This window comes from Sphaerodactylus townsendi, linkage group LG02 (assembly GCF_021028975.2).
Source record: "Sphaerodactylus townsendi isolate TG3544 linkage group LG02, MPM_Stown_v2.3, whole genome shotgun sequence".
In the NCBI taxonomy this organism is placed as follows: domain Eukaryota; kingdom Metazoa; phylum Chordata; class Lepidosauria; order Squamata; family Sphaerodactylidae; genus Sphaerodactylus; species Sphaerodactylus townsendi.
In genome coordinates this window covers 150,794,998-150,939,176 of record NC_059426.1, presented here as the reverse complement: position 1 = coordinate 150,939,176, position 144,179 = coordinate 150,794,998, and the positions used below count along the sequence as shown (strand labels likewise).

The window sequence follows — 144,179 nt, the reverse complement described above, 5'->3', positions numbered from 1 at the left end:
TATGAAATCAACTATGTCTGGGAGCATGACTGAGCTCATTGCACACATGGAGAATAAGGCGCTTTCAAGCTGCTTTCAGTGCGCTTTGATGCTGTCGCGGAATATAAAAATGCACTTGCAAACAGTTAGCTGACAGTGGTTTGAAAACACATTATTTCGCGTGTGTGGAAGGGGCCTGAGTCAGTTTGTTCTCTGTCCTGGTAGTTTTTTCTACATCTGAATATTTTTCAGGGAGACCATTCCCACATTCAGTGCCCATTTGTTGTCTTATCACTCTATATTATGAATATAAACGTTATGCATAAAAGCCATCTCTGCTGAAGAAAAGAGGCTGCCATGTACATGTTGAGGCAAGCTAGACTGAGCAAGGGGGGGCTCAGTTCTTCTTACAATTTGTCTCTTGGCTTACCACCATGCAAGAGGAATTATTTCCAGAACACTTGAAGGTGGGAAACTGATACAGCGCAGAAATTTATATTTTTAATAATTAACAAGATAAATAAGATTTAGGTATTAAGTGATAAGAATGCTGGATATGAATACATTGTTGGAAGTTCATCCATGGAGATGATAGAAAAAAACCACATGAGTTTGAAGTGGACAGGATCTCAAAGTACAGATTGATCTACACCTAACCAGGAGGAAGACATGGACAGAACTTAAAGGAATTGACACTCTCAGCTCGACACACATCCTTCCAACCAGGTCCTCTGGAGGCAAATGGTCAGCTATTTGACAATAGCAAGCATAATCCATCTATATTCTACCCCATCCCTGTCAATTTTCAACAGGAGGAATGGTAACAGTGGCCCAATGGTGACTCAAGCTCTCATGCAAAATGAGAAACATATTCTGGAGCTTTGGATAAAGAATAGAACTTTGACAATCAATTTTGATGATACCATGGAATATAGCAGGCTTAGGAGAGGAATGGAAAGGAGTTGTAAGCAATGTAAGGTCTCATACAGGAGAGAAAGGCGGCGTATAAATCAAACTCCTCTTCTAATGCATACAAGCAAGTGCAGAACAATGCATTGGCTTCTTCTGCTCTGTCTCATTGACTTGTCCCAACAGATGTATAATGCTCTTCAGGTCACAGTAAACATTGTTCTCAAGCAGTATGACTTCATTTAGTATATTATGTTGTGTTCAATTCTATGTTGGTAATATCACAATATACATTATTAATATTATTCAAATAGTAAGATCCATAATTTTTCTCCTTGATTGTACAATGTCTGTTATTTGTCCTTCAAACCACTGTGTGCAGGACTCAGTGTAGAAAGACTCAGTGTATCTAATTTCAGACCGAGGTTAGATTATGCTTAGAACTTGGTGATTTTTTTCCTATGCTACTTCTCAGAGGAACCACGAAGTGGTCTACTCTATGGCAATAAGAACGGCACTGGGCCATACCAGTGATCACTCACGGTTGTTAATGCCGGAGTGTGTCATCTTGGAAGAATGTATAATTTATGTTCATTGCCAACAAGTACATTGAATTCACTGGAAAGATGTTTTAGATATAAATGAGATAATGTGCTGCTGATAGGAGGAATTGTTTATGGTGCCCAAGATGGAACCATGGGCTACAATCTATACCTTTTCCTGCTAAAGATATTACAATAGATTATATAGTTTGTCAAGATAGATCTCTTTAGTCTTTTAATATTATATTCCTAATGGGATAACCTTTAGATAGAAATCTCATCTTATTTATTATATTAAATTGCAATGAACATCTGTGATACTGGATATATATAATATTGGTGATGGTGGAAAGTGCCATCAAGTTACAGCTGACTTTTGATGACCCCATGGGAATTTCAAGACAAGAGACCTTCAGAGGTGGTTTGCCTGATTCCAAGTGGGCTGAGAGTTCAAGAAACTGGCCCAAGATCACTTAGTAGGCTTCATGTGGAGGGAGTGGGGAATCAGAGCCATAGTTCCTAGTTTAGAGTCCACTGTTTTTTAACTACTACAGTATCTGGGCTCTCATACGAAATGCTATCCTTACATTTTTTGTTTAATGTTTCTCCTCCATTTTTTTTAGGTGTTCCTGCTTCATTTATTTAGACATTTATGGCCCACTTTTCTCCCCAAAGCAAACCCCAAAATATTTTCAATATCATCTGGCCAAATAAATGGTTAGATCTGATAATTATTTTTATATTAATTGGAAGTTTTGTCTTGATTATAAGTATATTATTTCAGATTAGTTATGAACAGAAACTTCTTTTTCTTGACTGCTCATACTTGGATATTTCGTACTTTTCCTTAATAAGATACACAACTTAGTGATGGAAAGAAGTATTCAGATCTGCCATCTAAGGCTGGGTGGGTGAAAACCCAAGAATTAGCCTTCTTCTTCATGACACCCAAGGTATGCAATTCCCTCAGCAGGGAGGTTTGCCTGCCTCCATCTATTACTGTCTTCCACTAGCTGGTGAAGATTGACTTGTTTTGGTGTTCCCTCACTGACTCTCACTGACCTTCCTTTGATTCATAGGTCTATGCATTTTGTTTAAGTACATGTATATCTTAATGGATTTTAAATCTTGTTTTAATGTTTGTATTGTTCATCTTGTGTAACCTAAGTTGGGAGGGCAGTTCTAAAATGTTTATTGAATAAATATGTCCCAGGGGCTGTCATAGGCTTGATTTAGTCCTTTGGGAAGAGTCTTGTGAACTCAGCAAAATGGTCTAGTGGGTAATCTATTTGGCATGTGTCTTAGGAGTCACTTCCCTCTGCCACAGAGGCACATGTATATTTACCACAGATTGGGTAACAAAGCCTTCACAAATAGCTATGATTAAGTAGTGGCAGTCTCTCCCTTTTTGAGTGGGGAATTAGCGAGAGCAGACTCTTGGCTTAACAAAAGGTCAGGCAAGTTTGGGCTCTTTGTTGACTATGTATACAAAGATCAGCTTTTGCAAGAAATTCCGCAAGAGAACAAATAAAGTTTAACAATTTTATTTAGGGATCATAGGGGCACACAAGCAATAATCAAAACAGCAGAACACACACATAGTCCTAGGATATAAGCAGTGTTGAATGGATAGGTTTGGAATAGATGAGGAAATTGGGGAATAATGGTTCTACTGCACCAGATTCTGAAGTGGCTTTGGGTCTGTGAAGCAGAATCCAGTGATCTGCTCTGGATTCCAAGGAAGCAGGGTAGAAACAGATGGTAAACAGCAACGACTGAATCCCAAGGCAGGCTCTGAAGTACTGGGCAGAACAGTATGGCCAGACCACTGGGCCTATTTTAAAAGGGAGATTGGGGCCTCTAGCCAGGCTAAGAGAACTTAATCTCCCAGGACAAAGAAGAATCCTGCTTTTCCAGGGAAAGTCGAGGGACAGGTATCAATCTTAATGGATGGATCATTAATCTAATGGGTTGAAGCATTAGCTTCATGGACCACCCTTGGGAGTGCCTGAAAGGAGGAAGGTAGCTGGTTAAATTACAGCTGTAGAAAAATGACAATGCAAATGAGGTGGTCGTTGCAGAGGTTAGTCAGAGGAAGAAGCATTGGGTTAATACAACACTGGGCAGGAACACTTGGGGCAAGCACATTAACAAGAGATGGGAATGCTCTTCAGGGCAGGGGTATTGTGTTCTCTTCATTCCTTCAGGAAGGGTGCGTGACAGGTATTTTGCAAGGCAGACATGAGATGAGGTCAGTGCAGACAAGTTTTTACTTACTGTATGTCCTTGTGGGTACACTTAGCCAATGCAGAAAATTGGCTCCCCATTTTGGCAATGTACTGCTAGGCAACCCAAGGGTTGGCAGAATGGGTAGAGGCATCACTGTCTTAAAACAGAGCCCCCCCTCACAATGGGTTGGTCTGGCAACAGTTTTCTGTCTGGTGTGGAGCATTCCAAAATACATGTTTGCTTTGCTATCGTGCTCCCTTAAGCTTTCAAATACCCATCACCATTTCTGCATGCTAGGAGGCCCAGATTATTAATAGGTAGAATGATTACTTAGCTGTCCTTGGTCAGCTACATTCCTAATAAAGGCAATTTAAAACCTCATTGTTTTGAATGCCCTTGCAAATTATACCCTGGTAGAAAAACTCGATAAATGCCTTTCTCCTCCCTGCCTTGCATACATAGATCAGTAATTTATACCTTGGTTGAACCTGAGAAGGACATATGGTCTTCCTAATCAATTAATATTGATTCTTCCTTATTGGCCAGCAATTATAAACATGACTGAAATACTTCTCAGAGACAAAAATAGAACCCATCAATATAAGGTCACAGGTCCTGTCATCTTGTTTTCCTGATAGCTTGCAGGAAATACAAATCCCTTCTGTGGCAACAAAAAATTCTGCTTCAGGCTATGAGGTTTCAAGGTCCAGATGAACACCCTAAGACAAAGTTCATCATCCAGGAAGCCAGCACTTCTGCTGAAATCATGTGCTGCAAAATGTAGGAAGGTTAAAATGCTTATAAATCAACTTTTCTGTATGATCGTTAGCAAATTTACATGCCCAGTGGAACTTACCCACACATAGCTGAGCATATAATTGTGGCCTCAGAAACTCCTGACAAGTACAGTTAAAACTGTTTTTCACATGTCAGAAACCTGACATTTTAGAATAGTCTTGCAGTTTTTTCACACGTGCACACCAACAGTAGAAGAAAAGCTGAACCGCATTTCAAATGGCACATGTGAACTGGGATTTGGAATTGCAACAATACTTCAGTAAATTTTGGACTTCCTTTATTCATCCATGAAAATCTTGAGGAGGGCCCATTTCTCATGCCATGGGTTGTGTTTATGCATGATCAGAACGTCCCAGGTTTAACCCTGGCATCCCCAGTGAAAGAATCTTGAGTCTTCTCTGAGAAATGTGGGCTACAAATGAAGCAAATGTTGGAGATATTTTGGATCAGCCCAATTTGTGTTGAGTGGAGCAAAGAAAACAATCTTACAATGAGGTCAATGCAAAGATACGACTTACATTTAATTCAAGTAACTTCAGTTCACATTCTTTGGTCCTGGTGAAAGATAGATAGAAAGCCCTAATCTAAAGAAATATACTTCCCTATACAAGTGGGCACCTAATGCGCTGTCATGTGTGTGCAAAGTATGAGTTGCTTCTGTGGGAAAGACCCACAGTAGCAAGATGCCATCATGGCATGTCCATGTGCTTAGAAAGACAAAAGGAGAATGAATGGCTACAGAGGGAAGAGAAGGAGGAAGTTAGTGGGCAGGCCCTAGGCCCAGACAAAGAGAGAGAAATCCCCAAGAGATAACAACTTAGAAAGGTACAGCATCCCCCAGTATCCAGGCATGCAGAGTTGCTCATTCCAAAAGCAAATACATCAAGAATTTGAGGTGGCGAGTGCTTGGAAAGACCTTTCTCTGCCTGAGTTCTTGAAAAGTTTCTGCCAGTCAGAGTGAACAAGACTGAGCTTCATATTTGCTCTCAAAACAGATCTGTCGATTATAAGTGACAAAATTTGAATGAGGAACACACCAAATGTTTACTGTAAAACGGAAATAAATAGTGAATGTTCCAGTCAACTGTCAAAATCTAAATCATGACATTAAATGTTTGATTTGTTGCAGTTAGAGCCCCTCCCAAAAGGGGGGGCAAATCTACTCATGGAGCAGCACACAACCACATAGGCAGAGTTGCCCTCCCTGCTTTGGAGGAGGGGTGATTCCATTGGTGTGCAGCTGCTGCAGCCCCCTCCCTGGGGCTAGGATGTGGTGCTGGATGCTACATCAGCATCCCAGGACCCCTGCTGCCATCCAGCTGTCCTGATCCTCCAGCTGTCCTCCAGCTGTCCGGGCCCTGCGGGACTTGGGTGATTTCTGCAGGGCCTGTAGGACTGAGTTGTTCCACCGGGCCTTTGGAGAGACCAGCCGCTGAGTGTGCCCCCCCCCCCCGTTCCATATGGGTCTTTATTCCATGTGAGTCCCTAACATCATCAGGTTCTATCATCTCCCCTCTCTCCTCTTTTCCTGGGAGAGATTTAGTTTATGGTTAAGCGCTGGCTTTTGTGGGATGCCTAGGTTAGCTGAAATATTCGCTGTTTTTAAATGACATTTATGATCACTATGCTTTAATGATTTTATGTATACCGTTTTATGTTGTACACCGCCCGGAGCCCTCTGGGGATGGGGCGGTATATCAAATCAAATCAAATAAATAAATTGGCATAGTAGGGGCAGGCCGGGCACTTGACTGTCAGCTCCCTCCCAACCTTCTCCGCTGTTATGCTGATGGTTATGCTGTTATGCTGCACTTCACTGAAGCCACCGAAAAGGTGGTGTAAGTCTATTGAGGCCCATAGAGGCTTCTCAGCTGTGTGGAGCCTTTTTTGCTTTGCAAGACTCTCCAAGCTGCTGGGAAGCCCCATGGGAGCAGCAGGACAGGGCCACGTCGGTGCCACGGCCCGTTGCCTCCAGTTTGGATGGGGGTGCCCATTACACTAAATCAAGCAGCGTATGGGTCTGTGAAAGACCAAGACATCTAAAAAAGTTCAGGTTTCATGCAAATTTAATTTAAATTAAATGTGGGTAGTATGATTGCCCAATCACAGGCCCTTCTACTACCTAGGGACACTCTGGGTTGTTTGGCTAATGGAAACTTAAGGGCTTTGTACATACAGCTGCAAATGCTTGAAGTGATGTCTATCTGGTGACCTTTAAATATACATGTGACAGTACAATATATTTAGCTGCTATGATTAAAAAAAAGCCCTGGACTCTCATTTCCAGTCCTGTGCTCAGCAATGCAGTCCCAGTGGACATTAATCTTTTTGTAGTTATACTTATTGCCACAGATGTTATGAATGAGAAAAGGTCACTTCACTCTCTCTCGAAGAAATCCCCGATTACCATAGGGATCAGTAGGCTTCAGAAACAAAACCAAATTGAACTGATTGATGGCAGCAGCTACTGGGCAAAAGGTCCATCGTTTGAACTGAGCTGAAGATCTATATTTATCAAACTAAAACTAATGTTGGGAGCAGGTGTAACCTCAGCTTGTGGGTTCTGTGGGGCAGTACTTGGAAGGAGTTGCAAAGAACCAATTTTTAAACAACAAAATGGTTTACTTTTCTTTACAATTAACACTTGTAAAACATCAACATTTAACGTTACAATTCAAGGTCCTGTTCAGGTTGCATTTCAAGTCCTTCTATTTACAGTCTACTGATATTGCCAAGTCCAAATTCTTCTTTGCTGGTAGTTGGTTTAGAAGACTCCAAGGGCTTGATGAACAGGTTTACTACAACATGATGAAGGTTTCCAGGAGAACTCTCACGCAGTACAACCACACAAGAAAACCCTGAAACAATAAACTCCAACATTTGCAACATAGCAAAAACAGCAACTACCTTCCCAGTAGTTCCCAACAATATTGAAATTACCTTAACAAGGTGTTAAGGGCTTATAGAAATCAAGGTCCAAGTCTGGTAGCCTTGCTTCTTCTGCAAAAGAGCTCTTGCAGCCTCTCTGCTGCTCCGAGTCTCCACCCCCTTACTGGGTCAACCCATTCTGGGCCAACCCATTCTGGGCATGGGGGTTACACAGGGACTTCTTGTTTCTATTTCAAAGTGATGCAGCCCTTAAATAGACCAGGCTTTTAAACATGGCTACTCCCAGCCGGGAATAATCTCCTGTTTTGCTCTCATTGATGCAGTGCAGGGGTCCCCAACATGGTGCTCATAAGTGCCATAGATGGTGCCCACCAGCACCTTTTCTGCTGCCAACTAAATGTTTTTGGGAAGTGGGTGGGGCCACGTAGGACTTTTGCCATTCAAGGTTTCTGATTGACTATTGGAGATTTGATTGTCTGGGCAGAGTTTTTAAAAACGTTGCTTTGGCAGCAGCTGCCACCACAGCACAAGGATTCTTACTGTGTTACTGACGATAACCTGTGGCAATCGTTTTGTGTCTGGCTCTGCCTCCTTTGACAGCTATTTTGCTGTGCCCACCATGCCATGCCAGAATTCCAAATGTGCCCCGAGGCTCAAAAAGGTTGGCGATGCCTTCCGTAGTGAGCACAAAGGATTCATGCTTACAACAGAACTTCTGCACTGGGATTTTATGCTCAGTATGCCATCATTTTCATGGTGGATCTAGAACAGTGTTTTCTGAACTCCTACAAACTGGGACCACACCTTTACTTGAGATTTTTTTTAAACCTGGGTTGAGAAAAAAAATTTTCTGAAGACATTTTGGGGAGACAGCTGTGTGTACCTCTTTCCCAAAATGCTGTAAAAAATTTATTTCTGCTGTGTTGAAATCACCCTATGGACCACAGTCTTTCCTGTTCCAGGAAAAAAAAATTATTCCAGCATTTTCTCCCGCTATATATTAGAGATACTAAGCCAAATCCATGTGCCTCTGGTCAAGACACATTAAACCACTGATGTCTCTCACATTTTATCTTATCTATGGGGCACTAAATAAAATTTATGAATCATTCTCAGCAAGGTTTCTATGTCATTCTGTAGGAGATGATTGCAAGATATAGACTATGGAACTAATCATAGTTACTGGGAGCCATTTATTCTGCACTGCAAGAAACCATACTACTTCATACCTTCTGTAAAGCAGGGTATTGACCTTTCAGGCAAAATGGATAGCCCAGAAGGCCAAACTTTGCTGGCATAAGGCAAAAATGGGATTAGTAAGGAAACTGTTGAATTTGTCCTTAAGAGGACTGGAAATCAATCTGAACCAGAAATGGAATGGAACTGAAGAATTGAGGCTTCAGGCTTTTTATCTAAAGTTTGAGAGAGAGAGAGAGAGAGAGAGAGCGAGCGAGAGAGAGAGAGAGAGAGAGAGAGAGGGGTGCTACCAGGACACACTATTTGCATACACCAGTCTCTCTGCTGGGAAATGAATTTGTCAGATTTAACATGTAAAATATACTTGAGGTTAATACTCAGTGTTCACAGAACTAAGGACACATTCCAGGGAGTAAGCCCCACTGAATAACATGGGAATTACTTTTGAGTATACCTGTTTAGGATTGTTCCCTAAAAGGGGAAGGGCTGGGGTGGGTTGCCGACCTCCAGGTGTTGGCTGGAGTTTACAACTGATCTCCAGATGACAGAGATCAGTTTCCCTGGAGAACATGGTCAGTTTGGAAAGTAGGTTCTATGGAATTCTAACCCACTGAAGTCCTTTCACTACCTAAACTCTGCCCTCCTCAGGTTGCGCATCCAAAATCTCCAGGTATTTCCCAGCCTGGAGCTGGGAACCCTAGCTGGGGGTTGTGGACCAGCAACAGGGATCATCCATAAAATGTAACTAGTTTTTCCAGCTAATGGCAAGGACATGGAGGTACCTTTGAGGCATGTGATGTGTTGTGATACCCTTTGCATGTGATGAGAAAAACCTTGATGTAACCTTGAAATGCTATTTTTAACATAGAGTAACACCATAGAATTTCTTGGTGTTACTCTATGTAATCATAGTTATCATGACACTTCCAGCTTCCCCCCCGCCCTCCCCGGATGCTACATCATATCATTGTGCTGGCAATGATTTTACATTTTTTCTCCTGTCTGAAGGAGGGTTGGCAGATAACGTGACTTGCCAGTGGGAGGATTCCTGCCATAACAGGAGACCAGACAGCCCTAAGTAGCGTACATTAAGCATGAGAGAACCAATTTGCTACAAGGAAGAAGCCATGGTTTAAAATGTGCAACACAGTGGCTGATTACTCACAAGGCATCTTCTGCATGATGGGGGCAAATGTGCGTCACCACAAGATTTCTTGTACGGATGCATTTCCTCCAGCCCCGCTTTCATTTTTTATTCTCCCTGCAGCAAGTGAGACCACTTCTAGCAAAAATTTAATTTTGCTTTGCAGCCAGAGCAGGCAGATTTGCCTAATTTTACCCCTCTACTTCCTCGCACTGCTTTGCACATTTCCCCCTCTCCCTCCTTCTGGCTGCTGACTCCTTCCTGTTTCTCTAAATGCTCATAATTGATACACAGAACAGCACAAGACACCCTCACTCTCTCACACACCAGAAAGAGGGAGGGACGGAGGGCATATGAGAGACTCTTCATATGGAGACTCAAAGGGGGTTACAAACCTTTTTTCCTTCCCCCTCATAACAAACACCCTGGGGATGGGTGGAACTTAAATCCACTTTCAATGTACTTTGCAGCTGTGCGGAATAGCAAAATCCACTTGCAAAAAATTGTGAAAGTGGATTGAAAGTGCATTATTCTGCATGTGCGGAAAGTGCCTGAGAGAGCTTGTGACTAGCCCAAGGTCACCCAGCTGGCATGTGTTGGAGTGCACAAGCTAATCTAGTTCAACAGATAAGCCTCCACAGCTCAAGTGGCACAGCAGGGAATCAAACCCCATTCTCCAGATCAGAGTGCACCTTTAAGGCTGTTGATGGGCAGAGTTAAGAGAAGCAGCAAAAGGAAAGGCCAGTTACTTCAGCAAGCAGCTGCGGGGCAAGCACCAGGCTACCTCCCAGTGCACAGAGAACAGCCTTGAGGTAAGTGTTCCCTGTGCAATCAGCCAGTTTGTAGGTCATAGATTCACCATCACCGGTCTAAATAGTTGTTCACTGTTGAAAGATTTGCCTTCTAATCCTTAGCAACAGGACAGATGTCCTTTTTTAAAAAAAAGTTGGATTTTTATTGTTTTTCTAGTCCTATGACTTTAAAGTCTGACAGTCTGACAATGGAAAGCTTTTTGCTCTCTCCATCTTCTGCTAAATTTCTTTCTTTTTAAAAAAACGAAGCATCTTTTTAACACAGGAAAATAACCAAGATTGGTCCTCTATTACTGCAGTAAAATTTAACACAAGTGTATGAAGTCTCTGATCAAAAAATATAAATATGAACTACAATGTACCAATTTTTCTCATAAAATTAGAGCTACACATTTTGGTTGAGAGGTAGTGAACCAGTGCAGTATGGTGGTTAGTGTTGAAATAAGATCTGAGAGACCTAGGTTCAAATCTTCAACCAACCAAGAAACTCACTGGCCCCTCCCCCCTCCCCTCCCTTGCATGCCACTTCTCCCCTCCCCCTCCCCTCCCTCTGCTAGGGTGGGTGGGCCATGTCCAGATGCTGGGCCCCCTCCCCTCCCTCCCTCCCTCCCTCCCTCCCTCCTCTTCTCTTGCATGCCACCTCTCCCCCTCCCTCCCCTCCCTCCCCTCCCTCTGTTAGGATGGGTGGGCCATGTCCTGATGCTGGGCTCCCTCCCTCCCCTTCCCTTGCATAGCACCCCTTCCTCCCCTCCCCCTCCCTCGGCTAGGGTGGGTGGGCCATGTCCAGACCCCGGGCCTTTCTCTTGATAAGGGATGAAACATCAGCATTAGGGAACTGTCCAGCAGGATGATTGTATGTCAGGCCTTGGGTCAGTCACTGCCTCTCAAGCTAACCAACCTTGCAAAGTTTTTGTGAAGATAAAATTAGAAAGGAGAATGTGTGCACTCCTGAGCTTCTTGGATAAAAGATGAGATAAAAATGTACCACACAGCTGATGAACTAGTTTATCATCTTTTAAATAATTATTTTGGGCTGAACTTTTGAGCTGACTTTTTAATCTGTATTATTAATTTGCTAGCTGTTTCAAGCACTACAAAGACAGGATAAAAAAAAATAAGGTCTCCATTCATTCCTAACTTCTAGCCAAGCACATGTGCAATGGAGCCCAGTAGTCACATCTCAACCAAAGAGGACTTATCAAGATTACCCCTCCATCTTCAGACTTTTTCTCCATCCTTGCTGTTCATCTTATTGAGCATGGCATAATGTATCCATTAGTATGACAGATGTTCTTAGGCAGAAAAATCTCTTCCCGGCAACAGTTCCATTAGATCCGATTGCCCTTATTTACATGTGCTGCACATGTGCAAGCTGTGGAAGGTAATTGATCTTCATTCATTTTCAGGATATTACCATTCATTTGGAAAGTTTCCCTGGAGATGCCACTCTTACAAAGATAAATTCATTCACAAAATAAGGAAGAGACACCAGAGGCCAAACTGTGTATATATCTGTATACTTAACAGGCCTGCAGTTTTTCTCGCCAGTGAAAAAGGATGTATGGAAGCTTTTATTCTAAGCAGTTTAGCTTATGCAGGCAAATTTTTGTTTGATATCTGACTTGGCCAGTTACGGGTGTTCTTTTTTTTTTTTTGCTGACCTATGCATGTAAGGATGGGGAAAAAAAGCAAAATGAGGAATTTTCTGGAGGAAAAACACTGATTTATTTGAAAGGATATTGTACAAGTATGGTTTCCGATGGTTTAGTTTTTTGCTTCTGTTTAGAACAGGGACTTGGTTTACACGAGCTATACTGTTTTCCACTGAAAGATCCAATTAGAATTGTAACTTCAACTGCCACATGCTGGTCAGTCTTTGTTTTAGGACCCAAGTGGAGCATTCTAAAACAGTGATGATGACCCAGCATGTGGTGGATGAAGTTAACAGTTCTAATTTGATAGTTTGGTGGAAAAGAGTATAGCAATTTGAACATATGAAGCTGCCAAGTGAGACCGTTGAAGCTAGTTCAATGTTGTCTGCTCTGACAGCACCTCTCTAGGGTCTCAGGCAGAGAAGGTTCTTTTCCAATGTCTTTTGCCTAAAGTCCTTTAGCTAGAAATACTAGAAACGGAACATGAGATCTTCCATAGGGAGTCACTGTTGATTCCTTAAAGTTTCACAGGTTGATCTGAGGTTGCCAGAGATGTCAATATGTCTGGCTCTTCTTTCTACCACGGTGTGTGCTGACTGGATTTCATCTAATCTTTTTTTGTGTTGCAGATAACTACATGCAAAGGAGGACAGGGTTATCATATATATATGAGTATGTTGTGACTTTCGTTAGGGTTTTGAGTGTGGCCAAAAATGCAGCTCAGTTTTTGTCATGTTCTGTGGCTATAAATGTATGAATTACCTATTAAACCCTCACTTCTTCTGCCACAAGATCTAGCCAGGATTCATGATTTCAATGACTTATGTGGAAAATGTTGGAAGAAACAACACCTCGTGTGTGTTTTCCCTTTGCACATCGAGCAGAGCGCACAGAGGCTGAAACACAGCGGAGCTTACCTGGACAACCGCGTGGGCAAGCTTGGGGGAGAGAGAGAGAGCTTAGGCACAAAAGAAAGTCAGAATCGTTTGTAGTTTCTAATCTATTAAAAAGAGTATTTATTAGTGAACACCATTCTGGATAGAAAGGTGGAGATATAAGTTCACTAACTATCCTATTCTAGCTGGATGGAGATGGATGCGCAGGAGACACATCCTCTCCCTATGCATGGTGAAAGATAGAGAGTTCAGAGAAGAAGGCAGAAGCAAGGAAGGAAGTCCCTAAGAGTATCAGTCTACATCAAAGGATAGGACCAGCATGATAGAGTAAAGGTGACAAATTCCTAGGTCCCTTTCTAGTCACTGGCTATCTAGTAAAAAAAAACCCTCTATAGATTGAGGCAGGAAACAGCATAAAGTCCCTTTCTTCCAACAGAAAAGAGGATTTCAATATGTTCAGCTTCTGAAGTCCCAAGGGTAGGTGGAGGTGGCCAAGGGTAGGTGGAGGAGAAGTCCCAAGGGTAGGTGGAGGTGAAGAAAAAGGGATGCAGAAGCACATTAAAATCTAGGTGGAGTGAAACTGGCCACAGAATTTATCAATTACAGCCAACGGAGCATTGGCACAGCATGAGAAATGGATCCAGACATTGGAGGAGCCACCTGTCAGCTGATGGAAACCTTCCCCATTACACTGGAATGGCAAGCCAGTGGACCCACATGGGCACAGTCCCCTGCATGATTCCCTTCCCTAGAAGTGGAGCCAGGAGATAGCCTCTACCTGGGCATGCTGCTCCAGGGTTCAATCTCCAAGACCCCTTAAGAGGGTCCCCACCTGGGGCAGGCAGGCACGCAGCCACAGCCACCTCCTCAAATGAATCAGGCCAATGCCTGAAACCACCGCTAGAGCTGGAAAGCTCCCACTGGGCTCCTGCCAAAGCTCCTTCAGCTGCAACCAAGAAAGCAGGGCATCACAAATCCTGCCCACAGGAAGACAGGTGTATGTCATCTAGCCTATACAGAGTGGCCTGTCTGAAAGAAAGGTCTGGGTGGCAAATAACAGCACCACCAACCATCTCCATGAATTGTCCACAGTCCTGCTCACTTTCTTCCTGGTCCTATCCACCTTGTCAAGAGAAGCAGTTCTCCACCAGACGCACCCAAAAAAAAAAGCCGTATGTATGGAAGGTTCCTGTTCAGAAATGTGGGTGCCGATGTGCCAAAGTACACGGGCGACTCAAGTATGTGGAAAATGGGAGCACAGAGCCTGTAAATCCACTGCAGTAGTTAACAAGAAATTGATCACTTTTTGGGAAGGCAGGTCGTTTCCGATAACTGTATCACAGTAGCATCTGGAGAGACTAGAAGGGCGATGGCGTGCAGTACAGTCAGTCAGAAAGAATTCTGTCACATTCCTCTTTCTCCCATCCATGAGATCTGGAACTGGCCTTCCAGCCTCAATGAAGTTCCTCATCTGGTTGTAGATGCATAGCAGCAGACCAGTGCCCAATACTATTGTTGTCTATCCAGATAGACTTGAGGCACCCTGTAGAAACTGAAAAGGCGGAGCGCAAGAGGAAGAGTCTTCGAACTGCTAAGCAAAAATTTAGCAGATGCCTAATTCTCAGCATGCAGAAGTTCCAGGTATCCCATAGTTGTGAAAGGCATAGGAATCCCCTTCAGACGAGTCAGTGTGATATATTGGTAAGAGTGTTGACTTGAAACTGGAAAATCCTGGTTCAGATCTCCACTCACCCATGTAGCTTGCTAGATGACCTGGAGTCAGTCATTTAATCTCAGCCTAATCTACTTCACAGGATTGTTAAAAAAAATAAAAGGAAGGAGCGGGAGAAACATATACACCTCTGCTAAGCTCCTAGGATAGGTGGTTTTAATCCTCATATCCAGATGTTGAAGTGGGATCTCGGCTGGTTCATTTCCCACCAGCCCCTGCCAATTGGCCATGCTGGCAGGGGCTGATGGGAATTGTAGTCCATAACATCTGGGGTGCCAAAGGTTCGCCACCACGGTCCTAGGAGAAAAGGATTGATAAAATAGTAATAGACAGGGGAAAGTCTGACGGCCCCATTTGCAATGGAATTCTCAATGGAAAGGCCTGTTTACACAAAGGAAAAATGTCTATTGTTGTAGATGGTGAGACTCCCTAGCTCAATAAGTACACCACAACGACAGGCTGGAAAAGGAATGGGCCGCAGCCCGTTTATTAAACAACAAACATATAACCAGAACTATATACATCAGAGCTGGGCGGCAAACGGGTCGCACATCACATCCCAATGAATGGGAAACTGGCGGGAAGGGAAGCCCAGAGATCATACTCCTGAATGCTTCCACACTTCCCGCCCCTGCTGAGGAAGACGGGCACCGGCTGAGCCCCAAGGCCGCCCCCAGCCCGTCTTCCTCCCGTGCTCGCTGGGGTGTCGGGCACCGGCTAAGTCCATGGCCGCCTAACAGCCCAACCCAACCCCACTCCCTGGGGTGTCGGCAGTGGCCCTGCCTGCCCGCCCCGCCAGCCTGCCCTCAAATTTCCCACCCCCCCCCGCCCTCATAGGGCGCAAGCCTGGGAGCCCCAACCGAAGGCTCGTTTTCTCCCAGATGTGCGACACCGCAGCAGAAACTCCGCCACGCAGCCGCCCTACCCTTGCAGCTCACCGCCCAAGCTCCTCAAGCCTGAGCTCTGCCCCAAATCTGAATCCAACCGTAATTTGAAGGGTAAACTTGAACTGGACTGAAGCATACAAGTCCATGCCCCATTTGGGACAGGTGGGCGGACGCCATCCGGCTGGAAAAGGTCCAATGACGCCCCGGGTGATTTCCTCGAGTGTTCTGCCACCAAGCTTCCCCGAGGGGAAAGCACTACACCTTGGCGTAAGCCGCTTTATTAACTTTTTTTTCTGCAGGCCCTATTCCACGGGCCGAGGGATCCACCGCTTCCGCTTCCAATGAGCCCGGGCTGCACCATCTCTCGACCAAACCAAGGTCATATTAGGCCGGTGCCTGGCAAAGCTCTGGATGCGTGGCATACACCGCGAAAACGCAGCAGGTCAAGGCCCGACCTGGCAGGGAGATCTTCCTCCCCAAGATGGATCACCAGGAGGTCCGGAGTAGCCAGCTGAAAATGTATTCAAATGACCTTTAGCCTAGCTCATGCCTACAAAGCATGTGCCCCTGCCCCAATCCAGGAAATTTACGGTGCCCCCCCGAAGTCCGAGGATGCCAGCCCCATTCGGACTTGCAGGCGTAGTCCCCGACTCTGTTGATTTGGCGGCTGTGCCCCACGCACCCACACCTGCCGGAGCAGACAGTCTGCGGCGTCCCTGGAGGCAACTGAGGAGGGAAATCAACAAGTCAGGGTGTGGGAGAATGTACGCCTCGAAGGCCCCCCCCGCCACCGCCACTCCGCCCAAATCTGCGAGGTGATATCCTCCCGGCCCTGCCTTCTGCTGCCGCCGCCGTGGCGGCCCCTATTCTGAACGAAAGTGCAGGCCGAACTCCGCTGGCCGGTAGCCCGGCGTGAGCCAAGCATGCCCTTTGAACACCGCCAGCATTTGGAACCCTGGGTGAGGGGACTCCATCCTCATGCACCAAGAGGCATACCACCCACCCGGAGGGCCCTGTGCCAGTAGCCACTCAATAAGGGGAGGGAGGGGGGCAGGTGGCATCGCCTCGGTAGGGCCGGCATGGTGACCTGCCCCACGCCCTCTTGGTCGTTTTTTAAATGAGCCAGTTGCAAGCGCGGGACTATGTCCCCCATTGCGTGATCGAAAGGTGTTCCCATTGCAGCGCTGGGTGTTGGAAGCTGCTTCGAACTCCCGTGGTAGGGATTTACTCAGCCCCCAGGCCTGAAAGCCCCGGGTGGTGAGCCAGGTGGAAGGGCGGCGCTTAAAGCAAGCGCTCATAGCGTGAAGCGCACACTCTGCCCTAGAGCCCCAGTGACCGCCCTCAACACTTCCTTGGTGATCGGGCTTCGAGGTCCCCTGTCTGGTGCTCCACCCGCCGCCATCCAACCACTAGGCGGCGTAATCTACAAAACGCCTTTGGTGACGCCAGGAAAACCGAAAACCTTGCAGGAAAGTGATGCCCGCCAGGTGCACCCCCCATAGTGCGCCGGGTGCATCCCCTGCCCATGAAGCCGGGACCAAATACTCGAGGAGGAGGCCAGTGTCCACCCCACCGCAAAACCGGGCGCTCGGAGGATCGCAGAGCGCAAGGCTTCAGGAACGCTGCACGGCTCCGGGCTGGCTTCAGATTGCCTGCACGCGGGCCGGTGCCAACGAAATTCAAAAAAACACCTGTGATGACGCGCCTCGTTGCCAAGCTGCTCCAGAGGAACGCCGCACTGTCGCTGGAACGGCTCCGCCAGCCAGGCGCCTGAAGCGATCCACCTGCTGGGGCAAGATAAAGCATCAGCAATCCCATTCTGCAAACCTGGAACAAAAGCAGCTTGGAAAGAGATGTTATGAGTGAGGCAGGTAAGAAACTAAATTGCGTAACCAGGCACATGACCCGAGCCGATTTGCTCGACCGTCTGTTTACCACACGCACTACCGCCTGGTTGTCGCGACCAGAAAAGCACCCGCTTGTTTTGCCAGAGGTCGTGCCAAATGTGCACCGCCACTGTGATGGGGAACAGCTCCCAGAAAAGTGAGAGATCCCTGGTGATGCCCCCCATGCTGCGTTACTCTGGGGGCCAAAGGCCCATACCACTGACTCCCGGAAGAACACACCGAAACCAAAAGCCCCAGAGGTGATCAGAGTGCACCTGCAACTCCAGGCCAGGTTCCAAAGCTGGGATTGCCACAGAGAGACGCCGCTGAAGCTTCGGATGATGGACAAACAGACCTGTAGGTCTTCTTTCATGCCTCCCGGAGACCCTTGATGTGATGGTCAGGGGACTTGCAGCCCGACAAGGACCTCGCCAGCCGGGAGCAGAAAGTCCTGCCCGGGGCCACCACTCCTGCAAGCAAAATTAAGGTGGCCGAGTAAGGACTGGACCAGGCGCACCCTGCATTTTCGGAGGGGAAGAATGGACTGGAGCAGGGCTGAAAGGGCTGTAAGCTTGCTTCAGCCGGGAGTGACGACGTGCCTAGAACCGCGGTCCAGGTGAATACCCAGGTAGCTGAGGGGCAGTGGCGGGCCCCTCCGTCTTGTTGGGAGCCAAGGGGACTCCCAGCTCGGGCTGCCAAGACCTGGAAAGCCTGAAGGGCCAGCTCACACTCCCCCGGTGCCCTGCCTGCCGAGCAAACAAGAAATCATCAAGGTAATGAGTCACTAAACCGGAGGGCACCCGCTGCCTGAAAAGCCCATTCGAGGAAGGTGCTGAAAGTCTCAAGGGCAAGCAGGCAAAGGAGCAGCCTATGGGCGCGGCCTTGTCCACATACCAATTTCCTTGGAAGTGGGATGCCCAACAGCTCGGGGTTTGCTGGGAAATGGGCAGGAGCCGGAAGGCGGACTGAATGTCACACTTTGTTGGTGGGATGCCCCCCGACCTCGCCTGCCTGATGCAGAGGATGGCTTCACAAGGTATGTAACGGACCTAACAACAAACCTCTGGGTCAATGAAAAATCTCACAGAGTCAGCCTCCGGGGGTAGGAGAGGTGTTGAATTAAGCTAAACTCCCCCGGGGCTTTTTTTAGGCACGACGCCAATTGGGGAGACTCCTGAGGCTGGGGAGGGGAGGGTGTCAGAAAGGGCCAGCAATGCGCCGGGCCTGGATTTCCTTGTTGAGCGATCAGCCACCGCTCCAGGGAGATCGCGGACAGATTTTAGATTGCTGGCATGGTAAGCTCCTCCTCCGTAGGCCTTGGTATGGAATGTGCGAAACCAGGAAGAGAAAACCCTCCCCCAGCAGGCTGTGAGTCTCCTGGTCTGCAGTAGAGCTGCAACCACTCCAACAGCACCCCCCACTTCTGAACGGGGGAAGGGGCCAGAGACTGCAGCTGAGCCGAGCACCTCAGTAGCCATGGGCGGGAGCACCGCCCTGGCCACCGGCATCTTTGTGGGAGGGCCTGGCGCCTGGCCACTCTGGCCTGCCGTCGAAGGGAGGGCGGGCCCCACCGGCTTGGGACACAGCTGGATCCTGCTGTGGCTGCCATAACAAAGCGAGCAAGAGTGCTCATATCTACATTTTTGCCACTGGCAAGCACCTTTGTTGAATTCCTAACACAACCCCTTGGCCTCCCCACCTGCCCCGTGGTAGGTTCTGGCCTGGCTTTGTGGGAACGGGAGGATCCTCGGGCCGCCCCATGGCGCTGGCTGGACCATGACTATCCAGGTTTGGCCGTGGGATGAGGTCCTAAATCTAAAAAAAGGCACTTGCAGCGGGCGTCGCGGCGGATGGCCTCAGTAAGCTTATGGCCGCAGTCTCCTGTGCCAGCGCTCGAGCTCCGCAGCACATGGGCCATGTGAGCTGCAGGATGCCAGGCTCAGAAGTGGGATACGCTTGCCCCGGCGAGGGCCAGGAATTCGGTGAAGCCTCTGCAGCCAGTTGTTGAAATTCCGCTCGGCCGCTGCCTGGTCTTTTCCGCTTGTCGGCCTACCCGCCCGACAAAACCTAACTCCCCCTCCCGCCGCAGGAACTTAAAGATATTCATAATACCCATCCAGCCTCCGCTCCCGGAGCTTCCTGGGGAGGTGTGTGGACTCGGGCTGGCCGCCGCAGTCGCCCTGGAGCCTGGCCGGGGTATGGCGCTTCAAGGCCCCCTAAACGCCTATGCTTTGGTGTAAGCCACGGTGGGAGAGCAGGCACCTCCCCCCCCCGCACTCCAAAATTTCAGTAACCTGCGCGTCATCATCCTCAGTAGACTCACCCGACGACGAAGAGCTGGGGGATCGCCTGGAGGAACGGGAACGCCCTGACGACCGCTTCCTCCTCCTGCCCTCGCGCCCCGAGGGGCCGACGGACGCATCCACCGATGTGGACGCGCTAACCGGAGGCGAAAGTTGCAGCACATCCGTTGCTCCGCTCGAGGCCCCCTCCGGCGCCACGCCAGCCTCCGCCGGCGCGGTGGGCTCGGGGCCCCCGACCCCTGAGGTGGGGCCCGACTCACCGGCCGCTCCGCCGAGGACTTGAGAAAGATGTGCAGTGGTGTCCCCAGGTTATGGACTAAGGCAGGATCGGGTGCCCATATGGGCCGACGCAGCCTGGCGGGGATGCCGGGCCGGCACCCCCCGGGACCACGGGGAGGGCCCCTCCCAATGGAGACTGTCCCTTTTCGGCCCCATGGCGGCTGCGAGACCGGCCCAGAAAATGAAAAGGAAGAAAAGGTTGAAACGAGAGAAACAAGGAGGGCCAGAGGAAGAAAGGAAAATCAGCTAAAAAGGAAAGGAAAGAAAAGGCCAGTCTCCTTCCAGGCCTTACGCGAGACGCCAACGCGACCACGCCTTGCTGGTTCTCGCCGCCGGGAAGGGCGCGGACCGGGGAAGGCGTCTAGATATACCCAGGCTCCTCCCGCCTTTTTCAGGGGGAGCCAATCATTGCACCCGGTTCTGCAGCTTGCCACCAGGCCATGCATGCCCCTTATCTTGCTGCGTTGCTCACCACGGCAGCAATGGCTGCCCCTGGTTATTCAGGTGCATCTTATTTGCTGTAAGTGCCCTGCAGTTAGATATATTGTCCCTATCCCAATTATAGATCTAACAAGATGTAATAACTCAGTTGGATTCCAGCTCATTATCTTCCCAGAATAAAAGCCAAATTAAATAGGAGAGAGCTGGAATGGTTGTGTGAGATAATGGCAGGGGGTTCCAAAAGGTTAAGAATCTGCCTTGTGGAACTTCTGTGGACTATACTAAAGATGTTTTCCAGCAGGACTGCAACCAAGCTGAGTGTCAGGTGAAAGTTAACAGGTAGAAGCTGAGATAAAAGCATGCCAATGAGCTGTGAAGGAAAGACTAATTTAATAGAAGTTAAGCGGAGGTTTCCTGCAGAGCCAAAGTATTCTCTTTTGCTTCAGGATGGTGGTCGTCTTTTGAACTGGCCTCTGTAGCTGGACCTCCATAGCTAACATTATGGGTTGGCATGACTGGGTACTTTTCAAGGCCATGACCTGGCAGATGGACCACCTCTGACCAAGGGCACTTGGGCCCATCCACACTTGCCAAAAAACAGGAGATTGTCTTAGAGACTCCTAAGGTATGATTATCAACTCCAAATTGAGGTTTTGGGGATTGGGTGGGGAGGGAGAGAGGGGTTTGTGAGACAGATGGACCTCAATGGAGTATAGTGCCATAGAGTTTACCCTTCAAATCCCCCATTTGCTCCAGGGGAACTCATCTGTGCAGTCTGGTGATCCATTGTAATTCTGAGAGTTCTCAAGGCTCCATCTGGAGGTTGGCAACTCATCAGTCTCCACGGAACTCTGGGATGATGTCCTCATTTCCGCTGGGATAAGGACTTAGAAGAGGGAGTGGAGTCCTACTCCCTCATGTTGCTTTATGCCTACCACTCCCTGTGGGGATAAAGGGAATGTGACATAAGAACAACCCCGCTGGATCAGACAAGAGTCCATCTAGTCCAGCACTCTGCTACTTGCAGTGGCCCACCAGATGCCTTTGGGAGCTCACAAGCAGGATGTAAAAGCAATGGCCTTCTACTACTGCTGCTCCCAAGCACCTGGTCTGCTAAGGCAAACTCAGATCAAGGAGGATCAAGATTGGTAGCCATAGATTGACTTCTCCTCCATAAATCTGTCCAAGCCCTTTTTAAAGGACAGAGGTGGGGTTCTATTTCTTCTTTCCAGAAGGAAAAAGAAGGTTGCCTCAGAGGCCCCTCCGATGTCAGCCAGTAGATACAATATTTATGATGCACATGAATCTGAAGGGGTGAGTCAAGTGGAGTGGAGGAAAATAATGTTGGGTGTGTGTTTATTGGGAGGGGGACATTTTGTCTGAAACATACTAAGGTTGTGGTAAAGCTCATACAATCATGCACACCTCTAAGCCAATCAAAGCTTTGCTTGATCCTTCCCGTAGATCAGGGTTGTGGCTTGGGACCCAAAGTGGGTCACGAAGCATCAAAAAGCGGGCTGTGGGTCAGCTCTCCCTAATGACTCTCCCTGCCCTTTCCATTGGTCTCATTTCTATCTTATAAATGAAGATCTGACCCTGCTTATTAGGGTTCATGATGAGGTCAGTTGTGCCCTTTGTGTGATGTTTCTTGAAAACAGTCTTCTCCTCAAATGAATCTGGAGAATGCCTGAAACCACCACTAGAGCTTGAAAGCTCTCCCTTGGCTCACGCCAAAGCTCCTACAGCCGCAACCAAAAAAGAAGGGCATCACAAATCCCAGGGAGCCAACCTTACTGCCCCCAGCAAGACATCCACCCTGTACAGAGGGGCCTGCCTGAAGTAAACATCTGGTTGGCAAATAACAGAGCCACCAAACATCTTCATGAATTGTCCCATAACCCTACTAACTTTTTACTCTAGAGCCATCCACCTTGTCAGAGGAAGCAGTTTTATTTCTCAGAAACATCTGGTTAGCCACTGTAGAAAATGACATGCTGAACTAGATGGGTCCAAAGGTCATAGTTTGCCAATCATCTGTTTGCTGCAACGCTTAGGTGCCTCCATTTTCTCCCACACTTACCTTCTCTCCCTGTGGAACTCCACAGGGATGGGGAGGCATGCCCACACTGCCTTTCGACCCACGGGGGTTGGAGGGCAGTATGGGCACCCTCCCTGTTCCTACGGAGCTCCACAGGGAGAAAAGGTAAGTGTGGGGAAAGAAAATGGAGGCGCCTCTGCAGGTTGTGGCCACTCTGTGGCCGCTTGCACCTAAGCATGTGAATGGCCCCAGGACTCCACCGGGATCATATATGCTGGTTGGAAGCCACTGTTGGGGCCCATGCAGAATCTGCCTTAGCCACTACACCATGCTGGCTCTCAGAAAACTGAAAGAAAATTGCAAGCAGTTGCGTTTGTGGTTTGATCTTTTTTGGAAGGGAACACATTATCACTGCATTTTGGTTTTCAAGGTCTTTCAATGACTTCTCATAGCTTTTTTTGCAAAGTTTCCCCTCCTTCCATCACTTCATTCTATGAGAAGCAAAGTTTTCCTTGTTGGATTTTTCTGCCTATCCACAGTTACTAAACATACTGAGCCTCTAACTTTTATCTGATTTTATATATTAGAACCTAATCTTTAAATTAGCCTCAGTTAAGCCTTTACGTGATTCTGTCCTTTTTTGTTGTTTACAAAGACATTGCCTGTTGGAGGTATGGAGAATAATTAGACATAAGGAATTAATGCCATTTGCAGCTTTATGCTAACTTCTTCATAATAAACAAAAATTACTTTAATTTATTTAGTATACATTTAATTGGACTTGCCTTGCAAGGCTGAGTTTTTATTTTGTTCCTGGAAAGCATGGCAATGAATATTAAACAGATACCTAACCTGATTCTGTGGCTTATTGTTGATGAAAATTACCTTTCTTTGTCAAGCCTCATAATTACTACATCATATGAGGAATCACATCATGGCAGGTCTTTGAAATGAACAAATACATTAAAGCTTGCTCCAGTGCATTGAAAACAATTACAGGATAAGAAAATCAAATAATGGAATGTTAAGGCTTAGGAATGTGCTTGATAAGAGGAAGACTCTTGGAAGGAAAGGAATACATGTCATGCTCTCCCCATTTCAAAGGGTGGTAAAAAAAAGCCAGGGATAGTAATACTTGGGGAGGTTCTCTTGAGAGCACACCATTTCAAGACATATTGTATCAATAATATTTGTTTTATTCATCAGTAAGTAACACAGGGTAATATTTCAGTATGTCTACACATCTTGAACCTGGTGAGGTTCAAGGGGTTGGAATTAACCTTCAAAGCCCTAAACAGTCTGGAACTATCCCTATGAGACCGCCTCTCCAAATTTAACTCACAAAGACAATTATGCATGACTGGGAACCACTTGTTTGTGATCTCTGGTCCTAAAAACATCCAGCTTTCCTCCACCTGACCTGGTGGTACATTCTGTCAATGAAGACCTGGACTCTATGGGATCTTGTTCAATTCCGTAGAGTCGCCCTATAAGATGGAGATGTTCAGTCAGGTCTATGGTTGAGGCAGCAATTGTTACATAGCTGCCGTCCTCCCTATCCTTATCCTATTCTGTTTATCATTGTATTGTATTTATATATTTTTGCATTTATGACTAAATTAGGTTCATCCTTTCTTAGCTAGTTACTGGGTGGTGAATGACATAATATTAATGAGTTAGGGATATGTTCTATTGTTTTAAGGTATATAAACATGATTGTTTTAATAAGTTGTTAGCCACTCTGAGCTGACTGTAGTTGTGAAAGGATGGGATAAAAGTCTAACAAACCAACAAATCTCCAGCCACTTATCACAGATCCCCAGCAACAGATCCCTCCCCCACTCCCCATCCCCAGCATGCTCTAGCTCAGTGGTACTGAGCTACTGATACACATACCACTGGTGGGCCACAGAAGTTGCCTAGGTGGGATGCCAGTTTTTCATAACAATTTTTAAGAATTTACTCTTTCTCAATTTCCATGTCCACATGCATATGTGGCGTGCCATTTCCTGCTGACCATATTTGCCATGGATTATCCACCTGTTATCTTCTGTGTAGTAAGCCCCCATTTCTCCAATCTACCAGCAACTACCTTTGATATTCCACCACATGCTGACCCTTCCTGCCAGGGATTATGGATTGTGCTTCTGAAATATTTAATCTCCTTCCAATATATGGTAGTTGATCAATAGAATACCAGAATTCCTGTAAGCATATAAATGTTCTTCTTGGAAAAAGTGGACTTTTTGTTTCTATCATGGTGGGACCCAAGTTCTTTGATCAAATAATTAGTAGGACATAAGATACGAAAGGCTGAGAACCACTGCTCTAGCTTGCAGACAAGCTGGTGTGTCACGCACTCTCACAGCACTTCCATCCTCTCAACTGCGTGGGGTTATCTTCTCCAAGCTCATGTCTTATTTTTATGATTCATAACAGCCATCGACTGGGGGGGGGGGGGGAATCAGTATATCAAGACTGTACACCCTAAACATAATTACGCTGAAAGCAGCCAGCTGCGCAAAAGCTGTGTAATTCTAAACACAAAGTAAATGTTTTAACATAGACTCTCAGGTCTTATGTTATTTACAAATGGTTTGGAAACCATACAGTATCATGAGAGTATCTGTACAGCATGAATACATCAATGAATCCTTCATGTCCAATCATACAAACATGAATCAACATATAGACCCTGAAGCATACATAGGTCAAAAAGAACGATAGAGCTAGTTGGCATCTGCCTGACCTCGCCAAAACTTCTAGGCTCATGTGAAGAAAATAAACAAAACAACAGTATTCTATTCTATAAATTGTTGATTCTTCAACAAAAAACAAACAATTGCAAAAACCACTTATATATTTAGCTCTCACAAGTCTCTTTCAAAGGTTTTAGTCCCAAACCTCAGAAGGGACAATGTCTCATTTGGTCTTTGAAAAAATAATACAAAGCAACCTTAGAGAATCCAAACATAAGTCATTAATCTTATCAAGGGGAGAAAGAACATAAATTACCATCCTGGTCTGCAGACTGCTGTAGCATCTCTAGACTGCACAAAACGTCCTTGACTGTCACATAGCCCAGTGTGCATTTACAGGGAGCATCACATGATGGTTCAGAAGGCACAGGTATGCTTAATTACAGATTCAAAGGAGTGCCAAATAATCCAGATTCTGATTAAGATCCACTGGTTCCATTGTTTTCAAACGAAAGATTTAAAAAGTCTCAAGGCTCTGTAATTTCTGTTGTACCTTGATGTCTGTGCCCTGTTCATCCACAGAAGCCAGGACTCCAAAATGTAAGGACTCAGGCAGGTGTGGGTGCTGAAGGCAATTATCCACTACTGAAGCTTCAGGGTTCTGGTTTCGGATGTGTGAGATGTGAGATGTGTTCCAGAATTCTGTCCTTGACCCGTCTTGAGGTCTGGCCAATATAATCCAAACCACATGAACATACAATGTAATAGACAACATTTTTGGTACTGCAGTACATTTCTTAGTGAAACCCGCACTAGCTCAGCCCCATCTAAGAGCTGGGTGCTCAGCTGCGATACTGCGGCTGCATCTGGCCACTGCCTCCAAAGAGGCTTCCTGGTGGCATGGGGAGGCTCGAAACGTGAAAGGGCCTCCCAGCCATTGAAGAGCCTCTAAGGGCCTCAGTAGACCTATGCTACTTGAAAGGGTGGCTTAAGTCTCAGAAAAGGCCTGCCAGCATAATGTCAACAAAGATAGGGCAGGAGCCAACTGATGTTGGTTCCTCCCCTGGCCATGCCCCACCCCCTTGTCCCTGCTATGCTGGTGGAGGGAAGGGCCTTGGAATGCTCGTATAGCATTCAGTGCCATGTTCCAATGTTCGGAGGCAGCGGTGGCTGCACGCTGGAGGTATCAACCCTTGGCCAGGGTAAATACCCCAAGAAGGGCGAACTGGCTGGGGTGGTGGTGCAGCACTTCCAAGTGCAGATTGGATGAGATTCAAAATCTCTGTGCATTCATCAGCTAAAGGACAGGCTGCATAATTGTCACATCTAAAATGTTCCTGAACTTGGCTGTGGGTTGCTGTGCCTACCTTACGTCCGCTCTAATGAACAGATCACTACGGACCTGTCAGGGGAGTGTGTTTGGGTTTTAGTAGATCTTGTCAATTAGTGTTAACCACTTTGCCCCTAGAATGTTTAATAATTGGCCAGTTATCAAGTATCAGTGTCACAACTGTTTGTTGGCAAGGTTGTTAACTGAATTGGAAAAAAATGTCCTCACCCTTTGGAAAAAAGTGATGTCTAGTTACAGTTGATTTATAGTGACCCTGTTGGATTTTCAAGGCAAGAGATGAACAGAGGTGGTTTGCCATTGTCTGCCTCTGCATAGCAACCGTGGACTTCCTTAGTGATCTGTCATCAAAGTACTGACCAGGGCAGACCCCGTTTAGCTTCCAAGATACAGTGAGATCAGACTAGCCAGTTCGTTTAATAGAGATGTTATTTGAGTGGATGGGCAGTGTAGCTTCTCATGGCATGGAGTCAAAATAATATCACCTGGCAAATTACAGGCCATTAAGCTTCTGGTCAAGGGATAGGACATTTTACTCCAGGCATGTCTGGAACCCTGCAGTTCCTATCCTATATGCTCAGATCAACTTCCTTACACAAGTCAATTGAGAACTATCCACTATCTTCACTGGAGCTTCCTCCCAAGAATAGCATGGTGATTATGTCCTGGAAGTTCCTAGTTTAGATCTATGTTTTACCTTTTAAGTTGCTTTGCTCCAGTATCTTCCCTCTGGATGACCTTCTGACTCATCACCAGCTAGAAGTTTATATGAGGGGCAGTTGGGTTGTGAATGTTTTTTTTGTAAATGTTATTTATATTTATTTCATTTTGAATGGTGGTGTAGAGAAGGGGGCTAAAATATTCTAGATAAATAAATACAGTATTTTTTTCTGGCTTTTGTTCCCTTGAGACTCACAAACTGAAGAATTTAAAAGCTGAGGGGGAATAAAAGACAGCAAATTACATTTTTAAAAAATGATGTTTCATAGAAACCAATCCCGGTGGCGCTAGTTGTGTCAGTCAGCTGCTGCAAAACAAAAGGAGAGTCTTGTGATACCTTAAAATGGAACAGTTTTATTGTAGCATAAACCAGAGCCCATGAAACTAGAGCTCTCAAACGTTTGTGCCACAATAAATCTGTTTATCTTCAAATTGCCACAAGACTCTTGTTTTACAAACTTAAAATTTATTCTTAAAACCTTTAGAAAACAGGGCTCCGGCTTCATCTCCCAAAGCTTCATTCCCAAAGGGAAGCCTCTTCAGATCTAACAATTCCTACTTTGCCAGTTAAGGAAAAACTTTCCAAAGTGGTTCCCTAGATGAAGGCTGTAAAGGAGGGATTGCTTTTCTCTTATTCCCCCCTGAGTCACATTTTCCAAAGTTCATTTCACAACATGGACCTAAGCTGCCCTCTAGTGAAAACAGCAGCTCAAACCAACTACTTCATTCCATTCATTCAGCAATGTTGTTTAAAGATAAATGGCAAGCAACAGCAGCTGTAAGTGTAGGTCAGGTCAAACCAATGTGGCCTCCCAATAGGTTCCTGAGTCCTGGTGTCTTTGAATATGTGGTCCATTCCTCACAGCACAAATAAGATATTCTGAGGACGCTAAAAAAGACATCCTGGGGAGGACCTCTGCACACTTTCCCCCCAAGATATCTTCAAGATGCCTTATTTCTGCTGAAGCCGTCTTTTTTTGAGAACACTTTAAAGTGTACCTTTTTTCCTGTAAGCCCCCTGCAAGATGTCTTCTGCCCAGCTGTGCAAAATGCAAAGCTCAGGAGGTGTCTTAGTTTTCTGGCCCAACTTAAGTTGCTTCTTACAGAACAGAAAAACAAAGTCCGTCTGCAGAGGGCAGGCCTACCCAGTTCTTCTCAATGAGAGGTAGATGGGTCTTGAGCGCTGCCAAGATTCTCAGATTCCTGTCTGTGTAACTATGGAGATAGCTCATTAAAAATTTTTGAAATTGGAAAAGCATATATTGCCGGAATTGGCAGAGTACAACTATGTACTTTTTGGGCTGAAAAGGCACCCAGGATTGGAGCCTGCAGACAGTGGTGGGATTCAGCAAATTAGACTAAACGGTCTTTCCACGGTAATGTTTCTGAGTTCCAAAACAGAAAACAGAAGAACAAGGAGTAGTTCAAACAGTTTTTACTCTAAGGAGCGACCCCAACAGGTTTATTCAAAGACTCTCCACAAACTGAACTGCTACTTGAACACGTGTCCTTATGCAAGGTCTTCAGATTAAAACCCGAAGCTCAATTAAAAACCTCAGCTCGATCCTTCAGATCTAGCCAATTACCACCCAGTCTCAAATCTTTCGTTTCTGGGCAAGGTAATTGAGTGGGCAGTTGCAGGCCAGCTCCAGAAATTCCTGGATGACACAGAGGCATTGGATACCTTTCAGTCTGGCTTCCACGCTGGGCATGGGACAGAGACGGTTCTGCTCGCTGCCATGGATGAGCTCTGGCTCCAGCTAGACTGAGGCGGCTCTGGGTTGCTGGTGCAGTTAGATCTCACCGGAGTGTTTGATACAGTAGATCACGAACTTCTGGTCCGCCACCTCTCTGAGATCAGAGTTTGTGGGGCAGTCTTGGATTGGCTGTCCTCGTTCTTCCGTGACCGGGGATGGCAGGTAGCGTCGGGGGGAGAGAACTCTACTCGACTCCCCAATGGTTTGTGGGGTGCCGCAGGGAGCGATCCTCTCCCCTATGCTCTTTAACCTCTACATGTGCCCCCTAGCTGTCTACATGTGCCCCAAAGCGGTGCTTTGGGCTGCGGTGCTATCAGTATGCTGATGATACCCAGCTCGTGTTCTCGATGGTGAGTTGTCCAGCCTCTGCCTCGGGGTCTCTCCAGCATTGTTTGGAGGTCATGAGTGTCTGGTTGAAAGTGAGTAGACTGAAGCTGGGCCCAGCGAAGACGGAGGTCCTGTGGGTGGGCCAAGAAGAGAGGCCGGCTGACTTCTGCCTGCCGACGCTTGATGGGGAAACTTTACATCTGGCCTCATTGGTTGGTAGCTTGGGGGTCATCCTGGACTCCAGCTTGTCATTGGAGGCCCAGGTGGCGAAAACTACCCGGACTGCCTTTTACCACCTGCGCCAGGCAAGGCAGTTGGCTCCATACCTCTCCATCTGTGACTTGGCCACTGTGATCCATGCAATGGTCACCTCTAGAATGGACTATTTTAAATTGCTGTACGCTGGCCTTCCTTTGGCCCTGACCCGGAAACTAAAACTCATCCAAAATGTGGCAGCCAGGCTCCTTTTGGGGGTGCATAGTGGAGACCGGATTGCTCCGGTCCTGTACCAACTCCATTGGCTGCTGATTGAGTTCTGGAGTAGGCTCAAGGTGCTTGTTTTGACATTTAAGGCTGGGAGCAGTCTTGGACCTACATGCCTACGGGACCACCTCTCCCCATATTGCCCCTCTAGACCCCTCTGTTCATCAGGGGGGATTTACTGGGGGTCCGCGGCCCAAGACAGATCTGGCTGGCCACTACTAGGGCCAGGGCTTTTTCAGCCCTGGCCCCCACCTGGTAGGATGAGCTCCCAACCGAGAACAGGGCCCTGCAGGACATCAGTGAGTTCTGCAGGGCCTGTAAGATCAAGCTCTTCTGCCAGGCTTTTATATCTTGCCAGCTGGCCTGACCGAACATCGCAACCTCGCGTGGGTGTCTTTTAAGGGGTTTTATTGCCATCTGCTTATTTATTGCTCTATTGTCGTAAGTTTTAATCGGTATGGCTGTTTGTATACATTTTTTTATTGTACTGTTTTTGTCTGGTTATATTGATGTCCGCTGCCCTGAGCCCTGTTGGGAAAGACAGGATATAAATTTTAAAAATAAATAAAATAGTGGACTAATATAAGGGGATATCTGGAAATTACAAGTTCTGTCACTACATCTACTGTTCTTTTTTGAAGTTAATTTTAAAAATGTGGGTGAGAAGTAGAAATTGTATGTTTTGTTGTGCGAACTGAACAGCAGCTGATATGTATTGCATAGTACAGGGAAACAACACAATGGAAATGGGCTGGATTAAGACATGCAGATTGTAGAAACTTTAAACTATGTCAAGTTTCAGAGCCCACACATTTAATCAATCAATCAATCAATTAAGTAATTAATAATTAATTAATAATTTTAATTAATTATATTTAAAGGCTTACTTAGTTTTTGTGTAAATCCAGCTCTGTGAGAGGAAAGGGGGTAAAAGTTCAATCAGGAATGTAACACTGCAATTACATGTAACGCTTCGAATACCCTTCGAAGTCAGTTGAAGTCAATGGCTCAGAAAAGTATCATTCTGTTTAGGATTGTACTGCAAGACTGCAGTCCTAAGAACACTTTCCTCAAAATAGATTAAAATGTGACTTAGTTCTGATTAGACCTGTTCTCAAAACTCTTTCTTTGTTACATGAGTCATCTAAATGAGCAGCCTAGCAGGGCAAACTTCACCTCCTAGAGCAGTGGTTCTCAATCTTCCTAATGCTGCGACCTTTAATACAGTTCCTCATGTTGTGGTGACCCCCCCAACCATAAAATTGGTATATATAAAATATAAAAAGACCATTTTCTGATGGTCTTAGGCGACCCCTGTGAAAGGGTCGTTCGACCCCCAGGTTGAGAACCACTGTCCTAGAGAGATTTCTATAAACAAGACATACGCTGCTGAACTCTTGTAGACATTTTGCATACACCACAAAGAACAGGATGCTTCACAAATTCTCAGCATCGTATGCTGCTAGTTGTGTTGCGTGCTGCACTAGTAACTTGCCACATCCTTGATGGCATCAGGCCGAGAAATTTCCATTTCTCATGTTGTGTTACTATGGCAACATGTGGACTACGTTGAAGTGATAAGACCCATGAGTCAAAATTCATCAGGGAAAACAGCACCAGGACCCATTTTGAGGCGATACCATGGGAGATTATGCATTGTAGCAGATCCAGCAGTCACTGATACTATCTTTTGCATAAGATGATAGAATTAATTTTGGAGACTAAAAGGAGGAGCCAACAACAAAAGGTCAGGCTACAAAAATAGCAGTGTACCAATGAGTTTAAAAATCGCTTGCATACAAGAGGACCACAAAGGTATAGGGTTAACAGTTTCTCGAGCAGTCTCTGCTCATATACCTGTAACAACAGACTCATCTAATATCTATTCATTTAGAAAATTTACAGGATGCCTCTCCAGAGGCCTGCTTGAGGCAACTTACAAATAAGGTAAACTTACAAATAAGGTAATCAAAGTAAGTTATTAAATCGTTAAATACAACCATTAAAGAACAGGCCGATGCCATTAAAACAATCCAGGGCATAACAGTAGCATAAAATACACAAAAAGCAGACTAGAATAATGTAGATAAAGTGATCCTCCAACAAGAGGCAAACCATAAAAAAATTAAAAAAAATAAAATGTTTTAGTTCAAAACCTGTGTGAAAAGGATTTTTTTTGTTTGGTACCTAAAAGAAAGGTAAGTACCAGGTGAGCTGCATGGGGGAGAACGTCCTAAAAGTGTAGGGCTGTCTCCTCCATGTTTGTAAATTCATGGGCAGGTGAGGGGTATAGTCCATGGAGGTCAGTACCGTTTCCTGGCCTCCTGCTATGGCGAAAGCCTTCCTACTGGCAACTGCTTTGCCTGTAGCTGCTTGGAGCAGAGGTGGGAGAAAAATAAAAAGAAAACAGCAGTGTTTGTTGCATCGGTGTCTTATTTCTGGGGGAAACTATATAGATTTTATGAGTACTGTACAATTTCTGGGGATTCCTAGAACTACTCTACACTGTTCAGCCCCCATTTCCCTTCCAAAACCTTCCAAAGCAGTCAGTGACATAGGTATAAATTTTATGGGGTGGTTTGGGGGGGGCATGCCTCCACCTGCCCTTGGGGGTGTGGCCACACCTCCCCAAGGTCTGCCCTCCTCAGCTCCACCCCTACCAGCAGACTCCTGGAGACAGAGGCTTTGGCTCCACCCCTGTCTGGCTTTGCCCCCGCCCCCCACTGGCTGAGCCGGCAGCCAGCAGTCCCTTCTGCCTCCCCTCCAGGGGGTGGAGCTTTGGACATGTAATGGGGAGGGGGTTGAACCTGGGAATCCTCCCCCTTACCTACGTCCTTGGAAGCAGTCACTTTATCCATGGGAACTAATTTCTGTAGTCCGAAGATCCAGTGTAGTTCTTGGAGATCTCCAGGTCCCACCTGAAAGTTGGCAGACCTGCAAAGGTGAGGTGCCACCATTGAAACAGCTGGTTTTGGTCATTAACTATCTCAACTCTGAAGGTAGGGCAGGGGATCCCTAACCCTTTTGAGCTTCCAGGGATATTTGGAATTCTTACATGGGTTAATAGTGCAGCAATAAAATGATGGCCACAAAGTGGTAGCTGCAGGAGGCTAAGCCAGACACAAAATGATTGCCACAGCTTAACTTCAGTAACACAGTGTAGATCCTTGTGCCGTGGTGGCAGCTGCTGTCAAAGCAACATTTATTTTTTTGATAACTAATCAAATCTCCAATAGTCAATCAGACGTCTTGCTTGGCAAAAGCCCTACTTGGCCCAGCACACTTCCTAAAAACACTTGGAGGGTGCCAGAAAAAATGTTGGTGGGCACTACAGCATCCACGAGCACCATGATGGAGATTCATGGCTTCAGAAGCATGTCTCAACTGTCAAACTTTAAATACTGCAGTGTTGCAGCTGGAATTGGTAGTCCTGCTGTTATGCTGAGTAGACAGTCTCCACTATAATTGGCGGAATTAGCCATGGAGAAACTAGTCAGAGGAGAGATATTCTGTCTCACCAAAAGATCTCAGGAGATTTTTTAATTCATCTGCCACCACTTCCTGGAGCTTTGTTGCTCCACTTGGGTCCTAGTGCCTGGGGAAGCAGGGGTGAGGTGGGTGGATGGAAGAAGCCACATGCAAAGAGGAAAAGCCTCTTGCTGCCCCACCAGGCCCAGCACCAGCCCTCCAAAGCCCGTCCGACCCTCCCTACCTCAAAGATCAAGCTAGGCCAGGTGGGGCAGTGGCGGCAAGCTGCCCCGCTGGGAATATTTTCCCAATGAAAGGTCTAAGTGTGGTCGGGAATATTTTCTACTGTGAAAGCACACTACTTCCGCCTAGCAACTACTGACTGCTCTTAGATATTTTAGTGAGATCTATAACCTGTATATAATTGAGATCTATAACCTGTATATACCAGGATTGTCCAGGGGTATATTTGAGATCTATAACCTGTATATACCAGGATTGTCCAGGGGGAAAACTCTTAAATAAACAAGCCATTGTAAATTGTGGCAAGAATTTATTAATAAAATAATGGAAAGACCAAATTGTATATTTTTAATATATTAATATATACACTCAAGGCATACAAGAGCTAACTAAGGCCCTTTCTGCACGGGGGCAGCAGCGAACCTCCACCGGCATAATTTATGGAGGCTCGGGGACTGCTCGCATGGTAAGTCTGAGGGCAGCATGGGCAGTTCTCTGCTGCCCTCCAAGGCGATGCTGAATGAAGAGGTGAGTGGAGGGGGAAAGCAATGTCTTCCCGCCGGTGCTGTTCGCACAGCGCTGGCGGGAAGACGCTGCTTTGGAAAAACCTCGCTCAGGGAGCGTGGTTTGAAAGCGGTGCCTTCGCAATGCAGCAGCACCGGCCGTGCGAACCCCTTCCCAGGGACGCAGTTTTTAGTGTCCCTGGGGCGCTGTATTCCGCTCGTGTGGAAACAGCCTAAGAGAGAAGGATGGGGGGTGATTAAGGTTGTAGCAAGAGACATCCAACAAAGGCAGCCCTGCAGAGGGAAATGGCCAGTGTTTCCACGAGCAAAAGCACCGATCTAAGACACAAACACACACTGAATGGCCAAAAGATTTATACCCAAAGATAAGTCCGGAGGCAGTATCTGATAAGCTGGCAGAAAAGCTAGATCAAAGAATTGATTATTTTCCCAGTGCTCAAACAACAAGATAGCAGGGGCTTTGATGTGCATCAGAGTGCAAGAGAATGCTTTGAACTATTTTTTCTGGTTATGGATCACTGATAGCAATTAATGTGGATGAGTGCTGAGATGGGGGATACATCAGAATAGTAAAAGATTGGCTTGGAGTGCCAATTGAATCACCTTAGGTGAGAAAATTGAGTTTTAACTAAACCCATTTGTTCAGCCAGGCAACCCTTGAGCCTTTGGAAAAGTGCAGCTGCTAACCACCTTCCCTCTCAGACTTTGACACACACAAGTCTCTGAGAGGCATTCATTTTTATGGAGTCTTGCTCTTATGCCAATTCTTGCTCCCCATGCCATTTGTGGCACCCTTTAGTGGGAAAGAGGTCTAGCCTCTTATCCTGCAGTGCATCATTGCCTTTGGTTGCCAACTTGTCTGGATAAAAAAAATATCCTGTCCCTTTAATAGATGCTTGATGTGTGGAAATTAGCACTTGAAGCATTTCATGTATGGAGATAAATGGCATCACTTAGTAAATAACAACTCTTTAAGTCTCTGTTAAAGCAGCACAAGGGAGACACATAGGAGGGTGAAGTCTAACTAGTTTTGACATGGTCTCTACGAATGTGAACCCAGAAGTTACATCATCAGAAAGGACATGATGGATTTTCGTCAGAAATGATATTGTGGCATTGACATACTTCTAAATTTTGCTGGTCCCCCTCAGTTTTGCTTCTCTCACTCCACTGAGTGGCAGCAAGACCTGGGCAAGAGGTCTCCCTTTACAGTAGGAGGCTGGTGTCCCTAAAGAGGCAGGGTGTTCACCAGGCAAGTTGGGAACCATACCTGTACTACTGTGATGGAGATCAGGCTGCCCTGCCCAATGAAGGGAAAAGCAACCACTTGCTTCATTCCTGAGCTTGTAGAAGTGCTACTCCAGCATCCAATCACCTTTCAGAGGGGGGATGGACCACTGGAGGGAAGTACAGCAGAAGTTAGTTCAGGTCTGCCACAGGCAGAATGCAATCATAGTTTGGGTCTGCCTCATCAAAAGAGCAATTTGAAAGGTAGCTGTGCCTGGTAGTGAGGCAGCGTGGTTTACCTCTGACAGAGGACAGAGGACAGAGGACCTCGTTGTGCGACCTGTCCATTACCAGGCAGGCCTATGTGCTAACTGGGGGTCCTGTTTCTGAACAGCATTCTACCCAAATCTTCTTATTGGTTTTATAGAAAGTCCAGGTTGAGATGGATCAGTCTTGATCTTCACACTTCTGTTTTACCAAGAGAGGAAACTATGGGCTTTGTCTGAGGTTGTTTATACTTCTCCGACAGGAAAAGAACTATGACAGCATCCTTGGATTTGCACCAATGCTCAGCCTGGATTGATTTGTATCTTACTCCTCCCCCTCCTCCCAATCCAAAGACAGAGCTAACAATGTGTTTCCTGCATCTTGGACCATTTGGCAATCTGGAGAAACTGTGGTGTCATCTCTTGAGAAGAAAATGGCAACTACAATGCACTATGCACAATGCACTATGCACAATGCATTATGTTATTCTGTGGATTTCAGCTTTTCTTGGAATAAACAATGCTTCACAATGCTTCACAGAGCCCCCAGTGGTGGACAGTGCAAAAGCAAAAGCAATTTCTAGAGGACAATAAAAAAGCAAATTCGAGAGGAAGAGCTTGTGAACAAATGTAACAGTAGGTCTGTTTATTTATTTAGAAAATTCATTATAATTCTACAGTAATTATTTTATGCTTCCGTTAACGTAATGATACATGAAAAATCAGAGTATAAAATAATCTATTGTTGCTTTTCTGCTTATGGCCCTCTTATGAAACTCACAGCTCCATCCAGTGGAGGGGGGCAAACTGCCTTCCAGATGTGGTACAGGCCCACGCTGATGAATTTGCCCTCTCCGGGGCACCTACCCCAGCAGAAAGGCATAAATGCTGGTGGGCAGATGTCACAGCCCTCTGGTGCAGCCACAGTGTGCTGAAGGTGTTTCCGGGTGGTGGGGGTGGAGCCAACTACAGTCAGCTACCACCTAGGCATTCACCCCACAAACACTGCTGCTACTGCCTCAGATTTGTGCCACCAAAAAGTGTGGCGTAAGCCCATTCAGAGTTAAGGAGGGCTTTTCAGAGGCTGAGGAGGGTTTTTTTAAAGTCTCTTTGTGCCACCCGAAAGCGCTCTGAAGGCAATGGAGCGGGGCCACAGCTGGGTGCCTTGGCCTTTGGATGGGGCAGTCCTTCCCTGTATATTACTGTTTAACCCAGACTGGCTTCCAAAGAAACTTACTTCAATTAAATTTCTCATATTTCAAACAATTAGGAATGCATGAATGAGTGTATGGGAGTTTGGTCTTGGTATCTGATGACAAAGTAGATGTTGCAGGCTCTTCCCTCCAAGGGCAGGGGCAGAAAGAGCATTTGGGGACTGTCTGATGAAAAAATTGCCAAATTGCAGAAGCAGCTGATTCTTTAATCTGAAGGTTCTTCTGATGTCTGCTTTGACGAACTGTGGCTTCAACCTTATGAAGGAATTGAGACCTCTTTTCTCATATTGGTCCAGTTGAGCCCTCTGTCGTGGCAAAGCCTACAGAAAACAGGCTGATTCTGGAACTTTCCCAGTTTCTACCTGTGAACTGCAGGACAAGGCAACATTTTTTGACTGTTTCACATTGCTGGGGCCTGCAGAAAAACACCTCCTGAACATGTTCTGGACATCTGTTCTTCCAACTTCACTTGCAAAGCAATAAAGAATTGGGTCCAGTATACAATTTAAACTTGTCAACGCAGTTGTAATTCTATAAGGCTTATACATTCTCTCAGCAAAGGGGCAATCGTTTGGCTCATAGATACTACGAAGAAGCAGCACAATGTGGTAGGGAGTGAAGCACACAAAAAAGGTAACAACGATGGTCAGCAATAAGTCCTTGATTTTCTTTTTCTCCCTGTCTTCCGTGGCTTGATTATTTTTTATAGCTTGGTATATTTTGTGGTAACAGAACACCATGACAGTCAAAGGAACTGCATATCCCAAGCAGACCCGGTAAATATTAAACATGACTTGCCAGTCTCTTAGAGGATATGTATCATAACAAAGAGTATGATTTGTATAGTTATTGTCTTCAAATGTGTCATCTTTATATAGAATCTTGGCGTTTGATGCAATTTCAAAGGCCCAAACCATAACAGTGACAAAGAAGGCAAATCTCCTTTTACGCAGATAATGGAACCGCAGCGGATGAACCACAGCTAAATATCTATCCACTGAAATGCAGGTGAGAAATCCTGAACTGGTGTAATAATTCAGGTACTTGAGGAAAGCCGCAGCTGTGCAAAGGTTATGTGAAAGAGTCCAGTTGTCATCATTCTGCGTATAATAAATCCATAGGGGCAGGGTGAGAGTGTATAGCAGATCAGCTAAAGATAAACTGAAGAGATAGATTCCCAGTTCATTTTTTTTCTTCACCTGGCAACAAGATACATAAAGAGATGCAGCATTGGTGGGAATACTGATGATAATCAAAATGCTGTAAAAAGCAGGAAACAAATACATATCTAGCTGGTGCTCTACATGACAGTTCTTTCCCTCTACTGTTGTTGTGTCATTCAAAGTCAAATCCAGATAAGTAGTTAATGGATTGTTAGTGGCCATTGTCCAGCTGGGATAGAGAAGAACAGTTAAGGTCTTCTTATTGGATCCTTAGCCTTCTTTGGAAACCAAGGGCTTCATTCGCTGCCCCCCATCTGCTGCAAAAGAAAAAGAACAGATTCAGTTAGGTGGCTTATTTAGCTACTTTGATTAAACTCAGAACTACAGATTACTTGTCATTCTAATCTAGGATAATTTTAAATGATTATTTTTTCACTTGCAGATCTCAGCACTCTATGACAACCAAGAAGCCACAGTGCGAACCAGGTACGGGGACACAGATTGGTTCAAGATCAAAAAGGGTACTAGGTGCATCCTCTCTCCTTTTCCATGCAGAAGTGATCATGAGGAAGCTGGACTTAAATACCGGGGTGAAAATTGGTGGAAGAATCATCAGCAGCCTGAGGTATGTTGATGATACAACCCTAATGGTTGAGAGTGAGAAGGACCTGAAGTAGCTGGTACTGAAACTAGACGAAGAAAGAAGAAAGATGGGACGACTTTACATTAGAAAAACCACTGCGAACAAAGAAGTCCATATTAAAATCAACAACAGATCTGGAAGAAAGTCTTGACAATATGGGCGAAGAAACCACTACTGGACTGAAAATCTATCTATTCCAGTAAGCAGTACACTTCCTCTGAACATGGAGAGCTGAACATCATTAATAGCTGTTAGCAAATGTGTCTGCACTGACCTCACTTGGCCATCTTTCCCCATCTTTTTATTTCCTTAAAAGCACACACACACCCCTCACACACAAAAAGATTAAAAAACCCATAAGAATATACATAAAGATAACAATATAATAACAGTGTTGGCAGATCTAGACTTAAGCTTCTACAAATGGTTTCTAAATATCTAAAAACCACTCCATGCACAGTTGCTGTCTATATGCCATGCATTCAAATATGGATAGAATTCTAAGGCTCTCAATCCATTAATTTCCCAGAGGTGGGCATTTATCTTTCCAGTGTTGTAATAAAAGTATGTCAGCTCTACTAAGGGCAGGGGGTGGGTGGGTCTATTTTTGTTGACCATGGGTTAGCCTCTGAGAGACAGGCAAATAGTTTAAAAGTACATACCCTGTTTCCCCGAATATAAGACATCCCCTAAAAATAAGACATAGTAGAGGTTTTGCTGAAGTGCGAAATATAAGGCATCCCCCGAAAGTAAGACGTAGCAAAGTTTTTGTTTGGAAGCATGCCCGATGAACAGAACACAGAAAAATAAGACATCGCCTGAAAATAAGACATAGCACATCTTTGGGAGCAAAAATTAATATAAGACACTGTCTTATATTCGGGGAAACACAGTAGACATCCTCAAAAATCAATCAACAGTCTCATACAAAATTGGTATGAGTAATAACAACAACTTCTCCAAAAAAAGGGTGACTGGACATATCCAAAATATGTTTAAGGGAAGTATCTGGTGAGTTACAATACCAACAATTAGATACTTCAGAAGAAGAGTTGGTTTTTATACTCTGCTTTTCTCTACCTTTAAGGAGTCTTCCATTCACCTCCTCTTCCCCTCCCCACTCATTCCTTTGCTAAAGAGTCTCTGAGGTGTCTAGTATATCTTTAACATAATTTTTTTCTTGAACTAGCGGCGCCCGGCCACGCGTTGCTGTGGCAATTGTCCTTCTCATCACAGTCCGCAACCCACACAGATGTCCATGCAGGTCCAATGATCAGCAGCATAGCCTTTTGGGGTGGTCAAATGGAATCCCTCTTTTCCTTTTCAATTCACATTGTTATATGGTGGTGTCTTGTTTTTTTAGTATAAGGTAACCCTTTCCATTCCACAACGGAACTGTCCAGAGCGTGAATCCCACTGTCCATGAGGCTGGTTGACATGCACAGTCCTGGCTTGGGTAAGGCAGAACTGGGGCAAGGAGGCTATCCCAGTCAGGCAGCAGACGCAGGGTGGTGAGGCGCTCAGATCGAGGCCAGCTCCCTGGGTTCTTAAAGGGCCATGTGCAAAAGAAGCGGAGCCAGTAGTGTTGGTTCACCCTCACCCCGCAGATTTTCTTAGAAGAAAAAGGCAAACTCCAGCTCGCTTTTAGTAAAAGAGAGCTATGGCGAGTATGGGTGAGGAAGTGGGTAAGTGGTGGTTGGATGTGAGGGAGGGCGGAGTGAGGTGTGTGAGGATGAACTGTATGTGTATGAGAGTATGTGTCTTGTGTGGTAGCAGTGGGTGAGGCACAGAGAGTGAAAGTTACCTGCGTGTGAGGGGTGGGGAACCCCACCTGATGTCTCACATGGCAAAGTGTGTAGGTGTTTCACTTCCACTTGTATTACCTAATAGTATTACCTATTTACTGTTTTCAATGCTCATCTCTGGCCATCTGCGCGAACATTGTAAGGGCATACCAACCCCTCAGGCCACAGACATGCTGCACGAACATTCTAAGGGTGACAGTTAAACACAGCCAGCTTCATGGCCTGGTGTGCCAGGAAAAAGACGTTTTACCTGGCTCAGGTATGGACTTTTGGTGATTTGAAGGTCTGATTACCTGCTCGCAACAGGGAGGAACGTCATGTGAAAATTTGGGGGGGGATCCGTCTAGCCGTTTCCGCATTAGGCCATGAGTAACAAAGTCACTGTTAGCTTTTTATATATATAGATGTATCTTGAGATCCATGGAGAGCAGGTTTAACTTGAAGGCCATATCCCATCTTTTTGGCAAAGCATGGCAATCTAGCTCTTTATTCCATTCATTCCTGCATAAAGCTCTTTTTCAAATCAACACAAGCTAGCAGACATTGTGATCTACTGTGACACTGGATTCTGAAAGTAAACCAGGCATTATGCAGAATAGTACTCCTTTATACTGTTCTGAACCTAAAGCCATTCATTTTCATTGGGTGACTGCAAGTTCTGTTCCAGAGAAGGAAAGAACTCTCTCTATTCACTACGTCTTTACCATTTATAATTTTATAAACTTGTATCATGTGCCCCTTAGTCATCTTTAAACTACAAAAGCACTCAGTGCTTTCATATTTTTGAATGCTTCAGCTTCCTGGTGTATTTCTTTTCTTTACTTTTCCCAGCAGTATAACTTCCTTCTTGTGACTGAAGTGACCAAAGCTGGTCTCAGAGTTCTAAATCTGGCGTCTCCTATTTATTTATATGAAATGAATTGATTTATTTAGATATTTATATCATGCCTTTCTCTCCAGCGTGCACCAAAAACAGCTTGGAACACAGTTTTTCCTGTTCTGGCTCATCCTCACAACAACCCTTTGAGGGAGGCTGGACTGATTTTCCATAGCAGAATGAGGATCTGAACGTGAGCATCCCAGATCTTAGGCCCTTTCCACACAGCAAATTTACAGTAGGTTGTGGTCAGAATAAAGGAACCCGCTTTCCTGTTTTCGCATTTCAATGCATCTGTGCAGCCAGAGACTGGAGCCCACAGAAACAATGCGGGTTGCTGTCACATCTTCACATAGAGGCACATCTATTTTTTTTAATTTACCTCCCACCGATGCGTAGCTACGCAGGCATGCCCGAATGGACCCCCACAGCCATGCTGTCTCATGATATGACCCTTTGCACCTGCATGGCTATGCAGACGTAAGGTGGGAAATTTTAACATAGACAAGCCTTTATTGGCATTCCAAAATACAATAAAACAATAAAACAATTGTCCATAAAAAACAGATAGATACAGCAGCCATTCAGAGTCTTATCAATAGTTTAGTCCAAATGGACTCATCAAAAGTGCCATTCCTATACACCTCTCCACAGACCAGACTGAAAACCCACCAACAGAGCCCAGGCATCACAACAGCATACAGTATCAACACTCCACTATAAAACACAGAGTTTGTTAGAGTGGCACCTAACCCAGAACAAGGGATAAGGGGTGAGGAAATGGGCAAACAATTGATTTGACTCCCATAGGCTGCCACAGCCTTCAGTTGTCACTCCATCTGGCAATCAATAACAAAACTATGGCATCTCTCAATGAATCACCCACAGGTTATTTGACTTTGGGTGACCGTGAACCCAAAGGTTGCTGGCAGAGGTAGGAACTGTATAACAGTAGCAAATAGTTAATGTGAGCAACATTGTTGTTGTTATGATGATAGCAATCTAATGCTTAATATCCATCTAGCGTTGCGTCTATAATCTTTAAAAGATATTTTGCTATGCTTTCACAAAAGTAAGGATCAAGATTATCTAAGATTAAAGGAATCCTAAGAGCATCAGTTAAATGATTGTATAGGAGTGAAGCAATGATGGGTTGGGTGGGAAATTTAAAAAATGAAGGCACAGCCGAGTAAAGTGCCTCCTGCCCAGCCATTCGCTTGCAAGCAACTGCAACCCAGGATTTTTAAAAAACACTCACGGATAGTGCGATTCTCGGAAAACCCGGTTTTGGTATCCCCCAAGGATCCGTTTTGGGACCAGTGCTCTTTAACCTATTCATAAATGACCTGGAAGTAGGGGTGGGCAGCGTGGTGGCCAAGTTTGCAGATGATACCAAATTATGTAGGGTGGTGAGAACCACAAAGGATTGCGAAGAGCTCCAAGCGGACCTTGATAAATTAGGTGAGTGGGCTCAGAAATGGCAAATGCAGTTCAATGTAGCAAAATGTAAAGTGATGTACATAGGGGCAAAAAATCCAAACTTCACATACACGCTACAGGGGTCAGTGCCATCAGTCACAGACCAGGAAAGGGATTTGGGCGTCTTAGTTGATAGTTTCATGGGAATGTCAACTCAATGCATGGCAGCTGTGAAAAAGGCAAACTCTATGCTGGGGATAATTAGGAAAGGAATTGAGAATAAAACTGCAAAGATTGTCATGCCCTTACTTATAAAGAAGCAATTAGTGCGACAGCACTTGGAGTACTGTGTCATCCAGTTCACAATTGCATGCATCTCAAAAAGGATGTGAGGAGATAGAAAAAGAAGTGCAGAGAAGGGCAACAAGGATGATTGAGGGGACTGGGAGCACCTTCCCTATGAGGAGAGGCTACAGCGTTTGGGTCTCTTGAGCTTGGAGATGAGCCTGCTGAGGGGGGATATGATTGAAGTCCCACAAAATTATATGCATGGGGTAGAAAATGTGGACAGAGAGAAATTTTTCTCTCTTTCTCACAATACTAGAACCAAGGGGCATTCATTGAAAATACTGGGGGGGGGAAATTGGGACTAATAAAAGGAAACACTTCTTCATAGCGTGTGATTGGTGTTTGGAATATGCTGCCACAGGAGGTGGTGATAGCCCACTAACCTGGATAGCTTTAAAAGGGGCTTGGACAGATTTATGGAGGAGAAGTCAATTTATGGCTACCAATCTTGATCCTCCTTGATCTGAGATTGCAAATGCCTTAACAGACCAGGTGATCGGGAGCAACAGCCGCAAAAGGCCATTGCGTTCACATCCTACATGTGAGCTCCCAAAGGCACCTGGTGGGCCACTGCGAGTAGCAGAGAGCTGGGCTAAATGGACTCTGGTCTGATGCAGCTGGCTTGTTCTTATGTTCTTATGTTCTTAAGAGGAAAGGCAAAGATAAGAATAAATGATGGATGGACAGAGACAATGACATTTGAAAGGGGAGTAAAGCAAGGATGCCCACTATAGACACATTTGAACAATGACAGATGAGACTTTCTGGCAGAAAGAATTGTGTGTTGGAAGGATACCAGGGATTTGGTGAGATCCAAGAAGAAATAAGATTAAACTTATTCGCAGATGATATTTTAGTAATAACGGTGAATCCGGTGGATACAATGAAAGAATTAAAAATTATTCTAGAAGATTTTCAGAAATATTCTGAATTAAAAGTTAATATGGAAAAAACAGAAATAATGGGGGTTAATGTGGAAAAAAGAGTTAGAAAGAAGACTAGTAAAAAAGATTAAATATTTAGGTATTATAATAACACATAGAAAGGAGAAGATATTTAAATATAATTATGAGGCAAGATGGAAAAAAAATATTAAAACAATTAAAAGAATGGGATAAGAAGACCTTATCGATAACAGGAAAAATCAAAACACTAAATATGAGTATAATGCCAAAAATGTTTTATCTATTTCGAATTCTTCCTTTAGAAATTAAGGAGAAGGAATTTGAGGAATGGGATAGAAAGTTGAAAGCTTGGGTGTCCAATCAAAAAAATCCAAGAATTATGAATAACATAATATATATGATGAAAAATTATTTAGGCTGTGGGATACCTAAAATGCAAGAGTACTATGAAGCATTCCAGATTAAAAATCTGATGAACATAAATGAGGAAAATGTCGAAGGATGGGTTAAGTTTGAAAATGAAATAAATGAAGGGATTGGTGTTTATGGAATATGTAATAATGAGTTGAAGAGAGGGACCCAAACCGCAATAGGGCTTAGAAAGGTGTTACTAGATATATGGGAAAAATGGAGAGGTGAATGGACGCCCGGCACTCTGGACGTGGCACCTTGGGGAAGTGTGGCCGGAAAAGATGGGGAAAAAGTGATAAAAATATTGAAAAGACAAGGAATTCAAACTGTTGCAAATCTGATAAGAGAAGGAGGAGAAATTATGACATTACACAATTTTATAGAGTTAGGAAGTAATAAGAACTGGTTGGTCTTGAGGGTCATTTGGGAAAGGATAAAGGTTTCACGAATAAGAGGAGAATGTATAATGGCTAAATGTTTTGAACTATATGAACAATGTAAAGGGAAAATTTTGGGACATATATATAAGTATATGGTTGATGACAAAGACTTTATGATAAGAACACTGAATCAAAAAATGGGAGAAAGAAGGTTTTCTAGACACTGGGAAAACTGAAAATTTAATAGACAGTTGGAAAAATATAAAGATTGAGAAACATATGGAGTTGGAAAGAAAAGTGATATTGAAATCGTATAGAACACCAAAATAACTAGCATATAAGATTAAAGGACTTAGTCCTAAATGCTGGCTACCTCTCACAGGAGACTAGGAGACATATTATATGTATGTGGTGGAATGTATAGAAGTTAGGAAAAATTTTAGGACAACATGTGTGTGTTATATTTCGAGAAACTGGTGAAGATTAATATTGGGATAAATAATGATTTAATGTTCATGGGTGTAATGGAGGATAGAAGGGTAGATAAAAAATATAGCTATATGTATAAAATAATGATCAATGCAGCACATGCAACAATAGCTTTAGGCTGGAAAGAAAAGAAAAAATGGACAATCCAAAAATGGTTGGAATATATCAGGGAACAAGTGACACTGGACATTTTCGATATAACAAAAAATAAACTGTGGCAAGAAAACAGGGCGAAATTTTGAAGATATGGACAATATATGCGGACTGGATGAAAGAAGCTGGAGTCAATGAGGAGATATGGGAGAAGAGATTACAAAGAATAAACTTACTGCTATTTGTTTGATAAAACTATGAAGAAAATACAGGGGGGGAAGGGGAAAATGTATTGTTTGCAAACGAATGAAGAAGCGTATTATTATAAAATGGAATATTCAAATGATATAATACATTTAAAAAAAAAATAAAAAGGACGTCAAGAATGACAAGCTGAATTGACAAATATTGCACTTAATAAAGGAATTGGAAAGCTATCTGATTAGAATGAGATGCTATTCAAGAGGTGGGTATTAGGAATATGGATTAAAATGGAATTTGAATCCATGGTTCCAATATTAAACTCTCCTTTAGAGAAAAGGAATAGCTACAGCATATTGGGTGGGGGGGTTCCCATAGATCATGCCTCAAGCAGGGTGTATGGAAAGGTAACACAGAAATATCTACATCAGTAAATGTAAATATCTGTAGTTGACTATGAATCACAAGAGTATTTTCAAGTCACAGGAACAGAATGAAGGGCTTTAAATGTCTGAGTCCTTACCAATTAATTTAATATTAGGGTTCCTCTTTTTAGCTTCTTTCATCAGCCACCACTCCCTTTACCACGAAAATAATTCTCATCATTTTCATAGTGCATATGGGATGGTTCCGTTCCATCTATGAGAGAGAAAACAAACATATTTCTTCAGCACAGTAAATGCAAAACCATGCTATATATTGTCCTTTGCTACAGTATCCCATTTATATTTCCCACAGCAAACAAGTCCACATATGTACAATATAACTGGAGGATGCCTGCAAGAAACTTGGAAGGAAATCCCCTTTCTGATGCCTGCTTTCTCCTTTGGCTTCTGACATATGAACAGACCCCTTTCTCCAGCACTTACTTCCATCCACCTCTTTCGTTTCACACCCTTCCTTATACTCAACTCTGTTGTCAACCTCTCCCCCTGCCCCGGGATTTTCCCAGTTTTTTGTATATGGTCCTATTTAGTGGATTTACTGATCCACATTCTAAGACCAAGTTCAGAATTAGAAATAATATGAAACATTGTCGAAGGCTTTCACGGCCGGAATCACTTGGGTGCTGTGTGGTTTCCGGCCATACAGCCCGGAAACCTCACAGCACCCAATATGAAACATTATTATTCCAGCAATTCTAGCCTGACAGCTCATATTAAGTGTATAACCTAATTAACACTGAGCTATATTTTTTTGTTTGTTTGTTCAATTTAATATATTGCCCACGCCCAAAGGGCTCCGGGAGGTGTACAATAACATATCAAAGCATTATAATATAAAACCAATACAATACCATAAAGCTATAAAAATATACACTATAAAAGTATATTCATATACCTGATCATTCTATACCAACCATTTCTAATCTTAATTGTGGATTAAAACAATTTGCTGAATGAAAAGCCATGCTTTAAATGTGGAATGGGCCATTAAAGATCCTATTAACTTACAAGGTGCAATAATCCATAACTAGAGATACATTTTAAAGCACACTGGCAAAATGTTAAAATATGAAACATGGATATCAATTAATTATCTTTTTCAACACTCAGGATTTCTCACCACACCACTCTCCGCCCCATATCCTCCATTTTTATGATCTCCTCGTGTGGTTTACAAGAATGATTTCCCCTTCACATACTTAAGGGGGCGAGATCTAGTTCAGGGAAGTTCATGCTGAGATTGATGTTGTTCATCTTCACCTAAGCTACTATAGATCTCACTAGAAACCGATTTCCTAGCATGCCTTAAGATGTAAAAATCGGTTGTCCAAATAAATCCTCACAATTTCTTCATATGTCTAAAACTAGCAAAATAATGAGGCAATGCTAGCAGAAATTGTTTTCTCACAGGCTAGAAGAGAGGTTTCCCTGTTTCTTTCAGCTCATGAACTGAGCAGTTAGTATAGTTCACAATAAAAAAAAACTTCAGCTAACCTAGGGATAAAGTTGTTATTGTCATCATGCAAAGCTGACCACAACATGTCAACAGTCAGAGAACCATGAAACACAAATTTATAATGTTGTCCAAAGTCCTGCACCTTAAATGGCTCAGGAGTTCACTCATACCTGTTGATTGTGCATCACCACCAATTTCCACTTTGAGAATGTGCAAAGAAGCACCGAAGTTTGGCTAAAAAAAAAAAACAGAAAAGACAGCTAGAACTCATGATTCCATTACACATACACTACAGTGCATTTATCTTGTTATCAAACTATAACACAACATACATGTAACTCATTTCATACTGCCAACAGCAGAAAAAAAACCTAGAACAACTCATGAAAAACACAAGGAAACTCTTTCACTTTACTATTCCAAAACATTGAATACCCAGCACTTAATAAATGTGTCTGATCACTGAAATGTTTTACATGGGCCCTCTGATGGTTTGTGAATTTAGTTAATAATGCAGCATTCCACACATGGAGGAACTATTCAATCTCCAAAGGAAGGTGGAATATTTTCCATTTTGCAGTTATTGTCAATTTAGCAGATGTACACAAGCACAGTGAAATCTGAAAGGGCAACTATATCCCTGACCATTTAAATAATCCGAAGTAATAAGTTTTAGATCCATTACACCCCAACATTTTATCAACCAACTTAATTACCAATTTCCAATAAAGGTTGCATTTTTAATACAATCAAAAATATGTAAAATAACCACCATGGATAAGCCTCACCACACATCACAGACTCTGTATATTTCTATATGTAATGGCTAACCTTTGTTGAATGATATTCCATTGAAGCAAACTTTTAAAGACTTTTTCAAAATGCATAAGTTTAGGTACTACACAATTCCAAATCCACCTTGGTTTTTCTAGATCAACATTGATGCTTTATATCATTCTAAATATGTTTTTAAAACTGAACTGTTCAAGTCTAATCTTCTCCAACTGTAGATAGCAGATTTCCACCATGATTTTTGAAAGCAAATTGTCTCTCCTTTTTATCAAACACTTCTTACAAGAGCATCCATTTTCTCTCCTCTTACATCTGCACTGCAAACTTGCGAGGCAGGCTGAGAGTTATTTACAGTCCAATTTAAACAGGGCGGGAAGGCTATGACAGCTCCACTCCAGCACTTTCCTGTGGCACAGGGCTTTCCTGTCAGCACAGGAGTTCGACCCCCCCAAAGAATCTCACATAGGGCATATCTCTGCTGGCGCACAAGGGCTGACCAGGCACTGGAGGTCAACTAAGGTTAGCCTGCAGCCATGCCAGCGCAGCATTTTGAACTGGTGGGCCTAGACAACAGAGACAATTTCTGGGTCAGGCACTGCATAGCCGCCTGGCCACGCAGACAAGGTGCCCCTCCACTGGTGTAACTGCCCCTTGTGCTGGCAGAATGGGCACTCACACTGGCACAGGGGTGCACCAACTTGAGGGGTTTGAACCTCCCCATCTAGACTGGGCTGACCGTGTGCTTCATGGCAGAGGAAGGACTCTATTCATTAGCTAGTACCGGTTTCAAACTGTCAAATTTATATCTTACTTTCAGAATTCAATGAATAAATCTACTCTTTGCTAAAGGTGCTAAAAGACAGCCAATCAGAGCATAGTATAAGAAGGTGGCAAAGGGAAATCAGGTACATTTGAACACTGTCACATACTTTCATGTGAATCAGCCACTTGCCTGCTAGAGTTGTCATCTGCCTCTTCCTTTAATAAATACTTTCCATTAAAAGGTCTGCTTGGGACTTTCAGAGGACCCTACAGGATTTTCCAGGCAAGAAACATTCAGCAATGATTTGCCATTGCCTGTTCTGCATAGCATCCCTGGACTTCCTCAATGGGTTTCCCATGCAAATACTAAGCCAGGGTTAACTACTAGGATCTGAATAGATCAGGCTAGTCTAGGCTATATAGGTCAGGGCAATAGAGGCTTAATGGAATGCCGTAAAAACATGTGCCTTCCCATTTCCATTTATCAGTGATAGCTAACCTTTTCGAGACCGAGTGCCCAAATTGCAACCCAAAACCCACTTATTTAACGCAAAGTGCCAACACGGCAATTTAACCTGAATACTGAGGTTTTAGTTTAGAAAAAACAGTTGGCTCCGAGGCGTGCATTACTCGGGAGTAAGCTTGGTGGTAGCCGGTGGCTTTGCTTTGAAGCAACTGTACAACTCTTCCAATGGGTGAATCGCAACCCTAGGAGGGTTTATTATGATGATGATGATGATGATGATGATGATGATTACATTTAGTATACCGCCCTATCCCCGAGGGACTCAGGTTTACTCAGAAGCAAGCCCCATTGCCAGCAACCGAGCTTACTCCCAGGTAAAGGATCACGCTTTAGTTCTTCGCATGAAAATCAGTGGGGTTTAATAGCACTTAACAGGGTTACCTACACTGCTTCCCCAAAATTAGGTCTTAGGTTTAATGTTAATAATTGAGCCCAGCAGCCCAGGCCAGCCAAGATGTGGGGTGGGGGGGCAACTCTCTTTGCACGTGCCCACAGAGAGGGCTGAGTGCCACCTCTGGCACCCGTGCCTTAGGTTCACCCACACTGCCATATATCAATGAAACAGAATATTTTTCCCTGTACATGTTGCCGTCCCCATTGCCTCCCCACAAGACAATTAAGTCTCACCTTCAAGTGACCAAATGGGAAGCATTTACAAATTGGGACAGATGGCTCTGATTCTTATTTTAGACTACCAGTATTAGCATCCCACAAAATGTAAATAGATGTAAGCAGTTGGATTAATCATTCCTAATTGACTTGTTTGCAAGACTGTTCTAGTATATCTTAAGGTAGCATCTGTAGTTTCCATTATGATGCAAGTCCACATATGCCCCAAAATAGTAATATGCAAACTGAAATTTAATGGTAGATTCATGAACATCTCCCTTTGATGCTATTAAAGGAACATGGTTACACTGTGTAAGGCCAGAGGCACATACAGCAATATCAGTATGTGGAAACGTCATTGGTTCAGAAATTGGCATTAAAAATTTTAAGAAGGTATGTATAGGAGTATAAGCACTTCTCATATATCATACTGACTGGCAACCAGTTGGTTTTCAGACATAGCATAAAGGCCCATGGAGTCAAATAGGTATAAATATATTTCATTATTCCGTTAAATCTCTATGTGTTTTGCCCAAGAGGCTTCTTCACAGGAATCCTTTAGTCATGCAGTGGTTTTTCAAAGCGGAGTAGAAGATCCAATTTTATTTTTGTGTCTTCTCTGACTGGTGTGACCCTTTTATTTCTCCTTTGTTAGTTCAAAAGCACTACATGGCTCAGGATCAAGGTACCTGAAGGACACTAGAGACGCTGTGCTCTGAATGCCCATAGGGTAGGAATAGTGAGCACTAACAACAGGAGTTTTCCAACTACAGCACCAGAGCTCTGGAATACTATATGTGTGTGTATATGTGTATAAGTGTATATATATATGTGTGTGTGTATATGTGTGTGTATATATATACACACACACATACCACACACTCTTTTCATGGTTCTCTGGCATCTTGCAAAGAAGTGGAAAAAAGTCTCGACAAATTTAGTGTACTGTGGGTAATTTGCATTCTACTGAAATATATACTACTGGTGCATTATAATTTGACTTAATTATAGCCAGTGTTTACTGTTTTAAATTTGTGAATGTTTTTACATAGCCTATATACAATAATAATCAACTTGGCCTTTGTACCAATTTTACCTGGAAGGTCACACCTATTTTCCAATTGAAATAAAAACAATTTATCAGAACCAAGGTTCAAGAAATATGAAATTTGATCCAACTGACATTTATTTACTAGCTTTGGTAGCATGAGACTTTTTGTTATCAATACACAGATATTTTAAGAAAATTTTGACCTTGTTACCTTTTCTAATGCTTAGGGTGGGGACAAAGCCACATTTAAATGAAATGATTACATCACTACCACATCTTTTTGGCTTTTTCCTGAACAGTCCTCAGGATGCATTAGCCACAAAATAGCAAGTCAGCCTTCAACAGCGAAGCCTGGGCTTTCTCTCAGGAACACTGTGTGCAAGAGTATCAACAGGATGGCAACGGGAATGACAGCAGCAGTAGGATTGACAGGGAAAAAGAACGCTGATGACATACATTGTCTGTCCTTGGCCTGGAGCAAAGGAGGCAGATGTAAAGTGCAACACTGGTTTTTCTTTAACATGGAAAGAACACCATAGCGTTACCCTGGCTGCTTTTTGAAGGAGCACTAAGCAGCTTGCTTATTTGCTATGGAGCAAGCAATTACTTGTCAAACAACAATGATTAATTTCATCGATGATTCAGTAGTTTTCTCAGCATGACACAACTGCCACCTTGGGAAAGAGTCGCATTCTACAGTGTTACGTTTAAAACCCTTGCATATTACACGGGAACTTCCTCTGCAAAGTCAGTATTTTACAGCTCACTTAACGCCTACACAGAGGTGCTGACGAGTCAGGATAATTAACAAAATATACTGCACCTTCCAGCTGTTTGTAATCATTATGCAAAGCAGCATGTTTCATTTCAAGTCATCATGGATGCTATTACCCCTGATAAACAGGAGAAAATGCTATCGTCTCATGAAAAGGTTCATTCTCCACTTCTTGATTATTTCTATTTTTATCCCACTCCTTCCTAGGGATTTAAAGAAGGTTATGGCTAAAGGCCCCTGACCTGGATAGCCCCAGCTCATCAGACCTCAGAAGCTAAGCAGGGTTGGACCTGGTTAGTATTTGGGTGTGAAACCATCAAGGAATACCAGAGGTGCTACGCAAGGCAGGCAATGGTAAACCACCTCAGAATATCTTGTGCCTCAAAAATTCTACCTTTTAAGTTTTAAGGTCCTTTTAAGTTGGCTGAACTTCACAGCAAAAAAGACAACAACTTTGAATTTACATCCTACTTTTCTCAACCACAAGGAGTTTCAGTTTAGCTTAAAATTGCCTGGTTCTCCCCACATCTTAGGAGATAGCTGGGTCTGACAGACTTCTGATAGCACTGTGACTAGCCCAAGGTTTCAGTAGGCTTCATGTGGAGGAGTGGAGAAACAAGCCCGGCGCACCAGATTAGAGTCTGCCGCTCATGTGGAGGAGTAGGGTATCAAACCCAGTTCTCCAGATCAGAGTCCACCTCGCTTAACTACTATACCATGCTGGCTCTTAGCAGATAAATGAAAACAATAAAAAGCAGTGAAAGGAATGCAATAAAAAGAATGCTCAATTGAAATCTCTTCGAGACTGATTAACTATGGTTGTCAAACGTCAAGTCAAATGGTTAGAGAAAGTATTTAATTCTGACCCCAGGAAGGAAAGGAATATCACAGTGGCACTGGCAGCCTTCACCATACTCACTTCACACCTTGCTGTTAGAATATGGAGCATAGATAGAACAGTATTAAAAAATGCCCTCACTTGACTGAAATCTATAATAATTGATATTTGACTGAAATCTATAATTGATATTTTGAAGTATCTTGAGATAAGCACTGCTTGTGCTGTCTCAACATCTAATTTAAAATCAGATCTGTGAACTGTATTCAGAAAGAGACTGGAAGCCAGGGCAGGATTAAAAAACATACGGATACAAACTGTTCCATTATAATCTGGCAAGTAAAAGAACAAGCCAAACTACTTCCATTGTGAGCAAAGAACAATCCCATGCAGCAGGCTTATCTGGTATTCTTCTAATTTAAACAGTACATTCAGAGAGTCAAGAGAAGAATTAGTAAATACTTGTTTTGCTGCCAAGTCACAGGAGACTCATGGCAACCCATTAGGGTTTTCAAGGCAAGAGACATTCGGAGGTGGGTTGCCATAGCCTGCCTTCATATAACTCACAACCCAGATGTCCAGTAGAGGTCTCGGATCCAAACAGTCACCAGGGCCAAACCTGCTCAGCTTCTGAGATCTGATGAGATCAGGCTAGCCTGGGGCTATCCAGGTCAGCACCTAATTCCACTTTAGCACACTGTGATACAATGTCATTTATATTGGAAAAAATGGTCGAACAAAAGTAGAGTGATGGAACTCCATAAAAGTGCCCCAACTATGAAAAGTCCTCTTCACTGTGAGCTAGGCCATTTTAGACAAGTCCACCATGTGTTGTAGTCACATCGCTGACATATTTTTTTAAAGTAGTAGCATGAAGCTTTCCACCACTTCCCCTGTTGTTCAGATCCTTCCAGGTTCCCCAAAGAAACTAGAGGAAGCCCTTCTCCAGCCATTGAATCTAGGCTGAGAGCGTTCTCAGAGACCTCAGTGCTCCTGCTGCTTAAATGGGGGAGGAGAAATGAACAAATGGAACTGTCAACAGACTTATACAAGTTGCTGTTTCTTTAAACGTCAGCATTCTGTACTGCATCCGAGTCTTCAGTCAACATTCTCAAGCAATGTTTTAGAAAATTGCAATATATTTTACCTGATTAAATCAGGGCAGCTTGTAAACTTTTACAAGGTCCTTCAAGCAACCTTTCTGGCCTTAATCCACAAATCAGTTAACCTACAGATCTCCAAGTTCAAACTGTTGGGCTTGACTTGTACCATAAAATTAAGCATTAAACAAGGATAAAAAATAATTTTTACATACTGAATGAAAGCTGAAACTTGTACCTTTTCTGAATTATGAGGAGAGGGGAATGACAACAACCAGCATGCTAAGAATAATCTTCCTAGAAAATGTATTCAAGTTAGAATTTGCTTGAGCAGTGAAAAGAATTCTTACCTTAAAAAGGTAATCTAAAATCTGTGAGCGGTAAGGTTCCTCATAATCCACCAAAAGCCGAGAGGTAGCCTGGGGGTTGAAAAAAAAGTTTTAGAATGTCTATGTTACTGTGAGTTTAAAAACTGCTGTTTTTAAAGCTTATAAAAAGATACTGTTTGGGTAACAACAAGCAGGAACATACAAGAGGACTCTGCAGATTGTTTCAGCTTTCCCAAGGATAGCTGTCATCCTCAGAGACTAAAGCAATCCTGCCGCAGGAAGAACTGCTCCCTCAACCCAAAGGATGGCTACGAAATGTATATACTTGCAGGCAGTGGTGAGATTCAAATAATTTAATAACTGTTTGTTTACAAGCACCATTTTAACAACTGGTTCTGCCGTTGTGGTGCAAACCTGCTGAATCCCACCACTGCTTGCAGGGAGTTAAGAAGGAAGGAAAATACCATTTCCCCCCTCATGTTTTCACACTTCCTGAATCTTTCCCATGGATAGGAGATGATCAGGACAGTCAGCTCTCCCACCAGAAAGCTGAGAGGATAGGGTTTGGGATCTAAAGACATACAAGACTCAGCTTCAAGCCTCACCAGCTTAGCTGGCTGGAGGTGGCAAGGAAGGGAGGCTTGAAGGTGAAAATGCATCTTTGTGCTTTCACGTGCAAGAATCCCCCAACCACTGGGGTGGGGGAAAGGATTGCGCTTTCAAGACTCTCCCAATATAAAAATCAGTCGGCCAGTGATATTGCAAAGAAGTTTCGATCAGTCCCAAAAATGGAGGCCAACACTTCAGGACACCAACCCTGTTTTGTTCAGTTCTTGGGCGTTTTTAAAAAGCAATATTTTTAACGTTTGAGGCTCTTCCTTCAACCTTTGAAGGACTTCCCGGCCTCATAGAAGCCTATACCTTAGCCCCATGTGGTCCCATTTTTTATCCATACTCCGAGTCTAAGGTCAAAAGTAGAAACATGACAGAACAATCTTAACAGACCTACCTAGATTCCCTCACTCTCCTTCACAATAACTATTCACTAATGGTTTCTTTCCTTTCACTTCTCCTGCAAATCACCCATTTCTTAAACACCTAGTTAGAGAGACCAGAGATCTTCATTGCATTCATCTTGCAATGCTCCCCAGCCTAACACTTTGCAGTAGCCCCTGTATATGTATTCCCGCTTGACCACTGCTGTAGTCCAGTCACCTACACACATCCCCCACACACAACTGGCAGGCACAAATCCAACAAAATAGGCTTTGAACCTTCGGCTGCCTGGCAAACTTTCACTTGACATTCATTAAAGCAACAAAAATTCCCCCCCCCCCAAAAAAAACACCCCACTTTCCTCCACAAGGCATCAGGGAATGTGGCAGCAATCCTAGTAGGATGTTTTCCAGCAGTCTAGAGATGCTACAGAATTCCAGAATGATTAAATGAGACACTGTCTCCTTTGATGACTAAAGCCTTCCTCTCTTTGAAAGAGACTTGTGGGAGATGAATATCTACTACGACTCTTGACGTTTTTGACACAGTCAGGCATTTATCTGGATGCCGACTAGCTCTGAGGCTCTTTTTGATCTATGTATATTTCAGGGTCTACATGCTGTTTAATGTTTGTAAGACTGCATACGAAGGATTCATTGATGTGCTCATGTTGTCCAGATATATATGCTCATGATACTGTATGTGGTTTCCAAACCATTTGCAACTAATATAAGACCAGAGAGTCTATGTTAAAACATTCACTTTGTATTTTTAGTTACACAGCTTTCACACTGCCAGCCGCTTTCAGTGTAATTACATTTACTGTATGCAACCCTAGAAAGGCCTGGTCAGGGTCTCAATGGGAAGCAATCCAGGAAACATTTTTGTTTAACCCATCTTTCCTCTGAAGAGGACATAGTACAGTTTCCCCTCCCTTCACTTGTGAGGAAAGTTAGGCTGAGCAAGACTGACTGACTGGCCCAAGGTCACCCAGCGAGCTTCACAGCAGACTCAGAACCAGTTCTTGCCTGAACCTTTACTCTACGTCACAGGTGTCAAACTCACAGCCCTCCGCTTGGACACTCCTACCAGTGCAGAAAAGCAGCGAATAAATACAAACTCCTCTTCTCCTTTTGCATGTTTATGCATGTATACATATGTATCTATGCACACCGGCGTAGACATACACACACAGATACACATGCATACACCAGCCACTAAAAATGCTGCTCAGGTACAATATCAATGCCAATATATGGGAATCCAGATATATACCTGTACCGGAAAACAACATCCCAATCTACCTAACCCAACCTCTCCCCCGTCGCCGGCCGCCGGCTCACCCCTCCGCCGCTGACGGCCCCGATGCCGTCGAACTCCAAGCCCAGCCCGCCCGTGTCAGTCAGCGGGTAACGGCCAGTCGGCTTCCAGGCTGCGGAGTTCCACAGGGGCAGCAGAAGCGCCCAGCAGGGCAGCAGCCGAAGCATCCCGGCAGGCGGCGCGAGGACAGGCAAGGCAGCAAGCCGCCGCGCGCCCGCGCTCCTTCAGCGACAGAAGGCGGAGGCAGAGGCACCTCCGCAGCCAGTTTAAAATGACACCCGCCACGCCCGCGTGGTCATGTGACCCGCGGTCACGTGACGAGGAAAGCGGGGGAGGAAATAGAGTGTAAAGAAAAACGGGGGGCAGGAACTCGACTCTCTCGTGCGGATGTTTTCCCGCGGTCACGTGAAGGGGATTTTCCGGTTCTTTTTCGTGGCCGGCGTTCCAAAGGGGCGGGGAAGGGATGAGGAGGTGACCGATTGATGACCCCAGGTGTGAGTCCTCGCGCCAGCCACGCCCCTCGCCGTGACGTTGCCTGCACTCCCGCCTGACTACTGGAATGTCCCATTGCCTTGTGGCGGAGGTCGTGAGGAGGGGACTGTGGCATGCAAGAGACCGCTACGGTGGCTGGAATCTGATTTGCTTGGATAAATCGTTTCTGATAGTCAGATTGCTGGGCGTTGTGGTTTGTGGCGATGTGTCTGTCAGGCGCCTGCGAGATGTGTATCTGGGGTGTGGAAATTCAAGTTGCAAAACAAATGTTTAAAAAATATATCCTGGTCGTGTGAGTTCAGTGGTAAGTCTGCCACGGAGAGAAACATATCTCTCTGTGACATGCCTCTGAAGATGACAGCCGTACACGTGGGCAAACTGTTAGGAGCAAAAATGCCCAGACTGCAGCGGCTCAGCTGGAAAACTCACAACAGCCAGTTGATTCCAGCTGTGAAAGGCTTTGACAATGCATCTGCAAGTTCTGATTGTTTTAAATGGAATTGGAGCCATCCCCTAAAAACAGGCTGTTGTGAGTTTTCTGGGCTGCGGGACCATGGTCTGATGGTTTTAGCACCTCACATTTTGCCCAAATCTATGGCTGGCATCTTCAGAGTAAGATGTCCACATTAGGAGTTCAGATCAGGCCACAGCCACACAGGCCAGAAAACCCACAGACCACAGCCACACAGCCCAGAAAACCCACAAGAACCAGTTAATTCTGGCCATGCAAGCCTTCGACAATACATAGTCCTAAGAATACTTTCCTGGTGTTAGGCCTTATGGAATACACTGGGTGTAGGATTCTGAATCTGAGGAGATCTGCTTAGGATGGCATTGTTACTCTTTGATGGTTTGCCTTTTCAAAGTACTAAGTGGCTTTAACATCAGTTCTGTGGCTTTTAGAAAAGAGGTCTCTTCAATCGTGCATTGGATGCAGTTACATTACGGGCACACACACTTATTGGTTATTCAGACCAAACATTACTGAATGTGGTTGAGCTATATTGTAATTAGAACCCTACAGCGAGTTTAAACTTCAAGACTTCAGCAAATTATTTTAAGTTATTTTATTAAAGCCGTCTACTGCAGAAGCTTCCATTGGTCACACTGCTGAACAATAAATGAATATATTGGGGTGCTGTGTGGTTTCCGGGCTGTATGGCCGTGTTCTAGCAGCATTCTCTCCTGACGTTTCGCTTGCATTTGTGGCTGGCATCTTCAGAGGATGCCAGCCACAGATGGAGGCGAAAAGTCAGGCAAGAATGCTGCTAGAACACGGCCATACAGCCCAGAAACCACACAGCACTGGCGAAGGTGTCATTTTAAACTGGCTGCGGAGGTGCCTCTGCCTCCGCCTTCTGTCGCTGAAGGAGCGCGGGCGCGCGGCGGCTTGCTGCCTTGCCTGTCCTCGCGCCGCCTGCCGGGATGCTTCGGCTGCTGCCCTGCTGGGCGCTTCTGCTGCCCCTGTGGAACTCCGCAGCCTGGAAGCCGACTGGCCGTTACCCGCTGACTGACACGGGCGGGCTGGGCTTGGAGTTCGACGGCATCGGGGCCGTCAGCGGCGGAGGGGTGAGCCGGCGGCCGGCGACGGGGGAGAGGTTGGGTTAGGTAGATTGGGATGTTGTTTTCCGGTACAGGTATATATCTGGATTCCCATATATTGGCATTGATATTGTACCTGAGCAGCATTTTTAGTGGCTGGTGTATGCATGTGTATCTGTGTGTGTATGTCTACGCCGGTGTGCATAGATACATATGTATACATGCATAAACCATGCTTTAAAGGAGGAAAGAGAGGGTTTGCGCTATTTTTTCGCTGCTTTTCTGCACTGGTAGGAGTGTCCAAGCGGAGGGCTGTGAGTTTGACACCTGTGACGTAGAGTAAAGGTTCAGGCAAGAACTGGTTCTGAGTCTGCTGTGAAGCTCGCTGGGTGACCTTGGGCCAGTCAGTCAGTCTTGCTCAGCCTAACTTTCCCTCACAGAGGTGAAAGGGAAACTTGTACTATATGTCTCTTCAGAGAAGAATGGGTTAAACAAAAATGTTTCCTGGATTGCTTCCCATTGAGACCCTGACCAGGCCTTTCTAGGGTTGCATACAGTAAATGTAATTACACTGAAAGCGGCTGGCAGTGTGAAAGCTGTGTAACTAAAAATACAAAGTGAATGTTTTAACATAGACTCTCTGGTCTTATATTAGTTGCAAATGGTTTGGAAACCACATACAGTATCATGAGCATATATATCTGGACAACATGAGCACATCAATGAATCCTTCGTATGCAGTCTTACAAACATTAAACAGCATGTAGACCCTGAAATATACATAGATCAAAAAGAGCCTCAGAGCTAGTCGGCATCCAGATAAATGCCTGACTGTGTCAAAAACGTCAAGAGTCGTAGTAGATATTCATCTCCCACAAGTCTCTTTCAAAGAGAGGAAGGCTTTAGTCATCAAAGGAGACAGTGTCTCATTTAATCATTCTGGAATTCTGTAGCATCTCTAGACTGCTGGAAAACATCCTACTAGGATTGCTGCCACATTCCCTGATGCCTTGTGGAGGAAAGTGGGGTGTTTTTTTTGGGGGGGGGGGAATTTTTGTTGCTTTAATGAATGTCAAGTGAAAGTTTACTTAGCTGGCGAGGTTCAAAGCCTATTTTGTTGGATTTGTGCCTGCCAGTTGTGTGTGGGGGATGTGTGTAGGTGACTGGACTACAGCAGTGGTCAAGCGGGAATACATATACAGGGGCTGCTGCAAAGTGTTAGGCTGGGGAGCATTGCAAGATGAATGCAATGAAGATCTCTGGTCTCTCTAACTAGGTGTTTAAGAAATGGGTGATTTGCAGGAGAAGTGAAAGGAAAGAAACCATTAGTGAATAGTTATTGTGAAGGAGAGTGAGGGAATCTAGGTAGGTCTGTTAAGATTGTTCTGTCATGTTTCTACTTTTGACCTTAGACTCGGAGTATGGATAAAAAATGGGACCACATGGGGCTAAGGTATAGGCTTCTATGAGGCCGGGAAGTCCTTCAAAGGTTGAAGGAAGAGCCTCAAACGTTAAAAATATTGCTTTTTAAAAACGCCCAAGAACTGAGTACCAAGAGCGAGGTTGGTGTCCTCACAAGGAGAGATGTTGGCCTCCATTTTTGGGACTGATCGAAACTTCTTTGCAATATCACTGGCCGACTGATTTTTATATTGGGAGAGTCTTGAAAGCATAATCCCTCCCCCACCCCAGTGGTTGGGGATTGCTTACTGATGAAATACACAAAGATGCATTTTCACCTTCAAGCCTCCCTTCCTTGCCACCTCCAGCCAGCTAAGCTGGTGAGGCTTGAAGCTGAGTCTTGTATGTCTTTAGATCCCAAACCCTATCCTCTCAGCTTTCTGGTGGGAGAGCTGACTGTCCTGATCATCTCCTATCCATGGGAAAAGATTCAGGAAGTGTGTGAAAACATGAGAGGAAATGGTGATTTTCCTTCTTCTGCTAACTCCTACAGAGAAGCAGTGGTGGGATTCAGCAGGTTTTGCACCTAGCAGGCAGGCAGTTGTTAAAATAGGTGCTTGTAAACAAACAGTTATTAAATTATTTGAATCTCACCACTGCCTGCAAGTATATACATTTCGTAGCCATCCTTTGGGTTGAGGGAGCAGTTCTTCCTGCGGCAGGATTGCTTTAGTCTCTGAGGATGACAGCTATCCTTGGGAAAGCTGAAACAATCTGCAGAGTCCTCTTGTATGTTCCTGCTTGTTGTTACCCAAACAGTATCTTTTTATAAGCTTTAAAAACAGCAGTTTTTAAACTCACAGTAACATAGACATTCTAAAACTTTTTTTTCAACCCCCAGGCTACCTCTCGGCTTTTGGTGGATTATGAGGAACCTTACACAGCTCACAGATTTTTTAGATTACCTTTTTTAAGGTAGGGAGTGCTTTCACTGCTCAAGCAAATTCTAACTTGAATACATTTTCTAGGAAGATTATTCTTAGCATGCTGGTTGTTGTCATTCCCCTCTCCTCATAATTCAGAAAAGGTACAAGTTTCAGCTTTCATTCAGTATGTAAAAATTATTTTTTATCCTTGTTTAATGCTTAATTTTATGGTACAAGTCAAGCCCAACAGTTTGAACTTGGAGATCTGTAGGTTAACTGATTTGTGGATTAAGGCCAGAAAGGTTTGCTTGAAGGACCTTGTAAAAGTTTACAAGCTGCCCTGATTTAATCAGGTAAAATATGTTACAATTTTTTCTAAAACATTGCTTGAGAATGTTGACTGAACTTCGGATGCAGTACACAAGAATGCTGAAAGCGTTTAAAGAAACAGCAACTTGTATAAGTCTGTTGCGACAGTTCCATTTGTTCATTTCACTCCCTCCCCATTTAAGCAGCAGGAGCACTGTGGGTCTCTGAGAGCGCTCCTCAGCCTAGATTCAATGGCTGGAGAAGGAGCTTCCCTCCTAGTTTCTTTGGGGAACCTGGAAGGATCTGAACAACAGGGGAAGTGGTGGAAAGCTTCATGCTACTACTTTAAAAAAATATGTCAGCGATGTGACTACAACACATGGTGGACTTGTCTAAAATGGCCTAGCTCACAGTGAAGAGGACTTTTCATAGTTGGGGCACTTTTATGGAGTTCCATCACTCTACTTTTGTTCGACCATTTTTTCCAATATAAATGACATTGTATCACAGTGTGCTAAAGTGGAATTAGGTGCTGACCTGGATAGCCCCAGGCTAGCCTGATCTCATCAGATCTCAGAAGCTGAGCAGGTTTGGCCCTGGTGACTGTTTGGATCCGAGACCTCTACTGGACATCTGGGTTGTGAGTTATATGAAGGCAGGCTATGGCAACCCACCTCCGAATGTCTCTTGCCTTGAAAACCCTAATGGGTTGCCATGAGTCTCCTGTGACTTGGCAGCAAAACAAGTATTTACTAATTCTTCTCTTGACTCTCTGAATGTACTGTTTAAATTAGAAGAATACCAGATAAGCCTGCTGCATGGGATTGTTCTTTGCTCACAATGGAAGTAGTTTGGCTTGTTCTTTTACTTGCCAGATTATAATGGAACAGTTTGTATCCGTATGTTTTTTAATCCTGCCCTGGCTTCCAGTCTCTTTCTGAATACAGTTCACAGATCTGATTTTAAATTAGATGTTGAGACAGCACAAGCAGTGCTTATCTCAAGATACTTCAAAATATCAATTATAGATTTCAGTCAAATATCAATTATTATAGATTTCAGTCAAGTGAGGGCATTTTTTAATACTGTTCTATCTATGCTCCATATTCTAACAGCAAGGTGTGAAGTGAGTATGGTGAAGGCTGCCAGTGCCACTGTGATATTTCACTTTCCTTTTCTTACAGGGTCAGAATTAAATACTTTCTCTAACTCCTGCATTTGACAGTTTTGACAACCATAGTTAATCAGTCTCGAAGAGATTTCAATTGAGCATTCTTTTTATTGCATTCCTTTCACTGCTTTTTATTGTTTTCATTTATCTGCTAAGAGCCAGCATGGTATAGTAGTTAAGCGAGGTGGACTCTGATCTGGAGAACTGGGTTTGATACCCTACTCCTCCACATGAGGCTGACAGACTCTACAATCTGAGATGCTCGCCCGAGGCTTGTTTCTCCACTCCTCCACATGAAGCCTACTGAAACCTTGGGCTAGTCACAGTGCTATCAGAAGTCTGTCAGACCCAGCTATCTCCTAAGATGTGGGGAGAACCAGGCAATTTTAAGCTAAACTGAAACTCCTTGTGGTTGAGAAAAGTACAGGATGTAGAATTCAAAAGTTGTTGTCTTTTTTTTGCCTTGTAAGTTCAGCCAACCAAAAGGACCTTAAAACTTAAAAGGTAGAATTTTTTGAGGCACAAAGATACATTCTGGTGGTTTACCATTGCCTGCCTTGCGTAGCACCTCTGGTATTCCTTGATGGTTTCACACCCAAATACTAACCAGGTCCAACCCTGCTTAGCTTCTGAGGTCTGATGAGCTGGGGCTATCCAGGTCAGGGGCCTTTAGCCATAACCTTCTTTAAATCCCTAGGAAGGAGTGGGATAAAAATAGAAATAATCAAGAAGTGGAGAATGAACCTTTTCATGAGACGATAGCATTTTCTCCTGTTTATCAGGGGTAATAGCATCCATGATGACTTGAAATGAAACATGCTGCTTTGCATAATGATTACAAACAGCTGGAAGGTGCAGTATATTTTGTTAATTATCCTGACTCGTCAGCACCTCTGTGTAGGCGTTAAGTGAGCTGTAAAATACTGACTTTGCAGAGGAAGTTCCCGTGTAATATGCAAGGGTTTTAAACGTAACACTGTAGAATGCGACTCTTTCCCAAGGTGGCAGTTGTGTCATGCTGAGAAAACTACTGAATCATCGATGAAATTAATCATTGTTGTTTGACAAGTAATTGCTTGCTCCATAGCAAATAAGCAAGCTGCTTAGTGCTCCTTCAAAAAGCAGCCAGGGTAACGCTATGGTGTTCTTTCCATGTTAAAGAAAAACCAGTGTTGCACTTTACATCTGCCTCCTTTGCTCCAGGCCAAGGACAGACAATGTATGTCATCAGCGTTCTTTTTCCCTGTCAATCCTACTGCTGCTGTCATTCCCGTTGCCATCCTGTTGATACTCTTGCACACAGTGTTCCTGAGAGAAAGCCCAGGCTTCGCTGTTGAAGGCTGACTTGCTATTTTGTGGCTAATGCATCCTGAGGACTGTTCAGGAAAAAGCCAAAAAGATGTGGTAGTGATGTAATCATTTCATTTAAATGTGGCTTTGTCCCCACCCTAAGCATTAGAAAAGGTAACAAGGTCAAAATTTTCTTAAAATATCTGTGTATTGATAACAAAAAGTCTCATGCTACTGTGCTAGCAATAAATGCCGTTGATCAAATTTCATATTTCTTAACCTGGTTCTGATAAATTGTTTTTATTTCACTGGAAAAATAGGGGTGACTCAGGCAGTAATTGGTACAGCGCTGTTGATTATTATTGTATATAGGCTATGTAAAAACATTCACAAATTTAAAACAGTAAACACTGGCTATAATTAAGTCAAATTATAATGCACCAGTAGTATATATTTCAGTAGAATGCAAATTACCCACAGTACACTAAATTTGTCGAGACTTTTTTTCACTTCTTTGCAAGATACCAGAGAACCATGAAAAGAGTGTGTGGTATGTGTGTGTGTATATATATACACACACATATACACACACACATATATATATACACTTATACACATATACACACACATATAGTATTCCAGAGCTCTGGTGCTGTAGTTGGAAAACTCCTGTTGTTAGTGCTCACTATTCCTACCCTATGGGCATTCAGAGCACAGCGTCTCTAGTGTCCTTCAGGTACCTTGATCCTGAGCCATGTAGTGCTTTTGAACTAACAAAGGAGAAATAAAAGGGTCACACCAGTCAGAGAAGACACAAAAATAAAATTGGATCTTCTACTCCGCTTTGAAAAACCACTGCATGACTAAAAAAGTTCACTACAGTGAGAGAAGCCTCTTGGAAGCCAAGAAAAAAAAAACACATAGAGAATTATGAATAATGAAATATATTTATACCTATTTGACTCCATGGGCCTTTATGCTATGTCTGAAAACCAACTGGTTGCCAGTCAGTATGATATATGAGAAGTGCTTATACTCCTATACATACCTTCTTAAAATTTTTAATGCCAATTTCTGAACCAATGACGTTTCCACATACTGATATTGCTGTATGTGCCTCTGGCCTTACACAGTGTAACCATGTTCCTTTAATAGCATCAAAGGGAGATGTTCATGAATCTACCATTAAATTTCAGTTTGCATATTACTATTTTGGGGCATATGTGGACTTGCATCATAATGGAAACTACAGATGCTACCTTAAGATATACTAGAACAGTCTTGCAAACAAGTCAATTAGGAATGATTAATCCAACTGCTTACATCTATTTACATTTTGTGGGATGCTAATACTGGTAGTCTAAAATAAGAATCAGAGCCATCTGTCCCAATTTGTAAATGCTTCCCATTTGGTCACTTGAAGGTGAGACTTAATTGTCTTGTGGGGAGGCAATGGGGACGGCAACATGTACAGGGAAAAATATTCTGTTTCATTGATATATGGCAGTGTGGGTGAACCTAAGGCACGGGTGCCAGAGGTGGCACTCAGCCCTCTCTGTGGGCACGTGCAAAGAGAGTTGCCCCCCCACCCCACATCTTGGCTGGCCTGGGCTGCTGGGCTCAATTATTAACATTAAACCTAAGACTCTAATTTTTTGGGGAAGCTAAGTGTAGGTAACCCTGTTAGAAAGTGCTATTAAAACCCTTACCTGAGGATTTTCATCGCAGCGAAGAACTAAAGCGTGATCGCTTACCTGGGGAGTAAGTCTGGGTTTTGCTGGCAATGGGGACTTCAGCTTCTGGAGTAAACTCCTGAGTCCCTCGATAGGATACGAGTGATTATACTAAAATGTAATCATCATCATCGTATCATCATCATCATCATCATAATAAACCCTCCTAGGCTTATGCAGTTCAACGCCATTGGAAAGAGTTGTACAGTTGGCTTCAAAGCAAAAGCCACCGGCTACCACCAAGCTTTACTTCCCGAAAGTAATGCACTTCGGAGCTCAGAATAACTCGTTTTTTTCTAAACTAAAACCTCAGTATTCAGGATTAAATTGCCGTTGGCACTTTGTATGCTAAATAAGTGGGTTTTTAAGGTTGCACTCTTGCAATTTGGGCTTTTCGGTCTCAAAAGGCTAGCTTATCAACTGATAAATGGAAATGGGAAGGCACATGTTTTTACGGCATTCCATTAAGCCTCTATTGCCCTGACCTATATAGCCTAGACTAGCCTGATCTATTCAGATCCTAGTAGTTAACCCTGGCTTAGTATTTGCATGGGAAACCCATTGAGGAAGTCCAGGGATGCTATGCAGAACAGGCAATGGCAAATCATTGCTGAATGTTTCTTGCCTGGAAAATCCTGTAGGGTCCTCTGAAAGTCCGTTGTGACTTTACGGGAAAGTATTTATTAAAGGAAGAGGCAGATGACAACTCTAGCAGGCAAGTGGCTGATTCACATGAAAGTATGTGACAGTGTTCAAATGTACCTGATTTCCCTTTGCCACCTTCTTATACTATGCTCTGATTGGCTGTCTTTTAGCACCTTTAGCAAAGAGTAGATTTATTCATTGAATTCTGAAAGTAAGATATAAATTTGACAGTTTGAAACCGGTACTAGCTAATGAATAGAGTCCTTCCTCTGCCATGAAGCACACGGTCAGCCCAGTCTAGATGGGGAGGTTCAAACCCCTCAAGTTGGTGCACCCCTGTGCCAGTGTGAGTGCCCATTCTGCCAGCACAAGGGGCAGTTACACCAGTGGAGGGGCACCTTGTCTGCATGGCCAGGCGGCTATGCAGTGCCTGACCCAGAAATTGTCTCTGTTGTCTAGGCCCACCAGTTCAAAATGCTGCGCTGGCATGGCTGCAGGCTAACCTTAGTTGACCTCCAGTGCCTGGTCAGCCCTTGTGCGCCAGCAGAGATATGCCCTATGTGAGATTCTTTAAAAAAACAACTCCTGTGCCACAGGAAAGCCCTGTGCCACAGGAAAGTGCTGGAGTGGAGCTGTCATAGCCTTCCCGCCCTGTTTAAATTGGACTGTAAATAACTCTCAGCCTGCCTCGCAAGTTTGCAGTGCAGATGTAAGAGGAGAGAAAATGGATGCTCTTGTAAGAAGTGTTTGATAAAAAAGGAGAGACACCTGGTTTCTAAAAAATCAAGTGGTGGAAATCTAAGTATCTATCTACAGTTGGAGAAGATTAGACTTGAACAGTTCAGTTTTAAAAACATATTTAGAATCATATAAAGCATCAATGTTGATCTAGAAAAACCAAGGTGCATTTGGGATTTGTGTGAGTAACCTTAAACTTATGCATTTTGAAAAAAGTCTTTAAAAAGTTTGCTTCACCAATGGAATATCATCTGGCAACAAAGCTTAGCCATTACATATAGAAATATACAGAGTCTGTGATGCTGTGAGTGAGGAGGCTTATCCATGGTGGTTATTTTGCATATTTATTTTGATTGTATTAAAAAATGCAACCTTTATTAAGAAATTGGTAATTAAGTTGGTTGGATAAAATGTTGAAAGTGTATGTGGATCTAAAAAACTTATTACTTCGGATTATTTAAATGGTCAGGGATATAGTTGCCCTTTCAGATTTCACTGTGCTTGTGTACATCTGCTAAATTGACAATAACTGCAAAATGGAAAATATTCCACCTTCCTTTGGAGATTGAATAGTTCCTCCATGTGTGGAATGCTGCATTATTAACTAAATTCACAAACCATCAGAGGGCCCATGTAAAACATTTCAGTGATCAGACACATTTATTAAGTGCTGGGTATTCAATGTTTTGGAATAGTAAAGTGAAAGAGTTTCCTTGTGTTTTTCATGAGTTGTTCTAGGTTTTTTTTCTGCTGTTGGAAGTATGAAATGAGTTACATGTATGTTGTGTTATAGTTTGATAACAAGATAAATGCACTGTAGTGTATGTGTAATGGAATCATGAGTTCTAGCTGTCTTTTCTGTTTTTTTTTTTTTGTGAAGCCAAACTCTCGTGCTTCTTTGCACATTCTCCTCCAAAGTGGAAATCGTTGGTGGTGATGCTTTTGGCCAAGCAATAGGTATGATTGAACTCATGAGCCATTTAAGGTGCAGGACTTTGGACAACATTATAAATTTGTGTTTCATGGTTCTCTGACTGTTGACATGTTGTGGTCAGCTTTGCATGATGACAATAACAACTTTATCCCTAGGTTAGCTGAAGTTTTTTTTTATTGTGAACTATACTAACTGCTCAGTTCATGAGCTGAAAGAAAACAGGAAACCTCTCTTCTAGCCTGGCGAGGAAAACAATTTCTTAAGCAAGTAGCATTGCCTCATTATTTTGCTAGGCTCTTTGTATTACATGAAGAAATTCTCAGGCGAGGATTTATTTGGACAACCGATTTTTACATCTTAAGGCATGCTAGGAAATCGGTCTCTAGTGAGATCTATAGTAGCTGAGGTGAAGATGAACAACATCAATCTCAGCATGAACTTCCCTGAACTAGATCTCGCCCCCTTAAGTATGTGAAGGGGAAATCATTCTTGTAAACTACAATGGTAGGGAGACTCATAGTAAAAATGGAGGGATATGGGGTAGGAGAGTGGTGTGGGTGGAGAAACTCCTGAGTGTTGAAAAAGATAATTAATTGATATCCATGTTTCATATTTTAACATTTTGCCAGTGTGCTTTAAAATGTATCTCTAGTTATGGATTATTGCACCTTGTAAGTTAATAGGATCTTTAATGGCCCATTCCACATTTAAAGCATGGCTTTTCATTCAGCAAATTGTTTTAATCCACAATTAAGATTAGAAATGGTTGGTATAGAATGATCAGGTATATGAATATACTTTTATAGTGTATATTTTTATAGCTTCATGGTATTGTATTGGTTTTATATTATAATGCTTTGATATGTTATTGTACACCTCCCGGAGCCCTTTGGAAGTTACCTCTTATATTAAATTGAACAAACAAACAAAAAAAATATATAGCTCAGTGTTAATTAGGGTTATGCACAATTTAATATCGAGCTCTGTCAGGCTAGAATTGTCTGGAATAATAATACCGTTTCATATTGGGTGCTGTGGAGGTTTCACGGGCTGTATGGCCGAAACCACACAACACAAGTGATTCCGCCCGTGAGAAGCCCCTGTCACAATGTTTCATATTATTTCTAATTCTGAACTTGGTCTTAGAATGTGGATCAGTAAATCCACTAAATAGGACCATATACAAAAAACTGGGAAAATCGGGAAGTAGGAGAGGTTGGACAACAGCTGAGTATGAGGTATAAGGGAAGGGTTGTGAAGCTTGAAGAGGTGGATGGAAGTAAGTGCTGGAGAAAGGGGTCTGTTCATATGTCAGAAGCCAAAGGAGAAAGCAGGCATCAGAAAGGGGATTTCCTTCCAAGTTTCTTGCAGGCATCCTCCAGTTATATTGTACATATGTGGACTTGTTTGCTGTGGGAAATATAAATGGGATACTGTAGCAAAGGACAATATATAGCATGGTTTTGCATTTACTGTGCTGAAGAAATATGTTTGTTTTCTCTCTCATAGATGGAACGGAACCATCCCATATGCACTATGAAAATGATGAGAATTATTTTCGTGGTTATGAGTGGTGGCTGATGAAAGAAGCTAAAAAGAGGAACCCTAATATTAAATTAATTGGTAAGGACTCAGACATTTAAAGCCCTTCATTCTGTTCCTGTGACTTGAAAATACTCTTGTGATTCATAGTCAACTACAGATATTTACATTTACTGATGTAGATATTTCTGTGTTACCTTTCCATACACCCTGCTTGAGGCATGATCTATGGGAACCCCCCCACCCAATATTCTGTAGCTATTCTTTTTCCATAAAGGACAGTTTAATATTGAACCATGGATTCAAATTCATTTTAACTATCTTCAATAATTATTTCTGAATAGCATCTCATTCTAATCAGATGCCTTTCCAATTCCTTTATTAAGTGCAATATTTGTCAATTCAGCTTGTCATTCTTGACGTCCTTTTTATTTTTTTTTTAAAATGTATTATATCATTTGAATATTCCATTTTATAATAATACGCTTCTTCATTCGTTTGCAAACAATACATTTTCCCCTTCCCCCCCTGTATTTTCTTCATAGTTTTATCAAACAAACAGCAGTAAGTTTATTCTTTGTAATCTCTTCTCCCATATCTCCTCATTGACTCCAGCTTCTTTCATCCAGTCCGCATATATTGTCCATATCTTCAAAATTTCGCCCTGTTTCTTCTTTGCCACAGTTTATTTTTTTTTGTTATGCATCGAGAAAATGTCCAGTGTCACTTTGTTCCCTGATATATTCCCAAATCCATTTTTGGATTGTCCATTTTCTTTTCTTTCCAGCCTAAAAGCTATTATTAGTTGCATGTGCTGCATTGATCATTATTCTTTTATACATATAGCTTTATTATTTTATCTACTCAGCTTCTATCCTCCATTTACACCCATGAACATTAAATCACGGTATTTTCTTCATCCCACATTAATCTTCACCAGTTTCTCGAGGGAAATATAACATTCTACGGGTTGTCCAAAATTTTTCTTAACTTCTATACATTCCTGGCCCACATATGGCTATAATAATATGCCCCTCTAGTCTCCGCCAGTGCCAGCATTTAGGGACTAAGTCCCTTTAATCTTATGTATGCTAGTTATTTTGAGGTGTTCTATCTGATTTCCAATATCACTTTTCTTTCCTAACCTCCATATGTTTCTCTAATCTTTATATTTTTTTCCTTAAACTGTCTATTAGAGATTTTCTAGTTTCCCAAAGTGTCTAGGAAAACTCCTTCTTTCTCCTCCCCATTTTTTGATTCAGTGTTCTTATCATAAAGTCTTTATTGTCATCAACCATATAATTTATATATATATGTCCCAAAATTTTCCCTTTACATTGTTCATATAGTTCAAAAACATTTAGCCATTATACATTCTCTCCTCTTATTCATTTGAAACCTTTATCCTTTCCCAAATGACCCTCAAGACCAAACTTTCTACAGTTCTTATTACTTCCTAACTCTATAAAATTGTGTAATGTCATAATTTTCTCCTCCTTCTCTCTCTTATCAGATTTGCAAACAGCTTTGAATTCCTTTGTCTTTTCTAATATTTTTTAATATCACTTTTCCCCATCTTTTTTCTCGGCCACACTTGCCAAAGGTGCCCACGATCCAGAGTGCCCGGTGATCCATTCACCCTCTCCATTTTTCCCCTTATATCTAGTAACACCTTTCTAAGCTCCTGCCATTGCGGTTCTTGGGTCCCTCTCTTCAACTCATTATTACATATTCCTATAAACACCAATCCCTTTCCATTTTATTCTCATTTTCAGAACTTAACCCATCCTTTCAAGACATTTTCCCTTATCATTTTATGTTCATCAGATTTTTAATCTGGAATGCTTCCATAGTACTCTTGCATTTTAGGTATCCCACCCAAGCCTTAAATGAATTTTTTCATCATATATATTATGTTATCTCATGAATTCTTGGATTTTTTTGATTGGACACCCAAGCTTTTCAACTTTCTATCCCATCTCCTCCAAAATTCCTTCTCCTCCCAATTTCTAAAGGAAAAAAAAAATCTCGAAATAGATACAAACATTTTTGGCATTATACTCATATTTGAGTGTTTTGATTCTTTTCTCCTGTTATCGATAAAGATCTTATCCCCGATTCTTTTACTAATTGTTTTTAATATTTTTTCCATCTTGGCCTCATAATTATATTTCTTAAATATCTTCTCCTTTCTATGTGTTATTATAATACCTCCAAATATTTAATCTTTTTTTTACTAGTCTTCTTTTCTAACTCTTTTTCCACATTAGCCCTCCCATTATTTCTGTTTTTTTCCATATTAACTTTTAATTCAGAATATTTCCTTGAAAATCTTCTAGGAATAATTTCTTTTGAATCTTCTTTCATTGTAATCTTAGCACGGATTCACCTAGTTATTACTAAAAAAATATCATCTCGGGAGATAAGTTTAATCTTATTTCTTCCTTGATTCAACTTTATAACCTTTTATCCTTCCATTATTATTGAAGATTCTTTCTGCCAAGAAATTCCATTGCCATTATAAGTTTCCAAATGTGGCTATGGTATGGGCAGAATCCTTGCTTCTACTCCTTTCTCAATGTTTTACATTATTCCTGTCCATCCAGTTTCCACATTTTATTCTTATCTTTTGCCTTTCCTTCCTCTTAAGAACATAAGAACATAAGAACAAGCCAAGCTGCATCAGACCAGGAAAGTCCACATTTAGTAGCCCAGCTCTCTGCTACTTTCGCGAGTAATACCAGGTACAGCCTTTAGGCCTTTAGCTCCTACATGTAGGATGTGAGAGCATAATGGCCAGCACTAGCGACTGTTGCTCCGGGATCCACCTGGTCTCTGTTAAGGCATTTGCAATCCTCAGATCCAAGGAGGATCAAGATTGGTAGCCATAAATTGACTTTCTCTCCTCCATAAATCTTGTCCCAGAAAGCCCTTTTAAAGCTTCATCCAGGTTAGTGGCCATCACCACCTCCTGTGGCAGCATATTCCAAACACCAATCAGCTGCGTTGGCGTGAAGAAGTGTTTCCTTTCTATTAGTCCTAATTCTTCCCTCCCCAGCATTTTCAATGAATGCCCCCCCCCCTTGGTTCGTAAGTATTGTTAGAAAGAGAGAAAAAATTTCTCTCTGTCCACATTCTTCTACCCCAGGCATAATTTTGTAGACTTCCAATCCATATCCCCCTCTCAGCCGCTTCTCCTCTCCAAATCTAAAGAGTCCCAAGCGCTGCAGCCTCTCTCCTCATAGGGAGAGGTGTACTCCAGTCCCCTCAATCATCCCTTAATGTTGCCCTTTCTCTCTGCACTTTTTTCTATCTCCTCAATATCCTTTATTTTTTTGAGATGCGTGACCAGAACTGGACACAGTACTCCCAGAAGTCGCGATCTAAGCACCCATAGCTTTATATAAGGGGCATGACAATCTTTGCCTTTTATTCTCAATTCCTTTTCTAATGATCCCCAGCATAGAGTTTGCCTTTTTTACAGCTGCCATGCATTGAGTTGAGTGGGATCCAAAACTTTTAACTCTTTGATATATCTCTCGTTGAACTCTTTGATATATCTCTCGTAGAGTATTTATAAATTGTTTTCCAAATCCAAAATTTTCCAAAGTTTGAAATAAATAATTGTGACTAACTGTATCAAATGCTTTATATAGATCCAGAGGTGGGATCCAGCAGGTTCTCAGATTCCCGAGAGTAGGTTACTAATTATTTGTGTGTGTGCGGAGGAGGGGGTTACTAATTGGTGATTTTGCCACGTGATTTTTGCCTTAGTTACGCCTCTCCTCTCAGCAGTAGCACGCAGAACTTGAAGCAGTCTACCAGGAGGTGCACCTGCGTGGCAGCCTGCATGCATTCACTCCCGCCCAAGGACCGGTGCAGCGGCTGCGTCCTTGCCACAGCCCCGCCCAGGAATGATCCGCCCCGGAATGCCCGGCCACACCCTGTCATGCCCCACCCAGCTCCATTGGTGCCACAGTTTGAATCCCACCACCATGGGAACCTGTTACTAAAATTTTTGGATCCCACCACTGTATACATCTAACTTTATCATTGCATATTTTTTAATTCTTACCATGTTCTATTACGTTTAATACGTTCCTTAGTAGGTTGCTAATATTTCTGCCTCTTATAAACCCATGTTGCTCTTGTCCTATTAACTTCGGAAGTATATTTTTAAATCTATTTGCAAATACTTTCGCAAAAATCTTATAGACTTGATTTAATAAACTTATTGGCCTACATGACTCCACTTGCTCTGGATCTCAGATCCTGGTTTCATGGTGTTATTATTTCCCATCTCTCTCCATGTCTCTGGCACCTTCTGTCCTTTTTCAGAATTTGATTTAAACAATATTTGCATCTCAGGAATTAATACTTCTGACATTTCCTTGTAATATTCCTCTGTGAACTCATCTAGACCTGGGGATTTATTATTGTTCAACTCTTTAATTACATTGGCTATTTCTACTTGTGTAATAGACTCTTCCATTTGATCTCTCTGTTCCTGTGTTATAACCTTTTTTGGTTTTTCATCAGATTTTTCATTATGGACATGGTTGAACAATTCCTTATAAAATTCTTCAAATTTCTTTCTTATTTCTTTATTTTCTATTATAAATTGATTATTTTTATCTTTTATCCCTCTTATTCTCTGTTTTTCCTTTCTCTTTTTCAAATAGTTTGCTAATCTTTTCATTGAGTTTATATTTGTTCTTTAAAATTAATTTTTAATCCATATTTCCATTTTCCACATCTCAGCTTTATCTAACTCATCTAACTGTGCTTGTAACTTGTTTAATTCATTTTTCATTGTGGTATCGTATTTAGTCTGGAGTTGAAACCTTTTATCTTTAATCTCTTCTACTATTTTCTTTCCAGATTTGCTACTTTATTCCATCTTGCTTCTCTAGCTAAACAATAGCCTCTGATTACTGCTTTAGATGCATCCCAGAGAATTTCATCTGATACCGTTCCTTTATTTTCTAAAAAATAGTGCCTTATTTTTTCTTGTAATTCTTTTCTGTCTTTCTCATTTTTCCATACTATATTTTTATATCTCCATCTATATTGTTTTGCCTCTCCCTCTACCCTAAGCGTTGCAACCAATGGGGCATGGTCCGAAATCCATTCCTTATACGTTTCTATTTTCTCACTGTGCAAATTACTCTTATTTTTTACAGAAATATAATCGATATATGTAAATTTTTTATGTCTGTTTGAGAAGTAGGTTGGTTGTTGAGGTACACCTAGTTCATTATACATATTAAAAATATTCCATTTCTTTAATATTTCATGTCCCCTTAGATCCATATTGCAGTCTCCCATAATTAGCATAATCTCCTGAATATTCGGGACATATACATATTGTTATTTGAAATCCATTTAGTTTCCCTTTAACAATAATCCAACGTCCATTCTGATCTCTGACTAACTCTTCTAACTGAAAATAAGACTCTCTCTTATTAAAATAGCAACACCATTCCTTTTTGCATTACATGTAGATTCACCAATAATTTTCCACCCTGGCACTTTTATTAAATCTTTCACATCTGTCTTCTTTTTATGGGTCTCCTGGAGGCAAAGAAAATCCAGACGTGTTTGTTTAATACATCTGGCAAGTTTGTATCTCTTGGAGTCTGAGTTTAGACCATTTATATTAATTGAAGCTATTTTTGCCTTGCTGCAAGCCATTAGGTAGCTGTACTTTTATTTTCTCAGAACCCTGCTGTTTGTGTGTTTTTAATTTCTTCCCCCTTTCCCCCCCTCCCTTCCTCCAACTGTTCTTATGGGGGTAAACTCCCCCCACCATGATGGAGTTTTTGTTGTGGGCTTCTGCTTCTGCACACGCCGATCTCCCCCGGGATTTTAATACACCTTGATATTATTATAAAAGTTACCAGCAAAAAACTCTTTCTCCAGTTGTGTGATTACCTACAACAGGCCCCGTCTATCTTTTATTTTTCTTCTGCTCTAGTTATTTATCTACAGTCCATGTTGTTGTTCATTCTTTAGTTTCTGGGCATTTAGCCAATACATTTGTTCAGTCTGAATTGGAACTGGTGTTATTTTGCCTTTAATTTGTTAATAAACGTTACAAACTATGTTAGTTTATTAGTCTTTATTAAAAATACAGTAAAAAGTTATTAGTAATAGAGTGAAAAAGTTATGACAGACAAAAAACAGCTTTTATTCTAATGAAGGAGTCTTTACTCTCTGGATCCAGATTCTTCTGCTTCCCAGCCTTATGTTACAGCTCCTGCTTCCATGACGAAGCATTTTTTCGGGATCACTGTCATCAGAGGCTGATTTTCTTTCTTATATAGAAATGTTTTCACCAGATCAGGCATTGTTGTTTCTTCCGATGCTTTGTCTCCTTCTTCTCCCTTTTATTTTTATATTTTCTTCTGACTGACCTTTCTGTCAGCTTGAATTTTGTTTGGGAGATTTCAAAGGGAACCCAGCTTTTTTTCCTCTATCATATCTGTAACTTTTCCAGGGGTCTGTGCAAATTTATTCTCTATCTTTTCAAAAACTTCCCAGACCCCTTTCAAGCTCTCCATGATTGCCTTTTTGAAAGCCACAAATGCCTGCTTCAACTGCATAGAAAAATCGGCCCATTGTTGCTTTGTCATTCTTGACTTCCTTATTGCCCAAATACTAAGGCTTGATTTTGTAAACGAAATGTATTGTTAGCAATATTATAAGCTATTTCTATGGTAAAATTGTCAAAGCATATATTTCAAAACATTTGGGGGATGATGGAAGACTTTACAATGATGTTGTTGAACATATAAAGCTGTCTTTTACTGAGAGTATTTTCTAGTTGTCTAACTTTTTTTGGTTGATACAGGTTGCTTCTAGTTCTTGCTATTGGAGACATTTAAATGTGATGCTAGTAATGAAAGCTCAGAACTTTTTGTATGTAAAGTATGTATTTTACTATTGAACCATAGCCTGACCCTGTGGATTGAATATAAACTGTTTGAACTATATTCTGAGGAGGTATATGTTATTGGAGTTGTGAGGCCAGACCCAGTGGCTGGTCCTGCGCAGCTGTGTGCTATAAGGAATAGTAAGGAAATAAACCCACAGAAATCAAGGTTTGAACAGAAAAAGCTTTACTGGACAGCATAGGTATCTGACCAGGGTGTCCCCTCCAAGAGAGGCACACCCTCCCCATACAAAAGGTAATTTTTACTGTGCTGAATTTGATAGTTCACACACAGGGTAACTCTCTAGAACAGGGGTAGGGAACCTGCGGCTCTCCAGATGTTCAGGAACTACAATTCCCATCAGCCTCTGTCAGCATGGCCAATTGGCCATGCTGGTAGGGGCTGATGGGAATTGTAGTTCCTGAACATCTGGAGAGCCGCAGGTTCCCTATCCCTGCTCTAGAAGAATCACGCCTTACCCAGACAAAGACTTCATTTTTATAGATACAGAGAATACATACGTCATATAATCATACTTGTAAACATATCCCACATAATCATTCCCCTTTCACGTGCTTCTAGCATGAACCTTAAAATCCAGTTGGATAGTCTGCTTGTATCCTAGGAGTCACGCTAACACTGCATGTTCTCTTCTCGTGTCCCCCTGCCCATATGCAAAAGGACCATAAACTGTTTTTCTGTTTTTTCAAATCCAGGTTGTTAGTACATTCCTAGGTTTGCTCCCAAAGAGAGAAATCTCTCCAGGGTATACAGGTTTTACATACATTCCTTAGAAGCATAAAACTTCCCTTTGCATTTTAAAAGATTAAAACCTGATTTTAACAATTATACAAACATTGATTCTACTAGAATTATAGTAAAATGCAAGTAACTTAAATTTCTCATTATCATTTCAGTGTTCATTAAGCATATAGAAAAATCCTTTTCAATAATGTAATCAAATTCATTCTCTATTCCTTTGATCTCTTTATTGCTTTGTTAAGTTCCACATATCTGTCCCATCTAGCCGGTTTGCCAAACAGGTCTTGGATATGCATTTTGACACATCTTTAGCCAAGACAAGATCTTAAAGACAAGATCTTAAAGACATGATCTTAAAGATTTACTCTTTTGCTTGCCTGCATAACCGCTACGTGTTTGCTGACATGCAGGTCTCTATTCAGAAATCCCATTTTGATTTTACAAATCTCTGGTTCATACAAACTCCATATTCCTTGATATCAAATACAATTATTAGGCATTTGGCCCATTCCCACGGAGTAGTCTCCAGAGATTTCATGTAGCCATAACCATGTGATGTTTATCTATTTTTCTAGGTTACAATACTTGTTCAGTTAATGAAGGTGGTTGTTTGTGTAGGAGCATTTATTCAGCATATTCTGCTTACCAAAAGCTTTTTTCCTTTACTCCTCTCTCTGTTTGCAGGGCTGCCATGGTCTTTTCCAGGATGGGTTGGAAGGGGTGAGAACTGGCCCTATGATCATCCAGATATCACTGCTTATTATATTATCTCATGGATTATAGGTGCTAAAAGATTTCATAATTTGGACATTGACTACATTGGGGTCAGTAATAGTGGTTCGTTTTTAAAAATATTTCAATCTTTGCGGTCATATTTTGAATACGTTCCAAGTTTGACAATTTGCTAGACTAATCTGACACAGAAGTGCATTTCCTATATTTTACTTGAAACTGACAATTTGAAAATGGCTGTTTTATCTATCAATAACATATACATGCTGCCTTTTGCACTCAGGTTGTCTTACTCAATATATATTAGGAGTAAAATCTCTAGATCCTAAAAAAAACAACTACTACTGTTCATAAAGATGAAAGCAACACAGACAGATGTCCTTAGAGGATGTTGTTAAAAGGCATACATTGGCACCCCCCTCCCATGTGTGATTTATGGGTTCCTTTTGTGTCCAACTTATTGATGATCATTGTTTAATATAAATTTAACAACCAGGAGAAAAAAGTGCCATTTCTTAATTAGAGGCTTCTTGTTACTTACCTTCATTTCCATGCATTAAGCGTCTATTAGAAAGATATGATGCTTTTTTTCTCCCAAGTTGTTGGCAAGCCTGTGTCAATTTCAAGGTGGAAAATGATGTTTGCCTGTCCAAACCAGAATCAGAAGCTGTGCTTTGAAATGGCTTTCTGATTCTGCTTGTAATCAGATATTGCCAGTTTTATGGCATGGCAAACTGTGATTTTGCTAAGGAGTTGAAAAAATGAATGTGGCATGGGAAAGGAGCGTGTGTGGTTTCAAGCCATGATTAAGAAGATATTTTGAGTAAGAGAAGAATGCCTCTTCCATGTCTTGGTTACACTATCTGGAAGTAAGCTAGCAAGAGCTTGAAGCAGTTCACTTACAAATAGGAGGGTGTGTCAAGGATGCTAGGACTGAAACGCACCCTTATGAACTATCCAAAAGTTCAGGCTTAGAACAAAGCAGTGCTGCATCAGCCCTTGTCAGTAAGCAGCTTCTGTAGAAGCTCAGCTTTATTTTTCAGCTTACAGTTCAGCAGTGCCCTCTTCTTGCTGAACTTCTGGCATGATCTTCAGGTTACATAGCTTGTGTAGTTAGGCTTTGAACATCAAAGATTGTTTACAATGGGGTTGCATCTGCATTGGATGATGATTTTTTTTTTTTGCTACCAGCTCTTAAACCACGTCGTAATGTTTCTGAATTAACAACTTCTGATTGTCTTGTAGATTTGGAATGAACGGACTTTTAACAGTAAATATATCAAGGTAGGCTAATTGATAAGGTTTGCTTATTTGTTAAATTATTAAACTATTACTTTGAAGCTTGAGAAGTGTAAAATTATAAGCTGATGTTATTGAAAGGCAGTTACTCAACAGGAGTTTCTAGGCTTACTGTGTTCTAAAAATACATTGGCGTTTATAGACATAACAGTGATTCATTCATGTTTTTTTTTTAAGGGAACCTTTCAATCCATCTCTGTCTCTGCTTTGTGTCATTAAATGCGGACTTCAATAGAATTTTTTTAATGATTTGTTTGTATCCTGCCTTGGGGACCCACAGTGGCTTACATCATTCTCCTCTCCTCTGTTTTATTCTTCCAACTCTGAGAGGTAGGTTAGGCTGAGAGAGTGTGAGTGGCCCAAGGTCACTCCACGAGCTTCCATAGTGTGAGTGAGGATTTGAACCCAGGTCTCCCAGATGCTAGTCCATCACTCTGAATCACTACACCACACTGGCTCATCTGTCTGTTGACTGAGTTTATTTAGCATTAGGTTGAGATTTTTCCAGTGCCAACGTTGCAGCTTGCAACAAGTTATATTATATCTTTGTTTCATTTTGCTCTTGCAATACTCGTGTGAAATAATTAAGGTTGTGGTATCCTAAGCTATCTAGTGATCGTCCAGTGAATGTCCAGGGAATTGAATGCTGAAATTAATGCTTCATCCATTGTGTAATACTACTGGTAGATACATGGTCTGCTCTCCTGTGAGATCTTTTGAGTGCAGTGTTAAAATGGAAAGATTTTTTTAATTGATTAAAATACAATAAACACATGTCAAATAACAAATGTACAAATTATCAAAAGGAAAAGGCTTTCTATATAGGCATTCCTTTTTTCATTTGGTAAACACATCCTTAAAAGCAGTCACACCTAGTCTTGGCACCATCTGCTTCTTTGCAACTCATGTCTTGTTTGCTGTCAAGTAACACATCTTCCTGATAAAGCTATGTAGAAAAACCTGTGCTGTCCAAATGTGTCCAATTCTTGTTATAAGTTTAATCCTTTCCCCTCCCATTGTATGTTTATTGTACTTGAGGAATTTCTGGCAGTATTTTAGCTCCTGCCACTGTGGATTGTGGGGAGGTGAATGTGAAGCTTTTACTGGAGGGCATCAGGAGGCAGTGTTGGAGGCACCAGGCCTTGGCTATAGGAGTGTGCAGGTGCATAGTTATTAAATAAATGGTGTAACCTGGCAGGGGTGTAGGTGATGACATCACTTACCACTGTGGGTTCTGCAGTCTATTTAGTAGCTGCACCCAGTACAGGGTCTGACAGCAATAGGCTGCAAGGAGAGCTTTAATTTGTAATACCGTGTTTCCTCGAATATAAGACAGTGTCTTATATTAATTTTTGCTCCCAAAGATGCGCTATGTCTTATTTTCAGGGGATGTCTTATATTTCTGTGTTCTGTTCGTCAGGCATGCTTTCAAACAGAAACTTTGCTTTTGTCTTACTTTTGGGGGATGCCTTATATTTCGCACTTCAGCAAAACCTCTACTACATCTTATTTTCCGGGGATTTCTTATATTTGGGGAAACAGGGTAGTTTAGGAGCCAGCTCTGTATAGTAACCTATGCTGCCTACATTTTTAGGAAATATTCTTGCTTTCCGTGAAATAAGTTCTTACTTGGTTTAACAAGCTTAAAATATGTTTGGCTTGTTTGGGTTTCTTTAGGGCCAGCACAGTGTCTCTGTTACAGTTTCTTATTGGTATGAAGCTGTTGATGTAAGAAGTAGGTTGATATAAGAAGTATGGTTCATAAGCAAAAGTCAGAAGCAAAAGCCCGACAGTTCTGGAGAATTCTGCACGTTATGTTATTAAAAAAGGTAAATATAGTACCCTGTGCTATCACTTGGTTATTACTGACCCATAGGGTGACGTCTCATCCAAATGGACAAGATTTTTTTAAATTGTGTGTTGGATTTAATTTCCAAAACAAAAACTGATGGGTATCAAGCCTATCTCAGTGAGGTGCTAGTTGGGCGCCCTCCCCCATCTAGTCTATAATACTATTTTGGATTTTTTTTTTCAAATACTGGTGCATTTCCCAATATGAACCTTGTAAGTTGTTTGCTGAACACACCTTTATGCATTCCATTCCTGATTGTCTGGAGGTCATGGTCACTCACAACAAACAACCTGGTAAGTGGTTAATTATGAGCCAATCATTTCCCAGATTTGTAGAGAAGTAGTTGTGGTTTATTGAGTTTGCCCTACTTACTGTCTGGGCAGACATGAAGGCACTGTCTTTATTGTAGGGATGAGCTCTGGTATCCAAACAGGTTTTGAGATTAAGAACTGATAGGATGTAGGAAAACAACCCTCCGGCAATTAGAAACCTTGAGTAGGTATATGGATAAGTAATTATACTGACATACTTCATGTGTCTGTTGACTTATAACAATCACCGTCAGCCTCACTGATCTTAATACAGTTAAACTTCTGAATCCCTTTGAAAACAGAATATTTGGACAGATTAACTGCATGGGCAATTTTGGCTTTCTCACCATTTTGCATAAAAACCAGATTGCCAGTGGACTTTTCCTTACTGTTTGACTTGTAAGATTAATGAAATCATACTATTTGGTTGATGAAAGTTATACTTCAAGTATATTATTTGTTGCCAAGGTACTGCGTCAAACAATGGACAGAGTGGGTATAAAGAACATTGGCATCATCGCTGCGGATGGAGATTGGGACATTGTGAAGTCAATGGTAGTTGATCCTTATCTTAATGATGCTGTTGAAATAGTAGGGTAAGTGTGGAAACCTAAGGAAACAATATCCCTTCAGGCCTATATTCAAAGCTGTCTCCAGCTACCAATAAATGTTTAAAGCATCTTTCCACAAGTATTTTACATTGTCTTTAGAAATATGCTTCATAGCACTATCTCCCTCCTTACATTTGTGGTTCAAAAATTGAAATGTTATATTGTCTCAAAAGAACAGTGATACAAAATTAGCAAGTAATCACTCTGTCCCTTAAGAGTAGAGACAAGTGGGGCTTCAAGTTTGCAGAAAAATGTGAAATCTAAAAAAAGAAATATATTGGGAGGGAAGGGGCTAAATCAGGGGTAGGGAACCTGCGGCTCTCCAGATGTTCAGGAACTACAATTCCCATCAGCCTCTGTCAGCAGGGCCAATTGGCCATGCTGGTAGGGGCTGATGGGAATTGTAGTTCCTGAACATCTGGGGCTAAATAAACCAGAAAATGATAAAAGGGACACCTGTACCTTTAAGCACTGGATTCTCTCAGTGGCTACTGCTAGGGTCTGACAGCAATAGGCTGCAAGGAGAGCTTGGTTCTGTCAGTAAAAACAAAGGGGCAGAGTCTTTTCTAGGCTAATTTTGGCCCTTGAGGGAGGGCACCTTGGGGCCAGGCCTGAGCCAGCTGCAGGCTGAGAAATCCCTGGAGATTTTGTGATAAGAGTCTGAGGAGAGCAAGACTGAATGACTCTGCTGTGCCTGGCTGTTTACTACAGTTCAGCAGCAACCACCTTACAAAAGCCAGTGTGGTGAAGCAGTCAGAGCTTCAAAATAGGGTTCAAATCCTTTCCTATGGAAGCTCACTGGGTGATTTGGGGCCAGTTGCGTACTTTTAGCCCTCATACCTCATAGGGTTGTTGTGTGGATGCAGAGGAGGAGAATAATGTGATCTGCTTTGGTCCCCACTGTGGAGAAAGATGTGGTGTAAAACAGAGAAAATAATAAATAGAGCTCAGTATGGGAGATGGATTCAATGTCAGTTGGTGAATGGCTGAGAAGAAGAGTATAAGGCAGGGAAAGGATATGAGGGTTGCCAGGAGGGTAAAAAAGGAACTAGTGACCAAACTGAGCCCCGATACAGGGGACAGTGAGTGCCACCCCACAAGTCCTTGAAGGTACCTTATGATGTAAGTGGGTGTGGCCCAGTAGCTCCCACCATACAGCTGGGCCACAGTTTTTTAGACAGAAGCTGCCTGGAGGGGTGGGAGTGGGGAGGAATAGGGAAAACTGAAGACAGAGAGGCAGATACAGGTTGTCTGCTACATGGGAAGGAGATAGGATTGCCAACTCCAGGTTGGCAACCCCAGGAAAAGATGGTAGATGCTTATGGTGGCTTTCAGGACAGGAAAAAGCAGTAGTGGGAGAGAGGGAAATGAGATGCCTCTTGCAGGTCCTTGTGCGTTCCCCCTTGTATCTTCTGATACTGACGAAGTTTGTGTGTTAATATCTCTTTGCCATCTTCTACAGCTAACCTGAGAGCTTTTTTCCTGGATTTTTCTGTTGCTGGGTATAGTGTGTACCTGTGCCATGACTTAAGACTGCTTTAATAAATAGTTCCCCTTCCTCTGAGGAATGATCCCCAACAAGGTGTCCATGGCACATGCTGTGTTTCCTCTTGCCCTCCTCTTGCCCTGCCTCTCCACTTTTGACCCCAGCACCTGTGAAGAGGCATATTAATACCTCGCTAACTATGTCAGACAGCAACATGCTAGAGCTGCTTCAGGGGCTGGGCTGAAGGTTGGACAAACCTTTTGAGAGAGATAGAAAGTAACTTCCTAAGTATCTCTATCTGGAAGCTTGGCTCTCTTCGCACCACCAGATCTGCTATCTGGTGCTTCCCTCCCTTTTCACTCTTCTAACCTAGCTCATGGCAAGGATGGATGGGGATTGTAGATTGTATTCTTTGTTTTCTTCCTGGAAATAGATGCACCAATCCATACTGCTACCCAGACTTTTCCAGGATCCTCCTGAGCACATACATGTATAAAGTGCAGATACTTTCATTCGTTCTCCTAGCCCGTTCTTTCTCTGAAATAGCCCAGGTTTCCTTTCTTGCCCTTCTACTCTTCAGATCTCATCTCATATATGTTCTTAATAAAGCCTATCTTAATTTTTCCATGCCACTAAGACCATGATATAGCCACTAATTTTTCCATGCCACTAAGTCCATGATATAGAGACTCCTCATGGAGAATTCATAGCCAAACCAGAGAGGTGTCAGTATAAAATAATGCATGTGCCACCATATTTGTTTAAACGTGAGAATTAAGAATTGATTGCTTTTCTGGTGTCCTAACAAAAGGGTAAGAGAGGCTTGATGGGTTGTTAGGTCCCACGATAATGCCTGGGCTATTCCCTTTAATATGGATTGATTGGAGGAATGGGTGCACATAGGATGAGTAATGATCTGCTCGGAGTGCTTGGTTGGAAGTGTAGTCTTGTGGGGGGTGAGGGGTGGTGGTGGAATTACACTGCAGTCAGGAATGGCGCAGTGCCTTCTAAGAGGCTTGCTGCGCTGCGACCAGTATGCTGCCAAGCAACGTTGCCTGTGAAGGTGACGTATACAGTACAATAGGATGCTCCTGCAATTTTGCTGGTTTAAGTCTGTTCTGGCAAGTGGGAGCATTCCCGAGACAAAAGAGCTCTGGAAGCTGACTAAAGTTGGCTACACCTCTGGGAATGCCTCCTAACCGTGCTAGCATGGGCTTCTGGCCCAGACGATCGCTACTACCGTGGGCTTTGGGCATTGTGTTCCTGCATAGCTCTTCAGTGCTGGCATAAGTGCATCTGGGCAGGCGTTAATGCTCCTTACACTGGTGCAAGTGGCGTTTACACTGGCACTAGGGTCACCCCACCTCCTAAGTGGTTTCAGCCCCCTCCCCCCAACGATTGCACTGTAAATCATCTTAAAGTGACATAATGGAGTTTAGCTAGCCCACTGTTAAACCAAGCACAACTTAGGACTGGGGAAAGCTTCAACTGCTCATCTCCTTCCTGCCCAACCTTGCACACAACCAAAGCGGATCCTAAAAGCTCTGAGGGGCCAGTGTCCAGTTGCTCACAGTGTGAAGCTATATCAACTATAAGTATTTGCCATCTTCAGTGTTTTCAGAAATTGATGGATACAGTTAATAAAATTCCAAATCTGTAATAGTTCTGAATGTATACACAAATTTCATTACTGAAAGTTTTTCACAGTAGTAGGTCTTTGTGGAATAAGTTTGCTTTCTTTTCAAAAGTTGGATTCATGGGGCATCATTTGTAAATATTCAATGGGCAGCTCAAAGATTATACTGAGATGTAATGTTCATCATCATATGACACATTCTGTAACTATCTTTTCTGCATATTCATTCTAGTTTACATAAACATATGAAATACGCAAACATGCAAATTACGAACTGTAATTGGTCCCAAAGGAACCTTCTGCTTCTCTAGAAGTAATAACGGAAATTTGACTTCGTTAGCCTTTGACACTTATGTTTCCATGTTAAGTGTTATATGGTCCTGAAGTTTGAACTGAAGTCGTTCAAAATTATTTTAAAGAGCATTATTATTTTTGCCAGGGAATCTTTGCCAGGGAATCTTTGCCAGTAGCAACGTTCAAGTTTGAATTGGATTTGATTTTAGTTATGAATTTGTAGAGGCCTGCTTTGTCTGAGGGGCACCTCATTGTGCTGCTTTTGTGATCTGCATAGGGGTCCAACACTTCACTGTTAAACGTATGGATTTATCTAAAGTCTAGAGCAGGGGTCGGGAACCCGCGCCTCGCGAGCCGCATGCGGCTCTTCCGCCGCTGTTCTGCGGCTCCATCAGCCGAGCCGCGGGGCCCCTCTTCACCTGCCCTGCAAGGAGCAGGGCGGGCGCATCGTTCCCCCGGCGGCCGGCCCGGCCGAGCCGCCGGGCACCTCTTCACCCGCCCTGCGAAGCAGAGCGCGATGATCTTTCCGGCGGCTGGCAAGGGCGAGCAGCGGGCACCTCTTCACCCGCCCTGCGGCAGGCCGGGCGCATCGTTTCCCCGGCGGCCGGCAAGGCCGAGCCGCCCGGAACACCTCTTCACCAGCCCTCACGGCGAGCGCATCGTTCACGGCCCGGCGGCAGCGGGCACTCTTCACCGCCCTCGCGGTAAGGCCGAACGCCAGGCCTATCTACGCTTCTGCCCTGCGAAGCGGGTGTGTATTGGTGAGCGGCCGGGCGTGGCGTGAGAAGCGAGCAAGTGGGGAAGTGCCAGCGAGTGGGGGGGGGTGAGGGGGGGTGAGCCAAATGGCTCTTTGAGGGGAAAAGGTTCCCGACCCCTGGTCTAGAGAATGGAAAGTCCTCCTAATCATGTTACCATAGAACAAGTTGCATACTGGCATTTTTGGTGTACACATTGACTTTATAATTGGCAGTAATCCTAATACATAATTCCTTAAAGGGATGGAATGTTGCAGCGAATCACTTCCCACCAATCAGTTATGAAAGTGAGACCTGCATGCCAATTGGTGGGAAGTGCTTCCCTCACAACCTGACCTGTCCCCTCTCATGTTTCCTCTGACGTAGGAGCAAGCTACCCCTCTTTTCTATTGCATTTCCCCCCACAATGGGCTTTACTGCTAGTTTACAATTTTTAATTAAGCTGTTTTGTACCCCACATGCCTTCCTTCTGTCCACTAGTGCCCCAAGGAGATTTTCAAAGTAAGGCCCTTTCCACACAGGCGCTGTGCGGGGGTGCGTTGGTATAAACAATGCTGACGCACCCCCCTCCGGGACTGTTCGCATGGACGGTCCCAGTAGGGCTGCAGGCGGCGGCGCAGCCTTCATACAGGCTGCGCCGTCGCTGAACGCTGTACCTCGTCTCCTGACTTCCGGTGTGTCGCAGAGGCCAGGGGACACCCCTCCCCCCCAGGCTGGAGTCGCAGGCCAGGGGGATGTGTCACCTGGCTTCTGCCACGCGCCGGAAGCCAGGATACAAGGTACGATGTTCAGGGACGGTGGAGGGGAAATGGCGCCTTCCTGCCGCTGCCGTTCGCATGGCAGCGGTTGGAATACGCTGCTTCCGAAAAACCTCGCTCAGGGAGCGAGGTTCAGAAGCTGCATCTTCACGCCGCTTGGGGGTGGCGAGGCTGGCGTTGCTGCGATGCAGCAGCACTGACGGTGCGAACCCCTCCCCAGGGACACAGCTTTTAGCATCCCTGGGGTGCTGTATTGCGCCCATGCGGAAACAGTCTTAGTGACAATAAAGTAGGTTTTTTTTTAAAAAAGTTTTAAAACTTATTGAATCATTTCCAAACAGGGAATTCTGAACGCAAGTAAAACCAACATCTGTACTATTCTTAGGCATTTATAAATCTCTTAAAGTAACTGCCACAGGCCAGTTTTAACTGTGTATGGCTTGCAAGGGTATTATTCATGCACCATCACGTTTGTATTTTCTTAAAAAATAAACCAACAGTTGCAATACATCGCCACACTCTTATAATTCCCCTTTCTTTTGACAATGCTTTATTTATGTTTTTTCTTTTCTGTTTTATCTTTTCAACAACCCTGTGAGGTAGGTTAGGCTGAAAACATGTGTTTTTGTCTCTATTTGGGAAGATTTTAGGCTGTCTAGCTTAAGTTGGCAAATGTATTACTTTTGCCAATCTTTCCTACTTTTTCTCTTTAGATTTAGATTAGCCTTTTCTTGTGTGATTATAGATGCTTCTATTTCTAAATACAGGTTCAAGTATGTGATAGTTGAGGGATCCCTAGTGTGGCACTAACCAATTCCCCATGTGTGTCCAATTTCAAGTTTAAAAATGAAGAATTACAGAAAATAATTATGCTTAGTTATCTCAAGGTCAAATTCACTAGTTGTCTTTTTGACTGGCTTTTACCCAATTCTTGCCTGCAGTTCTTGTAATGTTACATTTATGCAGATCTTTGCTTGGAAAAGGGAGAGTAATAGATAAACCGTAGCACAGCATAAATTGTTCTGTTACACCACGCCCCACTGAGGCAGCACCTGCATTTCTCCTCAAATAAGCACAAAGCTTTTACTGCTAACACTTAACCGTGACTAACATACCATTCCAGAATCCTCACGTTGGTAGGTGGATGACTGCTTCTATTTTTACTTACGACTCTAAATGAAATCAGGACTCTTTTCCTTTCCTGTCTCCCAAGACCTAACTGAGAGCAGACTTTCAATACTTATGCAGTAGTCAGCCTTTATATAAATAGCAGTTTTGTATTGAAAGAATAGCAATCTTGATTTTTTTTTATATAAATAGGAAAAAATTGTATTTATCCTTTCTTCCCTGTTTTCAAAGCTTCTAAGATACACTTTGGATAAACAGCAGCTGCAGCGGGTACGAATCGTAGCCAGCGATAACCTATGGGAACCAATTTCCTTTCTCATGCTGCTTGACAGTGAACTCCGTGAAGTGGTCGATGTCATTGGGTAGGGTGCCTCTTCAAAGCTGACACTCCCCACCCCTGTATAATCTCCTATGACAACTTTTGCTGTGCCATAAAAGTCAACAATTTCTGAAAAGCATTCGTGTCCAGAAATTTAGCTTAGAACAGAATTCTAATCTTTTTTTGTTTTTTTATACCAGACTATATAAACATAAGACATACATGTTTCTAATTAAACTCTGATAGCATCCCCTGATATCTTTTTTTTCTAAAAAAGTGCTTTGGGAGGGGAAACTTTTTGAACAAAAGAACTCTTAGTCCTTTCCTTTCTGCTTATGTTCTTCAAATTGCTTGTCCCTCAAGCAGTTTCCCTCCAGTCTGAACATGAACATAGGTATGGGCCCTGAAGAAAAGATAAAGCTATTTCAGATCCTGTGATCTAGAGCATAGGTGTCAGACTTGCAGCCCTCCAGATGTTATGGACTATAGTTCCCATCATCCCCTGCCAGCTGGCAGGGGATGATAGGAACTGTAGTCCATAACATCTGGAGGGCTGTGAGTTTGACACCTGTGATCTAAAGCAAAAACATTCCAGCTGCTGCTGCTTAGCTCAAAATTGTGACCTTTTGCTGCCTATCAGGGTTTTGGACAAGAGTGTATTTGTAGATGTTCTGTAGTTCAGAGAAGTGGAAAAATATATATGTCCATGTCAGCCTAGTTCTTTTGGCAGAGTGAGATTTCATCTTGAGGAGATACAGCTTGCTTGCTTGCTTGCTAATTAATTAATTATTGGTTTTATATACTGCCCCTCCCCTGAAGGGCTCTGTGTGGTGAACAACATAATACAACAACAAACAGATGGAACACATAACAAAATACAAATTATTAATAAATAAATATATTGGCTTCATGAACCATAAATTACTAAAAACCCCTTTAAAATACAGCATTCCATACAAAATTATTGACGTCCAACATTAAAACCCTCAGTTTAAAAAAAAAAAACCTCCTAGAGGGGAGAATGGTGGGTCTCATCGATGTTAAGGAGACCCAAGATGTAAAGGAGAACAGAAAGAGGGGCGCACCAATCAGCGACTGGTCCCTCCAAAAGCCCGGTGGAACAACTCAGTCTTACAGGCCAGGCGGAACTTGCCAAGATCCCGCAAGGCCCGGACAGATGGAGGAAGAGTGTTCCACCAGGCAGAGGCCGAGTGGAGGCCAGCCACATCATCAGGGGCTTATCTCATGAGCTGGATAAAATGTTTCCTCGGCTGACCTTGATCCGAAATTTTGCGTAGTGGCAAGCAAACACTTCTTTATTAGAATTTATGACTAAAGCATATTCTCTTTTACCCTTAATTATTGAATTTTAGGTCTTTTTTGTGGTGGGTGTGGTTTGGATTACATGGACAAAGTTCAACACTGGTAGGGACCTCTTAGTTGTGATTTCACATCAAGTAAGGTGATGTAGAAGTTATAATTATTTAGATTCCCAAAAGGGGTTTGGAGTACACCGGAGGACCTGTTTGAAAGACTTCATGAAGTCCATGCAGTCAGACCATCAGCTTGAATTTTGGCTTTCCACAAAAACTAGGGAGGTGACTAATATTGACAAGTGAATCAGGAAGTCCCTGGTTCATATTTAATCTCTGAACTTGTTAGGCACTCCCAAGAAAACTTAACCACACTTTTCAGCTGCAATAGGAAGACAATAGTTCTCACTTGCTTTGCTGGGCAATTGTAAGGATTCCTGAGACAATGCTTATTAAGGTCTTTGAACTCTGTCAAGGACTTTTCGAATGTTAAGTTCATAAGTTTAAAGTATAAGTCATCTATTTTGTTTAATATTTTCTAGGTATGAGTGGCATACATTTATGAAGACTGCAGTCTCTCTATTCTGTTCTAGTTCATAGATTGACCACTACTTCCTCTGACCTTTTCAGAAAATTGACATGGGTACTATAAGGCTTCCCTTGTTCAAATAAAAGAGTTTTCCTTGGTTTAGTAGCAGCTGCTGGACAATGAGGAGGATTAGTAAGCACCTGGGATTTCTTTAGTCAGCATGGGGTTCCTTTCCCACTTTAGCCTCCCTAACCATTCCCATGAGTTCTTTTGCCAGGCAAAGCTTTGTTTTAGAGGCCTGGGAGTGGAACTGTTCCAGAAGGGGAGATAAATGTTTAGGAGTAGAAGCCCACTCACTCCTTCTCTAGGCTTGCTGCCCTCTCAATAGCTGGACCATGCTCCCAAACAAAGTGCAGATATTACTAACCTTGACAGACAAATGGCTGGACTCTATCTTCAGCATGGTTTTCATGCCATGCAATTCTTTTGCAAAGCAAAGGGAAAAGATATTTGTTTTTTCTCCTCCTCTTATGGCAACCATTCTGGGGTGGTGGTAACAATTCCCTCTCAAAATTTCAAAGGTCCCCTGCAGGCTCAAATAGATTGAGGACCTCCGCCACAGACCTTCTGTTTTGCATCAAATTGGTTGATGCGAACACACAACAAAAGGCCAGATATTTTAAAACTTGAATCAGTGGAGCATAAACAGCTCTTTATGGTGGGAAGAGCTATTTTGGATTACTGCGAAACAGCCCCCAATTTGTTGACAGTTTAATTTGAAATTTGTTAGTTTTTTTGGGAGAGGAGGGCCACGTGCAACTTGGCTGGTTTGTTTGAAGTTACATATCCACTTCTATGTGCATTTTTTGTCTTGTATTATCAAGGGCTCACTATCCAGGGACATGGACAGTATCTTCTGCCTTGTTAACAAAGAAGAAACTCTGGTCTTCAGAAGACTACAGCACTTTCAATGATGAAACAGGAGCAGGATGTTGGGCTCGAATCCTGAATCAAAACTACGTCAATGGCCACATGACCTCGTATGTCTTCTCATGAATGGGGATATGTAACACTGGTACTCTGAGATGCATATTACGTCTGGTTGGCTTCTACTAGGGCCAAGGCCTTTACGGTCCTGGCCCCCCTCTGGTGGAACAGGATCCTTAGAGAGACTAGGGCCCGGCAGGACTTATCAAGTTTCTGCAGGGCCTGTAAAACGGACCTGTTCCGCCAGGCATTTGGCCAGCCGGGGTGAGTGTGGTTCAATCATCCCGGCCTCTGGTGGGCTTGGGGGTGGGGTAAGGAATGGGAGGGTTTTTACTGCAATCTGAGTGTATTTTGTAGTTTTATTCTGTATTTTATTCCGATCAGTAGTTATACTGTTATTGGTTTTAAATATTGCTATTAATAGTATACAGTGTTGCGCGCTGCTCTGAACCCTTCGGGGGAGGGCCAAATAAATCGAAAGTATAAATAAATAAATAAATAAAAATATTATCAGAAAGGCTTGTATAATTGCCTATAATCTGAAAATGGCATCTATGAGTTACTCTTCTAGCTAATGACATCTCTGTGTATTTGAAACCTATGTTGCTTGACAGTTAACCTAGATTCCCCCTCCACAATATTTTTATACATTTTGTTTTATTAAAATATTTGTACCCTGCCTTTCCCATCCCCAAATCATGGCTCAAAAGGAAGGAGATGTGAACAGAATATATTAATCTCCTGAAATGCCCCATTGTTCTACACATTTGTGTTACTTAACAGCTGCTGAGCTATAGTTTGATTAGTATATTCATAATTGTCTTGTTCAGTTCAATAAGCTGATTGTTGCTAGAACGTTTATTTTAATGAACCCACACATTAATTCCTGCTCATCTTCAGCACTATAGCTTGGAATTTGGTGGCTAGTTACTATGAAGACTTACCCTTTGGTCGGTGTGGTTTAATGACGGCGCAGGAACCTTGGAGTGGGAATTACACCGTGAATCCCCCAATATGGATCACTGGTAAACATTTAAACAGAATTTCAAATTTAGACATAACTTGATTAGGCGTGTGAAAAGAGAAGTTGGGAAGCAGGCTGCTAAAAAAATCGAGATAAGCAATAAGCATTTCTTTACATATATCCAAAGCAGGAAACCTGCCAGAGAAGCAATTGGGCCAAGCAATAAAAAAGATGGGGAGATGTAAAGAATTCATTTAGTTTCTCTGCCAACTGCACTTACTGTGGGAAGTATGGGGCATGTACCCACACCATAGCCACTTTCATCAGGAAGGAAGTCTGAGAAGCAGAATCAAATTGAGGTGATGAGAGATGTAATTCTACACATATTGGGGAAATTAAAAACCAGTAAGTCTCCAAGTCCTGATGGCGTACACTCCAGCATTCTTAGGAAATTCAAACATGAGGCTGTTGATTTTCTAACCTGTGTTATATAATTTGTCACTAAAATTAACCACTGCACCAAAAGACTGGATTTTTAAAAAGAGGTCCAAAGTAGAACCAGGAAATTATGGGCTAGACAGCCTGTCTGTCCTAGGCAAATTAGTAGAAATGTGATCAAAGATAGAGTGGTTAGGCACATACAGGATCAAAATCTGTTGAGGGAAAACCAGCATGGCTTTTGCAGGGTGAAGTCCTGCCTCATCACCCAAAGTAGCTACTGTGAACAACTGGGATGAATTTTGGAAGGAGTTATGCTGTAGTTGACAGGATAGGAATGGTGTTATGTTCGTGTGATGGAGTGTGAAACTTCCTTTCGTATCGTGTGATGATTTTTAAAAAAAACTGAATGATCATTGGCTTGAAGACCACAGGAGAATATTCTTCTTTTTCTGTTTTGACAGCACACACAACCCAATTTACACAACCAGGCTGGCATTACCTGAAAGTAGACGGGCGCTTAGAAGGAGGTGGCAGCTACGTTGCGCTGACTGATGGGAAAGGCAATCTTACAATCATTATTGAAACCATGGTACTGGTCTCTCAGTTCTGTGCCTATTAAAATCTGCCCAATTCTTAAAGCTAAAAATCAGTTCTAACTACTTGCACATAATAGCATTCATCAGCACTTGAAAACAAATGTGTCTGGCTAATTAAAATTATGACTGTCAATTCACTTTGTGAGGGTTATACTAAAAGTGTCTGTTTTTAAATGTGGTTTAGCAAAGGGGCTAACAGGCCAATCTATGACCTGGAAGTTCTTTGTTTTCATTTCTGCTATGAACTCACAAAGCGGGGCCTGGGAGTTCTTCTCTTTATCCTATTTCATCTGCAATATGGGAATAATTTTACTGACCAGTTTCACAGGGTTTCTAAGGATTTGTGTTCTAAATCAGAAATGCTTTGATCACCTTCACATGGTGTGTTAAAACAGTGGTGATTTTATCAGAGTCTTTTTTGGTAACTACCACTGATTCACTGTTGTGTTCTCCAGTCATTCTAATGATTCCTTCTAATCTAGGGAACTCTCTAGAATAGATTCTGAAGTTAGTATTACAAAGTGAAGCTACATTAAGAGTATATATATGACATCTTATTTTGAATGCTTTACCTAATTGGCTCAGATAATCATGTGTTTCAGTCCGTTTTGTTTTTGTCTGTTGTGAACCACTTTGAAAGCTTTTTAAAGGTGTCAAGTGGCGTAAACTTTCTGTCACTAAGCAGCATTTATGAACCCTGTGTTTTTATTGCCTAATAGTTAATGTTTTTAACATGAAAAGCTCTTGAGCATTAGTTGCATGTAAAATTTTGTTGAACTAAGGTTTGGTATGCTTCCACCCCCAGACGTATCACCATTCTGCTTGCATCAGGCCACCCTTACTTCCGTACAATGTGACACCCCAGAAAGCAACTTTCTATCTCAATGGATCCTTCGTAAGTATTATTATTATTATTATTATTTATTTAATTTGTATACCGCCCGATCCCCGAAGGGCTCCGGGCGGTGAACAACATTCACTACAGCATGCACTGTATTTGCTTCCTCCATATCGTTGTTAGGAGTGTAGTAGGTACACAGCAAGAAAAGTGGTCAAAACATAATCCCAGTTTTAACTGCTTCTTGACTGTGTGCAGTTGAGGCTGGATGAGCACTGATTTTCACCTGTGTAAGCTTTAGGCCTTTGGCTCTGGGGAATGTTGGTGCTGAATTGTGCTACCCTAGAACTAACTGTGTACTCATAATTATTGTGTTCTACTAGGTCAGTGTTTCCCAACCTTTTCAAGCTCAGGGTACCCTTGACCTCACTCTTCATATCTCACGGTACCCCTGCCGCCACCCTCCACCTTCCCCTCCCATTGCCCCTGCTTGCCACACACCCCACCTTCCCCTCCCAGGGTGAAGGGTAGCACTGGGGGTGGTGGTGGCTGCTGACCTTGTGGCAGGCCCTGCCCCATGGGCCAGCTCCATGTCCTTGCTGGCGCCAGTGGGAGACACCACAAAAATGAGGGGGGGCGGTAGTGTTGCCGCGGTACCCCTGGGACATGCTCACGGCACCCCAGGGTACCAGGGAACCCTGGTTGAGAATGGCTGTACTAGGTGCTTGAAATACATTGGATTTTTAGTTAAATATATGCTGGCTCAGTTTATTCATGATCGGAAGTTGGCTGAATGGGTTGAAATTGGCTGAATGGATTGAAATGCTTGTCTGGTGACGGGTGTGCTCTGAGAAGATCACAGGCTGGTATTTACTGGCATTAATGATGCTTGGTGAGAACTGAATTGGGTTGGTGGATGACCTGGTGTTCTCATGCAGCTTGTCCCTTCACACTGAGTGCAGTTTTTGAGAGTGCTATCTGTACATTGTTTTTATCTTGCTAATAGACTTTTGGGTTCTTTGTCCTTGTTACACTGTTAGCGGCTTTTAGTCTAAGGAGAGCAGGCAGGATGTGTGAATTAATATATACATGGTGGGGGGATTCAAAACTGAACGTTCAACATTTTTCCTCTAATGGAAAAAATAGTAGATATTTAGGAAGGTCTAATAAGTTTTATTTTTTTCTCTTTAGAGCCAAGTGGAAGCTCTTCAGATGTGGTATTCTAAGCTTGAATTTAAATCATCAAATTCCACGTTGTTCCAGTATCTTGGATCCCAAAAAGTGAGTGAGTGTTATGGAAGACAGTGTTGAGTTACACTGCATGCTTTGCATTAGAGCACGTGCAGGTCCTGAGCATTTTGATTCCCTGGGTAGAAAGAGGGAGCAACTCTGTTAGTTTGCACTTCAGTTGTGCTCCTGTGTGGAGAATGACTTCTTCATGCTTCTAGTGAAAATCCTGAATAGGAAATCAAAAATGCAAATCACTTGCTGTTCTTTCCCCTACCCTCACAGTTAATACTCTGTGTTAACTGATACTGCCCTTGGATCAGAGGTGGGATCCAGCAATTTCTCACAGGTTCCCGAGAGTAGGTTACTAATTATTTGTGTGTGCCGAAAGGGGGTTACCAATTGGTGATTTTGCCACGTGATTTTTGCCTTAGTTACGCCCCTCCTCTCAGCAGTAGCGCACAGAACTTGAAGCAGTCTTGCAGGAGGTGCACCGGTGTGCGTGGCAGCCTGCGCCTGCGTGCATTCGTTTCCCGCCCAAGGACTGGTGCAGCGGCTGCGTTCTTGCCACAGCCCCGCCCAGGACTGCCCCGCCCCCTGGAATGCCCGGCCACACCCCCGTCATGCCCCGCCCAACCCCATTGGCGCTACGCCACAGCTTGAATCTCACCTCCATGGGAACCTGTTACTAAAATTTTTGGATCCCACCACTTCCTTGGATGTTGGTTGGTTAGGGGCATTCCTTCAAGAACGCCTGCTTTTCTGACTCTGTAAACTAATATTTGGGGAGCATGTTCATTAAAAGCAAAACAGAAAAAGTTGAAAGAAATGTACTGGGCAAGTACAAATACTTCAGTTATCAACAGCATTCCTGGATATGTGAAGGCCCACTTTTTTGTGTCATCTCGGGATGTTTTTTCAGAGTTTCCAGTGAAAAAGTCAGGAAGTTGGAAGAACATTGAAAAAAACTTGCATGACTTTTCCCCCTTTTCAAATGAGTGAAATATGCTAAGATAACTCAGGTTTCAGAAGTTTACAACTCTCATTCTGTAGAGCAAGAGGAACTCCCTGCCACTGCGTGGATTCTGATTTGGTTGACACAATACACTCAGAGCCAATTAAAAAAAATTCCTTGAATTTTATTGAGAGGTAAACATTCCTAAATGATTAAAACAGCATTTGCAAACAGAACATATGGTCAGCTGATATAAAATCAATACCATCGAAAATCAAGGCTGACCATAAATTAATAGCCTTAAAATGGTTAGCGATGGTAGCGTTAGCTTCGTTTCTTAAGAAGTGAGTGACAGCAAATAAGTTTATTTGAAGGCCAAGTTTGTTACCTTACAAACTAAACAAATCCACTCTTTTGTATGTAGTTACAGTTTGTCGTCTCAGATTCCAAGTTCAAGCAGAACAGTAAACAATCTCTACTGACATAAATACATGCTTCTAGTCAACCCATACAGTGCTGCAGATAGAATGTTCGCTCTCTGCAAACTTCTCCCAGCATGCAATTTCTTCACATATTTGATTTAGTATTTGGGTACATGTGACATTTTGCTTGCGGAGAACTAAAGCATTAATACTTTTACATTCCATACTTTATTTTTAAAAAGTTTATATAGCACCTCTTCAGAGACCTGACTGAGGTGGTTCGCAGAGTAGAAACCATCTCCATAAAATGACCAATAGCAAAAACAAGCAATTAAAAACAGCATTACTAAGCCTGAACTGATACCTATACAATGACCCTCTGGCCAGATGAGGACCATAAAAACAGGCCAAACAGGCCACTTCGGTTACATATCTGAAATGTGTTTTTGGCGTGGTTCCTTAAGGAAAGTAAAGCAGGTGCTGGGCAAGCCTCAAGGGGAAAGGCCTTCTGAAGGTAAGTTGCTGCTGTTTTCTATGAAAAGCCCTGTCTCTGGTTGCTATTTGCTTTGTCTCTGCAAGTCAGGGCTCAGAGAGCAGGGCTAGGGAAGAGTGACATAAAATGCAAGGGAAGAGATGTGAATTAATTATTCCGGCTTCCAGTGTTATATTCTAACTTAGAACAATCCTAAGCATGTACACTATTTTAAGCCCATTGACTTCAGTGAGCTTAGAATGGCATAACTGTTTAGGATTGCACTGTTAGGTGTGAATGATGCATTTTATGTTAGAGCAGCGCATTAGGTGGCATTTGATAGGAAACCCAAAAGCTTTTCCACTCAGTCTTTTTCACTTCTTACCACAGTCCACATCCCTCATATAAGTCCCATGATCCCCGGCATGACCTTTGGGGTGGTCAGAGGAGATTCCTTTTTTTTTACTTGAGTTAAAGCTAGTTGGATCCAGCCCATTGCATATAATACAATTATCCCAGAAATTCAGTTTAAAATTTTTTTTTGCAGGAATAGCTTCAAATTTTGGGGAATTTTACTTCATCAGCATCGCCTGTGACCTTTTACAATCATATACATTACCTGAGACCTCAGCTTTTATGTACTGCTGTTGAATTCACAAGTGTCTTGTGTCAAAAATGTAAATGCTTCTTGAAGTATGTCTATGAATTGATAAAACTTGTATGCTATGTTAAATGTTTTGTTTGGAGGCATGCATAAGCCTTGGTAAACTTGCTAGAATGTTATCTGGAGCAGGCCTCCTCTGTTACTTCACCAGTTTTAGGTGCTTCTCCAGGATGGAACATTTCTCTGTTTGTTGTCTTCAGTGACACACTTGCTTATTCTCTTTCCACACAGGTCTGTGAAGGGACATTGACAGTAAATTTGGGTCTGGATGAAGTCTATACTCTGACAACGTTGACAACAGGCCGCAAAAGCCGTTACCCTGATCCTCCTCCTTCCAAGCCCTTTCCCTCAACTTATAAGGATGACTTCAATATCCGTAAGTTTGTAATTCAGTTCCCTGGTGGGAGACTCTTGAATCAAAAGTACTGTCTGGTGATCTTTGTCTGTGGCATTCTCCAGGATATCTGCAAGCCATACTTTCAGAACAGTGATGAATTGGATATCTGATAGTTAATCTGTATCCAGTAGTTAAACCTTCTGGTCAGTTTATCTTTTTCTGTTGGTTTTTGGCTTTGGGAAAGACTTCACTGACCCCATGAGACTGCAGTGAGACAAACATTTTGATATACTAGTCAACATGATACTCAACTGGCCGTTGTGGGTTTTCTGGACTGTGTGGCTATTGTCTGGTAGTTTTTGCACCTAGGAGCAAACAACAGCCAGTGGATTCCAGACATTAAAACCTTCAGCAATAGACTCCCATACTTGCTTGTTCGGTATGAATAAGGATATTGAATGAATTTCCTGAGGGCCTTTCTGGGACCATTCTAAACTCTTTTCCACTGAAAGACCTAAGTAGACTTGTAACTTCATCTGCCACATGTTGAACTGTCCTTGTTTTAGAATGCTCTGCTAGGGTCCTAGTGCCTACCTAACAGAATTAAGTAGGCTGGCACTAGGACCCAAGTGGAGTATTCTAAAACAAAGATGGTCCAGCATATGGTGAATGAAGTTACAAGTCTACTTAGATATTTCAGTGGAAAAGAGTATACCGGTAGTTCATTGTAACACTCAGTTCAGACAGTCTGTTTAGAAATAGCAGAACACACCAGTTCTGCAGTATGTTGAGCACTACCATGCTATCTTCAGGACAAAGTAGTCTGACAAGTTTCTCTTCAGTGTCTGGATATGAGGGAATGAAATAACCACTGTTTTTACAAAGATCATTTTAGGCACTTAAATAATTTATCCTGTTTGTTCTGGCTTAAGCTGTTTTATGGCTATGCTGTTTTATGATTTTATCATATTTTAATTTGTGGGCTGCCTTGACAAGGTTCTCTTGAAGGTATCATACACATTTTCCAAGCAAACAAGTTAGTGTTTTGTTCTCCTAACAGGCAACCCGCCTTTCAGCGAGGCACCATACTTCACTGATCAGACTGGGGTCTTTGAGTACTTCGTGAACGCTTCGGATCCAGGGGAGCACGTCTTTACTCTCCGGCAGGTGGTCAATCAGAGGCCTGTGACATGGGTTACTGATGCAAAGAACACCATCAGCATTCTAGGAAACCATAAATGGTAGGTAACAGTGTGATTCTGAATTGGAGCGGTAGTGTACATTGAACCGGATAAGCAATTAAACCCTTGGATTGTGAAGGAACAGTGGTCTTGTACGGGTTTGGTAGAATAATGCTCTTGAGTGCCTCAGTCTAATATAAATATGCACCCTTCAACATACCCGTTTGTGCAGTTTGCAGGTAAAGGGCAGGTTCTTTAGAAACCTTTTTGTGCTCACATAACTTAGTAGAGGTAAAAGTTATTTAATATTGATCCCTTACTGCCACCTACTGTCTACTTCATAGAATTTCTTTTAAGGCTGATTAAAAACAAGCTGTTTAACAAGCTGTTAAAGAACTGCACGCACATAAGTGTTTTGTATTTCAGCCTTACAAGTAAATTTGGTGTGAGTGTGTCCTATGCCCTGTAACTGCTTTCCTCTCATCCTTCACTATTTTGGCTGCTATTGCCTGCCCTGTGCTATGCCTTTGGTGCTTTGAAGCTAGGCCAGGCCAGGAAAGAGGGGGCACACACATACTATCATCAGGCTGAATCAAGTGGGGGCATGGGATGGAACAAGAGATCCTTCCTGGTGTGCAGGGTTGCCTTCTTGGGCATTTGTTACAGGTGGGTGGCAAGCTACACTCTGGCAGTTCATGGGGACCTTATTTCACCTTGTTGCTTCTCAGTTTGCTGCTTGATTTTCGGATAGGTCACACTGTCATTATTTCAGTCCTGCAGTGAGACTCTTGCAATTCTGTTGTGATTTCCTGGTTAAGAGCAATCTTCTGAATGGGTGTGGGTAACAGCACCCACTCCCTGAGGGAAGACAGAGGCCCCCAAATGGGAGGGAAGCCTGTTCCTGAGGGTAGCTATTTGGATAGCTGACTTTGTTGGCCTAAGGCACTCCCCTCAACTCACACACACACAGGCCTTTAAACAGAAATCCTGTCAGGGGACACTAAACTATAGATATAAAATGCTGCCACCATAAGCTGAAGTAAATGGAATGTATAGAGAGGCTCTTGAAAGTTTAAAACACAAAAACTGGATTTTTATTTAACAAAATTCTCCTCTCAGGATGGTTCAGAGAGGCACTTAAGCGTTACTTTAGGCAGGTTCTTCTTAATGGTTACAGAGCAAGCGGTTTGTTTGGCTGTTTCAGTTACAAGCCCTCTTGTTTCCCACCAACTTAGGCATCTAGCCTCTGGTATACACCAATCCTTCCTCTCAGTCTCTCAGAGATCACTTAGAGGATCCTGGCCACCTAGCCTTCCTCTCTCTGTCTCTCACTGGCCTCACTGCCACTAGACAAGATCTCTAGACTGACTCTGAGGAAATAACAGGAATCTGTGTCACACCAACACTCAGTCTGCTTTCCAGACTCAGTTCCCCATCTCTCTCTGACAGGCTTCTTCCTGCTTTTATAGCAGCCAACGCATCCTATCTGTGGCTGCCAGCTATACCATTACAGCCCAGACAATCAGGTTGCGCACTGGCTGTTACTGTGATGCTGTGCTGTGGCTAACTGCACATTTGCAAATTAACACCATAAGAGCCTAATCCATCGCAGTGTGCATCTGGCAAGTTTGATTGTCAAAGGATATGTTGAAGGGAAGAGCTCACTGCATTGTGGGTCCGTCCAAAGAATTGGATCTTATATGCGTTTTATCATATGAGATAAATGCACTATGAAATAGTATTCAGTAATAAAGCTGAAGATTAGTTTCTTTCTTGTGCATTTAGAGCATCAGTTGGATTACACTGGTGATACATAGCAAGCATACATTTGCAATAACTATTACTATCATAAGTCAATTCCATTTTTTAGATTGTTTTCCAGTCTCTTAGGAATTTATGGTAAATTGATATCAGTTCCATTATTACATTAAGTACATGGCTAATGAATGGGCTTTGCCTCTTAGCAAGTATGAAAGAGTTTGATACCTGTACATTATTTCACCTTTTCTGCAGTGCATGCCCTTCAACTAATAATCAACCTTGATTGAATATGTGTTTTTACTTGTAGGTATGAAATGGGCAAATGCTTATTAGCCCTATTTTCTGTTGTGGAAGTGACATCAAATGTCTCGGATATAGCATGCCGTGACTTCTATTTTAATCTTATTAAAAGTTTGAAATGTTTTTACGTGTTCTTGGACAACAATAATTTGGAAACTCTGCAGATTTTTATAGCTGGCACGTGTAAAGATTTAGCCAGAACTATTAGCCAAGGGGATTTACATTCAAAAGATGTTTAGAACATGTATTTAAGAGTTTTGATACCGTTCCTTGTTTAACAATGTTGAAAATGACATTGCTTTCACAGGGTGAACATAACACTCAGTTGTGATATTTATATAGAAAAAAACCAAGGAGGTGCATTTATTGCAGGAAGAGTGGACAGAGGTGGAATATATGTTTCCGATGCCAAGGGAGTTTTCTTTTGGGTGTTTTCAGATGGCACTTACCGAGTCACAGGTGATCTCTGTGAGTATTTAACTTTGGATATTTACACACCTATTGCTGAGCTGCAATTAGTGGTTGTTAATCCTTGCACTGCAAATCTGGTATATAATAAAAACTTGTGTAGGTTTAATTCATTTTCAAGCTGAGATGTGCTTGGTGCTTGCTGTCATAGTAGTTTTCACTACTTATCCAAACTAAATTTTGTCAGTCAAAAATTCATTTGAATTGGCTCTTATTTTAAGAAAGTGTTAAAAGAACACTAATTGCTGAAAAATTTGGTTCACTATGGTCAACAGAGCTTACTATTAGCTTGGATTCTGGCATCTACAAAACCTTTGGGTAAAATATGTCTATGACAGGGCTGTAAGTTTGACATGTAGCAATGTTTTCTCAAACTGACTGAAGCATCTGTGGATGCACGGAAATAGCATATCATACACTGTTTTAAAGAAGAACCATCTTTGTAGCTGCTTATTCTGCTGTGATTGCCCTGTGATAGAAACTTGCCAAATATTGCTGCATTTCAGATCATGGAAAGATGATCTCAGGTGCTGATTCCTAGGATTCATTTCTCAGTAACCTTCACGGTGATTAAAAATAGCCAGGGCATGACTAAAAGTTTATACTGTTGCTGTGCAGTTTGTTTTTATTCATTAACTTGAAAATAATAGAAAGTATTTTTTTTAAACAGCTGGTAAAGAGATCTTGATGAAAGGGCTGTCTGGCGTGCGAGCTGAAACCTGGCATAGGCTTACACTAATTCTCGTGGTGAGTCCTGATAAAAATCACATTAATATTGACAAAAAAAAATTGCAGTGATAGTTGCGCTCATCAGGACATCCTTGTGAGAAGCATTTTTCTTTGACCAATGGAACACCTGAGCCAGAGTGGGTAACTTAAGATTGCTAGACCTTAAGTTATGTAATGTTTGTGTCTGTCTACAGAGAAGGAGGTTATTCCCTGGGCTAAGTGACGCCTCACTCCCCACTTGATGTAAATAACATTGTGGAATTTTTTTCTCTGTGCTCTCAAATACAAAGTGGAAGGAGGAACAGTGATTTATATAGTGTAGGACAGTGATGGTGAACCTTTTTAAGACCGAGTGCCCAAATTGCAACCCAAACCCCAGTTATTTGTCGCAAAGTGCCAACACGGCAATTTAATCTGAATGCTGAGATTTTAGTTTAGAAAAAAACGGTTGGCTCCCTCTTCCTCCGCCCCACCTGCTCAAGCAGGGGCCAGCCTGCTTTAGCCTCCAGCAAGTTCTGCGTGCACCACTCTGGGCCTCTCTAGCATCTCTGTCTCCTCTGCGCCCCCCCTCGGGCAGAAGCCACCTGGAGCACAGGCACCAGGCCCACCAGCCACCCCCCCTCCCACGTCGTGCTCAGGGGCCCAGGCCAGCCTAGATGTGTGTGTGTGGGGGGGTGATTTTCCACCCCCCACATGATGAACTCTGTGTGTTCGTGCCCACAGAGAGGGCTCCGAGTGCCACCTCTGGCACCCGTGCCATAGGTTTGCCATCACTGGTGTAGGAAAACTTAATTGATACTAAAGCATAGCTGCTTTGCAAAGGGGTTTTCCCTTTCATAAGTCACACTGAGCATCCTGAATCTTTGTGTGATGCAAGTGAATGAGAGATACTGGCAACGCTTGGTTATTTGCATGACCTTGGGTTGGTTGCTGTCTCTTGGTCTAAACTACATAGAAGGCCATGAGGGTGAAATTGGGAAGATGTCCCCATTTATGCTGTCCTGAGCTGCTGAGAGGAGGAGGGAAATAAACAACTGGTTTGATTCATGTGGCGCCATGGGTTATGGCTTATCAGAGGGCTGCCTTTGGCATTGAATTCAGTAGTGATTTTGGATAAGATGCTGGGACAAAAAACCAAAGTGGGACTTGTTGAGGATTCTTAGAACAAGTTTTCCAAATGAGAGATTTAACAGACCAGGTGATCAGGAGCAGCAGCAGCAGAAGGCCATTGCTTTCACATCCTGCATGTGAGCTCCCAAAGGCACCTGGTGGGCCACTGCGAGTAGCAGAGAGCTGGACTAGATGGACTCTGGTCTGATCCAGCTGGCTTGTTCTTATGAGAGATTTTTTCCTGCCGTTACAGTTCTTGCAGGGGCAAGGCCTATCAAAACAAAGAGGGGAGGTCTAGGAAGACAGGATTCCGATATCTGTAATTGAGCACAAATGTAATACTTCTCTGACATCAGTTCTCTAACTTGCTTTGTTACCTTAGACCTTAACACTTCGCTGTGCTTAATTATTTTCTAATGCTCATGTTTCAGTAGCTGGTCTAGTGAATTTTGCATCAGGTCTTGCATATTAACATAGTCTCTTTACCTTTGGCAGGGTGATAATGCTTCAGGCATGTTGAATGGCTATCCTCTCTGGGAGAATGTCACCATAACCAAGCCAGAGAACGGTTGGGCAGCTATTGGGACACAATCTTTTGAGCTGGCACAATTTGACAACTTTCATGTTCAGGCCAGCTGAGGATTCCAGGGATCATTTTCGATGAAGCAAAAGTCTGACTTGCCTTAGTGCCTTGAAAATAATCTTTTTTTTTGTAAATGATGTTGACGGGAAGTTTTTATTTTTTATTATTGCTTTGATGAATGAATTTGATTCTGCAGTTTCAAAGAAATGGGAAAGACTGGAATTCACGAAGAGTCTTTTAAATTGTTGGAGTGCAAATGTCATATCATGACTTCTTAGGCAACAGTGAGATTTTATAAAGGGAATGTTTTCAGTACTTGCATATCTATAGAGTCCATTCCTTTCACACTAACACTCCACTCAGTCCGATAATGTGTCTTGTATACGTTTCTGTAAAGCGATACGTTTACCTTTTTGGCAGTCCATCTGAGATAAAGGGCTCCAAATGGATTTAAATGCCTTCTCCCAGGAAACAAGATCTCACTCTTAGCCTTTTTCATTCCTTAATATGTTTTATTTTGAATGACAAAGAAACCATCTGCTAGCTTGTTGGATCTCATGAAACTCTTTGTTTTAAACTACCTCTTTTTCTACAATAGCAGCAGAACAGGTACACTGAAAGAGCCTTATTCCATGTTTGATAACCCCACTGTTCCTATTGCGTTCGGCTTTTCCTCTGTCTGTCTCCTCCTGCTGAAGAAAGAGTAGACAAAACTTTTGAAGTGTAAATGAAAGTTAATGGAAATACACTTTCTCTAGAGATTAAGTGGCACTGCATTCAACATATGAAAGAGCTGCCAGGTTTATAGTTAGGCTAGACTTGGAAGCGTGAGCGTGGATCTTCGCTTCCGTGTAGATGATGTCTGAGCACTCCAATTTCTGTTGTAATGGTACTCAAAGGTGACATCACCCACGTGGAGCATTCCGTACCTCCTCCCAAGACCATTTGCTGATGTCCTATTGTAAGCCCACCGAGCCAGTGGATTCCAGCCTGATGACAAATAACTTTTGATTCACTAAATTCAGGCTGCTATGTGCATCCTTTCAGATATCCCTCTTTTCATAGTTGAGTAACTTTAAAAGTATGTTGCTTCTCTCTCCCCCAGTGATTAATCAGATTCCTAAAACCTCTCAAATAGTTCAATTTCCCCCCTATTTCATGCTTATTGCATGCTGCAGAAACCTGCTACTAGCTAAGATGTTAGCCTGATTGAAATCTTTAGAAAATGTCTCTAAATAATAGATACTCCCCCAAGTAATTTCTGAAACAAACTGAAGTATATTAAACTTAAACAAATATAAGTTTTCTTATTGACACATGGGGTTGGATCTGGCTAGCTCTTTTCAGTCGGTCTCACTCAATGCTCTTATCACAGCTCCAATCCTACATAGTTTTTGTCCATGCCGATCACTTGATTCCCTTTCTGGCAGTCAAAGGTGGATCCCCTCCATTTAAAAACAAAACAAAACTGGATGCAACATTTCATTTTGAGGTTCAGTCTGTGAACCTGGATGTTGTGCATCACTGTGGTTACTGAGAGAAGAGGAAAACAATATTTCTTTTGCTTCTTAACCAGGAGCTGTGCCTTATATACCAAAGCACTGTGTTTTAAGAGTTAAATAATTGGAGAAACTGAAGGATTCCCATGGATGTTTTAAGCACTGAGCCCTTTGGGGGTGGGCGGGGTATAAATGGAATAAACTAAACTAACTAAGCACTTTGGCAAATTTGACTAGTATGAATATGTCTGTGCTCAGTCAGACCATTTTTAAAAAATAGATCGACTGAGGGTACTGATGGTCTGTCCATAATTCATTCTTCTAGATTATTTGTTTAGGATCCTGGGAAAGTTGATTGTTGGGGTCATGGGACCAAGGAGGCCTACTGGGCACATGGGTTGGCGCTGCAGTGTGGAGGGGGAAGGATGCAATCACCCTTCCTTTTTCCTTAGTACTTCTCTGCTGAGAGAACAGGTAGGAAGAACAATTTTGTTGTCTTCTGCCACCCACCTCAGTGCTGCCCACTGCCCCACAAGCAGTTCCTCCAACTCACGGCATCTGCTGTCCCAAGTTCAGAATGGATTGTTGGATGTAGAGCCACATAAGATCTGTAATCTCAGGATCAAAACCACTGAATTCCAGCTCCCTGAGGCTACCTAATACCCAATATCTTTGGGTAGCTTTTGGTGATGAGTGCCATTGAAGAAAGGAGCTGACTAATGTGTCCCAAAGAGGTTTTTTAAAAAAACTTTTTGCACTAACTGAACAAATGGTTGTATTTTTGCATTTGTTAAATGTTGTGTAATTGAGAAGACTAGATTTGTGTTTATTTATGAAATAGCGAGTTGAAATTTGTCATGTCTTGAGATATGCTGCACTAATTAATGTTTGTGAGTTCGTCTTAAACTGCTTTGATGTCTAATGTTTTAAACTTGGAGAAATAAATACTGAAACTGAAGGTCTGCACAGGTGAATTTTGTCTCTTTTGTAAGTTAGAGATGAGTACTCTGTGGCTTAAGGCTTAGAAAAGTGATGGGGTTTAACTTATAAAGCAGAGTTAGCGCAATAATGAGGCAGAGTCAGTTGCTTACTGAAATAAAGTTTATTTACTAGAAAGGAAGGGTAATTTGAAAGAACAAAACAAGAAATATCTTTCTAACTAGCTAGCTCCATCAGCTAGCCTGTTGCTTGACTATTACATGGCTAACAAGCTACTCAGACACAAAGAGACTGAGACACAGACTAAGACAGACTGACTGAGTACGTGCAGAGATCAACAAAGAATATATATCTAATGTCTACGTGCAGACTGGCATGTAGCCCATGCCAGGTCTGCTCAACCAATAGGTATCAATTATCTGGTCACTGACTTCTGTCCTCACTAACTAATTAACATGCATCAATTAACTCTTTCATTACTGGATTGTGTGACTGGCACTTGCCAAATCCCAACAAAAAGGCCTAGTCACCACGTAGAAGTGATGTATATTGCAAACAAGCTATTGGGAAGCAGCCCTTGCACAATCTAGTTGATCAAAAGGAAACGTTCACACTGAAAGACCTTCACTAGACGCAACAGAACTTACTGCTCTTTTCTACTCATTGCCCATATAATAGGTTTTGTGATGTAAACAAGGCAACCTGGTCTTTTAAAAACCCATCCAGGAACATAAATGCTCTATATTAAATTGTTCTAATGTTCTTTTTATGTTTATCTCTCAGAATAGCCATTTATTGTGAAAGGAGTGGAATGTCTGGGTATCTTTTCATCTAAATGCAGTCACTGACTATTCATCTTTTAATCAGACAGTATGGCAGAATAATATGCAGATTGCATTGTGTATCTCTCCCCCACCCTGAGAAATAAATGATTCAGTATAACTTAGTATTGCACAATAACATATGTAGCAAGATGGTACTGCAATTAATGTTTGGTCTTGTCAGGGCTGGCAGGAGTGAAGATAAATGCTAGGAAACATGTATAATCTAACTGGAACAAATGCATGTGTAGGGCTGTGAGTTTGTTATTGTGTGATAATTTGCAATCTCAACTGTGGCAGCAAACTGGGAAATTGGAAATATCTATTTAAGAATGTGCTTGTGTAAAATAATGGGATCATGAGGTTTTACTCTGTGGAAAAAGTTTAGCGGGGTGGTGAGGGAGGGTGGCGAAGCCTTGGTTTTGAACTTGGCAGCTGCTCAAGCTGACAAATTTAGCTAGCATATTTTGCCACCACACAGTAAGCACTTTTCACCCATGATACATTGCACAATAGATGAACAGACATCTGAGTAGGGTGCCCAAACATTCATACCTGCAGGATAAGTTTTAGAAAATTAAACAGAATCATGAATTTCATTTAGTTCCCTGCTGATTTAATGGAGAAGAAAGTTCCAATGTATTTCACTGTTGTGGCTGTCAAAAAGAAGGGGAGCCAATGCGGTTGAACTAGTATCTGGAAGGTCCAAGTTCAATTCCCCACTCGTGCCATGGAAACTTACTGGGTGACCTTTGGGCCAATCACAATCTCTCAGCCTTTGGGCCAATCACAATCTCCCATCACCTCCTTCACTGGGTTATGGTGAGCGTAAAATGGAGGAGAGGAGAACAATATAAGCTTCTTTGGGTCTCCATTGGGGAGAAAGGTGACATGTGAGGGGGTGAAAGAAAAAAAGCCCTAAGGGACAACAGACCATTGCTTTTCACTTTTAGTCACCTCAAGATGAGTGGCATCAGGGTGGGATTGGGCCCAGGCCAAGAAAGGTGGATCCAACGGTTCATACAAAAAAGGGAAGCGCAAACAAGGCTGGGGGAGGAAGGAAGGACTGAGCTCATAGAATGGGATGAAGAGAGCTCTAGAGAGAGGCAGTCTTGTGAAGGAACAGGAATGCCAGAAACCCTCCTTCCCACTGTGAGGCCTGGCTGCAGGGGAGTCCCCCTGACCCCAGTCAGAACGAGGAAGGGTGGTGAGACTGGACTGGGGAGAGGAGGACCTTCATACAGTTGTAGTGATGACATTGCAAACCAGAGGTCCCCAGCCTTGATCCAGTGAGGGAACTGGGCCCCAACAATTACATTAGTTGGCATGATGGGTACAAATGGGAGACCATGCTGAGACCACTGTTGTAGACCATGTCTGTAGCCACATATCAAAGGGAAGATCAAGACAGAATATGACGGGTTGTTGAGGTGAACTCCTCAGATTTTGCATACAGAATAGGAAATAGCCACACAGTGTGAAGTGTGTGTGTTAGAAACTGCATATGGAATCTTGTGATCCAACCGTCAGGTTCAATTTTAATATCTCTGTGTGAGGAGTAAAAGTCAAGAGCACCGAAGATGTATGCTATAGGTTCTTTTTGTCCCCTCTGATACCTTACTTCTGTGCATCATTTTTGCCTTTTAACCACTACAGACTTACACAAGCTTCTGGTGCAGTATGTTTAACTACACCATGTCCAGAAAAGAAGCTGCATTTTCAAGGTGTGTGTGTGGTTTTTTTTTTACAAAAATGGGTTGCAGCAATACACTGCTGTCTTGTTTCCTGATGAGACTTTTCAGTACTCTCAGATACTTGCGCTGCAAGTCCTTCATCTTACTGATGGTGTCTCTAAAGCTAACGATTTTAAACAAGTCCTCTGGCATCATGCAAAGCAACATGTCTGATAGGAAATGAATTTCATTTCATGTCATGAATTAATTTGGCATGTTCATATTAACTAGATTTTTTATCACTATTAAAGACTAGCAGCAAAGCCCATTGTAGGGGAGATGCAATGGGTCCTAGCAAAGGGTGGAAGAGGAAGCATCTGTCCCCACCCCACTCCTGACATGATGCTTGCCACTTACCTGGTTCTGGGTCTATGGCTTGAGGGTAGGAGAGGTTAGACAGGTGTGCATTGGGGTAGGTGGGAAGGTGAGGGTAAGGGGATGGTGAAGAGCAGTGACTTGGGGTGGGGCAGGATCATGCAATTGAGTGGCTTGGGGTGGTGGGAGGGTTGAAAGGTGAGGCTTGAGGTTGGGAGGGAGTTGGAAGGTGAGTATTGGTGTCAATTCTGCCCCACCTCCATTCCCAAAGCCCATGTATCTTAGGAAGGGAGGTGGCCGCCTGATCCTGCTTGCTGGTGGGGTAGAGGTGGGCGGGCTTCTGCAGCCAGTGGAGCAGCTGATCCATGGGCTGTGTTGGGGGTTGGTGGAAGACAGAAGGGGTTCTGTGGCTTGCAAAGCAGCTGATCCGTGCACCGGGCTGGTTCTTGGGGGTGGGCTGGGACAGAGGCGGACCTAGGCAAACTGGAGCCCTGGGCAAAACCTGAGTTTGATGCCCCCCCATGGGTAGCCACCCTCCCCCACTGTGACCAAACAATGATTTTTTTCCACTAGGTCATTTCAAAGTCACCATCACATTATAGAACATCCCCCAACTCACAAATCTGAACACAGCAATGGGCCATGACACACAGCAGAAATAATTTTTGGAAAACATTTTCAAAATGCTTTCAAAATGTTTTATTACTTACATGCCGAAGGAGGTGGATTTAACAACAACAACAACAACAACAACAACAACAACAACAACAACAACAACCTTTATTAGGCATTGAGAGAATAAAAGAAAGAAAGAAAACAAGCATTGGCAGGAAGGGAGTGGATTTAAAAAGAGAATCTGGGGAAATGTAGGGGGTGCCTGTTGTCAGGGGTGCAATAATTAAGATAGCAGCACCAAAACTTCAGAGTATCTTTGTGAGACCCTACTGATGATACCACCCAGGTTTGGTGGAGTTTGGTTCAGGGGGTCCAAAGTTATGGACCCTCAAAGGTGTAGCCCCCATCTCCTATTATCTCCCATTGGAAACAATGGGGGATGGAGGCACTCCTTTTGGGAGTCCATAACTTTGGACTCCCTAAACCAAACCTCACCAAACCTGGGTCGTATCATCAAGAGAGTCTCCCAAAAAATCCCTGAAATTTTGGTGCTGCTAGCCTAAAAATCTGCATCTTCTGCAGGCCAAAATCGGAAAAAACACTGAAAATACAAAATCCCCCACAAACGAACCTGCAATTTTGTCACCCACCACAAGGTGGCGCCCTGAGCAGGTGCCCACTTTGCCCAATGGGAGGAACGCCTCAGGCTGGGGAGGCGGGAGGCCTTGTGTTGCTCATGGTGTAACGGCACTAATGCACCGCTGCTCTGGGGAGTGGATGGAATGTTGCCCACCAACAGTGGAGCAGGACTCACTTTGTGAGGTGATCTGAGAAGTCTGGAAGAACTGCTGTTGGTCAGAGTAGCAATACTGATTTTGATAAAGCAAGTCCTGGCTCAGTGTGAGGTAGCTTCAGGTGTTCCTCTTCCCATGGCTGTGTCCAGAGTCCACACTTCCTTATTTCAGTTACTTGGTGAAGTGGGCTGCTGGAAAAGATGAGACAGGCTCCCTGTTCTATTTCTTAGATCTTTCAACTGAAGATTGAACCTATGAAGCTGACTTATACAATTGACTTATACTGAATCAGGACATGAATGCCAGTGATGTCTACTCGGGCGAGCAGCAGCTGTCTGGAGTGTCCTTCACATCACCTACTACACCATGCTTTCAACTGGGAATGCTGGGACTGAACTTGGGACTTTCCAAATGCAAAGCAGGTGCTCTACCACAAAGCAGAAGCTCTACCAACATTTATTCAAATGTTGATTTGATACCACTGGATTAATTGTTGCTTTGTTTTGTTTTTGTAGTATTTTATTATTGATTTTAATGAACTGATTGTAAACTGTCCATGTTTGGGGAAAGGCTGGATAAGTGATATTTATTTTGGATAGAAATAGCTGCCCTTATCCTATGAAACCAATTCCCTACCCCCCCCCCACCGCAAACCCCTATAAAGGGGCTGGTTTATTCACTTTCTGAGCTTCCATCAGCTAGTGGTCCCTCCGTACTGCAACGTTCAAAGAATAAATTGAATGTGGACCAGCTGATTGCACTTCATTCATAAGGACAAATAACCGTAGCACAATTGTAAAAACGAGCCACTTGATGGTAGCATTTCCCTATACAAACTAACACCAAGCTTACAATCTTTTGCGTACCAAGCAAAGATGGCTTTATTTGCTCATGCTTTTTAGGATCCCTTTTGAAATTTCATTTGTTTTTTTTGTTCAGGTTTTTCCAAAGCCCTTTTGAAATGAAGCTTTTAGCTGCCACATTTGTCAGCCATTACTTTTTAATGCTTTTGGGGCTTTTAGAAGTCTGTATCTGATGCTGCTTTAAGGATGTTTTAAAATCGTTATCCTAATTTTAATCTGAGGTTAATATAGGACTCTGGCTGTGTCTCTGCCCGCATGTCTCTACTAACATGTTGTTGCTGAGAGATACATGTGATGAGATAGTTTTGCATTATCATTTCCTACCCTTTTCAAACAGCAACCAAAGAATCTGAACCCATTAAGCATACAAACTGGAGTAGGGTTTCCAGCCCTGTGACTGCTGATTCTGGAAGCTTTTTGGGGTGGGGGTGGGGGTGGAAAGGTGGAGCAGCATCACAGTGGTCTAAGTGTTCCTCCAGTTGCTATGGTAAAGATCATAGGGACTGAGGACATTTCTAGACTGGTATAGGTATCATAATTAGGTAGCAGTGTCCTAAAAGAACAGGTTCAGATACTTCTGTTGTTACTCAAAAATGGTGAGGTTGGTCCCTTTATAGTGGGAAAATTAGCAAAGGGTAGACCTGGCTGGATGAGAGGTCGGGTAAGCTCAGAATCTTGGTTGTCAAAGTTTATGGAGAATTTGCTTTTGCAAGAAATTCTCAGGAAAGTGAAGTGAAGTGTAACAATTTTATGAAAAGGTAAAGATAAACATACAAGCACACAATAAAGCAGCAGAATACACACAGTCCTAGGATTTATATAGAGTTGAGGGGATAGGTCTGGAAAAGTGGGGAGAACTGGGAATTGAAAGGGCAATATTACCTGAAGGGAATTGGGCTGAATAACAGAGTCTAGTGACCTGCACTAAACTCTGGTAGAAGAAGAAGCAATGTGTTGGGAACAATATCAACAGACAGAGAGGTGTCCAGGAGATAATGAACACTGAGTTATAGGAAGATCCTTAATGTAGGATCCTTAATTCTAAAACAAAGGAAATACTTGCTTTTCCAGCAGAAGACAAGAGAGGAATGTAAACTTAAGTATTGGGGTAGTTAATCTAAAGGTTTGAGCACTTGGCTTAATGGGCTAAGCTCGGGTGGGATGGAAGTTGACACAGCTGAAAAACAATGACAATGCAAATAAGGGGCCTTGGAGAGAAGTTATTAGACATTAGGAAAAATGATTAGTTTCCTTGGAGGATGGCTGGCAGGAAATTCTTGATGAGATCACATTAGCACGTTGTTTGCCTCAGGGAGACAGAAAGACCAGGGCTGGAGGTGGGAACAGGCTTTCCCAGCTGAAGGTATAGCTTTAACCTTAATCTCTTTAGGAAGGGATGAAGTAGGTATTTTGCAAGGGAGATGAAGGCAAGGGCAAGTCTAGTCAAATTTTCTGTCTTTGTGGGTAACACTGAGCCAATGCAGAAAATGGCACGTTGGCACCGCACTGCTAGGCATCCCAAGGATTCGCAGGATGGGTAGAGACAGGGATCCCCCAATCCACCATGGTTTGGTCTAGTAACACTGTGTTCCTAAACTGGAAGAAGCAGAGTGACTCACTCATAGCCAAGAGATCCAGCAGTATTCCCATTCAAGGGGAGTGTTATTAGAAAGGAACAGGGAATCATGGAGGTATGTTGTGGACTTCCTAACTGTTTTTCTTTAAACATTATTTCTTCTGGCACAGTGATGTTCTTCAGTACATATATTTGGAATTGTACCTGTATTTAGAATGTATTTAACTGATAATTGCATTATAAGTTACAGTTCCTTTATGTTAGCAGAATTGGGGAAATGATCATTGTCATAGTCTTTACTGCATCAGCAAATAAGCCATAGCAACAGCACACTTCCATACAAATAAAACAGAATTTTTAAAGGACATCATCCAATCCCACACATAAAGAGTTGTTTTCAGTTAAGTTTACCACAGCAAGAGGATTGACAAAAAGGGCCAATTCCAGTCTCTGGAGAGTCCAGTTAGGGAAGCAGAGGAGAGACTGCTGCTGTAACCCCAACACCAAACAAATCAACAGACTGCCCACCTGACTGTTGCTGTGTCTGTTTGAGATTCAGACTGAGTAAAGACAAGCAACTCCCTTCTAGCCTGTTGAACCTTTTGGGGCTCATAGATATTCTCTCCATTAAACACAGAAGTGATTTTCTTTCATCACATGTGAGGTGTGTCAACTTTTTGTAGAGTGCAATTTTCAAAATATTTGCACTTGTGAACGGTTTTCCAAATATCTCTTTGGTTTGTCTTCCTTTCAACTCTTCACAGACCTCTAGTACCACTGATAAACTGTAAAGATTTGGATAAACTTCCTATGGGTGTTTCCGCATTGGCTGAATACAGCAGGCCAGGGACACTAAAAACAGCGTCCCTGGGGAGGGGTTCACATGGCGCCACTGCTGCCTCGCAACCCCCGAGTGGCGCAAATCCGCTGTTTCCGAACTTCACTCCCTGAGCGAGGTTTTTCGGAAACAGCAGCTTCCAACTGCTACCGCTGGAAAAAGAAGAAGAAGAAGAAGAGTTTGGATTTATATCCCCCCTTTCTCTCCAGTAGGAGACTCAAAGGGGCTTATAATCTCATTGCCGTTCCCCCTCACAACAAATACCCTGTGAGGTAGGTGGGGCTGAGAGAGCTCCGAGAAGCTGTGACTAGCCCAAGGTCACCCAGCTGGCATATGTGGGAGTGTACAGGCTAATCTGAATTCCCCAGATAAGCCTCCACAGCTCAGGCGGCAGAGCGGAGAATCAAACCCTGTTCCTCCAGATTAGATACACGAGCTCTTAACCTCCTACGCCACTGCATAGGGGCGCCATTCCCCCCCTTTCCCGAATGCCTTACTGTCCCTCCAACTTTCCGGCGCGTCGTCCAGGCCAGGGGACATGCCCCCCCCGCCCTGTGACTCCAGAGCTGATGCGCAGGGCAGGGGGGCGTGTCCCCTGGCCTGGGCGATGCATCGGAAGGTCGGAGGGACTATAAGGCATTCAGGCAACGGCGTAGCCTCCGCGCAGGCTGCGCCGTCTTCCCTGCCCCTCCCGGGACTATTCGTGCAAACAGTCCCGGGGGGGGGGGGCGTTGGCGTCATATGGTGGAAAACGAGTGGGATTTTGCTTGATTTCTTTGCATGCCTCATAGCATTTTGCCGATGACTCTTTCTCAGCCCCCTAGTACCAGATTTCCAGGTTTCTTGTGGGGCTGCTGGGGAGAGGTGAAGATGGGGAAAGAACAGCTACAGTGAGGACCTTCTGTTCATGGCTGGTAGGTTTCTGCTCTATACCTGAGGGAAGTTATGAACTGAAGTAACAGAACAGCTTGTTTATTGCTTTATATTTTCTCTGGGTCCCCTCTTTCCTTTTCAAAAGGTTCTTGCTTAAAACACACACACACACACACACACACACACACACACACACACACACACACACACACACACACACACACTCCAGTCAGCCATAGTCTTGTCAGTTCACTGAGTGTGACTGACACTCCCTTTTGACAAGAGCCTAGAGCCAAGACTGTCAGCAGCTGGCCTGGCTCAGATATCAGTCAATAAGGGGGAAAAACATGAAGAAAAATTATCTTCATCTGAAACAGCAGCCCTGATTCCTACCTTTAAAAAATCTCAGCAGTATCATGTAGATTGGCCTCCAAAATGAAAAATAGAAGGGTGGGGTGAACCTTTTGGTGGCTGTCTAAAATCAAACTCTGACAAATCCAGATGGCAGGAGAGCATTCTGCCACTAGATGACAGTATAATTATGATTAAGGAGCCACAAAGTCGTTCCTTAGAAGTTTTTTTCAGCTTTCTTCTCAGACCTGAGTGTTCTGAAAGGGAGCAATTTTATTTATGACTGTTTTGAAACTCCATGTTTTCCCAGTAGCCTTTGCAATCAGCACTGGCCGGTAATGGAAACTGGAAGAAGGTGGCCCAGAATCACCTGTATCATCGTAGGTGTTGCACTGTGGTTGCCAACTGTCTGTTTGGCATCCAGCCACTGGCAGATAGAGAGGGAGGTTGGTTTGATCTTTTCCATGCTGCTTATCATTGAGGGGACATAGCTCTGATTCAGACCATCTGCTTTCCATGTAGAAGGTCCCAGGTCCAGTCCTTGGCATTGCAAATTAAAAGGAACTCATGTAGCAGGGCTGAGAGGGATTTCTGAGACTGCCCAGAATTGCTGCCAACTGGAGTCAGAAATAGCAAACAGTCTGAATTAGGATCTGGCATCTTTATGTAATGCCAGCACAGAATATCTTGCAATTCGCCCTCTCTCCCCAGATGCATTCTTTATACAACCAGCCATAGAAAAAGTGCAGAGAAGGGCAACAAGGATGATTGAGGGACTGGAGCACCTTCCTTATGAGGAGAGGCTGCAGCATTTGGGACTCTTTAGTTTGGAGAGGAGACGTCTGAGGGGGGATATGACTGAAGTCTATAAAATTATGCATGGGGTAGAAAATGTTGACAGAGAGAAATTTTTCTCTCTTTCTCACAATACTAGAATCAGGTGGCATCCATTGAAAATGCTGGGGAGAAGAATAAGGATTAATAAAAGGAAACACTTCTTCATGCAACTTGTGATTGGTGTTTGTAATATGCTGCCACAGGAGGTGGTGATGACATTGGCCACTAACCTGGATAGCTTTAAAAAAGGCCTGGACAGATTTATGGAGGAGAAGTCGATCTATAGCTACCAATCTTGATTCTCTTTGATCTGAGATTGCAAATGCCTTAGCAGACCAGGTGCTCAGGAGCAGAAGCAGCAGAAGGCCATTGCTTTCACCTCCTGCATGTGAGCTCCCAAAGGCACCTGGTGGGCCACTGCGAGTAGCAGAGTGCTGGACTAGATGGACTCTGGTCTGATCCAAGAGGCCCTTTCTTATGTTCTTATGTTAGCTGTTTCTTGCACCTGCAAAACCATCAACACTTTTTTCCCCTGAAGCAATCACAAGAACCGATCATAAATTATTTAGGTTTATTTATTTACAAAACTCATACCCCTCACTGGCCACCAAAGTGGTTAATGGCTTAAAAACATGAACAAAAAAGATGTGACTTAAAAATGCTTTAAAACTAAAGAAAACCACTTCATGTAACCTAAAATTAAAGTACAAAAAAGACAATGAACTTTTCAGTTGGGGTGTACTGCAAGGAAAGTGTTCTTTGGATTTCAGCCGTTAGGATCGACTCCCTTGAGCACGAGTCTCTTCAGGAGCTTCCAGAGTCCAAACAGTGAATTGCTTTCGATGCTGTCGGCAATACTCTGTATGGTAGAAAAAGCTTCCTCGTCTGGAGATACACTTGCAGGCATAACGTCCCAATTTCAGGAGGCTTTGAGAAAATCCCCACGAACAAAATAAAGCAGCCGAGGACAGGCTTCATATGTAAAGACTGGCTGGGTTTTGCAGTAAGTTTACAGTGAGGGGAGTTTCAAGGATGTGTTTTTTTATTCCAGTTGTTTAGAGATGTGACATAAAATGATGTGACTGAAGCACAAAGGAAGATCAGATCTGAAAGAAGACAAAAGAAGTGGATTTGACCTGAAGAGGAAGAGATGGCATTGTTTAATCACTGTAGGGCGATTCAGATTTTTGAAAACCTCACTTGAAAAGTTTCAAAGAAACCAGAATAAACATTTTTAAACCAGTCTTTGTTCTAAATTTCTATACCAGCAAAAGCATTATATAAAAAAATTATCTTGTGTGATCTTCAGTTTCAAATGTGAATATAACAAATATTGTTCTCATCCAGATTATCGGTAACAATTTAGTGTTTATTTCCTTTAATATGTTCTTCTTCTTGAGCTCAGGGACTGTGAGAAATTCACGTAAAAGCCCGTTCTTTCACTTCTGTGGGCGGAAACTTCAAATAGATCCAATTTTCCCATTTTGGTAGAGAATCAAATGTCATAGAGCCAATTAGTAAGAGAATGAAGATAATGCCTTCCTTTGAACAAACTAAAGTCAAATGTCTTATTTCCAAGTCCATTCAGTTTGTTCTATCTTTTTAAATTATCTTAATGGTGAAATATTTTAAAATATTCTATACCCACTTTCTTGCTATTTTGGGGGAAAATGATGAGTTTTCTCTGGTCCAAGCCTGTATTAGAAATACAATAATCCACAGACCACCTCTCATTTTCTGAGAGCTTCTTCCATAGGGCTGCCAGGTCCCCTCTAGTCACTAGTGGGGGTTGGAGGGGGGTAGGGTTGCTAGATACTGGTTGGCAAATTCCTAGAGATTTGGGAATGGAACTTCGGAAGTAGAGGGACCCCAGAGCAGAGGGTATAATGCCATACAGTCCACCCTCCAAAACATCCATTTTCTCCAGGACACCTGATCTCTGGAATCTGGAGTTGAGTAGCAATTTCAAGGGATTCCCAGGTCCTACCCAGAGTAAATCAGCTCCTTGTCTTGTAAGAAACTAGGTGTATTTTATTGTTCTGAAAAAGAGAAAGCGACACAGATGATCAAACTGGCAAAAAAAACCAACCCTGAGCAAACTTTATGTGTAGTCTTTGCTAGTTGACGGTGGTAACAAGATGATGACTTGAACAGCAAAAACTGTTACAAGATGACATCCAAGGTAGAACCAGAAATAATAATTTGTATATATATAAAAAAAATCCACATTTGAGCACTAAAAATTCATCGGGAAAGGAATTAATAATCTCATGTAAGGACAGGGATCATTGAGGACAAGACTAATTCCAGTGGCACAGACCTCAAACATATGTAGAGCATAGTGGCAGTGGGAGAAAAATAAAAATTAAGAAATGGCTCGTGAGATGCCAATTCTGAGAAAACCTTGAAGGGATACATCTCTTGACAAACTGATTAAAAGTCTATGGTGAAACCATCACTTCTGGATTTATCCCAGAGAACACCTGTTCTCTCTAGGAATCATTGAAAATGCTATAGTTTTACCATAGAGTTTTGAGCAATTCTTGGAGAATCATGACATCACTCCTGGGTTTTCTGTAAGAGAATTCATGCCATTGGCTGAGGACTACCTTCCCCACTTATGTCTCCATGCCTTTAGTTTCCCACTGATTGCCAGACCAGACCTGTCAACCCTACCTTTGGGTCAATGTCCCCCTTCCTGTTTTTTTTTTTGGGGGGGGGGATTGGTAGTGATTGTGATGATATAAATGATTTAAAAAGCATTTTAGATTATCATTCATCTCATGAAGGTGCTTCTGTTATGCTAGCTTGGAGTGCAAAACAGCCTGGAAAGCATCAAATTCCATTAGGAAAAAAAGTTTTTTTGAAATACCCAATTTTTTTTATCTCTAAGGAGTCTGAAAGCAGCTTACAAATTCCTTCCCTTCTTCTCCCCCAGCAGACATCTTGTGAGGTAAGTGGGACCTAGAGAGTTCCGAGAGAACTGTGACTAGCCCAAGGTCACCCAACAGGTTTCATGTGAAGGACTGGGGAACCAAACTTGGTTCTCCAGATTAGAGTCCACTGTTCCTGACCACTATACCGCCCTGTCTCTGAGGTACTGAAGCAATGAACTATGATAATTAAATCTTGACAGAGTTTTCCTTTTACTTACAGAACTGGAGATCAACTACTTTCTGGGTAAAAGAAAAGCCAAAAAAGTAGGCAAGGAATTGTAGACATTTTGTGGCCTACAGAAAACAGTCCTTGGTTAGAAAAATTTTTGGGAGCAAGTGAAATCCATAGACCTCTGAGCAAGCAAGATAACACTAGGATTCCATTCCTGATTACAGAGAAGTCCCCACCTCCACACCTGCCTCCTTAGCACGGTTTCGGGCCACTTACTAACACGGTTTCATCAACATCCTCCCCATGACTTCTGTGGCAGCAACCGTTTCTGACGCTCGTTCGCCCTGTTAATCCGCATCCTGGCAGAACCTGGATGCAAGTGGTTCAGGCCCTGTTATCACAGTTTACGGCTGTTCCCAGGGGAGGAACAAGGTTTGGAACCTGGAGTTGTTCCCCGCCCCAGAGCGTGACGTGCATTTCGCGCAGCCAATCAGATTGATTTGACCCTTGCGCAGTCTACTTCCGGGTTGATGGAACGATCACGTTTCTGAGCATGTGCAATACAAGTAAACGGTCTCCTGGTAACCGATTTAACAGTAAAACTTTCAGAAAATAGTTGCTTTACTGTAAATGACAAGTATTCATAGTGGTTGCACTTCAGCGTTCGCACAGGTTTTTTAATGGGTAAAAATGGGTAGTGTTTCTGAAGTGGCTAACAGGTCCCGCCCAACTGAACACCGACCAATCAGATTAGGGCAATGAAGCGCGATCATATGGCTGTGGGGATTGCAACGATGCCTGCACCCAGGAGTGTCTGCTGTGTGCTCGCTGTGGTGGGGAGGGAGAAACTGCGATGAGGAGAACACGGATTCACAAGGAACAGGTTTGGATCCGCTTGCAATTTCAAGTGGGGATTCGCCCCTTGTGTTGTGAGCATCATTAATGTATCTTGGCAGTGTATTTTTTGAAGAAATCCCAGCATCCTTCAGTGGATTATTCAGTGGGGGAATTTACTTAAGGGAGAACTGTGCTAATTGTGAGACAGGAGATCTTAGTTTGAATAGAGAGGAGAGGGAACTGGGCTTGAACAATGTTTCTGAAACTCGGAGGATTTCTACCCATGGTATGCAACTGTCTTTCCTCCCCTTTCTCTCAGCAGGCCCAAATGCCCCTTGAAATGTTGCTTGTGGGAGAGAATCCAACCCCCAGGTACAATGTGAAGGGCATTTTTGAGAAGGGAGGGGAAGGCAAAAAAGTTATTTTTCATACGTTGAAATCCTTCTGGCCTCTGAAATGTTCTGTTGAATTCAAATTGTAGCCTCCAGAGTTTAATGGATTAAGACAAGAACACCACTGTGAATGTGTAACTGTTCTCATACCAAGGATCTGAAACTGGACCACCTCTGTCAATATACATTATTGAGGGTTCTTTCCCATCCACTATATATAGTACTATTTTAAGATGCTCCAGCTCCTAAAGCAGGGCATGTTAGTAAATTGACCACAATGAAGGCTGTTCTTTAAATAAATAAGTTTTAAAAACTCAAGAGTTTTTTGAGAATGCTTAATCCTGCAATGTGGTCGTGCTTATAATAGCATAACTGCAACTCAAAAATATTTAGTAATGTTTACTATCTGCATGGGCCATAATTGGAGGGATGGATGGGAAACAATACAATGACATTAGATGTCTATTAGCAGAAGTGCATGTAAGTGCTCAGGAGTCAAGATAAAGCTGTTCCCTGAGGTTTAATTTCTAGCAACCAGGCCAGAACCTGAATAGTTCTAGCACAGAAAACACAATATTTTAACAATATCCTCAAAAACTGAAATCTTGAACAAAATTACTCCCTTGAACTTTGAAAAAATATAACTTTCCTAAGGAGAGTTTCAGTGGGTAGCCATATTGGTCTGTAGCTGAACAGTTAAATTTGAGTCCAGTAGCACCTAAGAGACCAACAAGATTCTTGTGTGTGTGTGTGTGTGTGTGTGTGTGTGTGTGTGTGTGTGTGTGAGAGCGAGGATTGAAGAGATAAAATTTCTGGCACTGAAAATCAACTCTCAAGGTAATACAGGGTATTTTACCAGTGACCATTACCACAGGGACTGTCCCTTGTAAATAGGGACAGTTGGAGCATCTGGAATGGGTCTAAGTCCTTGCTCTAAATCAGTGCTTTCCAAGCTGTTGCCATGTTCAGCAATGTTTATATTCCTAGGCCTTTTCATGCCAGCTGCCACACATGATTTTCAAAAAGGAAAAAAAAAGCATTTCTCGTGGCTCTTGAAAGGCTAATATATATTGGAGCTCTTTGAAATTTATTTATTGAAAGCCTGCACCTCTTGTAATGCTGTTTTCCACAGCTGTGTCATAGCATCATGAACAACATAAGGCACTGGAGGCTCAAATGTGAACACTATTACATGCAGGCAGAATATGCCAAATTCTTATTTGAAGAGGATTCATGACTGCCAAAGAGAACTTGAACTGTGTCCCGAATTGCACTATCCATAGCTTTGGGACATGATTTTTATGATTGCTGCTGGCTGAGCAGCTGCTCACTCTCATCTCTACCCTGTGGTGATATATAGGGAAGGGAGCTGTTGTCCAGGTCAACACCATAGGCATAGCTCAGCACACCATGACTTTGAGCACTGACTAAGTAGGGTATTTTGCATGGTAATTCAAAACATGCCAAGTAACTCATGGTGACTGTTTTGGGAAGCACTTGGCAATGAATTTTCTCAGAGCTGCTCCAATCTGGACTTCATTTTGGCAATAAAGTCTCTAGTAGAAGCTTCCAGAACTTGCTAACGAGCACATGAAGCTGACTTATACTAAGTCAGACAGCTGGTCTGTCATGATCAATAGTGTCTACTCTGTCTTGGCATCTTAGTATAAGGTGGATGTCTTTCATCTCATCTGATACCTGATTCTTTTAACTGGAGAAGCTAAGGACTGAATTTGGGACTTTTTGGTTGCAAAATAAATCATCTACAACTGGGTCTAGGAAGTGGTTCCCATCCTCTTCTGCGCTGTTGATGTTCAGGAGCCAGTGGAATCCTTGTGGGACACAGGAGTCTTTCTCACAGGTCCACCTGCAGCAATCATGTGAGTGGCTTGTTTAAAGACTCACCCCTTGTCCTGTCACATTCCTGCATGACCTTTGTATTGCCTCATATTGAAGAAGTCTGTCAAATTTCATCCTGGCCATCATAAATGTATCATTACATGAAGGACTAATGCTCTGCTGTTCCTAAAATAAAGCATTCAGAAGACCTCTATTAAGTGAGCCATTTCTCTATTTCCATGACTACAGGCTAGCTTGTAATTTACATTTTTTATTTGCTCAGGTGCTTAAGTGGGCAGTGGTATGTTAGCACCAGATAGTTTTGCAGGGAACAGATTATCTGGATCCATTACAATCTGGCATTCCAGGATAAAAACCGCCTTGTTCATCCTCATAGATTATCTATACTGGAAGAAAGATGGAATATGAATGCATCTGTGTGACTATATTATCTTGGATTTCACAGTGGCATTCAGTCCCATCGACCATGCTATCCTCTGCATGGGTTTAGCATAGGCAGTTCATCCCTGAATTGCAAGATGGCTCCAGAAGCTGGTACTCTTTTGCCTATAAGAAATTTCCAGCGAGAGTCTGCAGGGTTCTACCTGGTCTCCTTCACTTTTCAACATCCACATAGAAATGCTGATTTGGAGTATTACGGATTTGGAGGCAACATCTTATTTTGTTTCTTCCCCCAATGCATCAGATGGAGCAGAATTCTCCATGAATGACTCCCTGAAAAGAGCAGGGACAAGATGGATGAGGATGAATCCAAACAAGATGGTACTGGGTGAGTGGTCCACTTACTTGAACAAGGATCATTTGCCTTTTTCAGTGGGGCTGCTTGCTCTCCTAAGGCAAAGCCTGACACTTAAAAATACTTCTAGACCCACTACATGGTTGTGGCCAGAGGTTTGTCAGCACATTTTGGTTAAGTAGCCCGCTCTCTCCTTCCTAGAAGTGAAGGATTTGAACACTGTCATTTATACTTCTGTCATTTCTCAGCTTTATGGTGACAAAACATATGTCATGTTCAATGTATTGTTGAAGGCTTTCACAGCCGGAATCACTGGGATGTTGTGTAGTTTCCAGGCTGTATGGCTGTGTTCTAGTAGCATTTTCTCCTGACATTTTGTCCGATGCGGAATCCACCCAAGTTATCCTTGTGGGAGGCATAGTTCCCTCCTCACATCATTCAGTTAATGGATCCAACCACCCATGACCCTGGAGGAGAATCATTTTCACCTACAGCGCAGATGTGAAAGCTTCAGTGAGGCAAAGAAATGAAACGGCATCACCACAGCTACTGTGCACCTGCAAAGACATTTGGCTGTAATTTGAGAAAAATGGCAGGGATGCAAACAGCTCAGAGGTTTGGCTCACAGGTGACTACAGCTGTAGGTTCATTGTAGGTTCACCTAGGACATGTTTGCAGCATCCTTAACCAAGGCCAGAGAATTTCTTTGGTGGCTCTGGCAGAATAGAACTCCTTCCCTAGGCAGACCTGCTCTGTCATTCATTTTAGGTGGCTGGCAAGCCCTGGCTTCTTATGGATCCAGGTTTTATTGAACATTTGTTGAACTTTGCTTTAAAATGTGCCGGCTTTAATGCTGGGCTGTTATGGCTTAGCTGTAGTTTGCTTTTATTGTATGGTTTCATCACTTGATCATAAGGGTAGCTGCCTGGTGGAAAGGCAGTATATGATTTCATTTTAGATAAATAAATGATAGCAAGTTCAGCATATGTCATGCTCCAGTACTGGTTAAGAATCTGGGCAAACTGTAGTTGCTAAACTGGTGGCAGCACTAGAATCATTGCTCAGAAGATACAGAATAAATTTGTATTAGCTGAACATAACACTTGCAGTAGTCCACCGAATGGATGTAATTTTGGTGGTTCAAATACCAGATACAATGTGCTTGGTCCGAATTTGTGTAGTTTTGCTAGCATAGTTTTGCAACTTGTTAGTAGGCATGGCTCTCTGCCATGTAGAGCATCAGGCTAGTCCACTTACCCACGAGCAAATCTACTAGTGATTAGTTGTGCCAGCTGGTTACTGAAAACGGCAGATTATATTAGGATAAGGAACAATATCTCACATGATATGTATCCTGAAATTGTAAGGCACATCAAAGAAAAGGTCAGTACTCTTTTAGTTCTTAATTGAATGAGGTATTCATTTTATCCCGAAGAAACCTGAAAATGATGCTGGAATTATCAGTGACATCATTCAGGTTGACATGATGTTGGCACCAGGCTCTTTTTTAACACCCTATCATGTCACATTACAGTAAATTTACAGTAACAACCAGCTGGTTCAGATGCATGCTTAGGAAGAATTCTCAGAAACATCAGCCTGGTGGAATGCTCTGTCAGAGGAGACCAGGGCCCCATGGATTTGATGCAATTCCACAGGACCTGCAGAACTGAACTGTTCTACCAGGCCTCAGATAGAGGCAGTGATAAGAACTATAAGGACCTCTAATATAATGTGGTCTCCCTCTTGCTCTTATCGCCCTCCCTGTTGGGATTAACAACCACATTAACATTCCCACAGGGAATCAGTGCCACCATCGGAGGAACTGCTAATTTATTGTTATAAAGTTTTAATTATATCATCTATATTTATGTAAAAATTATATATAGTGTAGAACTGGTGGAAGTTGCCATGAGACCAAAAGGTGGCACAGAAAGTGAATTAAATGAATGAATAAATTGCTTTGCTTTGTTTCCAAAATTCAGCAGAAGGGATACAAACTTTATCAGTGGCAAAATTTGTGGTGGTCATTATCTCTTTGTGGGGATGCTCATATTTATCCCAGTGCCCTTTTGTTTAACAGCAAATAGAAGGAATTTTCTTTTACTACTGTGTTTTGTACCTGAACAAATCAATGAAAAAACATCTCTAAAGTATTCTGACATGGCCTTGAAGATGCTTTATTAAAAACAATATATCAAATACTGAGATGGAAATGATTTAATTGCTCCAGTCCAATGTGTTGTCTTTATTGTCCTTTGAAATGCCTCCCTGTATATTAATAGCCTTGATTCAAAGAAGTGGATTTAATACTTTGCAGCAATTTAATCTAACAGGAAATATTGTGGGAAGAGGTTACAAAATGAGCAGGCTTTATCATTTTGCAAGATGACGTTTTATGGGTTTGACAATAAACAGAGTTTTATCTCATTTGATTTGGCAACTTTCTTTTCTGCCTCCTCCCCAGTCCAGTTGTATTTATATGTATTCGTATATGCAAGAAAGAATTTATTAAAATGGCAACTTATGCATAGGCTATATACAAAATATTAGGGAAGATGTAAAACGTTCACAAGAGTTATATACTTCCAAACAATACAAGCCAATGAAAACAGCAACCTTTAAAAGGCAACATGAATTCTGGAGACTGTTAAAACAACCAAATTTATAACTTTGATACGTCTGCTAAAATAGTGGTACTACTTCATGTATTCATTTTAAGAATCTCATTGGAAACAAAATCACCAACTGGCCACTTCTATATAGTCTGTATATTCTACTGTTACATATTTAAGATGTAGGTTTACAACAACCAGCTTGTATTAATTGCCAGATATTTGCTGGGTAAGCTATTATTGTTTATAATTTTTATAGCTTTGGGTTTTCATTGTGTAAGGTCCATTGAGCCTAATTACAGTATTTATCTATTTATTCTCACAACAGTCCATTCAAACTGGTTATTAATATTTCCATTTTATAAATGCAAAACTGAGAATGTGCTGCCCAAATTCAACTTGTCATCTATGACATCATATTGAGTTTCAGAACTAGTTAAATGATAAATCCCTAGGAGAAATTCCATTTTAAATCCCACGTTCTGTCTGTGAGCAGCAACTTCATTAGAAATCTCTTTAGCAGAGTATTTGCTCATTAGAATTATGGTCAGTTCCATTTCTACTGTGACACCTCAACAAGTTGTTTCAAATACATGACCAAGGAGTAATGTATGTGTTTTCCGCTCAGTCATACTGCATCATAGGTTTTGTAGTATTACACATGCACAGTAGGTTGTATGCCCCACTCTACAACTCTTGATTTTTGTTTTAAAAATCAAGAGTTGTAGAGTGGGGTGTAACGAACTTGCCCCACCCTGAAGGGCTGGTGTACAGCAGGCCAAAGGGAGAAGGCCTTAGCAACAGCCAGAAAAAGAAAAAAAGGCTCCACAAGGAGAGAACCGACCTGATTGGCTGAAAAAGGTCCAGTAGCGTTTGGCAAGAGCTAGGGGGAGCCAGTGGGCTTAGAGCACTGAGAGGAGAGTTGAGTTCTGATCGGAGTCGGTCAAGGAGAGCAGAGCAGAGTCTGGCAGAGAGGAGTCTGTCAGCTCTGGAAGAAAAGGATTCTGTCTCAGCAGAGTTGGCTGACAGAAGTCCAGTCCCTGTCTAAGCGGTGTATGCTTGACAGAGAGAGGAGGCCCTGACTGGGTGCAGATTGAAGTGCCCTTCAGGAGCTTGGCGGTTTTAAAACTGCCCAGACCTATCTAGTCTGCCTTGCCCCTGGGTGTATCACCAGAATCACCAGTCTGGGAGAAGCCAGTCCAGAGGCAGTGAAGCCATATTAGGACTAGTGGGAGAGAGGGAGGCCAAGTGTGCCAGAATCTCCTGGGCTTGGACTGTGTGCTTGGGTGTGATCAGTGGGTATTGGAGCAGTGAGGAATAGTGTCTGCGTGCGTAAGGGAATTTATTAGTTCAAAGCTAAATCTTCCCTTAAGAGACACCTGCGTGTGTCGGTGTGCATATGAATCTGAAGTAACATCTTAAGACAAACTTATTCTGAAACCAACAAGCGTTAAACCTCTCAAAGTTACCGGAGAAGCCTCTGTTAAACCGCAAATAAAAGTTTTCAGTTTTGTTCACCTTTTAAAACCTTTCCAGTCATTAGTATTTTCGTCTGTGTGTCTGTGTTCCCCGCAAAGGGTGGTGTCTGGGGAAAATCAGTATTGAGTGGGCTATAGAGGAAAAATATTATTGGTGGCAGCGCAGAAAGCAGAACTTATATATAAGTGGCTTACGTTACATGGGGCATAGACCTGAAATAAATGTAATTAGAACAAGGTGAGAAAAGAAAAAACAGTTTTACATAAACTTACATTAATAACATTACATCCAATTTTATCCCCAGTGCACTTTAATTTGTATGTAAAACCCCTGACTGAGATCATTAGGAACTTTAGAGTGGGTTGTCACCAATATGCAGATGACATGCGGCTTTATATATCACTATCAAAGTTGTCAGAAACAGCTGCAAAACTCCTGGGCCAATATTTTGAGGATATGGTAGGATAGCCAGATAGTGATCAGCAGGAGATGGAGGAGGCAGGGACATAAGGTAGGACAGCATGTGACTGGCATCTCTGCCGTGATGACATCCCTTCTGGCAAAATTTGGAAATGTCATCACCATGTCAGGGGTGCTGCTGTAGCATTTGCCCCAAACTCAAACACTAGAGTGTCATCTGATGTCAGCACATCAGTTCCAGGTTACACTGGAAGTGATGTAATCACATTAGGAATGCCAATTACCACCCCACCCCTCAATTTCACATGCCATTAGTGTCCCACCAGCCATATGAGTGGCAATTGGCATAGGAATGGGAAATCTCCTACCTCCTGAGGGTAGCAAGCAACCGTGGGATTTGGTCAAGAGGCTGAGGGCAAACAAACTGAAGGAGTGACACACCTCTGAAGATGCCAGCCACAGATGCAGGTGAAATGTTAGGAAAGCCTACAACAACCAGTGATTGGGTAGGTTCATAAGCATTCCACCTTCATCAGTGTTCCTTTTTTTTATATAAATATACATGTACCAGTCTTGTTGCATACAGATGCTGTTACATACCACAGTTTCTTCTGGCTTGACCAATGGTCCAGTCAATAGCACGGCTTCTCATGGAGAAGGAAAAACAAAACTTTTCCTCCATGGAAAGAGAATGTTGTTAGTAATACAACCATATGAAATTCTATGTTGCCTCGTTTGTGTCATTCACTGGGTTGTAGAATAATAGTCCTTTCTGCATTTTGAGCACCTTCTATTTAAACAACTCCAAGCCCTACACTAATTTTAATTAGGTAAGTACAAGGGAGAGAGAACTTCTTACCTGCATGGGATATTAAATATTATTTCCCGCGGAGCAAGGAAATTAAATGGTGCCTCTGGTAGCACAAGAGAAATAAAATGTTGTACTCTTCTGTTCATAATCTCTCACCAGGCACAATTAATGCCTAACTAACATGTTCACTTTTTGTTATTTATTTAACATTCACAGCCCACTTTTGTTTCCAAAATGGAACATTCAAATCAGCTTTCTGCATAATGTTAAGGAAAGCATCATTGCCTGGATTATAACTGTGCAACTATAATGAGAACTTTCTTCCACGAACAACTGGATGAATAAACAAGCATCTTCCATAGAAGATTGGTCATACTCACTGCCACAGGGAGAAAACATGCTTGAGGGATTTTGTACACTGCTGGGCGCTCAGAGACTCTGCCCCCAACCTGCTGGATGGCCTGTATAGAACGGCAGGCGGGAGGATTCTCCCTGACAGTGGATGGCATGGAACCGAGAGTGAACGGGTGGAAGGGAGGGAAATAAAACATCTACTGCCTATTGTGTTTGCATGGAAGCAGCTCAAACCTGGGATTGTGCAAAAGGACCACTGGTTTAGCAATTCTCAAGAATCCTGGGTTGAGGGGAATAAAACAGGCCAAACTTGTTTTGGGAATGGGATCTGTGTGAAGCCCCTCCCCCCCCCAATGGTTTATGTAACATCCTATACCTGTTATATTTGGCCTGTGTGGAATCCACCTATGTAAGCAGAAGCTACTGATCAAAAATGTTGCCAGCATTAACCAGGTACTGACAAAAACCACCACTTCCTCACCAAACCCCGAAGTACTCAAAATATTAGATTTCCATCTAGCTCCTTGAGATGGTTTAAGTGATCCCGACACTCCTTATGCAGTGAGCAGGTTTTGTGTTAGGTCTTAAACCTTAAGACAATAAACAGACTCTGTGTTGGTTGTGGTGGGTTTTCTGGGCTGTGTGGCCATGGTCTGGTGGATCTTGTTCCTAACATTTCGCCTGCATCTGTGGCTGGCATCTTCAGAGGTGTATCACAGAGAAAAGTCTGTTTCACACTGTGTCTAGTGAGAAGGGGAGACCACCAAGAAAACACTTTTACAATCTGGAGCCATGGCAAGGAGGAACTGCTGAATTTTCTGGACCACCTTAACACCATCCACCCAAACATCCAATTTACCATGGAAATGGAAAAAGAAGAAAAACTGCCTTTTTTAGATGTCTCGGTCTTTCGCAGACCCAACCATCAATTGGGCCTCACAGTATACAGAAAACCAACACACACAGACCGGTATCTACATAAAAATTCCAACCACCATCCACAACAGAAAAGGGGCATAATCAAAACTCTGACAGATCGTGCAAAAATAATTTGTGAACCTCACCTCCTCCCTGATGAAATCAATCATCTAGACTGAGCTCTGCAGGTTAATGGCTACTCCACAACAGAAATCAGAAGAGCTTTAAGACCAAGAGAAACCCAGAGGACTAACAGCACACCACAGGAAAAGTATTTCTACCATACATCAAGGGAATCACTGATCAAATAGGGAAACTGATGAAAAAACACAACCTACGAACCATCTTCAAACCTACCAGGAAAATACAGCAGATGCTATGCTCAGCAAAGGATAAGAGAGACCCCCTCACTTCTGCAGGAGTCTATTGCATACCCTGCAGTTGTGGAAAGGTCTACCTGGGAACCACAAAACGCAGCATTCAGACTCGCATTAAGGAGCACGAAAGACACTGTCAGCTTAACCATCCTGAAAAATGTGCAGTTGCAGAACATGTCTTAAAACTGGACATAATATTTTATTTCAGAACACTGAAATTCTGTACAATTTGGAAGGTTACTATGTCAGACTGCACAGGGAGGCCATTGAAATTCACAAACACCAAGACAACTTCAACGAGAAAGAAGAGACTCTGAAAATTAGCAAAGCTTGGCTACCAGTACTTTAAAAAAGGGACTGATAACCCCACCCACAATACAATGCACTCAACCACACCTTTGCATAGCAAGTTCCACCCAAACACTTACTGATTGGTTCCCCACCCTGGGACATGGACAATACATGGTACACCTCAGAAGATGCCTGCCACAGATGTTAGGAAAAAGATCTACCAGACCACAGCCACACAGCCCGGAAAACCCACCACAACCAATTGAATCCGGCCGTGAAAGCCTTCGACAAGACTCTGTGTTGTTGATCAGCAGTGTTTATTGAAAAGTTCAGAGCACCAAAGCTCGTCAAAGCCGGCTCTGGCAAATCTGGTCTCTGCCAGGCCCTTTACCCTCACCGTTAGTCCCCCCACTCATTTTCCCAAGAAGTTTGAAAGAAAGAGCTTGTGGAGCCGATTTACCTCAAGGTTGGCGACAGATAGTGATAGAGAGCTACTTGGCATCCTGTCCCTATGGGGCAATGGAAACAACACTGTATCTTATGAGACCAGGGTATCAGGGGAAAGCCTAGTTATCTACAGAGTGTGTGAAGGCATAAAGTAAAGATCAAGGAAAGAGTGCCCCAGATGGCAGTGGTAACATAAAGCAGGCTGGTTACACATATCTTGTAGCAGCATTATTATATAGTTGCAAGCAGTTACATTGAGTTAGGAATGCATCTCAATCACTTAGATAGCATCCCCCTGACATTTTGTCTGTTTGCAGTAATCTCTGACTTACGGTGACCCCAGTGGGGTTTTCAAGGCAAGAAACATTCAAGGAGGTTTGCCATTGGCTGCCTTTGCTTCACACCTTGGTATTCCTCGGAGGTCTCCCATTCAAATACTTGCCAGAGAAGCTAAGTAGGGTTGTTTCTGGCTAGTTCTTGACTGGGAGACCACCAAGGAACACCAAGGGTGCTATAAAGAGGAAGGCAATGGCAAACCACCTCTTGTCACTCCCTAGCCATGAAAACCCTAATTAGATCCCCCCACAAGTCCTGCAGGCTTCTCACTTGTTGTTACAATAACAATCTTCTAGATGACATGCTCAAGACTCCTTAATCTGAAATACTTAAACCTCCAACAACATCATTACCATGAAGCCTGCTGAGTGACCTTGGGCCAGTCACATTTCTCTCAGAACTCTCTCGGTCCATGCAGAGGCAGGCAATGACAAACTACCTCCCAAAGTCTCTTTCCTTGAAAACTCCATGTGGTTGTTGGGCCACCCAATCTTGAGGGGGTGGGGTGGCTGAATTAGCTCTCGAAGAAGGGTGGGCTCTACAAAGAGAATGGGTTCTGTGGAGGAGGATGGGCTCTGCAGTTCTTTGTAGCACCTGACATGGAAGAGCCTGCACCACAGAGCTGTGCGACCCAGAGCCCTTCAGGGATAGGGCGGGCTATAAATCCAAATAAATAATAAAATAATAATAAAGCTGTACGCTGGCATGGCTGAGGGTGGGCGAGGGGCATTCCCAGAGGTGGAGTAAGTCTGTTTAGCCCTATGGGGGGATTTCAGGCAGCCAAGGAGTTTCTGGAGTTTGTTGCCTTTTCACACTGCCGGGGAAGGGGGAGGGGGTCCATCACAGCAGTCTTTTCCATTTCATGCAGATGTTCAGATCTTCATCTCTCTAGCAGATGGGAGGACTTGCCTTTCAGGGAACAGCAGTGCACATATGAGCTAGAGAATTCTGATAATAGAGCCCTGGGGATGGGAACACCTACAACTGAAGCAGGAAACAGGTTGGGTAATGTACCCCTCTCAATTACTTTAGAGATGTAAGATACTGTAGCCTGCTCATTAACTAGGGTTATGAAATGGCACATTTGCCATGCCATTATTCTTTCAAACATTTGCCTGACAGGCATCTGAAAGGTTTATCAGAACTGGTTCTGACTCACTGAAGTGCCACTGGCTAAAGGATTTTCTGCCTGTGTCTGTGAATGTCAAATCCTTTATTTTCTAGCCAGCTTTATCCAATGGCTTTTTCCTACAAGCCCTTATTTAACATTCAGGGTATATGTTTTGCCAAGTACATACTGTATATTATGGATAGAACCAGCAGTGGGAGTAGTCTGCAGTGCCAACTCTAGCTTGGGAAATTGCTGGAGATTTGGAGATGGTGACTGGTATTGTTGGGGGGAAGCTCAGTCATGATATATCATAGAGTCCCCCTCCCCCAAAGCTGCTATTTCCTCCCAGGGATCTGATCTCTGTAACCTGAAAATAAGTTGTAATTCTTGGAGAACTTCAGGCCTCACTTGGAGGTTTGGTGTCACAGAGGGGCTCATGTTCTTGTTTCCTTTAGGCATGCTAGCATTGTCTACAAACACAACATGCGTTCACATACGAAGGCAGACACAGACACATGCAGTGGTGGGATTCAAACATTTTAGCAACAGGTTTTGATGGTGGTGGGATTAAAATAATGACTGTTTAAAAAGTATTAAAATATTTTTAATATCACTTTTTATTTTAAGTATTAAAAATATTAATACTTAATAAAAATATCTTAAGTATTTAAAAAGTGATATTTTAAATTTTAACAACAGGTTCTACAGAACCTTCGGAACCCCCTGAATCCCACCTCTGGACACATGTCTTCTCACAATGGATGTTTATTCAGTATGTGTGGTCTGGAACTTGAAATTTTTAGGATACTGGTCTCTGGGTATCAAATCAGAATGCGTGTGTCTTCAGACATACACGGGAACAAATCTATGCTGTACATGGTACCGTACGAAAGTTCCTTGCTGACTTTGGACAAAGCACTTCAATCGGGTCTTGTTTTCAAAGTGCAACTGATGCATTAGGAATTTCCCATTGTTCCATTTCTTATTGTTCCAGACCTTTGCACATGCATGCTCTGGGGCAGCATGTAATTCCTCCAGTTCTGGTGTGACTTCTCCTTTCCTCCAAAAAATCACAGTTCTTACTGTATGGTGTTTTATTAGTTGGCAAGAACTTGTGAACAAACTACTCATCATAAATATTGTGCACATCAGTCAAACATCCTAGCCAAAGAATCTTGATTAAACTGTGTATATGTCTCTTCAATGGTGCTTCAGCTCACCTACATGTGTCTGTTTTTTCTCAATTGTGCTATTGATGGGATTGTGCAAGTTGTTGAAACACTTGCACAATCCCATCAGTAGCACAACTGAGAAAAAACAGACACATATAGGTGAGCTGAAGGAACGGAAAGATGCTTCAAATTGTACATGCGCTAATTCCCAGATAAATTTTAGAAATCAATATAATTTAACCAGAATTAAGGAACACAAAAGTAGTGTACAAAGCAAAAATCCTGAAGCAGCAGAAGAAGGGATTGGAAAACATTTAGTACTTGTGTTTAATTCCCCCCCCCCCAAAAAAAAACCCAGCCAAATTTGAGGGCCTTGCTCTGGATGAATTAATTAGAAATGAAGAATGGTTATCTCTTGCTCTCTCTGTTAGGCTTCTTTCAGATTCCTTGCATACAGAATACAATCTATTTTCTAGGATTTACAATGCATTTACTGAATGTACAGAGCCAGGATCATCCCATTAGGCTCAATCCACAGTGTAATAGGCCCAATTTTTTTTAACAGCCCAAGGTGAGGAGTTACTAGCCCCCTGTCCCAGTTTCCTCCCTGAGAAACTCAGAAAGAGGGGAAAAATGGCCTCCACATAGTGGCATTCTAGGAAGCCAGAGGAGGCAGTCAACACACCATCCAAAAGTGACATCTCATCCTCCTGAAATTCCATCCATTAGAGCAGGGGTAGGGAACCTGCGGCTCTCCAGATGTTCAGGAACTACAATTCCCATCAGCCTCAGCCAATTGGCCATGCTGGTAGGGGCTGATGGGAATTGTAGTTCCTGAACATCTGGAGAGCCGCAGGTTCCCTACCCCTGCATTAGAGGCAAACCCAACCCCCCCGCATCTCATTTGCTGAAGCAGTGTTGGGAAGAATGCTACATCCCACACGATCTTGTGGAGAGTGACCTATGTGCTTAACACTGTACACCTTTGTTGAAGTGCTTAAAAATTTAGGCAAGGATCTGGGAGACCCAGGTTCACACATCCCACTCTGCCAGAGAAACTTGCTGGGTGATCTTGGGCCCATTCTGCCTTACTGTAACCTAGCTCACAGGGTGGTTGTTGTGGGGAAATGAAGGAGGAGGGAATGTTGCATGCTTTCTGAGCTCCTTACAGGAAGGGCTGGGATAAAAACATACTCAAGAATTGAATAATGTGGATGTCAGGTCACAGTGTGTGCTAGCCCCTTCACCTTTAGCTTGAATGACGCCTACAATGGCAGCCCTTCATCTCCAGTTTAAGAAGAAGCAAGCAAAGCAGTGTGAAGCTCTCACACCTGTATTAAGAAAATTTCATGCATCTTCAGGAGCAAGCAGAAGAAAAGAATCAAGGTGCTGAATAAATCCTTTGCATGCAGATAGTGTAGACCCTTTCCCGGCAAATAACACACAAACCAGAGTTTGGAAATGAATTGGGCCGCAGTCCAATTTATTAACTGGTAAAACATCAAATCACTTAAGAAGCTGGGCAGACAAACGGGTCGCAACATCATGCTGTCTTCAATCTCCATTGGGGCATTGCGCAGGAAGCCAGGAGCCACCGGGTGGATACCCCCTGGCTTCAACCCTTCCTGCTGGGGGTAGCGGGCACCGGCTAAGCCTACAGGCTTGCCTACCGGCCCGCCCCATCCCTGCCTGCTGGGGTGGTGGGAACCAGCTAAGCCTACCGGCTTGCTTACCGGCCCGCCCCACCCCCCGGCCCTTTGCTAAGGGCACAACCATGGAGAAGACCGCCCGCCCGGCTCGGCTTCTCCTCCCAGATGTTGTGATTCCCGTTGCCAACCCGCCAGGCTGCGACAAAATACAGCTATGCAATAAACATTATAACAAGTCGACTAGTAACCATTGAAACTAGGGAGGGTGGGTGGGTCACACCACTCTTGAGCCTCGGCAAGCCAAGAATGCCGAGGCTCGGGGCGTGGCGCTTTTATGCGTCCTGCTGCTCTTGCCTTTTCAGCTCGGGCCAATCATTGCAGCTCCCTGCAATTGGTGCCCTTTGAACTGAAAGTTCCCTTCTTTCTTGCCTTTGGTTGCTCACCCCTGCCGCAATGGCTGCCACTGGTGAATCGATGGCTGCTATTTATTGTTACTTTCTGCTCCTGACGCGTTTCACCTGTGGCTTAGTCAGGGGATCTGTCCAGACTTGCCTTGAGCAATGATTTATGCTACAGTAGATCCCCTGATGAAGCCACAGGCAAAACGCTTTGGGATCAAGAAATAACAATAAAGGATTTATTCACCATCTTGATTCTTTTCTTCAGCTTGCTAGTGCTGATGTAGTGTTGACTTCTTCAAGCACCTGTCTTCAGGGACAGACTTAAACCAGGCACAGTGTCTCCAGAGGAGTATTTTCATTTTCCAACTTTCCTTTTTTTATTGCATTTGTAGCCTACTTCATGACTCCAGTGCATGGTTTGTGTGCATGATTTATCCCTATCATATAAAATAATACATTTGCAATACATTTCATGTCTCATAGAGGCAAATAAAAACAAATGTGTTTCCTCCAAGGTTATAAAAGCTTTTTAATTTTTTAAAGAATAACTAAAATGTACTATCATCAAGAAATTGAACTGTGCACCAGCAATGGGTATTAAATAGTGTTACATGGGAAACAGCCATAGGCGTTTTCCACACGGCCAATGTATCCTGGGATAAGGAGGTGAAACATCCCGGTTCGGCTGTGATTTCCACGTGGCTTCCGGGTCTAACTCGGGCCCACCCTGCAAGATTTCCCTTATCCCATGCCTTTCAAAAAACAATAAAATTGGTGGTTCTTTAAAAAACCCGTGGCACTCCCACACCGCAAGAGACCGACTGGTTTATTTTTCCCGCCTCGCCGCCTGCAGCCAATTAGAACTTAGGAAAAACAGGACAGTTGGCGCATGTGAGGCAACATCGGCAAGGAAAATGAAACTAAACAGGGGGCTGTGCATGTTCTTCCTCCTAGCCTGAACATGCTGAAAGGCTGCCATGCAGAGGGAGAAACTGAGATAGAAACATCCTGTATGTATGATCCCAGTTTTTGTCCATCCGGAAAACACCTAATACTATCAACTGGATCATTGCATAAGGAGCTTATGAGAAGCACATTGCCGATGCTCAGCACCACAGCTGGTTGCCTGGGTCACCTCCTGGTACATGCACATTGGGTCCATTGTTAAGTTTGGGAATATTGCTTCTGAACATTGTGGATGGAGTCTGTGTTCATATTGTACATGTGTTTTGTACACTTTGTTCATATATCAGTGCTGTGCTCCAATTCTAGCAATTTCAGATACATGGAGGATGGATACAGGCAAGACTCTGGACAGGGTTTAGAGGGCAAAGTCAGTGGTGAAGTCAAAGATAATAAGCAGGGTGTGAAAAAAGGCCTGAGGGTTGGCCCAGGTGATGATGTCCTCAGTCCAGAGATGTTCTGTGGAGCAAACTCTGAGCTTGTAACATTATAGGGCCCTCTGAAACAGATTTGCTTTGAAGTTCTGAGTAGGAATAGCAGATACTAAAAGATGATCTTGAATTTGCTGGTCAGAGGAGGCAGAACTTGTACTGTGGCTAGGTAGTGTCCTTGAAACTCAGAACTCATTCTACCAGACTTTCAACAGGTACCAGTTACCATGGCTCAAGTTTCTCAAACAGTCTCTGTACATCTAAGCAGAGAAACATGGGGCTGTTCACATGTGTGAAGTATTGCCTTCACCAACTGTGCTTTCTCATGTATAGGACAGGACTACATGGAGATGTGTGCAGACCAGCTGTGATATATGTTAATGCAGTCTGCAGCAGCCATTTGATCAGGATTAGGATGGTACTTTTTCCTAGCTGCTGTGAGCATAGAAATGATTACGGGCTACTTCAGTTGTATCTGCATTTTTAAGATTGATCTAAATTTAGACTGATCTTCTTTAGGTGGTATCTGCATTTAGACCCATCTAAATTTAGCTTGATCTACTTTAGACTATATCTGCATTTAGACTGATCAGAATTTCTGATCTATTTTAGGCTGTATCTGCATTTAGACTGATCTGAAGGCTTTTGTGCACTCTGTGTGGTTGTGCTTTGCAGTGGGTTTTTCCCACTGCTTTCTTCACAGATTGGATTCTCCTGCTGCGAAGCGTCTCCCAGCCTTATGAATCTGCCTTTCTGTCCACCCCGCACTTCCTGGTTCCATTCCTGCTGGAGGAACTGCTGTTATGTGGGTGAGAAAAGCCAGGAGAAGCAAGAAGACCTGAAGAAAGTGAAACACACACTTTTTCCTTTCGCTTTTAAAGAAGGGGAAGAGTTGAGCTTTTCCAGGTTTTGAAAGCTGTGGGGCCTCTCTCATCCGAGGTGTGGTGAGTTGAGAGGAAGGTAAAATGTGTGCGCTATGTGGAGATTCCCCTGAAGGGAATGTACACTCACTTTGGAGGAGACCACTCATACATCAATAGCCTAAATTTAGACATCTACTTTAGGCTGTATTTGCATTTATATTGTTCTAAAGCACCTGTTCCCTTTAGCAAGCCCATAGTGAGTTGTATGCTACACAGACAAACTCCTTGTCCATGAATGAGGTTGACAACTTTTCAGCAAGCTTTTGCAACTTGTTGCACAGGTATTAATGAATGGTTAAACTTAGATTTGTATTATGAAATATTCCCACTACTTATTTCTATAGCCTTCTCATTAAAGGCACAAGAACAAGAAAGCCTAGAGTTTTTTGCAGGTTAGATGGGCATAGGAATTGTAAAAAAGAAGAAGAATGGTTAGATTAAAAAAATAGGAAGACATGTGTGTGTGCATACACAATGGGGGAATCCCAAACATCATGTTGTGAGAACAGTACACCTGGAAACAATCCTGTGATTGTATGCACCTTTCACATAAGAACAAAAGCATTTTGGAGTGGTCCTGGGTAAAATAAGATGAATGCAGGCATTTGATGTAGTACATTTTTATCAGGTATTCCAGTTTGTCTCAAATAGGGATGCTGCAGATTTCTCAGTGAATCTGTTTAGCAGAAGAACTTAACTTGTTCAAGACTCATAACCAGACAGCGAGCCCAGCAGGGATATGTTCAGATTGCATTGAGCAACTTGAGCAGCAGCTGAACTAGTTTATAGCTAACTGTTAGCTGGAAGCAGGGGAGGGTCCACTGCAGAGGCGTAGCTCCAAGGGGACTGGGGGGTGCGTGACGCACCAGGTGCGCGCCCCTGTGGGGGTGTGGCGAGGGCATTCCGGGGGCATGGCGGGACAGGGCATTCCTGGGTGGGATGAGGGCGGAGGATGCACCAGTGTATTGGGCGCTTTCCCCCCTTGCTATGCCTCTGGTCCATTGTGAGATAGGTTCTGATCCACCCTTCTCTATACAGTGAAGTTGCAAAAGGGAGAAGTGAAAGAGCTCATTTCCCCTTCCTTCCCTTCCAAGCTGGATGAGTGACAGAAGCAATGCTTCTGAGCTCCCCACTGCAATAGGGAGGGGATAATAAGCTCCCTTTGCCTTTTCAGCGCAAATTGACAGCTTGTGGTGGGGAGATGGATAGGGAAATTAGGTGGCTGTGTATTGTCAAAGGCTTTCACGGCCGGAATCACTTGGGTGCTGTGTGGTTTCCGGGCTGTATGGCCGTGTTCTAGCTGCACTCTCTCCTGATGTTTCGCCTGCATCTGTGGCTGAGATCCTCTGAAGATGCCAGCCACAGATGCAGGTGAAACGTCAGGAGAGAATGCTACTAGAACACGGCCATACAGCCCGGAAACCACACAGCACCCAAATCAGCTGGCTGTTTCTACACCCCTGCTAAATTCTCTTCATCTCAGCTAAATTTCCAGAATGGGAGCTCAAGATCATAAGAACCTGGCAATCAAATGATCAGTTGGGAGTCAATCCATGGTAAAATTTCTCAAGCAGGAGCTCAGAAGTCAGCTCCCACCTTACCCTGGGAGCTGGCTTCTGATGGTTGCAAAGAGCAAATACAAATAGGCATCCTAACAGCCTATCGATCAATGGTGCTGCCTGATCAGAACTGGGTGCTGTTTGATCATCCCTAACCTCAAGTAGAAGTTAAGCAATATTCTATTCAATATTCATGTGCCTCACAAATGAAATGAGATGCTATAATTGACATAAAGACAATCTGCCAAAAAGTAGTACTGCTAAAAAAAGAGAGAGGCATTGGTATAAAATCTGAGTGTGGGATGGTACAGCTGGATATCCTGTCTGTTTCCCATTGATTTGAAACATTCTCGTTTGCTCCTGTAAGCCTACAACCGGATAACTATGATATTTTATTTGCAGAGAAAGTCCTGAAGATGGGTTGAATGTTTTTCCTTAGCCTTGGCTTGTTTGCTTTGTGCCATCCAGTTGTGTTCTCACCTCTCCTTAAATGTTAGAGAAATCAATTGAAGACTGGAACCGGAGCCTTCATGCATGACCTGTTGTCTTGCTCATTCTCAGCTTTATTTAAGTCTCAAGCTATGGCAGAGTAATGGGTAGAGCGGTTAAGCTTGGGCAGGCTGTGAACTTTATTTCTCAGGTCATCATCCATGTGCCTCAGACACTGAATCATCGAGTAAGACAACAGTTCATCCGAATGTGTTGGTTTGCTGAGGTGATTATTCTTTGAGCCTTGATCTTCCTTTTCTGTGCATTTGGTGGCCTTTGCAGGAAAGGTTTTGAGAATGTAACATTGCATTTGTTATGGCTCACGTTGGAAACAGTGTTCTTGGAAAAAAGCATTTTTGCTGTCTTTTTAAATCAGACCGAGTAGGTTCCACATAAAACTAATTACCCCATTTACTAACATCATATTCCCCTTTGTGTGTGTTTTTGGGTTTCCTTAGCTCTTTCCAGACATATGTGTCATGTGTTCACAGCAACAACATGGAGGTCCTCTTGATATGGATGACCATGGTGCCTAAATAGGGGGAATACCTATATTTTACATATGCATATAGCTTTTCTTTGAAAACTAACAGCTGGGTTTTCTGGGATTTTGGTTTGTGGGTGCTGGAAGTAATGGATCAAAACTTCATAAACTGGTTTAAATTAACCAGCCAGCTCTGCTGTAGAGATGTGTCAAACTCTGAGTAGCATTAACGGTCGAAGTTATAGTTATTTTTCCCCCCCTTCTAAACAGTACAGGTTCTGCCAAAGCTGATGGAAGCAGTTTGGATAAGAACTAAGGATGTTTGGAAACCCCCCCCCCCCCCCAGTTCAACTCACATTTTGCTCGTTGTTTCTGAGCATGGACATGAGTTTTTTTAGTGGGGGGGGGGGTTGTCAAGCAGTTTGGCTGATGTGCGTAGCTCAAGCCTGTTTGACAAGTTACTTCCTGTGCATTCAAACAATGCAATACAGTGCAATCAGTAGCATATCAGTTCTGGCCCAGCTCAGTTACACTGTTAGTCTCCCCTTACCTCACAAGAGCTTACCCTGACTGATCACACAATCATTTAAAGGATGAGCAAATGAGTCAGTCATCCACAAATGCAAATACTGCATCACTTTGACCAGGCTGTTCTTGGCCCTGGCCCCAGCCTGGCAGAACGCTCTGCAGGATTTGACAGCGTTTCGTAGGGCCTGTATCATGGAGCTGTTACACCAGCCATGTGGTTGAGGCAGCAATGGCATTACATTGATGCAGGCCTCCTTTCCTTCCTGAAGTGATTTTATTGTATTTCATTTGTGTTGGAAGCTGCATCTGAGCCCATGAGGGAACGGGCAGCCTATACATGGAATTAATAATTAATTAATAAATACATTTCATATGCCAGGTACAAACAATGCAATTCTAAGAATACTTTCCTTAGAGTAAGCCCTATTAAATAGACCTGAGTAGATCCTGCGTGGATTTCCTTAGAATTGTTCTCTGATTATGAAATTCAGTCAGCAGAGGGATAAAAAGATAACGTCTAATGTAGTTCTGCTGTGTTAACCTGTATTGCAGGAAGAAACAATTTGACTGCTGACGATATGCAGATTTAAATATACCTTCAGGTACAGACTTTCCATAAACTAAAAAAACCAACCTGGTTTATATGTTTGGCTTTTAATTCTGAAATTTATTAGCTCTCCATAGTCGTTGCAGATACGAACTCAGTCTTAATTGTTCCATTTTTATTCTCACTGAAAACACACTAAATCTTAATGGTTATGCTTTGAACATTAAGAGGCAAAGTAGTAGCTGCAGGAAAAAAGTATTAAAAACATTAAATTAGCAATGGTGTAATAACATTTTCAAGCTGTTCATCAGAATTTATACTGAGTCAGAGAGAGTAATTGTCCCAAGGAATTCTCAAAGGGGCCTTCTGACAGAATCATGTTCCATTCCCAAGATGCCACTATACGACCTTTGTATCTTTCCCAGCCGCCCATTCTGACACTTTCAGAACGGTAAAAATAATATTTCCTTACTTTAATTATAGTACTGGTTAAGAATGCATTCTGTTGTTTTCACTCTGTTACTAGTTCACACGCTGTTTGTTTATAGCTCTCAGAAAACCCATTTTAATAAGGTCAGATTTGCAATTTAAATTAACTTTAATATTTCTTGCAAACTCTAGAAGAGTTTGTTTATGGAATAGAGTAGACTCTACTGGAAATTTATTAGGGTTTTTTTAACAAATAAAAAATCCTTTGTTTTGTTTTCAGAACAATATATCATAGTAAATCAATAGCTATGGTATTTTTTCCCACAAAAACAACAAAGGAAACCAAGAACAATGAGACAGACTGACTATTGAACTTAGCATTTGAGTTGATTGAAACAATTCAGAATGAGCCATCCCTTTAGGCAGATTGAGCCTTCTTCCATGCCAGAATACTGCACGTAAAATAAAACTAGCAATCCACTCGAATAAATCAGCAAACATTTTGCATGTTCAAATGCCTGCCTATTCATGGCAGAACTACTGTTTTCCTCATATTCTTTTGTTGTTGCGAACTGAAATCCAGGATGTGATATTTATTATTTTAATTTACAAAATTTATGTTCCCCTTTTCTGCCAGTCAGAGCCACCAAGGTGACAAACAATTAAAAAGAGACTAATATAAAACGATCATCAAACCAAATTAAATCTGGAAGTAAAATACAGTTCCAGCAAGTAAAATATAGGGCAGGGAGGAGGGGTTTCAAAGGAATACCAGTCAAAACAAAGAAGTCTTTAGCTGCTGGTAGAAGACAGTGGTAGGAGGGGGTAGGTAAATATCCCTGATGAGGGAATTCCACTGTTTTTGGTGACATGATGGGAGAAAGCCCTCTCTCATCTAACCTTGGAAGGCAGGGGCAGATCAAGTAGGGCAGAGTTCATAAACAAACAGATAATTAAATATATAATGACCCATTAAAACCATGCACCATTTTGCTGTTTATTTCAATGGGTGGTAATTGCTTCTCAGATATTTTAATTATATGTCTCTCAAGACGCATGCCAAAAATGAAATGATTAGAGGTGTATACAGGAAGCCTCTTACTATATAGGAATGTTTAAAGGTTCTTTACTAAATTTTTTCCCTACCTTATAGTTTTTGTCAGCTTTTTTCTCCTAATCTCTGCCTTTTGCTGTTTGTTTTTCAGATCCATTTATATCATGAAAGCGTGTGTGGGTTTTATGAACTATTTATCTGTAAAGCATATGCTATTTATAGTTATAATAAACATACTGTTTATAATATTAATTTATTAATTCCCAAAGAATGTTGAAAAATGCACCATTTTCTGGAAAAATACTTTGCAAGGTAAACTGAAACAACATAAATATAAGAAAGCTGGTTAAGAAGCACTTGATTGCGTTGGATCAGTACAAATTCCCCAGGCTAGATGGAATGCACTCGAGGGTGCTGAAAAAAACTTTCTAGAGAGATTGCATGCTGCTAGAACACGGCCATTTAGCCCAGAAACCACACAGCACCCCAGATTGCAGATCCTTTGTCCGTCATCTTGCAGACCTCTTGGAGGATGGGAGACATGCTACAAGAGCCAGCGTGGTGTAGTGGTTAAGAGCAGGAGGATTCTAATCTGGAGAACCAGGTTTGATTCCCTATTCCTCCACCTGAGTGGCAGACGCATCCCTACGGGATATTCCACGCACCTAGAGCAATTAAAGGGGGGGGGCATCGATATTCTCCTTATACACCCATTGATTATGGCCAGAACAAACCCTACGACACCAGATATTGTAGACGCTATGTAAAGAAGCTGAGAGTCCAGGATAGCATCTATTTCATAATGCTTATGTCCATCAATTATAACTGGCGGGGGTGTCTCCGGAGGGTCGTGCCAGGCATCTGAAGCGGGAACCTCCTTGAGCAAGCTGGAATGGAAGACGGGATGAATGTTACTTAGTGAATTAGGCAGATCTAAGCGAGCAGTAACATCAATATTGATCACTTTTTGTAATCTGAAAAGGGACCCACAAATTTCTTGCCAAGTTTTGAGTATTTGTGCACGTCTGGAAGGTTTTTAGTGGAGAAATAAACCCAAGCCCCAACACGTAAGGGGAATTCTGAGCAGTGTTTATCTGCCTGAAACTTTTGGGCTTCTTGAGCCTGTTTTAAGGCAGACTGAACTGATTTCCAGCCTTCAGCTAGTGACAAATCCATTGATTGAATTCTGGTGGTTAATATCTCCGCCGCAGCTGGGGCAACGGGCGTGGAAGGATCGCCAGACTACTTCGAATGGGGTTTTCTGCGCATACCGGCTATGAATTGCATTATTGTAAGCATACTC

The 144,179-nt window shown here is 42.9% G+C and overlaps 3 protein-coding genes across 3 annotated transcripts; 1 reads left to right on the top strand and 2 right to left on the bottom strand.

Annotated features, from left to right (window-relative positions):
* Positions 1–36,374: 36,374 nt before the first annotated feature.
* On the bottom strand, positions 36,375–38,353 carry GPR65 (G protein-coupled receptor 65). The gene has a single exon (XM_048486464.1). It carries the CDS (start codon positions 38,272–38,274, stop codon positions 37,210–37,212), a length of 1,065 nt encoding a protein of 354 aa, XP_048342421.1. The 5' UTR covers positions 38,275–38,353; the 3' UTR covers positions 36,375–37,209.
* Positions 38,354–46,145: 7,792 nt separating this feature from the next.
* LOC125427420 (galactocerebrosidase-like) lies at positions 46,146–57,016 on the bottom strand. The gene is made up of 4 exons (XM_048486784.1): positions 56,647–57,016; positions 54,329–54,397; positions 47,696–47,759; positions 46,146–46,262 (listed from the first exon to the last, which is right to left on the bottom strand). Exons 1-4 carry the CDS (start codon positions 56,788–56,790, stop codon positions 46,189–46,191), a joined length of 351 nt encoding a protein of 116 aa, XP_048342741.1. The 5' UTR covers positions 56,791–57,016; the 3' UTR covers positions 46,146–46,188.
* Positions 57,017–58,447: 1,431 nt separating this feature from the next.
* GALC (galactosylceramidase) lies at positions 58,448–106,566 on the top strand. Its single transcript, XM_048485448.1, is given in 17 exon segments — positions 58,448–58,684; positions 67,751–67,783; positions 67,785–67,827; positions 69,314–69,427; positions 77,728–77,867; positions 79,021–79,059; positions 88,137–88,267; positions 90,951–91,106; positions 91,954–92,078; positions 92,920–93,047; positions 93,860–93,949; positions 95,084–95,173; positions 97,864–98,008; positions 99,030–99,210; positions 101,519–101,679; positions 102,350–102,426; positions 104,014–106,566. Coding segments are annotated over 17 exon segments (1,941 nt in total). The 5' UTR covers positions 58,448–58,540; the 3' UTR covers positions 104,158–106,566.
* Positions 106,567–144,179: the final 37,613 nt, after the last annotated feature.

Coding starts and splice junctions, on each gene's coding strand:
- GPR65 (XM_048486464.1), bottom strand. CDS start 38,274: ATGGCCACTAACAATCCATTAACTACTTATCTGGATTTGACTTTGAAT.
- LOC125427420 (XM_048486784.1), bottom strand. CDS start 56,790: ATGCTTCGGCTGCTGCCCTGCTGGGCGCTTCTGCTGCCCCTGTGGAAC. Junction 47,760..54,328: donor TTTTAGATTACCTTTTTAAG/GTAAGAATTCTT, acceptor TTTTTTTTTTAG/CCAAACTTCGGTGCTTCTTT. Junction 46,263..47,695: donor TGGTGATGCACAATCAACAG/GTATGAGTGAAC, acceptor TCTCTCTCATAG/ATGGAACGGAACCATCCCAT.